Source organism: Lepidochelys kempii, chromosome 14, assembly GCF_965140265.1.
Source record: "Lepidochelys kempii isolate rLepKem1 chromosome 14, rLepKem1.hap2, whole genome shotgun sequence".
NCBI classification, from domain to species: domain Eukaryota; kingdom Metazoa; phylum Chordata; order Testudines; family Cheloniidae; genus Lepidochelys; species Lepidochelys kempii.
The window spans coordinates 12,766,229-12,871,829 of record NC_133269.1 but is presented as its reverse complement, the minus strand read 5'-3'; the positions used below and the strand labels follow the sequence as shown (position 1 = coordinate 12,871,829).

Sequence of the window (105,601 nt, the reverse complement as noted above, 5' to 3'; positions counted from 1 at the left end):
TTTATTAGCATATTTCACAAATTATTAGATGATGAAAAAAATCTCACAATCCCACTCACTGTACAGTCTCTAACTCAGAGACTTCAAGAGTTTTGACTGACGAGATCATCTGTATGTTTCTTTGTAGTATGTGCCCCACCAGCATCAGTGGTGTTAATTGTTTATACTTTGAGGGCCCTCTGCTGGCTATGCAGCAGTAGATCTTAACACTGTTTCAGTCTAAATCAGTGGTTTTCAAACTTTTGTACTGGTGACCCCTTTCACATAGTAAGCCTCTGAGTGCGACCCCCCCCCCCTTATAAATTAAAAACTCTTTTTATTATATTTAACACCATTATAAATGCTGGAGGCAAAGCGGGGTTTGGGTGGAGACTGACAGCTCGTGACCCCCCACGTAATAACCACATGATCCTCTGAGGGGTCCCGACCCCCAGTTTGAGAACCCCTGGTCTAAATCATAGAATTTTAGGATTACAAGGGACCCCAAGGGTCATCTAGTTTAGTGTTTCTCAATGATTGGTCTGTGGACTGGTGCCTCTCCATGAGATCTCCCTGATATAATTTAGGAAGGCAGCAAGCTGGTCCCTGGTATCAAAAAGGTTGAGAAACACTGATATATAGTCTAACGCCATACCATGAAAATCCTACATTAGCAGAAGCTCTTGGAATTTTGAGGATATTTTTTCCTCATTTCTTGGTGCCAACTGGTGGATTTAAAAAAAATTTAAACCTGGAATAAATGTATCTCCAGATTATAACTATTTGAAGGCAGGTCAGATTTTGGGATTAAGCAGGCTGAACAATTGCTCTTTAATTGTGATAATAATACTTTATTATAAATACATGAATGAGCGAAACCTCACAATATGCTGGAGAAGCAAGCAAACATTATTATCCACTAATTATATATGAAGAAGTTGAGGCACAAAGAGGTTAAGTGAATTGCTTAAGGTCACATTTTGAGTCAGTGACAGAGCTGGAATTAGAATTCAGTAGCTCGTGGTTCCCAGCCCAGTGCTAAGTTCAAGGACTTTGCTCATCTCTCATCATGTAGTTTTCTGAAGTATTTCAAGGAATTAATATTAGGTATACATTTCAATACTGGTAAAAACTTTTGGAAAAAAATGTACACTGGCTGATAACAAATGGTTTATAATGAAAGATCCCTAAAATACGGAATGATGAGCTCCAATCTGGATATATTATATTCATATATGAATAATATGGGCTAATTTCTATACTATTTTAACATTAGAGACCGAAAAAGAGAAACTTAGATTTGAAAAAGTGTTAGATACTCCATATTCCACAATTTTCATCAGCTATTTCAAGATTGTTTTGGAGAATACCACCATAGAAATTTTCTGTGGATTGCTATGAACTACTGGCTTTCTCTGAGTTTTAATGCTATAATGAACTGTATTGCCTGAACTAATATTACTGTTTATATTGCTAAGGTTACAAAGTCTATCAAATTAGCAAAAAATGCTATTTCAAAAAATGCAAGAGCTAATCAGGTAGTGAAGATCTAACTAATAGCTAGTCCATTAATTTCCACTGAAGAGCAAAGGAGGCTCATACTGTATTTTCATTTGGCCTGGTCCTGAACAATTACTGTACTTAAGACTTGTGTGTTGCACTGCGTATTTAGATACATCAGATCAGCGGGGTTGTATAGATGTAGGTCTAGTTATGACAAGAAGTAGATCCAAGCTACAAGGTGTGTACTCAGACTGGACCTTTCCCAATATTTAGAGTTGTACAGATGTAGGTTTTTAGCTCAGACCACTGTAAAGTAGGGGTCAGAGTCACAAACTTAGGATCCAGACCTGAATTCTCCAAAAAATTGAGGGAAGGTGTTCATTTCAAGGTCTTTGGGTCAGGCCTGTCTCATAAAATATCAGCCATTTCTAGGTGTCAGTGGTTCCCAAACTTGTTCCGCCGCTTGTGCAGGGAAAGCCCCTGGTGGGCCGGGCTGCTTTGTTTACCTGCCACGTCCGCAGGTTCGGCCGATCGCGGCTCCCAGTGACCGCGGTTCGCTGCTCCAGGCCAATGGGAGCTGCTGGAAATGGCGCGGGCCGAGGGACGTACTGGCCGCTGCTTATATTAGAGATGGTAATTTTCCCGGCATCCCCACTGCAAATAAATTGTGGAAAATCAGAGGTTGTGGGCATAAAAATACTTCACTGGACTTACATATTATGTAAAAGGAAATAAGAGAGCATATATCAGGAAACGAGATGCGGATTAAAAGGTCAGATGAAAGAAGGATCAAGGGCATCCACAGGAAAATAAAAATCCAATTAGTGGATTAAAGGTAAAAGGCCAAGGTATAAATAAAACGGTTTTAAGAAAGGATAGTGAAAGGATCAGAGCAGGACGAGGTCAGGAGCTAATACTATGTAATTGGGAAGGGAGGTTACAAAAGGAGTATATAAAAGAATGAAGTGAAATGAGAGATAAATATACAAGTGAGGAAGGCCTAAATATGAAGGGATAGAAGTGCAGAACCGTACCACTTTATTTCACCATTTCCAGAGAGTAGTTTTCAGTGGTTCACAGTCAAGCTAGAAGGGATCAATTCTGGGTCCAGTTCTGTTCAATATCTTCATTGATAATTTAGATAATGGCATAGAGTGTATACATAGTTTGCAGACAATGCCCAGATGGGAGGGAGTACAGGTGTTTTGGAGGATAGGATTAAAATTCAAAACGATCTGGACAAACTGGTGAAATGCTCTAAAATAAACAGAATGAAATTCAATAAGGACAAATGCAAAGTACTCCACTTAGGAAGGAACAATGAGTTGCACACATACAAAATTGGAAATGACTGCCTAGCAAGGAGTACAGCAGAAAGGGATCTGGGGGTAACAAGCTAAATATAGGTCACAAACTGACTATGAGTCAGCAGTGTAGCGCTGTTGCAAAAAAAAAAAAAAAAAAAAAAAAGCAAGCATCATTCCCTGATGTATTAGCAGGAGTGTTGTAAGCAACACACAAGAAGTAATTCTTCCACTCTACTCTATGCTGATTAGGCCCCAACTGGAGTACTGTGGACAAACTGGAGAAAGTCCAGAAAAGAGTAACAAAAATTATTAAAGGTCTAGGAAACATGACCTATCAGGGAAGATTTAAAAAAACTGAGTTTGTTTAGTCTGGAGAAAACTGAGGGTGGGGACATGATAACAGTTTTCAAGTACATAAAAGGTTGTAACAAGGAAGAGGGAGAAAAATTGTTACCTTTAATCTCTGAGGTTAGGACAAGAAGCAATGGGCTTAAATTGCAGCAAGGACGGTTTAGGTTCGGCATTATGAGAAACTTCCTAACTCTCAGGGTAAACACTGGAATAAATTGACTAGGGAAGTTGTGGAATCTCAGTCACTGGAGATTTTTAAGAGAAAGTTAGACAAACAGCTGTGCAGGATGGTCTAGATAATACTTAGTCCTGTCATGAATGAAGGGAACTGGATGAGATGACCTCTCGAGGTCCCTTCCAGGCCTATGATTCTATGATTATTCCAACATTGGGAGCTACTACCATGAAAATTGTTATGCTCTATATTTGTATACTTAATAGCGTGCACAGAATCACAGAAATGCTTAATGTGGCATCATTAATGGACTAAAGAAAAATGTTATGATGTGAGCTTAAAAAGAAGGGGAAGAGATATAAAGACAGGTGGGGCAACAATGAAGAAAAAGTTAATCCCTTTCATGTCAGAATCATGAAGAGGAGGCTTGGGATGGAGAAGACAGAATGGCTATGAGGTCAGGGGTGCTAGTTGCTGGAAATGCAAAGAAACTTGAAAACCTATTTTGAACTGGATTTGGAGATAGGTAGAAAGCTAAAGAATGTAATGAGGTGGGATGGTCTCCGCCTGCTTCCTAGAATGGCACAACAATGGCTTGGCCAAAGCACTGTGGACCCTTGAAGTTAAAAAATTAGGGCAGAAGACTGTGAAAAAGGGAGCGTGTATATTTAGGATTTGCTGTTCAGATTTCCTATATACTAATTCTAATTAACTGCGGGGAGCCCCCCCCCACAACCCAATTGTCACATAGGCATGTCCAGGCATGTGTTGGCAGGGCTTTGATATCTGTGTCCTACCATTTTCTCCACATTTATACATTTTATTAAAGCTAATGTTAAAAAAATTATATAATATATAGGTTAAGAAAAGAGTGTCTGTACATCTGGGTATACTACTTAGATTATCCACAACTACAAAGTTTGTTTTTAAAGTCATAAGATACATATAGTGCATAATCAGCAAGAACCCAAATTTAGGTGAATGAATTTAAGAATTCAGTTCAGATATTTAGCATCCATGCATTCAGGTACATTACTCATGAAAAAGTTATACAGCGAGTTGGTGGCAAAAAGCAAAATATATCAACGAGTGAAGATTGTCCCTCAGTAATTGAGAATTTAGGATAGGCAGGACACTTTCATTGTGGCTTTTTGCTGTTGTTTTAATGCTGCCAAAGTGACATAAAGGGAGTGGAAAGGACACCCTTGCTCTGGAGTAGGAGCGCTCACATGGGAGTGGCGGGGGGTCACTACACCAGTATTTGTGCTGGAAATGGCCCAACTTGATGATCACTTTAGATAAGCTATTACCAGCAGGACAGTGGGGTGGGAGGAGGTATTGTTTCATATTCTCTGTGTGTATATAAAGTCTGCTGCAGTTTCCACAGTATGCATCCGATGAAGTGAGCTGTAGCTCACGAAAGCTCACGCTCAAATAAATTGGTTAGTCTCTAAGGTGCCACAAGTCCTCCTTTTCTTTTTGCGAATACAGACTAACACGGCTGTTACTCTGAAACCTGTCTATAATCTGTAACACTTCCCCCTGTAGACACAAAACTGCGTGTGTATGACTGGCGGAGCACAGGGCGGTCTAGGCTGACTAGACAGGAAGTGTGAAAAATTGGGACAGGGGATGGGGAGCAACAGGCGCCTCTATAAGAAAAAGCCCCATTTGGGACTGTCCCTATAAAATCCGGACCTCTGAGATCACCCTAGGGCGGTGACCGCACCCGCTTTGCACCCACTGCGCTCGCTTACAGGGGCGAAGTCTCCTTGGAAACCGTACCCAGGGCTACACGTTTACAGCCCGACCCGTGTCTCCCGTGCTGGGAATGCCTGGGGCTGCCCTGCGGCCCCTGCCGGGAAAGCGCCCGGAGCCGCCCCTGGCCGCGCGGCGGGCAGAGCCCCCAGCCCCGCCGGCCTCCCTTCCCCGTCCCGCTCCCCCCTGCCATAGAGCTGGAGATGCGCAGCAAGAGCGCCGCCCACTTGCCGGCGCAGTTAGGACTCGATGGGCCGGGAGTCGCTCTGCTCCCTCCTTAATCTTGCGTCCCCCCGTGTCGGGCCAGAGCGTCGCCTCAGCCCCCCGCCCCCGCCCCCGATGGCGTATCCGCGCCCCGGGACAAGCGTCCCCGTGGGGGTGTGGGGAGGAACACGGGCTCCTCGCGGCTGCCAGGCCGGCTCCGGCCCGCTCGGCGCTGGGGCAGCGGGGGGCGTGTCTAGAGCTGGGTGGTCGCGAGGCTGGGGGCGGCGGCGGCGTTACGGCAGCTACCACGCGACCCGCCGCAGGGGCCGGGACTGCAGGAAGGCGGGTGAGAGGGGGCGCGCGCGCTGCGAGGGATGGTTGAAGGGGCATGGGAGAGGGGCGCGCAGAGGGGGCTGCATGGGTCCAGGGCAGCTGCGGTTATGAATGATCCAAGTGACGCAAGCAGGGTCAATAGCAGGGGACGGGAGTTGTAATTAGATGTCTGCCTGTTGGTCTGAGGGCTGCCGTCCGTCCAGGGCTACTGGCAGCGGGAGCATTATTATTAGGTGTTGAATTGCTTTTTTTTTAATTTGAAGCCCTCTTAGCTCGTTCACAACTGCTCTGGAATAACTAGCTTGTTGTTTCTCAGATGGTTCAGTCTGTGGTATACTTACAGAAAGCACCATACTTTTAATGTGTCTATTCTTAGAGATTAGTTTTTAATGTCTGAAAAATGCTTAATTTTGGTTTTTAAAATGTTGACTATTGTAAACTACAGTGACTGTGTAGCTACTGTAGAAGTCAGCTTGTGCCTCTAAAAATGACACATCGGCTATTCCAGTATGACTTTCATTCCTTCCATTCACCACGCACATTCTTAGCATACTTCATTACAACACTGACTGGCTGTAGATAACTATAGATCAAAGTGATACACCTGCTCTTAGGTTAGCCTGTTTTGTCTTAAATTGAAGGTAGCATCCTATCAGTGTGCACGTTGGAATACACCGACCTGCAATACAATCTGTATTTATCGCTTAATATAAAATCTTTTCATTCTTGGTATGGACTAATTGCTCTCCTCAATATTTATAGGGCTACTATGTTACATTTATTTTTGTAGCACTTTTTGGATATTCTTTGACTTATTAGTTCAGTGCACATAAGCACAATAAGGTTGTGGAAGATTGTGGGTACCCCTTCTAGATTTCTGTTGTGGCTGCATTTGCCTTCTGGTCCTGGAATACGGAGTCCCTTTTTCTCCTCTTGTAGGATGATGGCATCTATTTGTGAGCGCACTTTCATTGCCATCAAGCCTGATGGAGTCCAGCGGGGACTAGTGGGAGAAATCATCAAGAGATTTGAACAGAAGGGTTTCAAACTGGTGGCCATGAAATTCATGCAAGTGAGTTTCCTTCATTTCTATATTTCTCCTTTATGTTTGAAATGAGATCTTATAGCAGGCTAGTGTACTCCACTCGGTGAAAAATCTTTTGTAATTTTTTAAAATGAAATCTTAGCAGAAATATCAAATGTCAAATTTTGTGGCTGGATATTTTTGGAGACTTTCCAGCATCCAGCTGTAGCTAAATGCTTTTGACAGTTTGAGCAACCTAATTTTAGTAAACTGATGTCCTTAGTCCAAAGGGAATATTCTTATAGATGCCACTTACACTTAATAGGCATCTAGGGATTATCTACAGCAAAAAGAGGTTTCTTCTCAAAAGTAGTTAGATATTGATGAAACAATCTTGCTGAGTTAAACTGTGTACTGAAATAATTTTAAATTCATATAAACCAAGCAACACATCTAGCCAGTTGCTGTAATCACTTATTTTTAAAGAGCATGTCTGTTTAAGGATTAATAGTGCTCTGTGGTTAATCTCTTGTGATTTAAAGATACTCTTAAGTTCTTACAGTAAACTGCTCTTTTTGTGTGTGTGCAGGCCTCTGAAGACCTTCTGAAAGAACACTACATTGATCTGGAAGATCGGCCATTCTACGCTGGTTTGGTTAAATATATGCACTCTGGACCTGTTGTAGCTATGGTAAGCTTTTAAAAATAAAACCTGCTTAAGAAGAACTAAGCAGTTGATGTATCTTTTGTTCATAACTTCATTTGTGTTACATATTGAAAATGACACTAAGAACTTGAAATTAAATACTTAAAAAATTGATTAAATGTAGTTACAGGTACAACATGTTTCCCTTTAATTTGTGGTTTTACAAGTAAATCTTTCTTTTTTAAAAAAACCCTCTCTTTTCCCCTTTGCAATGTGCTGGGATGTAAACAACGGGAAACTGACTGCACAAAGTGCTGTCAAATACACAAAATAAGCAAACTGGAAAAAAGAACAGTGAAACATTTAATCTTTCAAGTAATGATATGTGTTAGATGTTGATTGTAACCTACAAGTGTGACTTTTTTTTTTTTTTTGGAAAAGAGAGTGTATACCTCTAAAGTATTTGAGATCCCTATGAAGCTTTATGTGTTTAGGAAATTCTGTAATGGATTGCTTACCTGTTTGTTACACTTAAAGCTATTCAGTACCCTCTCGCTTTGGCTAACAGTCAGTGAATGACCACAGCTTGTCGGAGACAGTTTCACTCTAATCCTTCTATGCCTTGCCCATAGATTCTTTGAAAAAGGGGACTTAGCAACTGTACCATGATGGGATCAAGTTTGGATAACATTGCCAACTCTTACTGTGTTAGTTACAGTTTGGATTCCGTAATCTTAATGGATTTTATTTTTAAGGTGTGGGAAGGTCTTAATGTGATTAAGACTGGCAGAGTAATGCTGGGGGAAACTAACCCAGCAGATTCCAAACCTGGCACCATACGTGGTGACTTCTGTGTTCAAGTTGGCAGGTATGTTCTGAAACTGTCTTATCAAAACTAAAGCAGTTTTTAATCATACGCATACTGACCTACTTAGTTAATTGATTTATGATGAAGTTTGGTAATGTGAACACTATATCCAGTTGAAACTGTTGGAAGAATTCAAGCAGCAGAATGTAAATGTTGGAATTTGATCAACCTTATAGTAAGGACATATAGACAAGGTCTGAAATACTTTCTACAGAACCTCCATTTTTTCTTGGAGGTCTCCCATTTGAGTACTGACACAATCCTACTGATTTTATGAAAACTAATAAGCTCTCTGCATGATGACTTGCCTCCTGGTCCCTTTCTATAAGACTGTCCTGGTAAACAAGAATATGCCATTTTGTAACAACATGTATTTTTTAATGTTAAATTAGAATGAATGTTAGGAAATAACAGTTGGTACCAAAAACTTGCTAACTGCTGAAAAACCTGTAAGGACATTCAGGCCCTGATTCTACAAACTGATTATACATGGAAAGACCCCCATTAACTTCATCCAGATGCAGGGGTCCACTAGACAATGTAGGACTGGAGTCAAAGGATGTAAATGGAGACGTGGCTTTCCTTCTCCTTCCCCCATGATCAAAACTGATGAGAGAAGAAGCTTCTGTTGCATATTTACGTGTACATTTTATTAATACTTGTAGTCATAGTAACCAGAGAGGTTTTTCTAAAAAGCAAATTCTTGTGCTTTTAATTCTATAATTATTAATGACCTTTCTTTATCTTCTCTTAGGAACATCATTCACGGCAGTGATTCTGCAGGAAGTGCTGAGACAGAGATCAACCTGTGGTTCACTCCTGAGGAGTTGGTTGAATACACAAGCTGTGCTCATCAGTGGATTTAAGGGCTAGTCTGCTGTGGCAGCGCTTTAATGTGGCCAGTGTAGTCGGGGCAGGGCGCTGGGAGAGAGCTCCCAGCACTCTAAAAAAAAAATACTTCCACAAGAGGCGTAGCTACCAGCTCTGGGGCAGTCTACACTGGTGCTTTACAGCACTGAAACTTGCTGCGCTCAGGGGGGTGTTTTTTCACACCCCTGAGTGAGAAAGTTGCAGTGCTGCAAAGTGCCAGTGTAGACAAGCCCTAAGAGTAAAATCTGGTCTGTGACTTTTAACATCCACTCATTCCAATGATTATGAATCCAGAAACAGTTCCTATTGCCATTATTCTTTAGTTATTTCAAGGCACTTCTGTATAAACTGGTGGAAATCTCTCTCTCTCTAATCTGTGTTGTGAATATTACATGTAACCAGTGTTAACAACTGTTGCTCTAATTAAAAAGCTATTGAATTATTAATTGGGAAGCTTTCTAACTCTCTGTGTGTAGACAAGAGAAGAGGATTACAATAGGGGAAAGGATCTTTAATTAACGACTAAACACAAAGCATAAACTTTCATGAAATGCCCTGTAACCCCCAGAGGATAACTTGGTATATAGTAACTCTGTAAATAGATCCATAATATCCTTAAAATACAGGAATTAAAGAATGATATAGAAGTAAGGTTAGCAAAAAGTAATTTAAAAAACTGTGATAAACAGCTATGGGAAAAATTCAATTTTTTTTCTCTCCAGAAAAGCAGTGCAGTTATACATAGGCAACAGCTTCACTTTGAAAATAAGGGTTTTAACTAGATTGCTACTTTAAACTCATTGTTTTCCACCTTAGGATCAGTCATTTATGTAGCATTTTAAGGCAGGATTAGCACGGCAGCTTTTTAAAATGGCCTTTTATGAGAAAAGAAGATTAATGTGCAAGGGCTGCTCAGTAAGCTTTACCTCTTGTCACTTCAGTGTAGCATTCTGTTTGACATTAGTAAGCATATCAGCATTGCATTATATCTCTGTGCAAACAACTGACGACAGCTCAGATATATTCTTTCCTTAATTGTTTGAATGGCAAAGTAAACTGTGCTTGGATAAGCTTTTTCAAAAGTGACTTTGGAACTCAGGAGCCTAAGTTTCAGTAGTAGTCAACGTGCTTTTTAAAACTTTACCCATTGTATTTAAACTTATTCATATGACAGTTTTTCTGTAATATTAAACAGGTCCCAGTAGTGCAGTTTAGTTCTAGCCACAAACCTTTCAGCGTCCTGCAGAGTTGCTATGGCTGTATTCAATGTCCAACTGTTGTATTCAGCTCAGGAGCCAGAAGTGGTATTTGGCTGAATAGTGGATACAGCAATAAATGAGTAGCATGTTTATTCAGTTGTAATAGGATGTTAGTTAAAAAGCAAAACACAACACAACAATAATTATCTGAACACCCTAACATTGCAAATCATCATTAGAAACAAAATTTCCTCTTGTGTTTTGCTACTAACTTGTTGATATCACTCATTCCTAAAACAAAACCTGCACATAAACATTTGCCTTTGATTAAGCAATAGAAATTTAGTAGAATTTCATGTCCAATACCCAAGCATGATGAAAGCATTAAACCCATTTTTTAAAATGACGCTGGCAATTTAAATCTATTCAGAAAATCAGTATTTTTAGAAAAAAAACTTAATTTTTCTTTAAAAAGTGGACCAATGTACTTCAGCACAGTCTCTGTTCAGAATGCTCCTTTGACTGTAATAGATGCTTCTACATCACGCTATTTAGATCTGCCTTTTAAAATATTTGATAGCAGTAAAGTGAGTGTTGGAAAAAACTCAGAGGAATGAGTAGTAGTCTTGCTATAGCCTTATCTCCAAAACTGTACTCTTCCAGAGTCTGTGGCTGTGGGGTGCCAGAGGGAAGGGTAGTGGGAGAGTCTGTCTCCTAGTTTTGAGGAGGAAGAGATAAATGGTTATTTTCACTGGGAGGAACCAGAAGAAAGTAGAGCCTTGCTCCAATTTGCTAGTGCATTATCATAAATGACCAATAGGAAGAAGTGGCTGAATTAAATATGCTGCACATACTGCAACGGAGAAGCAGTTCTTTGTAATTTGGCTACATCTGTATATTTGGAAAATCATTGCGAAAATCAACTGAATGTATTAATGGTGAATGTATTAGATGGACCATTTCGTGATCTGTTAGCTACATCTTTCAGTTCACATTACTGTTTCTTTCGCTCACGATAGCATGTACAATGTTAAAAAAATGTGAAAAGCATCACATCTTGTTTCTTTCCTTTGTTACCTACTAATCTCTTCATGATCATGGGCATAGTCATCTTCACTAAGCACAGTGGATATGAGACTATGTAAAAGACTCATTTTCTAAAAATGGCTTAACAAACACTTTGTCCTTTCTGTTTAAATAGATAAACTTAGGCCAGGGATTTTTACGCAATTTTTATTCAAGTATCCCAAGCCTCGCAAGTCTAAGACAGCTGACCCAAGCCAGCCATGCCGTCACTTGCTGTGGGTCTTTTATTGCTGTGTAGATGTACCCTAAGAGTACCTTCTCCCAGCCCTGAAGAAGAGCTCTGTGTGTCTCAAAAGCTTGTCTCTTTCACCAACAGAAGTTGGTCTCAATAAAAGATATTGCCACACGTACCTTACACTCTTCCTGACAGCTAACACTTCTCACCACTTTTACCTTAATACTATCTAAGTTAATATCCATTTCCAAATCTGTCTGTGACTATGGTTGAGGTTCTTTGTACCATTAATTGTGGTTCATGTTTAGAAGTAATCCAATTATGTGATCTAGAGGAAACTCATTTCAAACCCTGTTGTACGTCCACCAGATTAGGAGACAAAATCATTGTGGTAATCACTGAAGTGTATGTGAAATACTTATTAAAGAGGTAATCCTGAAGGAACTGAGTGTTGCTAGTAGTGATTAATGGCTACCTTGTCATTTACGCATCATATTAAACTGAGACTAGCTCGTGCACCTGCAAACCAATAAACTTTTTTGATGTTTCTGGTGCATTATTACACTAAAAAATTAACTAGAAACAAATAGTTAAATTGCATTTTCAGATCAAGATTTGTATTTTATCATTAGGGTGTAGGTCAAACATAATTTTGTTCAAAAAGGACAAATTCCATTCAGAAATTTCCATGGAAGATGGGAAATTCAGTGTCATATTTAACAAAATGTATAATTGTAAATAATCCATAATTTATTTACCAGGATGAGCAATATCAGAAAGACAAAGTTAAGTGGGTCTTGAACCACCTCCCTGAACCCACGATGCTCCCAAAATAATTGTTTTTTGGTAGGGGGAAGAGATCATATCCAAACTTTCAGATTAGTCCTTATCTTAATAATGAGTTAAACCAAAATCCCACATCCAAATATTTTTGAAAAGTTCAGTTCCAGGTTTGGATCCAAACTTTGCAGCTCAGGTCCATCTCTAAAACATGACATGCTCAAACAGGACCCAGTCCATTGCCTCCCCTACCCCAGTGAGAGAGTATTTCTATTAACTTGAATAGGAGTTGACTCAGGCGCATAAAGAACAGCCCCAAACACAGCACTCTGCCTGCATATCTGCTTTGCTCAAGATTTAACTCCTTGTACTCTTATATTTGATATAGTTTTTCCTTATCAACTTAAGCAGCAAGATCAACAGAAGTCTGCATGAACATTTAGTGAAATCAGAGTGGATATTTCTTTAAATTCAGCAAAGACTTTCCTATTATCTTCCTTACGGCCATAACAAGTGATTGTGTACTCAAAATAAATGTAAAAGAAAAATAGTGTTACACTGATGCCACAATGTGAATAAAAAAGGAAAATGAAGAGACAGAAAAACCAAGATAAGCCAATTTGCTATTCAAATTTGTAAAGGAGCACAACAGGGAAAACAAATCAGCAGACACTGCAAAACAAATGGGTGAATAATGAGTAATAAAATGTTTTGCACTTTGTATGCATCATATGACTTCAGAGTGCTTTACAAACAACAAATAAATAAATAATCAAACAACACTCTACTTAACAGCACTTTTCATTCAAAGATCTCAAAGCAATTTTCAAAATGTGGGAACGTATCCTTATCTCCATTTTATCAATGAGGAAAATGAGGCAGAGAGAAGTGACTTGCACAAAGTCACACAGTAAATCAGAGGCAAATGATGAAGGAAACCATGGAGTCTTGATCCTCACTAGACCACACTCCTAAACTATGTAATCTATGCCAATGTAGCTCAATGTACTATATTAAGACACAGAAATATGCATATTATAGAATACGGTAATCTCTGTGGAGGGATACAAATGCTCAGATTATACAGGTAAACTGAGACAGGAAGGGTTCCCAGAATTTAGTTGAGAATTCAAGGAGAGATCGGATACATCCAGAGAAGAGAAGGTTGTCAAAGGGTTTTGAATTGCCTTCCAGTGTCTATAGACAGAAATGAACGAGAAAGGGAGATCAGTGAAGACCAGGTTCTTCTGGAGCAATGCAATACTTGCCACATCTGAGGTGACTGAATCAGCAGTTCCAAATTCATAATCTAGTAACTGGATTAATCACATATTTAGATTAGATAGAAATCTGGATTAATCTTGAAAGCAACTAAATATAAACTGATTAAATACTGTAAGTTTATGCAGTATTACAACTGTAATTGGTTAGAGTAAATCTAGGGGTAGAAACTGTGTTTTCTATGTGTTGTAATTATTAAAAATATTTGAAATTATTAATATTAATGAGGGAAACCACAAAACACTAATTTAACTATAAATTCCTTTATTAAATGCAAAGGCCAAATTATACAATTGCTCTAAACATGCCTAAAAAGGCCTAAACAATAAGCAATTTACTACAGCCACAGAGAAACAAAACATTTATAAACATTTGATCAAGATACTTACAAACTGGCTAAACCCAGAGATGCTTAGACCTATATTGGTCAGCTCCAAAGTGGTCAGGCAGATATTAAAAATGAACTTTTAAGAATTTACCTATTTTCTTCCCACGGCCTTTCCTTCCTGTCTTCTTGCTAGTCACCAGTTTTCCCATTGCCTCTGGCTTTAACACCCAGAGTGTGGGTTGGGGAAGGGCCATGGTGGCTCAATTTAAGCAGTTACCCGCTGAATGTCAGGGGCCTTCTTTTTAGAAACTTCCGCTTCTCTCATTAGTTATTCTTTGAACCAGACATCTTCCCTACTTTATTCCTTCTAACCTTATCACTTATTTTCAAGGCTTTCCTTCTACTGGCTAGTTAGGGCCTTTCTTGACTTTACAACACATACATTGCTCCTTAACCAAACTTAACTTACTTTAATTCTTTAATTTTATACTTATTCTACACTATCTGTACAGAGCCCAGCAAGAATAACAGTAATTAATAAACTGCAACCGACTGCTAGGTCTATTGGTCTAATCACAGCTGTACGAGGTAGGACCTGCTGAGTTCTAGTTCTAGTCCTAGTTCTTATACTTTTCACTATTCTTACTTTTAAACTGCAACCACAGCTTCATTCTCCTACGTGACAACAAAAGAATCTGGACCAGTCCTACCCCTGGCCTCCGGGCACTTGACATTACCTCTTTGTGGATGATGTAATTTCGAGCACATCTTCTGGCTCTGTCAATCTGTTTCTTCACTTCAGCAGGTGGGGACTGTAGTTGTAAGAATGCTTGATAGAGATCTTGTAGGTGTTTGTCTCTGTCTGAGGGGTTGGAGCAAATGTGGTTGTATCGCAGAGCTTGGCTGTAGACAATGGATCGTGTGGCATGGTCTGGATGGAAGCTGAAGACATGTAGGTAAGCATAGCAGTCAGTAGGTTTCCAGTATAGAGTGGTATTGATGTGACCATCGCTTATTAGCACCATAGTGTCCAGGAAGTGGATCTCTTGTGTGGACTGGTCCAGGCTGAGGTTGATGGTGGGATGGAAATTGTTGAAATCATGGTAGAATTCCTCAAAGGCTTCTTTTCCATGGGTCCAGATGATGAAGATGTCATCAATGTAGTGCAAGTAGAGTAGGGGCATTAGGGGACGAGAGCTGAGGAAGCGTTGTTCTAAGTCAGCCATAAAAATGTTGGCATACTGTGGGGCCATGCGGGTACCCATAGCAGTGCTACTGATTTGAAGGTATACATTGTCCCCAAATGTGAAATAGTTATGGGTGAGGACAAAGTCACAAAGTTCAGCCACCAGGTTTGCCGTGATATTATCGGGGATATTGTTCCTGATGGCCTGTAGTCCATCTTCGTGTGGAATGTTGGTGTAGAGAGCTTCTACATCCACAGTGGCTAGGATGGCATTTTCAGGAAGATCACCAATGGACTGTAGTTTCCTCAGGAAGTCAGTAGTGTCTCAAAGATAGCTGGGAGTGCTGGTAGCGTAGGGCCTGAGGAGGGAGTCTACATAGCCAGACAATCCTGCTGTCAGGGTGCCAATGCCTGAGATGATGGGGCATCCAGGTTTACAGATCTTGGGTAGCAGACAGAATACCCCTGCTTGGAGTTCTAGGGGTGTGTCTGTGCGGATTTGTTCTTGTGCTTTTTCAGGGAGTTTCTTTTGGTAACCCTCAGTGGGATCAGAGGGTAATCGTTTGTAGAATGTGGTGTTGGAGAGCTGCCTAGCAGCCTCTTGTTCATATTCCGACCTATTCATGATTACGACAGCACCTCCTTTGTCAGCCTTTTTGATTATGATGTCAGAATTGTTTCTGAGGCTGTGGATGGCATTGTGTTCTGCACGGCTAAGGTTATGGGGCAAGTGATGCTGCTTTTCCACAACTTCAGCCCGTGCACATCGGCGGAAGCAATCTATGTAGAAGTCCAGTCTGTTTTTTTGACCTTCAGAAGGAGTCCACCCAGAATCCTTCTTTTTGTAGTGTTGGTAGGAAGATCTCTGTGGGTTAGTATGCTGTTCAGAGGTGTGTTGGAAATATTCCTTAAGTCAGAGACGTCAAAAGTAGGATTCTAGGTCACCACACAACTGTATCATATTCATGGGGGTGGTGGGGCAGAAGAACATAGAAGATAAGACAGATTCTTCTGCTGGGCTAAGAGTATAGCTGAATAGATTAACAATATTGTTGGGTGGGTTAAGGGAACCACTGTTGTGGCCCCTTGTGGCATGTAGTAGTTTAGTATCCTTTTTCTTTTGTAGAGAAGCAGTGTGTGTTGTAAATGGCTTGTCTAGTTTTTGTAAAGTCTACAATCTCTATGTCTAGAGTTTCTAGCCAGGCTTTTAGGGTAATGGGGCTATCCCATGACTGCCTTGTTTCTAGTTCCCCTTTACCCTGTTCCTAGCACCCTTTGCCCTGAGTCTGGCCTCTATCCATCACCCCCTTTGTTTGCTACTTGTCCCCTCCGGCCAAAGCCACGGCCCCACGGCCCCACACCCTTGAGCAGCTGCCAGCTCCCCCAACGCCCCTAGTTTAGCCATGGCCTTACCCCCTTCGGCTTGGGTCTCTCTCATCCCCGGTAGCCAGGCCTTTTGGGAGCAGCAGGGCTTGTGCTCCGCCGCCAGGCGGGGGGCGGCCCCCACAGCGGCTTGGGGAGGGGCGGCGAGGGGACAGGTTTCTGTGAAGCCCCAGACCAGCAGGCCTCGCTCGGCATGAGGGCGGGCTCTAAAGGCGCCATGTTCCGCAGGGAGGAAGGCCAGCCCCTCTCCGCCGAGGGGGGGTTCCGGCTCCGGCTCGCCCCTCCTCTTTCCCGGTGGCCGCTGAGGTGAAGGCGGGGGACCAGCTCAGCAGCGGCATTAGCAGCTCCAGGGAGGTGAGGCCGGCGTGGGGGCTGGGCTGGGCAGGTCTGCGGGGGAAGGAGGCTGAGCCCAGACCTGGAGGAGGGTGCGGGGGGGGGGGGGGGCGACGCCCCTTGAGCCGGGGCCTGGGCTGCCCGCCAGACCGCGGGAGCGGGGCCACCGGCCGGGCCGGGTCTCCAGAGCCGGCCGGGGGCGGCGGAGCAGGGAGCCCGGCTGGGGCCTGAGCGGCAGCCCTTGGGCCGGGTTCTGCCGGCTCGCCGGGCCCGCGATGCGGTGAAGAGGAACTGAGCGGCCGACACGTGGGAAGAAGAGCCGGGGCAGCCCAGCTGCCACGTGCCTGGGCGGGGCGGGCACGTCAATGGAGGTCTCGAGTGGAGAGAATCGGGGGGGCAGGGGGGCACTGCAGGAAGGATTAAGGGGGGCATGGGCGGGAGTGAACGGGGGCCAGGCAGAAGGGGCCAGCAGGGGCTAGGGGCGGATCCTGCACGTGTCTGGAATCGGAATCCCTGTAAGTGGCCTCCCTGGGTGGCACCCCTCGCCCCTTGAGGCCCTGCTGACCTTGAGGCCGCTCCCTGGGTGATGGAAGCCCCCTTCTCGGGCATGTCTGTTAATCGGGACAGGATAGCGGCAAAACTGGCTCTACCTGGGGTGTTGTCGCCGCCCTACTCTTACCGCTCCCCGTTTCCTTTCACAGGATAATGGCTTCTAATAGCGAACGCACTTTCATCGCCATCAAGCCTGATGGAGTCCAGAGGGGCCTGGTGGGAGAAATCATCAAACGGTTTGAACAGAAGGGTTTCCGCCTGGTGGCCATGAAATTCATGCATGTAAGTTTTCCCCCCCCCCTCCCCCTCACTTTGAGGCAGGGCTGTTGTGAGGCTTAATTAATGTTCCCACATCTCCCTGCAATTCTTTGTGCTAGAAGTCAGTTTGTTATTACGATATGTGGTGTTTTCTCTCTCATTTTTACTTGCAAATCCTAGCCATCAAGATGAACTATACAGAAGCTTCATTCTCCCGTATTGTTTTTCTCACATCAAGGAGTTGGCAAAGTGAAAACCTGTAGGCCAGACTTCACAAGAGTTGATCTGCTTATTGTAACTTTTTTTCAGATATAAATACACATACCAGGCCAAATTTTCCCACACATCCATGAACTGGATGAAGCTGCATGAATGTAACTGAACAGAACAGAAAACGTGAAAGAATTGTATTAATTTAGGAAAAAGAAAAGGAGTACTTGGGGCACCTTAGAGACTAACCAATTTATTTGAGCATAAGCTTTCATGAGCTACAGCTCACTTCATCGGATACATCAAATAAATTGGTTAGTCTCTAAGGTGCCCCAAATACTCGTTTTCTTTTTGTGAATACAGACTAACACGGCTGCTAGTCTGAAATCTATTAATTTAGGCTAAGTCTGGTGTAGCTTCCTTTCAGTTGTCTCTACTCATATCAAACCATGACTACAACCTTCTGTTTCACAAGAAATAGAAGAGACCCAGTGTAGTTGTCTTGTCATATCAAACCACAACTACACTGGGTCTCTTCTATTTCTTGTGAAACAGAAGGTTGTAGTCATGGTTTGATATGAGTAGAGACAACTGAAAGGAAGCTACACCAGACTTACTTAACATTAGGTTGTATTAATTTAGGCTAAGCAAAAGTGACCATGACTGGAAGGTTACATCAGGAAATGCAATCTTCCAGATGTCTTGTATTCATAATAATCCACAGCCATAAACTAATATAAAGAAGAAATCATAGTTTAACAAAGAGCTCATGGTATTGAACCTGCCTCAATGTAAATTCTTTGTTAAAGTTAATAAAGAAAATTGTTCTGCATGTAAAATACGGAACGAACATAATTAGCTTGCAGAAGCAAACTTCTTGCTGTTGATATTTATTTCATGATTGATATGAAGCCATCTCATCATTGATTACATTGATGTTGTAATGGGGTGCTGCTTCTTTTTAAATTTTATTTGTTTGTAAAACATTGCTCTCAAAATCTCACATTCAACTTTTCTTTAAAGGCTTCCGAAAACCTTCTAAAACAACATTACATTGACCTGAAAGATCGGCCATTCTACCCTGGTTTAGTTAAATACATGAATTCTGGACCTGTTGTGGCCATGGTGAGTAGCATTTTATTTACTTAAATATATATTGTGCAGGACATGGCTAGGTATCTTTCATCTAATTACATAAACTATTTTGTTTAATTGTTAGCATCTGTGGACACTTTATAGCTTTAAAAACAATTTTTTTTAAAAAAAAATTACTCTCCCAATATATAAAATAAAGTGGTAAAAGAAAACAAGACAATTTCCACATGATCCAGTGCTGCCCAGAGCACTTCTGAATGGCGGTCTGCGCTAGTCCTGCATTAGTAGAGCTGCACTGGAAGTGGTGCAGGAGTAAGAAATTTGAAGAAAACTGCTAGTTTATATGTCAACAATAGCTGTATAGCAGATGAAACAACTGAAGAATACCCCTGGTGGGGTTTATAAAATAGCTATGAAATAATTTTTATATAACAGTCTGTTTACAAAACTTGACTTGAAAAGCCTTCCCCACTTCCCATGAATAGAACATGATGACTTCATTAGGATTCCCTGCCATTCATAGTTGTTTCTGAATTATAGGGAAACAGGAGGGCTGTACAGAGTCCTGAAAGTTGCCTAGCAGGTGAAGTAGTAACTGGTTGAGATTTCCAAGGCAGCCCAGGGGATTTAAGCACTTCAGATAACTTTACAGTTAGACTACTATGAAAGTCTCTACCTTAATTCTTAAACAGTTATGTGAGCCAATATAATGGTGTGTGTGTTTGAGTTTTCACTGTTTTGTGCCTAATTGGCTCCATGGAGTCTGAACTATTTAAAGATGCTAATTGCAGGCCACTTCATTAGAGGTTTTCAAGTGGCATCTATGTGAGAGCCACTCAGGAGTGGCAATAAAGTACCTTCTCTCCATAAGCTTTTGTTTACTTGATTGGTGTTAACAAGAAGTGTGTCCATTGTTCTTCAGGCCAGATGTTCTTCTCTTTAAAATCTCACTTCCTTCAGATATGTTCTGGTAACCAGGAGCCATTCTGATGCTATCTACTCTCATGCCTTTTCACAGTGAAAGATAACCAGTGAAACAAATGTAATTTACAAAGAATTGTAACCATTTATTTTATAATTTTCTCTTGTTCCTAGTCTTCCTTTAGCAATTTAATTGATACAGATTCTGAAATAGATTTAGATCTTTGTGGGGAAGGCCTTTGTCTCCTTGCAAAGTGCCGAAGGTGAGTTTTCTGTGATGCCTTGAATGGATACGGAATAATGTATTTTTTTATTTTATTTTTAGGTTTGGGAAGGTCTCAATGTGGTTAAAACTGGCAGAGTTATGCTGGGAGAGACTAATCCTGCAGATTCTAAACCAGGTACAATCCGTGGTGACTTCTGCATTCAAGTGGGAAGGTTGGTGCTGAAATTATTATAAAATTAACTTTTCTAAATATTTTTCCACAGTTACAAGATAAGTATATTTACTGCTTTCATTGTAAGCATCATTTGAATAAAAAACTAAAAAACGCTTAAGAACAGAAATTGTGCAAAGTCACCAGATACCTATGTCTTTCCTTGAAAGGTATGTTCTTACCTATGCATATACATTATGTATAGAGAAAATAAGTCTGTGATACATCAAGCTATTTTAATGTGGCTGTACTGTTTCCTTTTTAGTGATCCAGTTTGGCATAGGATGAACTTTATGTTGCCTTCTGGAAAGCTTAGGTAGTTAGTCATAAGAATCCTAGTCTGAAGCTGAATTTAATTTGTAGGACACAATCCAATAAGGTTGCTTATACAAAGCATTTTGGGTTTAATTATACATCAGAACTGGATGAAAAATGATAATCATGTCATGGTGGTGCTGTTAATAGTTTGGGTTATGTTTAGAACTTTGTTAGGCCCTAGTTTTATTTGTGAAGTGTGTGTGTGTGTGTGTATTTTTAAGAGTTGTACCAAAAGCTCTAGCTTTTCAGCAGTAGATGAATCTCCAGACCTCCTGTCCATATAGACAAGTTAAGAACAGTTTCTAAAGCTACTGCCACCTTTGAAATTTTGTGGTTGGCTTTCTTCACAGGAACATCATTCATGGCAGTGACTCTGTAGAAAGTGCTCAGAAGGAGATCAAGCTATGGTTTCAGCCCACAGAGCTTGTGGATTTCAAATCTTGTGCTCATGACTGGATCTATGAGTAAAATGAAATCTCTCTAATGAAGTGTGCCTTCTGAACACAGCATCTCATTCCAGCAGCTATTGACCGGGGAGCAACCATTATGATTACCTTTACATAGTGCTGCAAAGTTGAATAAATAGATCATGGAAACTATTTCTGTGTAGTCTGTATTCACTGGAAAAACATACTTAAGTTTGCATGGAGTAGAACTGGTCATTTGTACAGATGTATACAACTTTGCTTGTGGGGACAAAATGAAATCCACATTCAGGAAACTTCTCTGAAAACATGATCAAAACGAAACCAACTAACTGTTACTGTACATCTGTTAGGTGCTGAAAACAGGTATGTGTTAGCTACCCACATAAATTTGTTTTCTCATCACAACCTGAGATGATTCTTTGAGTCTTTCTTCAGCCTGCCCCTTTGCTCTACAGCTTTTGCAGTTTGTTGGCTACAGTGAAAGCAGAGGAAGCACATTAAGTATCAGTAGATACCATGAGAGAGAACTAAAGAAAAGCACATCTCCTTGCTTATTAATTTTACACAAGTTGACTCACCCGTCAGAAAAATCATTACACTTCTGCCCTGTTTGTCAGTCTCTGTGTAAACAGTAGTAGTATTATGGTCTGTACTCCACATTATAGGACTACCACTTCATGAGTTCTTTACAACTATTTTAAATGAGACCTCCGAAGACTAACAAATAATTCAGTTCACAAACTGATGCTCTACTAAACAGGACGTAAAGTGAAAATGTAGCATGTGGTAACCAGATTCAGAGCTGTCTGAAAGATCTTAATGAATAGTACTAGCAGACAGGATCAGATACCCTTATCAGAATGGCTAAGACATGAAACCCCTGCAGTGAGAAGCTGAACCATTACACCACTATGCTGGCAAAATTACATGTAAGATACTGATTTGAAAAGCTCCCAAACTCAAGTATAGAGTGGGTGATAGAAAATTTGCTTGGAGTATCTCCTATGGATTGAATAGTTTCTACAGTGGTGATAATACTTACGAGAAAATGTTGAAAGGAACAGGTCCATCCACTATACTATGAAGCTGTAGATGTCACAGCACATTGAGTGAAATAAGAATTTCCATTTTATGAGGCACAGGGATAACTGACCTCTAAAGTGACAGCATATGACCCAAGTCTCTTGACTGCCATTTCAGTGCTCCTGTTCATAGGACCAAACTGTCTCCTGTAGGCTATAGTTATAGCAGAATAGTATGAAATTTGATAAACTTGCTCTGTTCTTATGCTATGATAAAGCCTTATGGCACCCTTAGTAATGAAGGTCAACAGGGAACATAGTGTACTAGCCAACTACCCTACATCACTTAAACCATACAGTTAAGGCACTTGGTGATTTAGCTCTAATGGATTTTAGAGATATATGTAAACTGAACTGGGCTCAAACAATATTACACATAATTTGATGTGACAGCCAATGTCCCATGTATTCTGCAACTATATACTTACATTTAGTGGTACTCCAGCAGAAATTCTTAATTTTCTAGCACTTTCTAATAAGTGAGGTCTGATGGACTTTAATATTTATAATCCAGTCAGTATAGTAACTTGTTTACTTTTATAGTGAATTCAGTTTTTTAGATTGTCCCCATATTTTCAGTTTCATGGACTGGTGGACTACCAGGTGTAGCTTTTAAAGGAAATAGCTCTCTAGCTGCATAGGGCAGGTTACATTGCCCAGTTGTTTCAGGGTGCCTGCCTAGCTCAGAAGACAATGGTGCACTAAGTTTGTGCTCCCTTCTCCTTTATCTGTTTATCTTCACAACTGAGGATACAAACAGCTTTTTTCCTCCAGCGAAAGCTGGAATTTTTTTTGAAAACAGTTCTGTAGAAACAAGTAAATTCCACTGATTTGCACTTAAGCCATTACTCACCGTCTACACTGCTATTTGTTCCTGTGCTAGTTGTTGGTGCAGTGTCTCTATTCTACATCCACCGCAAATGCAGATGTACCCTACTACATCATGATTAGCACCAGCACAGTCTTACTGCTCCAATGAGCCCCACTAGGCTAAGCAGCACTGAGTGCAAATCACACTGCACTAATGTCAGTTGTGCTGGCAGGGGTGCAGCTACACTGGTGGCTAAATCACAGTTTAGACAAAACTGGCAAGGACTGCTTAATAGTGTAGAGTTGTGAAAGGTCTGGGATATGACTTGTGGCAGCTTTCAAAAGCTTCCCTCTCAAAGATAAAATTCCCCCCTCCCCCACAAGTTCCAGCAATGAAACCTGCACTGTGTATATGGTATCTTAAAGGAAAAGTGATAAGTTTTCATTTCCATTGAAAAGCAAAGTTTTCAAAAATAACTGAGGTGTAACGTAAAAATTAAAGCATTTCCCATAAGTATATTTAAAAATAGATTTGATTAACTGATTTCTATACTTCAGTTCTGTTATTTGTTATTTGGCCAAATGAAGACACCACAATGTATCTGAATATATCTCAATTAAAAAATACAAAGAAATTACCATCCACGTGGTCTTATTTTAACATTTTTATTTTGTGTAAAAAAGGCAAATTTAGTGAATTATTTTCATCTTGTACACAAAGTTATAATTTTAATGCTTTTCACATCCATGCTGAAAATCTGCAGTCTGGTAAAAATGAAAGTAACATTAATTTCTCCAAAAGCATTTTTCACTTATATACATTTCATGAGAAAGTTTTAAAAACTCTCTCTCATTGACCACACAAATTACCAAGAAAATAAAAGATTAAATTTGTACAGATATTGATCTATATATCAAATACATACAGAAATGATGTAAAAACCCTATTCATTTCATCTTGATTCCCACCCCAATATATTTTCCCAAGGGCAAAAGCTGATGCTTTTTGTTGTATAAATGGCTGTGACTGTTTTTTTTAAATATGAAAATTAAAAGGAAGAAAAATTCAGCTTAATCACAGTTTTTTAATCCCTTCCCAATAAAGGATTGTTACCAAATATATATTAGCACCATAGTACAAATATTGGTGGGAGAGGGTATTCACATCACATAAAAACAATAATAATAAAAACAAACAAACACTGAAACCCGTGTTAGTATCCGTAAAACAAGAAATTGATAAATGCTTTAGCTTTCCTTATACATAGCAAGGAAAAGGTTAAGAAGTTGCATTTAAAACAACAAAATCAAGGTCAGCAGTAAAATTCTGAGCCATAAAGGAAGGGGGGCAGTTACAAGGTAAATTTAGTTATTTGCACTACCCCTTGGTTATAAAAACTTGCTATGCCAAATATTGAAATGACTGTTTGATCCCCAACTTAGACATCAATAGAGATTTAAGACCTCTAACACCTCACCTTTCTTTTAGCCGAGTAACATGGTTCACAGGAGAACGAAGGAAGAAAATTCTTTGAACCATGTTATTAATTAATACTAGTACATATACAGTGAAGCCTGTACTAAAAAGACACCACTGCCAACAGGAAACCCCACTGTTTTAAGAGACCACTTTAAAGACCACTGCAAGTATGAATCTGGTACGATTTAGCTCAACTTTTACGTAAACAGACCTCTCCCAAGCATGTGATTTTAGGTGATTCCTTATATGCTTTGCTTAGGACAGGTTTCATTGTACTTGACAGGTAGGTGAAGGATTTAAGTATTCTTTGGATTCAGAAACCAGACTGAAATTCCATCCTCAAATACACATGAAATTCCCACCAAAGTCAGCATGTGTATCTGAGGGTGGAATTTGGCTTGCAGATAGCCATGTTTAGTTTTTAAATAACCATTTTCAAGGAATATTATAAAGGTTGACAGACCCCCCAAATTCTCCACCCCTCCCCCTACAAGGGCATTTTACTATAAAAAAAATCCAAAGATTCCCCTTAAAATCTAGCCCAAATCAGGGTTATAATAGTCTGGATAATCCAAGCTCTGAAGATGGGCAACAAACACGAGCCCAGGAATCTGGATATTTTGCCCTCATGATTTGACTTGCTAACTATGGGCCCAATTCCACAACTCCTTTTCACATTAACCCATATTCAAACAACAGTGGTTCTCCTGAAGTCAACTGGGCTACTTGTGTCACTAGGACTAGTCTACACTAACGCTGTAAATCGATCTAAGTTACGCTACTTCAGTTGTAAGTCAGGTCAACTTAGAGTGGTGTCTACACTGCGCTACGTCAATGGGAGATGCTCTCCCACCGACTTAACTTCTGCCTCTCGGGGAGGTGGCATACAGACGTCTGATGGGAGAGCACTTTGCCATCGACGTAGCTTGTCCTCACCAGACCGGCTAAATTGACACTGCTGCATCGATCGCAGCAGTGCCAACTTAGCCAGAAGTATAGACATGGCTTAAATGTTATTCTATGGAAGTAGAGGCTTTATGAAAGCAGATGCATCTCATGCATCCCTTGTGCTCTGTGGGCCTAATTCTGCCAGCCTTGCTCACATTGAGTAGTTCTTTATATGACATGCGACTAGTCCCAGTGAAATCAATGCATTCAAGTACTAACCAACCTGAGGAAGTACCAGCAGAATCTGACTTTTTGATAGGTGACAGATACCGTACTTGGTGTGACCGAGGCTCACCAAAATGCCTTTGTTTCAAGCTTATGTAATCCAAAATCCTGGACTTGCCTTTACATCTCTCTGACCAAGAGCTGGGATTGTAAAACTACACTGCAGCCCTTGTTTTGGAAGGCTCTGATTTTTTTTTTTTTTTTGCGTTTTAAATAAATTAAATGAATCAAAGGGCCTGGGAACTGAAGAGAGTAAATTTGAAGCTGGTCAACCTTGACAGAGTCCTTTTAATATGGATACTTTAAAGCTAAAATAGCTTTTCCACCTGAACTCACTGATATTTCACACCTGATAACCAGCTTTTGCTGATATGAGAAAACAGTTGTCAAAAAGGGATCAATATTACAAAAAATTGACTGGGGGAGAGGAGAAAAGGTTTCCATACATTCCTACACTATACAGGACAAGTTTTACTTTCAGTAGTAACTACAAAACTTTACATCATCCCCTCTTGCATAGAATGAGGTAAACCTGTGCATATTAACAATGCTTCTACCCAAAGTTAGAGCAATATTTTAGAAAATAATCAAATTGCTGGTTTTCAACTTTCTATGCATTTTTTTTTTTTTTAAGTTCAAACAATACCAAAAAATGGTCTCCTGGGGCTCTGTGGGCAGATATTGTTAAAGCATTTCTTCGGCTGAAGGACCATAGAAGTTAATAATTTTGATTAATTTCTTCTAAGCCCTACTGTATGGGTCAAGAGTCAGACGATCATTGTACTGCTCTGAAGGGGACCTCCAAAAACCCAGAAGCACTTATAGAACATATTCAGTTTATTCCTGAGAGTTTAGTGAATGAACCTTACTGGTAAAAGCTAAAGCTCTTGATGCCCATTCTTCCCATCACAACTCTGCAGGGTGGGGGGAAAAAGATAAATAAATCAGGCTGCTAATCAACTCCAAGAATTAGGCCACCTGCCAAAATCCACACAGATGTAAAAATGGGAAGGGGGATTAAATTATTCAGCACTTATTAAAAATCCTCATATTTTGATGTTAGTCACTATAATCTTCTGCGAATATGTCTAAAGAGATCTGTTCAGCTAAAGAGTCAAAAATAATGGGATGATTAAAGTGAGACTGGCGTCTAGAACTAAATGAGTCCAATTTGCCAAGAAGCAAAATATTTTTTTTTAGATCCCAATTCCATTGTTATATTCTTGGACAGCAGAATATTAAAACCTCTGCAGAACTGAGAGTAGATTTTTTTTGCCTTCATAGTAAGTATTTTTCTAGTTCATCTGGTACATCTCTTGAGGATGCCAACATACCCAGGTATTTGAAGATATGGAAAGCAGGAGTCTAGATTTTTCTGGGGAATAAAAACCAGAGAAAAGGCCCTCAGATTCCTTCCTCCCTCAAATATGTTTTCCATCCAAACATAAAAAACAGGAAAAGGTCCTGAATTTCTAGTTTAAACACTTAGTTTCATGTAATTTTCCACGAGAGAATCTGCTGAAGTTCCAGTTTAACATGGGGCTCAGTAAACATTTACTTGAGCATCCCAAGATTAAGCGCCCAATCCAAAACCTACTGAAGTCAATGGGTGTTGAATCAGGCCCTAAATGAGTAACCATCTTGAAAAGTTAATACCACACCTCATGAAAGCACCCCCATTGAAATTGGGCTACTCACACAAGTAAGGCTTGGCAGGGCTGGTCCCCTTAAATCATGTATATGTTTTTATGCCCCAAAGTCAGGACTTCAGTTCAGTATTTTCACAATGAAAAACCAGAGGTGTGACTCATACAGCTCACAAAAGTCCCAAATCTCCCAACTTGTACCAACAAGGTTCATTTGTAATGACAGTTCATTTGTATTTGCAACAATATCCTCCTCAAACAGTTTTCTGCAATCCTGCTAATTAAACTTTAATTTTACCAAAAAATTAGAATTTCAGTTTAAGAATGCACAATAAATCTGAATTTGAAAATATTACAAAATTCTTTCAAAAGCTTCAAATACAACACAAAAATGTCATTTTTTGTTTAATAAATTGTAAAAATTTTTCACTAAAATAGTTTCCCTGCCCCTCCAAAAATTTTTCAACAGAAGTTTCATCTACAGTTAGCAAAGTGCCCCAAGTACAGCTCTGCAACTGTACTATTGAAATGGGAACAAAATCAGTCAGTCAGTCTTGGAGAAAGGCTCTTTTCTCTATCACCACCACCCTGCCCCTCACATTTCTGAGCTGCCTTATGGTTCTTGTTTGATGTAGTAGCTGGCAGACCCATTGCTTTCCTGATCAGATGCTCCTTGAAGAAAGTTATACTCCTCTCCATCTAGCAACTCCTCCTTCAGCTGCAGTGAAGTCACTAAAAATAAAAGATAAAGACCCATAAAGAATTAAAAATAATTAAGATTTCCCTTCAGTTTAACTAAAACCTAACATTTTTCTTCCCATTAATAATTTTAAACTGAGCATTAAAAAGGCTAAAGTTTAGATAAATTATTTTTAAGAAACAATATATATAGTAAATAAAATAGCTTCAGACTTGCAGATTTAAAGTGCAGTTATAATCAGAAAAAGGACTGTAAAATGTATAAATTAGGAGGGGAAGAGGGAGGAAAGGGGTGTTCCACAGTAACTGCTTCTCAGTAAGTTTAAATTCAGCTTGTATCTAAATATGATTTTCATTTACTCCCAGGCCTACAAATTTAACTTGGGATCACGGCCAGGGGAAAAGAACCACCAACCTAACCCAAGATGTACCTTTTACATTATCTCCAGGCTGCATAGTCAGAACTTAGCTGACAAGCTACATGAGGCAAAATAAATTCTGTTCACACCTCTACAGCTGGGTTGTCTCCACAGTTCTAATAGTGAAGTGGGCAGATATATTAATCACTAATACACATTACATTACTATAGCACCTTCCAGTCAAAACCCTAAAGGCACCTTTCTCATCAATGAATCATGAGCTCCCTGGTGAGGCAGGCAGATATTAAACCCATTTCACAGATGGGAAGACTGAGGCAGAGAAAGAGATTAAGAGGTCAAGTATGCCCAAGATCCCATTGGAAGCATGTGGTAGAGCTACAGTAGAACCCAGATCTCATGTCTAGTTCTTTGACCAGCCTTCTTCTCTTGGGACTCAGATACCTCACAGGAAGCAGATGCTTTGACTTTTCTGACAATAACTGCACTTTAAGTTACACCCTTAACATCACTTCAAATGATAGAATAACTTTGCTTTAACAAATGCCCCTGAGGTTTAATTTTAGCCTCAGTGACCCCATATTAATGCCTCTGGTTAAGCTAGTGACAAACTGAAAACCGATTACCCACTGTTTAGAAGAACAAATACTGGACAGTGATGGAAAACATAGTAAATCCATCTATGTATAGGGCTACACTGCAAAAAAAACACCAAAAAAACCCAAAATAGAATTGTAGCAAGTCTCAGAGCCTGGGTTGACAGACTCAGGCTTGTGCTACAGCACTAAAAATAGCAGTGTAGATTTTCCCCACTCCGGCTCCGACACCTGGTGAAGGGGATGAGTTTTAGAGTCCGAGCAGGAACTTCTACACTATTATTTTTAATGTCATAGTGCAAACCCCATGATTCTGAGTCTCTAGATCCGGGCTCTGAGACTTGATGCTGTGGGTGTTTTTCTTTTTTGCAGTGTAGACATACCCTCAAAGGGTCAACCAGTAAGATGTGCAAAAGTGATTTCTTAAAACACAAATATCCATGTTGCATAGCAAAATAATCTAAGTTCAAAGAGGATTTTTTTTTCTTCTTTACAAAGTCTGCCCTTCTGAGCCATCTGCCTACAGCAACCATCTTAGCATAAAAGGTCATTTTAAGAAATGGTAAATTAAGCTTCATCTTGTTGCAATGCTGCTTCCACATAGAAGACTAGTAACTGAATTAAGCAGCTCATGTCACTGGAATTCCACATTGTATTCTGATGAGTAAGTGGCAAGTTTTGTCCAACCAAGAAAAACAGATGTTATTTCAAGCGTGTCACTACTGTGATTATTTCTGACAAAGTGACAGATTGAAATCTGTATGCAATGTTGGTGTAGCTGTGTCAGTCCCAGGATATCAGAGACATAAGGAGGGTGATGTGATATTTTTTATTGGACCAACTTATGCTGATGAGAGGGACAAGTTTTCACAGAGCTCTTCTTCAGATTGAAATATAACAATTTTCTCAGGTGGGTGCTGGGCTTCAAGAGTGAGAGTGGCCTGCTGTACCTTTAGAACTGGTGCACTTTGACTAGATTAGAGAATAGACTGTATCAGCCAGTTATACACCGACTGCTTATCTGGGACAGTAATTCAGCTTAACTGGGAAAAGTGTAGATAAGCAAGTAATACTTACATAGGGCTGTCTGGGTTTTTGATGCTCTCAGGCTGACGTGCTTTATCTCCCCCTATAAGTCTTCTGCTTATAAAAGAGAGCTGTTTTTAAACATCACTCAAAGCTAAAATCTCTTCTAGCTAGCAGTATATTACAAGTTTCTCAGAAACTTGGTGGCTATGGATTTAGAATAATAGAATATCAGGGCTGGAAGGGACCTCAGGAGGTCATCTAGTCCAACCCCCTGCTCAAAGCAGAGTCAATCCCCAACTAAATCATCCCAGACAGGGCTTTGTCAAGCCTGACCTTAAAAACCTCAAAAGGAAGGAGATTCCACCACCTCCCTAGGTAACGCATTCCAGTGTTTCACCACCCTCCTAGTGAAAAAGTTTTTCCTAATATCCAACCTAAACCTCCCCCACTGCAACTTGAGACCATTACTCCTTGTTCTGTCATCTGCCACCACTGAGAACAGTCTAGAACCATCCTCTTTGGAACCCCCTTTCAGGTGGTTGAAAGCAGCTATCAAATCCCCCCTCATTCTTCTCTTCCGCAGACTAAATAATCCCAGTTCCCTCAGCCTCTCCTCATAAATCATGCGTTCCAGACCCCTAATCATTTTTGTTGCCCTCTGCTGGACACTTTCCAATTTTTCCACATCCTTCTTGTAGTGTGGGGCCCAAAACTGGACACAGTACTCCAGATGAGGCCTCGCCAATATCGAATAGAGGGGAACGATCATGTCCCTCGATCTGCTGGCAATGCCCCTACTTATACAGCCCAAAATGCCATTAGCCTTCTTGGCAACAAGGGCACAATGTTGATTCATATCCAGCTTCTTGTCCACTGTAACCCCTAGGTCCTTTTCTGCAGAACCGCTGCCTAGCCATTCAGTCCCTAGTCTGTAGCGGTGCATGGGATTCTTCCATCCTAAGTGCAGGACTCTGCACTTGTCCTTGTTGAACCTCATCAGATTTCTTTTGGCCCAATCCTCCAATTTGTCTAGGTCCCTCTGTATCCTATCCCTGCCCTCCAGCGTATCTACCTCTCCTCCCAGTTTAGTGTCATCTGCAGACTTGCTGAGGGTGCAGTCCACGCCATCCTCCAGATCATTAATGAAGATATTGAACAAATCCGGCCCCAGGACCGACCCTTGGGGCACTCTGCTTGATGCCAGCTGCCAACTAGACATGGAGCCATTCATCACTACCTGTTGAGCCCGACGATCTACCCAGCTTTCTATCCACCTTATAGTCCATTCATCCTGCCCATACTTCTTTAACTTGCTGGCAAGAATATTGTGGGAGACCGTATCAAAAGCTTTGCTAAAGTCAAGGAACAACATGTCCACTGCTTTCCCCTCATCCACAGAACCAGTTATCTCATCATAGAAGGCAATTAGATTATTCAGGCATGACATGCCCTTGGTGAATCCATGCTGACCGTTCCTGATCACTTTCCTCTCCTCTAAGTGCTTCAGAATTGATTCCTTGAGGACCTGCTCCATGATTTTTCCAGGGACTGAGGTGAGGCTGATTGGCCTGTAGTTCCCAGGATCCTCCTTCTTCCCTTTTTTAAAGACGGACACTACATTAGCCTTTTTCCAGTCGTCTGGGACCTTCCCCGATCGCCATGAGTTTTCAAAGATAATGGCCAATGGCTCTGCAATCACATCCGCCAACTCCTTTAGCACTCTCGGATGCAGCGCATCCGGCCCCATGGACTTGTGCTCGTCCACCTTTTCTAAATAGTCCCGAACCACTTCTTTCTCCACAGAGGGCTGATCACCTCTTCCCCATGCTGTGCTGCCCAGTGCAGCAGTCTGCGAGCTGACCTTGTTCGTGACGACAGAGGCAAAAAAAAGCATTGAGTACATTAGCTTTTTCCACATCCTCAGTGACTAGGTTGCCTCCCTCATTCAGTAAGGGGCCCGTACTTTCCTTGACTTTCTTCTTGTTGCTAACATACCTGAAGAAACCCTTCTTGTTACTCTTAACATCTCTTGCTAGCTGCAACTCCAGGTGTGATTTGGCCTTCCTGATTTCACTCCTGATTTCTCTAGTTCAATTTCATTTCAGCTCATTTTAGAAGGGGTGAAATGTCACTGAGCATTTTTCCTTTAACTTTTCAGTGGACCAGCACATTTCGTAGCAATCTGAAGGACAATTACAGGTACAAAAAGTGAATATTTGTGTTTATTACTCTTATTTAATATCTACTACTGTAGTAGCTATCAGAAGCCAACCAGATTGGAGCCCATCATCCTAGGTGCTATACAAATATATAGTAAGTGACAGACCCTATCCCAAAGAGCTTGCAGTCTGGAAAATTCTGTTTACTCAGGATGAAAGGCTGATAAGGCATCCTACACAAACAGGTTGTATAACATTAAGGCTTTGGTCCTACAATTAGATCCACTAGCACAGCCCCTTGGACATTAGTGGGTCTGATCGCAGGATTGGGGGGGTCTTAATTTTTAAATAAAATCTGAAGAGTCAAATTCTGCCCTGGGATACACGCATAAGTCTCCAATGGACTATAATGGAACGAACAGCTCCAGAAACAGAATTTGTTCCTTAATGTATATATAGCAAGGGAGTTTTGGCTGTTAAACCAGTTTAAAAGGAGAACAGTAATCCACTTTCTCTCATATGCTCAGCTCCTATGATATTGGCATAATCAATTCTGTCACTCTTCAGTAAGATGGTTGCCATCAGGAACAGGCTGAGAAATGCAGACTTCAATTAAAACCAGCATTTTAAGTTATCATTCACAGTTCGCATTGAAGGAGAACAGCTTATCTTGTGAACATTAAGATGGATATTGTTTCTCCTTCATCTTCCGAAACAGATGGCTGAATTTAAAAACTTCCTTTACTACAGATGTGTATGTACAGCATTCAGAACCAAGTTACATTATTTTCGTTACTAACTGAAACACTCAAACCCATAATTTCACTGTTTAATTTCATGCTTTAATTTTTGCTAAGGAGAATTAAGCATGATTAAAAAACATGTACTATCTTCAGATCACAGATGCCTCATAATTCATTTTCTTTCATGGTCATTTTTGTAAGTGACAGGCAGGAAAAACTGTTTATAATAGAGGGTTTGCAGCATATTTGCAATTAATTTTTAAGACCCAGGATATGTTTTTAAATCTTCTATCTTCCTATTTTAAAAAAAAAATCTGAAACACAAAGAAGAATGATATTATGGATAGCAGTAGCAAATAGGTTGTAATTAACCCCGCAATCTGATTGAGTAAGAAAAGTGATACTTATCAATATATGAGCATATATGAAAAGCAGGAACACTGAAAAGAAAATATGGCAAAGTTTTCATTAAAGGTGCAGTACCCACATTAAAAGGTTGATTAATATACAAAAACTGATGGCTATCTGATGACCAAATGAATGAGAGAAGCATTAAAGAGTTTCAGTTACTGAATACCAAGTTAACACCACCAATGTCTTTTCAAATGCAAAAATTTGATGTAGTGAAATCTGAAAATAAATCCCAAAACCTGTTGCTATTTGTAATCCTGCTACAATTTTACAAGCCATTTAATTATTCTTTTATTATGGTCCTATATCTTCCATGGTGATACACACTCCTGTGCTAAATAAAAATAAAATTTAAAAACATTAAAATATTTTAAAAATCGCTAAGAAAGCGGCAGAGGACGATGTAAAACCTATAAAAAAATCAAGCAACCTCACTACCTTGCGTCATGAAAACCTCTTCCCTCCCTACCCTGCCCCAAAAACCTTGGTTATTTTTGCCTGTCCCTATGTCACATCTAATGTACAGCAGGGACCTTTTCTTTTATTAGTCTGTGGAGGACCACACACACCTAAGGCATGGTATCTTTACATAATAAGCAACAACAATCATTAATAGAGAGATTACTCTAGGAAAACGCTAATACACAGAGGTATAAACTGCTTTCCTACAACTTGAAATGCTTTGGTCAAGTTCCCATCCTCCCCAGTATTTAAATAATGCTTGTGGGTTTGCCCAATATTTCAAGTACACCTGGTGAGTTAGTAGGCTTCACATTTTGTCCTAGATCTGTTCAATTAGCATGAAGATCCTGACAGTTACATATTTAAACAACACTATTTTTCCCCGCTAACAAATCTCCTGAAGAAAAGTTTATCAACACCATGGGTTCAAGCTACACCTATATAATACACCACTTGAATGATAAGCAAAGAGATAATTATTTAGCTATAGTGCCTTAAATCATGAAGCCACTTGGTTGAACATCCAGCTGATGAAAGGTTCTGAGTAGAAGGAAAGACACACAAGGTGCTCCCTCATGAGCTATCTGCAGAGTGCTCTCAGTACCTTGCTACCCAAGGAAGCCACATACTGATCTCCCTTGTACCAGTGTGATGAGATGTCACTAACCTGCCCCACCAGGAAACATCAGACCCTGACTTTAGGGGATAACACACGTCAAGAAAGTGGGACTGGTTTTGGAAAGCAACTTCTTTCCTTGACAGCCCAGAGATCATGTCTTTCTCAACAGAGAGCTGTCTGAAGGCTACATTTCAATGCTGAGAAGTTATTTCACATACAACTCTTAAAGGTTCAAAATACAGATGAAAATAAAAGAAAAGCAGCATGACTGTGCCAGAGAACAAAAGCAATTCTTAAAGAAGCAAGATGAAGTATTATTGAATTCTATAGCCATACAGATGTTGGGATGAGAGGGCAATGGGATTTTTTAAATGACCCTGATGTAGCTTTTCTGATAGAATATGAACATTCAGAGCAGACTGGATATCAGTCAGCAATACACTGTTTGGAAAACGAGGGCCTAATCTTGAGAGTGGCTGAGCACTTCTATGGGGTACTGAGTGCCTTCAGTTCCTTGTATGATCAAACCCCGAACATAGCAATGGCCACAACAACCCAGGGAGAGAACTGCCAGTCAGAACATGATCTTAGCTCAGCATCCAAAGCCACATTATGGTGTTCACAGCATCTCATCTAAGGTGCTTAAAGAACATTACCACTAACTGGTGATAGATAGCATAACTACACCCTAACAGGTGTCAAGGATATTTTGAGTATCTGATACATCTGATTATCTTATGTTTGAAGGGAGACAGTCATGAGGATCTCAGAGCTTTTTTCATCTCTAACTTCTACAGTCCAGGATTACCTTATACAAACCACAAGACTTGCATAAGACTCAGATGTTTTAATCTGCCAGACCAATATTATTAATAAATGAATTCTTAAAGGGTTTTCCCTATTCACTGATTAAGATGGATAAAACTTCATTTTGTCAATGTTCAAATAAAACCAGTCTTTGGTTTTGGAGCAAGCATGGGGGGGAAAACAAACAAACAAACCAGGTTTGTTTTAAAAGGGTAAATCTTTCAAATTTATTTCTTATCATACCCAACCATCGTCTGTAGAACACTGAATATAAGAGACTCAATTATGCTTAAATTCAAAAGACCTCTTTTTCCAAACAGCTGTTCTCTTATGCACGGGCTGTATGCAAACACAAATTTCTCTCCAGTTACACAGGGTGTCCAAGCCTTTAAGGAATAATGTGCAGTGTTCTAACAATGATGTTGTGTTGCATATTACAATTCAGTAAGTTAAATTAAAGTATCTGCACACGTAAAAAAAAAATCTGCTGAAGTGCAGTATGGTAGTTAAATCACAGTGTCCATAAGCCTCAGTGACCTAGAATCCTTATATTTGCCCTGGGAACCATTGCTCCCTTATGATGAATTCAGTGAAGTGGACTGATATGGACCAGTGGAAGTGACTATTCCTCCTACTTTACAGACAGAAACAAGTAAACAAGGCAGCATATTTCATGCCAGACCATGCTTTGTTCCCCACCCTGTTCAGCATTTCCCTCTGCAGTAACCAAGAGACTTTGATGGTGCTCATTACCTGTTTTGAGGCTGGGACTGAACTCTTGGCTAGTCCTGGGAGGCTGGAAGGCCTCCGGGGCTGTCTGTGCTGGAAGGGTTCGATATGGAGGAGGAGTCAACTCTTCATCACCAGAGAAGCTCCTCCGCACCCCACCTGCCATGGGTAGGCTCGACAAACTGACAGGCTTCTTCACAACTGGTATCTTCCTCTCTAAACATCAAGTCAAACTAAAGTAAACGCTTGGGTCAAAGTGAATTAGGTAACTCAGACTGGTCACTGAGAAATGTCTGCCTCATTCTGCTTTGGAGTCTGGAAAATAAGGGTCTTGATGTGAAATGGCAAAGTTAATTCATTTCGGGGATGTTAAAAATCCCAACTCTCAACAACTCCACCCACCCCTTTTATTCTCTGAATTCTAGTGATTACTTGGACAGGCTATGAAGCAATCATTAAAGAAAAAAAGTGTCCCAACCCTAATCCCTTTTACCAATAAAATAGGAGCACTTCAAAGCGTTACTGCAGCAGCTGCATTTCACAGCCAACACCTGATCTCCTGACCACATACTGAAACAACTTTTGTCTCTAGATCAGAAGTGCAGTTATTAGATTTACACAGTGTGACAGGAATTTTTTTTGTTTGTGAACCAATCCCACTTAAAAAGGAGGAGTTGGGTTTTTTTTTTGCTAGTTCACTACATATATCTTAAATATATATACCACCATCACTTACTAAGCACTTCTATAGTGCCTTACAAATGTTTATTAGTATTCTAATTTGGAAAAACAAACAAACCTGTTTTTTCTAAAAAAAATCTTCAAGTTACCGGATACCACATCTTCATTCCAGAAGTTGATTTTCCCTCCAAACACTCAATTTATTCCTGCCTCATCATATAAGAAAACCCTACTTTGTTTTCACTTCCAAACAGAGGCCCTGGTCCTGAAATTAACTCTTGGGGGCAAGCCCCTGTGCCTAGGGGAACCTCACTGCAGAATCAGGGCCTTAAACACTATGACAGCATTTCAGCATCACCATTGCTTACACTTGTTCTCAAAGCTACGCTGATGAATGCTAAGAGATTGCCAGTCTAATCAAGTAAATGTACTTTGGGCTAACACAAGAGAACAGCCCTCAAGAAAGCTTTGAAGTCAATGGGACTATTCGTGGTAAGAGTTACACATATGATTAAGTTTCTTGTCTAATCAGGGCATAGGCGACTAAGGGTTGGCAGGTCTGGGGCCTCAGTTTGTTCTTCTAGGAAGGAAGTGACACAATCAAGCAGCAAGTTGTCTGTATAACCAGAGCTTTAAAAAACAGATAGGTCACATCATCTATTAAGTAGCCTTAGAACAAAACCGATTACTAGGAAGCAGTCAGTCCTGGTGGATACTGTAAGCTACCATACTATTCATTATCTGTCAAAGCAAATTGATAACTTGTCATCACTGCGGTCTTTAGCAGCACAATATTTGGTCACAAGAAACCAGTACGATATTCCATCCATTTCAAGTTGACACTGAAATCAGAATGGTCTCCAAAACATTACAGGAGCATGCATAAAGTTTTAAAGATGGCAGCATTTTCCTTATTTGGGAATTATTGCAACCTACATCAAAACACACTGGCAAGACCAGAGACAATTAGGAGAAATCCACTGTCTCATAATTACAGGGTCCTGTCCCTTCAAAAATCCTGAGAAATTCTGATGTGCTATAGTTCCATTTTAGAACAGAATAACCATCTACCCAAGGTATGTGCACAACAAATCCAACCTGATCTTTCCTACTGTGAATAAAAAGCAAGTATCAGTGATGGCTATATTGATAGATGAGAATCTAGTGACTGACCTGAAGATGCCAAACACAATGTAACTGTCACACGTTATTCCACATGCACACAATTACACATAAAACACATTGGATGTTATCACCGTAAAGTGGTGTCACCACAAAATATGAATGCTGGATGTTAGCCTACAGTAGCAGCAGAAAGTTCTGAGGAGTTAGAACTATATGACCTGATAAATGGATCTTGCAATGAGCTATACCAATCCTAGAAAGAATAAGAGTCATTTCTTTGCAATCCAGATGTTAGTGAAAGAGCCACTGTTCTCCATTGTACGCGGTTTGCATAGCAACATACAATTACCTGTAGGATTATTGAAGGTAAGGCCAAGCAGGATGCTGGCTGATTTCTGTTCCCCTTTCGATTATCTCCTTTTTCGGATATATTTTTAAAGCCACTTACAGGACTAACTCAGGCTGTATTAATTTACACATCAGTTAAAAAACCCTATAAAAAGCTTAGATTACAACAACTGAAGTCAAACAGACTCTGAAATCCAGTGTCAATGTAGATGTTAAATAATAAATATTAGAAGTTACCATTTTTCCTATGTGCTTCCTTTATATGAAATGGGCAACAAACATAATAAAAATATAAAAATTTATTGCTACTAAATTTGTGCTTATTAACTCCTTGTAAGTCACATTAAAAAAAAACTACAAGAAGCATTTGAGCATTTATTTTCCCCAACCTAACATTTAAATGTTTTGGAATAAAAGCAAGATTAATCTCAGCACCAATGTACTTGCTTTTAGAAGCTTAAAACAAATATCAGACTTTATGTAATATTCTTCTGGGGAGTGGAAGGGGAGAAGTATTACACTGTGGGACCCATTTCCAGTTAAACTGCTCCCACCGTTCAACACTAAATCAGGGATTCACTAGTACATGTACTACTCTTTGCATTATTAAGGTACTTCGGAACAATTTGGGACTTTTACTATTAACAGAGCTTCATTATCTCAGGAGTTCATTATATGCATGTTCAATGGAACCAATACATTCGCGTACTCCTTCCAACCGCATGGACCCATTAAGAATTTGAAATATTGCATCAGAAATGTTTCCAATACACATTCAAAACATTCCGCAGAATGACTCAAGCCATTCTGGAGTGCAACATGAGTAAGTGCGAGTACCATGCATGTAAATAACAACTCATTGTAGTAAAAAAGTTACTCAGGATGTGTGGTAGTTTCTTGTTAAACCCCAGTATCTTGGCTGTTTTTGCACAGTGTGGGGAAAAACACACTAATATCACATAGATTTGTATGCTTCAAAAATGTTCTTTCCAAAACAAAATCCACCCCTTTCCCCAAAAAATTACAACCAAAAACTATGGAAAGAACAGTTTCTCCTTACCATTGATTATTATTTGCTGAGATGCAGCACTTGTGCCACTGTAACTTATCTGGCACAAACAAAAAACAGGAGGCAGCCAATAACAAGAAGATTTTTTCATGCCCTTGTCCTCTCCTCCCCTTTTGGCCTATTAAATAGGTTTCTTAGCTAAACAGCCCATCAGACTCTTCTCCCCACTCCACATCACAAATCCACTTCAGGTTAGTAAGAACAGAAGAATCTCAAACCCCATAGCGCAAGAATCTGCCCTGGTGGCCTTAGGTGAAGGAAGTTTCCTTTTCTGCGACTCAGTCTATCATCAGTGTTGTGTGAAGTAATGGTTTCCAAATAGCTTTAGGGAGACTTATGGTGGAGAGAGGGACAAAGCAAAAAGGAGAAAGACTGAGCAAACTCTGCCTACCAAGCTCCCTTCAGCCAGTTCTGGAGTTCTCCAAACAGAAGTACATCAAAATGCAGCACAGAACTTTTAGTGCACAGTAGCCAGGGTCCACACAGCCATTTAGGGCACGGTAAGCTAGCGCGCTGTAGATACACATGCTGCCATGCTGTGCACTAAGTCTCCACATTGACCACCACCTAGAGCTTTTTCCAGACAATAGGAGTCTTTGAAAGCTCCTTGGAGTGTACTGCATCCTCCTGTTCCCAGGCTGGACATTTAAAACAAGGCTATGCAAAGATCTTATGGTTGAAGTACGATTTATAAACTAAGTTAATCTAAAAAAACCAAAAACAACCCACCATACTGAAGCAGATCTTCAGAACAGTTATGTCACCATGTAACACAAAATATGGGGGGACAGAAGTAATAATCACCACCAAGACTACTTGAGAGTAGCAAGTTTTAGCAAGTGGATAGAGGAAGATGACGACAAAATAGCATTGGGGAGTGGGGCTGTACCAGTTGTTTGCTATTCCTATTGCTGCCTTGCTGCACTCTGTCCTTTTGGAAGACAAGAGCAGTGAGCTCAGACCTTTAGGGGTTGCCTAGAGAGACCTGCCAGCATCAGCTGCGGATAGAAACCAACAAGACTTGGTCCTCCATTAGAAGGGCCAGGAGCAAGCAGAGGTCAATCAGGGCCCAGCAGCCCAGATAAAGAGGGCTGGCTACCTCTTTCAAAGGCCAGTTCTGGATGAGGCTGTGACAAGAAAGGAAGGCTTCTCTGTCTTGACCAGGCCCAGGTTTCTTGGGTTAAGGACCTAACTGACAGTATTTTGGTGGATCAGTGAAGGACTATTGTCTTATGTTATGAACTTCAACGCTGACATGAACTTTTAGCATTGTCAATTTATTTTCTGTAAAATTAAAATGAGTCCTCTCTGTGGGACATTCAGCTCAGGCGAGCCAATGATAATTGGTACCAACAATGAGATGTCCAAATCCCCTTTCATCACAAAGACTTACAACAACAGCAGGTCCAGACTGAACAAGAAGCTCAGTGGACTGCCAGCAGCTAATCCTGGGAAACTTCTCTAGTGAGAAGTCAAGGTCTGAACTTGTTGCTCTGCCCTTCCAAAAAGGGCAGGGTGCACCAAAGCAGCAGGGCCTCCAGTAAGGAGTGACCAAGTTTTGTGCACCCTGTCACAGGTATCAGCACCACCAGGTTAAGGTCTCAGGGAGAAAAACAATGCAGATTTATGAAACATGCACGTGATGTTAAGGAGGTTATGAAATCTTTTAAGAACTTTCCTCTCTGGCTAAGTACACACAATGGGGAAACTGGAAGTCGGATCACTCTTCTGTTCATCCCAGGAATGAGGAGACAGTGGATTGTAATGATGCAGGTTTCCTATGAAGAACTTGTTTGTTCTTGCACTAATTGTACAAGATCATCCAGGTCTTTTAGAAGGCTTTGCATGTCCTAAATGGTAAAGAAATTTGGCCAAAACTTCCTGCAATCTCAGCACCTGTCTGTCACAAGCCAGGCCGTGCACTTGAGAAAATTCTTGGCATCAGAGACTCAGATATTGTTTCAAGAGATCTGGCACTGATGGGAAATGTAACTGATCTTTGAGCACCAAATACTATGAGTTCAGCAGGCCTTATTGGGTGAGAAGATGAATACTCCTCTATTTAGTGCCTTTGTATACATGGTGATTTATATGTGTACATAAATTCCTGTTGGCAGGCAACTTAAGAGGCATTAATATGAATAAAAAGATCATTGTTATGTCTTCGGCTGCCACCTTCAAGGCCTTGAAAACTTGTTTAGATTCTTCAGAGAGACACTTGATCTGACAATTCCATAGGAAGGTAACTGAAGGAAGAATATATGTAGAGGATCATTCCACCTGATGTAAAAGGCATTTGGTTGTTATATCCCCGTTCACATATCTGATGCAAAAACCACTGTACTTCCAAGGCAGGCAAAGACACCTACCTGTAAAATAACCTTAACAACTTAAACAGAGACCAAAGAGATAGCCTCTTTAGGATCCTCTTGTACCAAATGTGTGGATTTCTTAGAGTGAACCAAACTGCACTATTATTGAGCTAGACAAACACATGCAAGGCTCTAATATAGTCAATGAATTCCTGTGCTCAGTTAGAAAAGCAAACCTTCTTTCAGAAACATCCTGGATCTTAGGCTGTTAATTTCAAAAATGCTCCCCCTCTCATGCAGACTCATATTTGGGGTACAGATTTTTTCTTTTGTTTCCTGGTGTGTTAGGAAGGAGAAACTATAAAAGACTTGAGTCACTTATCAAAGGATAGGGGTACATCCTGCACGTATGCTCTAGTCAGGTTAATTCTGTGTCCGTGATAAGACCAAGTTCGCAAGGGTTGCCGTCTCCATTCATTGGTAGAGAGGATCTGTTATGTCTTCCTAATAATGCCTCTGCTATTGGCAAAGCTCAGAAAAGCTAATAGACCCAGTAGGCCCAGCCAAATATGGTTGTCAATCCTGCTGCAGAAGACTAAACCAGTACCACTAATTTGAGAGCCAAGTCTCAGATTATCACTCGGAATCAGGCTATCTTGCCCTATCTACACCTATGAGTCCTAACAGTTTAGTTTGTGACAGCATAGTAATCAGCAAGCTTGATGTCTATGAGCAGAACGAGATACAGTTCAAAGCTGAAGAGGTCTGTGGTGAGATGTAGTTATGCCGATGTGATCTCTTGCTTGACAACCTTCTTTGTATGATAGTCAAGTTGGGCCATTTCCAGCACAAATCCAGGTTCTCTCACACACACACACCCCAACACACACAGAAGGAGAGTGGGTTTGTGTGTGTGGGGGTGGGGTGGGGTGAGAAAACCTGGATTTGTGCTGGAAATGGCCCAACTTGACTATCATACACATTGTAAGGAGAGTGATCACTTTAGATAAGCTATTACCAGCAGGAGAGTGGGGTGGGAGGAGGTATTTTTTCATGCTTTGTGTGTATATAAAAAGATCTTCTACACTTTCCACAGTATGCATCCGATGAAGTGAGCTGTAGCTCACGAAAGCTTATGCTCAAATAAATTGGTTAGTCTCTAAGTTGCCACAAGTACTCCTTTAATCCAAGATAGACTGGTGTCTCTCTATAGACCCTTATTGTCCATTTTGAGTGAAGACGTTCTTGGCGGCAGTGACTTCAGCTTGTACAGCAAGTTAAGTCCTGGTCCTAGCAACTGAAGTACCTTACATCAGATTTCACAAGGTACAAGATTCCTCGCCACAATGGTGCCAAAGCTTGCTAACATTCTTCCCATACCATTTTCAAGGCAGCATTCTTCTCCATATGCTCAATGGCAGAGTCCTTTGGGTTCTACCTAGCCCTTAGAAAGCCCACCTACTTTTTGTTTTTAACACTCTTACACGATGACTGGCCCTTTAAAGGGAGATGGATTCAGCCGCACCTGTGACTTACTCAGCTCATCTCTCCAGGTGCAGAAAAGGAACAATGTCACATGACATAGATCACATGTGGCAAAACGAGGTCTTTGGGGTGGAAATAAAACAGAAGCCTGTGGAGAGAAGGAAAGAATCCAGATAGGAAGTCCTGGGAGTTGCTGCTTGATAGAGAGCAAGGAGAGACTCAAAACAGGCAAGAGAGCTGCATGAGCTCTCTTCACAGAGACTCTCCTTAGCTCCCGGGCACAGGGCCTCAGGAGCACAGAGAACAGGTACCAGCTGGGAAAGGTGGAGTATGGACAGCAAGTCTCCTAGAGGAAATCCTCAGCTCGAACAGGACTATGAACCCTGCACTAAGGTTGTGAGCCTGCTAGGAAGGCTGGATGGGAGTTCTTGTGAACTTAGTTAATAAACCCAGACACCAAGAAGGGGTGTTACTTGACACATGGAAGCTTACGCTGAAGTTACTGGGGAGCCCAAGAGGGGGAAACTGTGGCAGTGGCTAGTCTGAAGATAGGTGAAGTAGGCAACATTGCTACAGACTCCAAATAATTGAGCAGAGCTGATGCCAAGAGAACTACATCTAAATGGATGTCTGATTGTATTTCACACTGTTGTAATATGGCTGGCGTGAAACTAGGGAGGCCATGACAAGGCTCACTTGTTCTGAAGTGCATTTCCACTGCAGATACCTACAATGCAGCTGGATGGCCTTCTCACCACACATTTACAAAACAGTATTGCTTTCATTTGAGAACTCTCCATGCTACAAAGCTTGTTTTCAAGATAGATAAGAGAATTTGGCTTCCCCCTTCAAAAGACGTTTATTTCAGGGTGCTCCTCATTTTAAGTTAATTAATCACTGCATGAAGCGTTGGTTATTCATCACCTTGTGCATACTTGAACTTTGTTGTCCACTTGAATATTTAAAGAGATATCTTAGTCCTCTTTATAGATTAAAAGATCCTTGGCATTGACCTTGTTATAGTTGCCTATTGCGGCCTCACCAACTTTTTCTTTTGGGAGATTCCTCTTCCATGACTCAAGTATTTTTGATACCAAGAATCTACAATAGTGAAATACAAGGTTTGGTGTTTAACTGAGATAAACAGGGATTGAAAATCATCTAATTTGTAAACAAGTACAGTCAAAACATTGTTTTCTAGTTATTTATTGAAGAGAATTTCTGATAAACTCAAAAGCTGCTCTGCAAATGCAAGCTATGTAAAGGGTCAAATTCAGTAGGTAGGTCTTCTTAACACTGTCCCTTCTCCCATCCCCGCAGACTTGATTTTTCTGCTGAATGAATTTTAAAGGAATATCAGAGCCTCAAGGAGGCTAGAAAAGTTTAAAGTAGGAGGTTACAATCCTCGTTAGGAAGCGTTCAGTAAAGTTTTCAAAAAACTTTCTTTGTGGAGCTAGCAGATCATGCCTACCTCACAAAAGGTATGAGGATTAATGTTTGTAAAATTTGCTACAGATGGCACACCCTATCAGCAAGAAATTAATTGTTGTATATGCTCTTATGTAGAAATATTTTGAAATCCAGGTTTTTCCCAGTAAAATCCTAACAATTTCACTTCAGAGTGAAAATGTAGAACCCGACAACCTAAATGGATTGAACTGTAAATTAGAAATGTCTTGTGTCTTTAAGCTACACGTTGTGGCTGCAATAACAGCAGTTAATTTGATTAATGCAAAGAAAAAATGTTCAAGCTTATTAGGAACTTGCAAGTAGTAATAAGGGCCTTTAAAGCATATTTAAAAAAAAAAAAAAGTAAAAAACCCAAACACTTCCTTTTCCTCCAAAATGGAGGTGCCAAAGGCTAGAGAGCTTTCTTAACTCTAGAAGTATTCAATGCTTCACACTTGAACGAACTCAAGATTACAAAACAATGAACTGGTAACTCCGCAGGAAGACATTTGAATAGACCAGAGTCAGAGAAGACAGAGCTTAATGGTAGTAAAGGTGTGATGATCAAACTTGGAATTTAAGCCCGGTGATAAACCCTAGAATCAGGGCTCTACACCCTGGATCTCTTCCAGCACTATGTTAAGGACCGTCATGCAGCTCTTAACCACCTAGGTCTGCCAACTTGTGGGCAAGTCATGTCCTGTGTCAGCAGAATTGCCCACTTCCTAATACAAGGGCCTCGCTGGCAGCCAACACGAAGGCAACTGGACTGCAAAAGAGATGGTTTGCAATCCACAAGGATTAAAAATTGATAGGTTTGCATTCTGCCTATTCTTGCAGTTAATTTTGTCCACTATATCTTCAGCACAAAGTATCAGCTGCTATTACAAAACACGTTTCTCCTACACCAAGGAAATACCACCTCTTGCCAAGGAAATATCAAGAATGTGAATAGTAGCAATGGCTTAGTGCTCCAGGAATAAGTAGGCTGTCTTCTAACTAGCGTCTCTTATTATGACACTATAGAATTGGCTCTTCATTCTTATTAGGCAGATAAATGAACTCCTCTCACTGTACGTGGGTTCTTCTCAAATGTTTTAAAAATTAAGTGTCAGCTCTGCTTAGATATTCAAGATGTTGTGGCACTTATTTATTTTTTTAAATAAGGAGCTTGCCCTGAGTTCTTGTATAAAATTTACCATCTTGCATAAAAATTTGCCATGCACCATGGGTTGGTGCTATCCTCCACTGCTCTCTTTCAGAAGCATCCAATCTTTTGAAAAATGCCTTGGCATCCTTTGGAATAAAAGGGGCAATGTGAATTTAAGATAAATATAGATGGATCTGATCTCCAACAAGAAAGGGTAGAAGAAAGCACAAAGTGCTCTTGTGATTGGCTGTCTCTACTCCCTTTGTTAGGGACAGAAAATAGCTTTGGTTTGAAATAGAGTCACAGAAATAGGAATAGAGGGGGAAGGGAAAGTGCATTATTGGAACTTAAAAATTAAACAGATTTGTTTGAATTTTTGAAGAAAACAAACAATTTGCTCCCAGGGAGACACTACAAATGTGGAAAGGATTTGGACAGTTGTTAAATCCCTAGTATTTTGAAAAAAAATGCAATACTATATACTCATTGACAAGAGTAGTCAACTATAGCAATATTACTAAGTACCTTTGTAAGTAACATTATTACTAAGAGCTTTCTACTGTTGCCCCACATCCTAAAAATTGATAAACTTGTCAATTTAAAAATTAGTATTGTTTTGCAAGAGGAGACAAATTTTAGTTTTATGAAGTAACTGAGGACGATAGATTGCCCTCGGTTTTCTACATCTCATTTACCATCTGGTTCAAAACAACCTTGATCTTATTTCTACAGCTTTGCTACAAAAAAAGAGTTAAAAAGCGAACAGCCATACATATATGAGCAGTTTGCTCAAGACTGCTTTACTATATCTTCATGCTTATACAGAATTCCTTACCTAAAACTGGTTTTAGGAGTATCAAAAATAATTTAACTTATTTGTCCATGAACAATATACACAGAAGTTATGAACAATATCAATCCTCTCAAAACCACTTACTTTCCATTTGATTATTTTGCTGCAAGTTATAAAAAATAATGTTCCTCAATTAATAAAAGGCCTCTTTTTATGGCATACTGCACCTTTAAGCATAACACTTATTCACACACAAGCAACGTTTCCAACCAGAATAGTTTGAGACAAATTGCACAACTTTGTAACAGCTGCGAAAGGGCATATAAGCACCACTTTGTCACCCACTTTTCTTGTGTCCTTTGTACTGTTGTGACTTAGCCTTTTTCTTTTGCTTTGATGAACTTGACTGGCTATCTCTTGATGCTGAAAAACATTAAGAATTAAAATTCTGAATTAATGCTTTGGGAAAATACTGCACAGTCTTTCATGCTAAGGAAAATTCACAAAAAAATGTTTTCCTCAATGAATGAATGAACGAACGAAGACAGAGCCTCTGTTAAACAGAACACATTCACAGAAGAAAAATCCTCTACTTGAACAGCACCCATTCCAGTAGCCCCTGGAACACAATTACCCATATCACGTTTCCTGACCTAACAGGCTACAAATAGTCATCTCATCCGTCATTATGGGACAACACACACTTGCTGCAAGAGCCATAGCTCTGCTCCTTTGAGCAATTAGTTATTCATAGCAATCATTTTCCTGACTAGAGAAGTACAGCTGATAAATCATAAAACCGAGTCTTGCTGCCACTCTGATTTCACATAAGACAAGAAGAAAGTTGGGAGGAAGGGGAGAAAAAAAAAAGATGGAAACAGAAAAAGATTAGAAAACCAGACACACAAAGAAGATTTACATATGAAAAATGGACACAAACACACAAATTAAGTCAGAAATAAATAGAGAGAGAGAGAGAGAGATCAAAAAATTCAGACTACAAAGAGAGAAATTATTAAAAGAATGGGAAAAGGCAAGATCAAAGAATGAAATAAAAGAAATGGAGCAAAAATAAGCAATGGTAAGGCAGACTAATAGGAAAAACACTTAAAGAATAAACTAAAGTAAAACATTCCAAATCAGCCATAACCTGTAATATGTATTTTTATATTACAGTTAGTTTATACTCCTCCAGTATGTTTGTCTAAACAAAGAAGAAGAAAAAAAACCAAACCTGTCAGTTGACAGAACTGATTTCATGTATTCCTGAAAGCCTGCCAACATTTAAAGTATTCAAATCATAAGCTGCCAGCTACACTAAGACAGCATCTGGTGTTTACATATTCACTCTCCAGGCTCTGGACAGGTTTATGGGACTGAAAAGCCAGGTATAGACACACAAGCAGGCTGTCTGGGTTCTTTAAATTCAATCAGTGCATACTACAAGATCCCATATTGCAAACACTTGTGCATGTGAACAACTTTATGCATATGCACAGTACCACTGATTTCAATGCATGAAGTTACTAACACATGTTTGCAAAATCAGGGCCTCTTAATGTAAAGTGCCATGCAAACTGATTGTGCTATAAATGATGAATAATGTTGTTATCTAGGCCTGATGCTTAAGCAGTCTGCTTCTTCTCTGGCCCAAACAAACATCTGTTAGCCCCAGGATTTAAAATAAACAGAGCACAGCCATGCAAATGCTCTGAAGTGCTTTATTCGTTATACAGTGAAACAGATTAGAATGGTGTGCCTCTGAGAATTAGCAAGGGTCTAGTCCATTTTTTGTTGCAGCTGGCTACCCAACCCAAAAGGGTAAAGTTACGAGAATGACCACACATGTATAAACACTGGAAGGCAACTGGTAAATTTTAGGATTTAAAAAGATGCAAGAGGAATCATTTACAAATGCATAGCAACTTACTTTGTGGTGCTGGAGGCTGTAGTTGATATCCAGTTAATTGGCACCACCCTACAGGATAGAGGTCAGGGGACTCACAATCCACCCACTGATCATATTCTTCTTCCCAGCCATCAAAATGTATCCTCAGTAGACGATGGATGATGCGGGTTACTGTGGCCACACATACAAGGCGTGGTTCCATAAGATCTACAGCCTCCAGTTTCATTCGAATGTGAAACCCATGGTTTGGAACTTCCTGAAAAGGAGAATGAAGCAAGACAGCCAAATATCAGGAAACCAAGTCTAACATCTTACTCTACATGAAGTTTAAATACTTCATGGGGGCTGCTGTTTCAGTCAAGTTTAATTTCAAATGGCATTATTCGGATGGTGAAAGCGAACATGGTGAAATACCAAGGTATCATCTATATAATTTAATGTGCTCCTATTTTTTCCATAGTAAGATTTTTTTCAGAGTCTGAAATATACAAGCTGAATGCACACAAATTCTAAGAAACAATTTCCCTCCTCTTCTACTAGACATTTTTCAAAGCATACTCACATGGACTTTGAAAATCACTGTCTTTGGTTTCACGAACAATTAGCACGTAAGTGAAGAAACATATTTAAGACAGTTGAGGAGACTGATTAACCTTATGGGACCAAGCAGGCAGGAATTTACAGCACAAAATCCACTGTAAATAGCACACATGCCGTACAGTTGGCTTTACCAATGATTTATCTTACCTTATTGAAGAGTTTTACAGGTGCTGCTATAGAGTCAGTTTCCCTGAGGTAGTCAAACCATTTGAAAGGGAGTTTTGCATAACCTGTGAATTTTAAATAGTACCTTCGTACATCAACTGCAAACTTTGTTCATTTAAAAACAACACTGACAGGCTACATGGTCACTAAAAACACAAAGAAGCTAGACACGAATATCAAAATATTTTTCTCAATTTGAGTTTTTGCTCCATATTGGGTTCCACACAAATCAAACGAGAAGAAAACCTCTTTAAATGCTATAACAGCCTTTTTATAATGATATGAGTGACTAAAGACAAATCTGCAAAATCATCTACTCTTTTCTGAGGGAGAAAAATAATTTTATCCTTGAAAAGTTGGATTTGTTTGGAGAAGACTGGCCAAAACACAATCAATGAAATAATGTTTTTAAAACATAGATCATAGGGTTAAAAAACGTAGCAGCAGAGGTAATGAAGGGCTTCTCTCCACCTTGTAAACTACAGGAGAGAACTGTTTCTCAATAATGTATTTAACGTTTGTTTAGTCTATTGAACTTTCACGGGATAGAGGACTGTTTTGGGGCAACTTTTCCCTTCCGACAGCTTCTTAGACCAGAAAGTCTCAACTTTTGTCCTGTGGACCAACAATAGTTTGCAGATTTCTTTGTGGTGGTCTGTGGAATTAAACATTCTGAACACAAAGAGGTGATGGGGGCTTGGAGTGATGGGATGGAAGATAGTCCCCATAAGACTTCACTTAAAAAGTGGTGTGCAGAATAACAATAATAATAACTAAAAAAAAAAAAAAAGAGAGAGAGAGAGAGAAAGCCACTGTTTTAGTCCAAGCTGCCACTTTGGGTCACAGCTCAATATTACAGGGCTACATTCCTCAGACATATAATTAAACTTCAACACCAAACTCCAGTCCCAATCCTGAGAGGTTCCAAGTGTCCTCGACTTCCACTGACTTCACTGGGAGCCAAGAGTGCTCTTCGCCTTACAGGATTGAATCCTATGTTTTAAGGCCCCTTTTCTCATACTGTAAAATTTCAAGCTAACAAGATGAATACGGAAAGGGTGGCAGCAAACCAAGTTCACACCACCCTCATAAACAGACGTGTCTGACTGGCTGCAGATTCAAGAAAACAAGGCAAGAGGTGCACATAAGAATTATTTTTTTTTGTTAACATACAGAGATCTTCAAACACAAGTTCAATTTTTTTTTTTATTTTAAACAAACGTTATCTAATTAATCCTCACAACAAGCCTATGGGAAAGATGGGAGCAAAGGAAGTCCATCCCAGAGCTAAGATTAGAACTCAGGACTTCCAATTCCCAGCTCCATAATTTAGCCACTAGAACACACCTCTCACAGGTATTAAAGGGGCTCTGATCATTATAATAATGCACTGGCTTCAGAAATAATGTAACCTACTAAGAAGGTTAAAGTTCTATAACATTCTTACTGCTGTTTGTTAGTCATACACAAAACGAAATTTTACAAAACTGAATATGATTTATAATAATAACAATCCTGTATCATCCATTGATAGACTATCAAGAATTCTAAAGAGAGAAAGTGAAGAAATGCAGACAAAAGCAGAAAAGGAGGAGAGCTGCCACGATATAAGAAACAAGGCAGTATATTAAATGATAACAGAAGTTCACCTTCTCTTGTAGGTTCAGTGACCAAAGAACAACATTTACTCACGATTCTTCAAAGACAGGCATCTATCATTTATAGTGTATTGTCCATTTAAAAGTCTGGTTTTACCAGAGTGTGTGCAGACATACATTTTGTCATTATTAAATTTTCATTCTGTAAATGACTCCGAAATCTCTTATTTTTTGGAGGGGATAGAAAGCTTTTTTTTTTTTTTTTTTTTTTAAAAAAAAGCACAGGATGGACTATGTTTTTGGCAGGTCAGATTATCCCCAGGATTTTCTCTGCAGTAATTCCACTGAATGTTACAGCTCCAGTAAGCAAGGGTAAATCTGCTCAGCTACTGATTCGCCAAATGCTAAAAGCCAATAGATTCTTGTCAGCTAATGGGAACGCTATGAAATGTTTTTCATTTTGTTGCAGGTACAACTGTCAGTACACTCAATATTCAGAAAATCTCTGCACTCAGTGCAATAGAAACTTGCACTTACCAGTAATATAGGCTCTTCCCCCCCCTTCTCCTTCCAATAATTTAGAGATTTTGAATGAATAGGGACAGACACAAAATTCTTACAAAAAAATAAACAAACAATGAGCACTTATCATCTACTATGATGCAATTACCGATGCCGCCCTTTATATGTTGCTAAAGCAACATCATAAAGTTTAGAGATGAAGCCAACAGAAAACCATCTGCAGACATGTATGATGGTGTTCAGGCAGTTTTGCTCACAAAAATCATTCCTTAGGCCTTGTTCAAAAAATGAACCCCTCCCACTCTGATGGATACTGGTATGAAGGATAAATTTATGTGCATTTTAACAAGAGAGAGAATAATTCATCATGCCCAATGAATAATCCTGCAACACTTCGCAAAGCTTTTAATATGGACAATTGCTCTGTCACAATTCCAGTCCTCTGCTGGCCCAAGACTTCCTAGCATTGATATTCTTGACATAGCTCTAGAAGTGCTCTGCATATCTCTCCCCCCAACCCCCACATTGATTGATGCTGAATATAACTAATTTTACTCAATAAAAGTTTAGTTACATAATGGCCATATTATACCTTTAATGTTTTTGTAGTCAAAACAAACCTCATTTTATTTGCCCATGAATTAAAGAAACATTCAATTTGGGCTCTTCTATACATTGAGTTTGACACCCCTGTTTCAGACCATTTTAAAGTAGTGCTGAAGTTTGTTTCTGAAAATCAAGATGGTTCTGAATATGAAATGAATGCTTCAAAATGATTGAAGAAACAAAGAATCTGATTATATACAATACCACTGAAAAATTATCAAAATAGAAGTTGGTCGGAATAGTGTAAGTACCTCTGGGTGGAGTTAGCTCAATCGCATTAATTTCACAGAAACCAACAGGAAAAATAGAAGGGGAGGTGGCATGGTAACAAAACCAGTCAGATCCGTCTGCTGCTTCTGAGCCATCAATACCGATCATTAGATAGCCATCTGCTAACACCTTTGTAAATAAAAACAATATTGTATATTAAGCACCTTTATACTCTGTGAAGGCCAGGCTAAAAATTAAGTAGGTCATGTTTCAAAGCAGAGTAAGAAATGAAACAAATGATACACAAATATGTATAAGGAACACTGTCAACTTAAGAAAAAAGTCACTTCTCTCCAACATTTTTTGTTGTATATGCTATTGTGATCATCAACTGGCAACATTAATAGAAGAGCGAGATTAGAGACTATTTTAGTTTTCAGATTTTTTCCTTTGTGTATTTGACAGTGCTTTGTGTAGTATCTTTGTAAAGTTTGTTTCCTTTCTAGCTTGTGAGGATCTTCCACACAGCAAAAAATAAATAAATAAATAAATCAAAAACAAAAACTATAAAACCAAAAACACTGGAAAAAATATTTTGGGGCAGATGTATTATCCAAATCTTTTGTGAGGGATTAGATTGTCTGCAAAATAGCCAGATGAGAATTAACAAGAGGTTCCACTGCACATTAACTTTCACAGGCATACTGTTTGTCAATCAAAGATCAGGCTGGAATTTTGAATGTTCATGAATGCCACATACAGGTACTTTTCATCTGCCACTATATCAATCATTCATTCTTAATACCCCAGTAACAGGAAAGTAGCTAATTAATGGAAGCCACTGGTAAGCATTCACAAATTGCACACATTATCCTTTTATTGAAAGAGGTGGATGTGGAAGAAGCAGACAGGAGTACATGCTGATGACCAACACATTGGTTGCTTTTTTAAAATCTTGTTTTAAATAAAATATCAGCCTTTATTAAAAAACATTTTTAGCAGCAGTATTGAATACAGAAGACTGGAAATCGGATTAACAGGCTTCATGTCCCGATCTCCCACAAAAATATAAATTAATTCTCTTACCTTCCTAATGGTTGCAACACATATTGCAGACAGGTTTAAGGGATCGATAGCCTCCAATTTCATTCCCTCCTTGAACCATTCTCCACTTGGATCTACTTCTTTTACCTAAAGATTCATACAACAGCATTACACAGCTAGCTGAGGTGACAAGAATAACTGATGTGTAAAACAACATAACCACACCCATGAAACAAAGTTTGCAGCAAAAAGACCAAAATACGTCTCAAACTCAGTCAGTTTTACTTACATCAAAATAAAATTAAAAAAAAAAAAGTAATTTCCAATAGCGACAGACCTTTGTACGGTAATTTGGTATAATTTCTAATTTATGCTTTGCCTTCAAATGATGAAAAATTCCTCTTCCAACTCTGAGTAAATGTAAATGATCTTAGAGTTCTCGTTGGCAAGCTTACCTTTGCAAATAAATGTGGGGGTGCATCATAATGTCCATCCTGTTTCTTTGTAATATCTAAAAGGGACAGTTACATTATTAATCAGTAAATATTTACGAAGAGACTAAGAATGCCCCAAAAAACAAACACTTTTTCCTGACACTGTACCATTTAAGGTAGTCAGAACTTTACAAACATGTGGGCCCGAAGTGTATAAGCAGGCCTTCACAGTATGCCAGCTAGACAATTTGGGAATGGAGCTCAAATCGTGCAATTTATGGATTTTGAGGACACTGGTGGACAAGAGATATGACTGCATTCAGAGAACACTAATACCCAGAAGGCTTGACTATAGCACAAAAGTGTCAGTGAAATATATAAGCTTTTGCAGAAGTTTGACAAGTCAAACTGGTTTGCATTCACAGTAGAGTTAAAGCAGAGAACTGACAAATTGAGGACTTATACACATATGTGACTTCAAGGCTTAATGTAATTAAACTTTGATTTAAAACATCTTGGTATTCTAGTCATGCTGTTTGTTACCTCATTTGTGTACTAGAAATTCTTATTTTTGAGATACATTTTTCTAGTGTGGTGGGATCCATAGCTCTGATAGGATCCTATAGCAGAGGAGCTGCCTGATCTTTGCAGCAGTTTGCAGCTACTGGTTGGATCCTCTTCTCGGAAATAAATTCCAGCAGCTTTGTGAAAAGCTCTTTTCAGGAAGCAGTCGTGAGTATGATTTCTTTTAACTGCTTCCCTTTTATTTTTAATATTGATTTCAATGAAGGTTTCCAACCATAAAAAATACTGATATTTTAGTGTCCCAAGCTGATGCAACATGGAGCTTTTTTATTCCTTTTCTATGTTACAGATGAGTGGCTTATGTGCAAAAGATCAAAAAGATTCTTAGCAACAGACAATGTTCATTTATCATTAAGAAAATCACAAAATATTTAAAAAATAGAAATGTTTTGATTTTAGGTGATGAAAACTCCACTACACATCTGTCAGCCTCTACTTTTCTGTCCCTCTTCTGACAGCCTCTACAATTCAGTTACATGTTGCCATACAAAAATATGAAGCACACCCAAAGGATGACGTCACAGCAAAATAAACTGAATTACATCAACACCACAAGTGATACTTGTGCTGACTTTACTGTACCATGTAGGTGGTGGCAGCTGGTGAGGCAGTGCTGTGTAATTCCAGGGTGCCAGCAGCAAGACATACTAAATACATAGAACATTGGGCTTTGTGCACAGAAGCCATTGTTTACTCTAGCCTATATTGTGAACATTCCTCGATACGGTCTCATGGATGGTGCCTCATTAAAGTTTACTTGAGCTCTTCCAAACCCTGAAGGAAACACTGATGATAGTTCTTAACTAAACCATATGGAATGGAGACCTAGTGGCTGAAAAGTCTTGATTAGCATCAATGCATACGTTTTTGAAGATATAATTACTCGAATTAAAAGCTTTTTCAGCAGATTACTCCTTTTACCCAAATCATTGCATGAAGTATCTTTCAAGTAAGCCTCTACCCAGCCACTAAGGTGTCTTTGCAACACAACTTGCTTACCAGATCTTTTGAAGCGATGTCCTATACTTCGGGACCAACCAATGTGATGAATGAGTGGGCTGTACATATGGCACCAGAAATCATCATTTTTGTCTTCACTTTCTTCATATACCAATCTTAGTCGTCCTCCAATTACACTGTCTACAACTGCTACCCGTGTTCGACAGAGATGCGTTTTGTCAACAACTTCTACTCTCATGGAAGGTTTGAAAGGATACTGCATACCTTCTGACACCTTAAAATAATAGGGAAAATGTTTAGTCCCTGTCATCTGCTATTAAAGAATCTTCCACTAAATTCAGTCTCCAGTTTCTTGGCTGCAAAAACCACCATGAAAATTTTCTCCTGTCTATATCAGGATGATGTAATAATGGTAAAATCCATAAAGTGAACTTCTCACAAAAAATATCCTGGAATGGTACAGCTATATTATGTAAGGAAGCCCCTTATCCAACTCCCACTGAAGTTAATGGAGTGTTTCCATTGACTTTACGGGGAATTGGCTAGGTCATCAGTGATTGATAACAGTACCTTGCAGAGCAACAGTTAATTTGTAATGTGAGATGAAGATAAACCAGTTTTTGTTTATTTTTCCTATATACACAAAGTGCAAGATTTTTTAAAAATTATGAGGAGTCTGGTGACACCTTAAAGACTAAACAGATTTATTTGGGCATAAGCTTTCGTGGGTAAAAAACCCACTTCTTCAGATGCATGGAGTGAAAATTACAGACGCAGGCATAAATATATTGGCACGTAAGGTAACTCCTTTCTCTTCACGTGCCAGTATATTTATGCCTACATCTGCAAATTTTCACTCCATGCATCTAAAGAAGTGGTTTTTTTACCCATGAAAGCTTATGCCCAATAGATCTGTGAGATTTTACGGTGCCATCAGACTCCTTGTTGCCTTTGTGGACACAGACTAACATGGCTATCCCTCTGATTATTAAAAATTATACATCACAAGCTTGGACACAGATGTTCTAGCCCAGTGGTTCTTAACCTATTTATCATTGTGGGCTGAATATGTGGCCCACAAAGGGTTACCTGGGTCACAGGTTGAGAAGCACAGTGACCCCCACCTCACCCCCTCCCACAAACCCCTATGCTCATCGCCCTCTGCCCAGAGACCTCCCCACAGAGTGGGACCAGGAGTGGAGAGCAGGGCATGGGGCAAGGACCCCAACCCAGGACCCTGCTGCACGGGGACCCTGACTCCCACCATGCAGGCTTGGGGGGCAGCCAGGACCTGAACCCCACCGGGCGGGGCCGGATGGCTGGGAGCCCGGAGCCCCACTGGGCGGCAGGGAGCCCGCAGCCTTTAGCGCAAAGCTAAGCAGGGCCACAGCTGTGTGCTGATTGGGCTGCACCGCTGACCTAGCCACTGAAGAGGTAAGGCAAAGGGAGTAGCTGCAGTTCTATCTTCCTCCACAAGAGGGGCAAAGTGCCATTGCAAAACAGTTCAATTCCCCACACAGTAATGAGGCTGTGTTTATATTACATCATTAAAATCACATTACCTTACCTTCTGAGAAAAGTCAGGAGGAAGAGTTTTGGCACCAGTAAGTCGCTTCACTAGAAAAGCTTTCCAGTTTGTGTATTTGTGTTGGATTGCTGTTGCAAATGAAGGGGGGGAAAAAGTCAATGATTACTAATTAAGTTAATCTATTAGTGATACAAAGTTAAAGTCAGTATTTAACAATATACGATTGTTAATATACTGAATGAAAATATCAGAATAATTAAAACGTATCAAAACCTTAAAGGCTGAATTCTGCTCCAGTTTCACAACTGTATGTGTGTATATCTTGGGGCAGAAGTCGACCTCAGATTTTAATAAAGAATAGATTAAATAAAATAGAGTATGCTTTAGCAACTGATTAATTTAATTACTTAAGATCTGATCTTAATCACCCTTATTCACACGAGTAAGGGGTATTTCCTGAGAAGGTTGGCAGGATCAGGTCCTCGTTGACCCATAGGCAACAAGTTTTATTCACAACTTTAGACATGATTCATAAATGAGAACCAGATCAATTTGATATCTGAATCACTATTAAGTCAGTTAAATACAAAGTGTAGAAGATTACAATCTCTACTACTGAATCAAGAGTGCTAATATTTACATACTTCTAGGTGGGACTAGAGGCTTCCCACTAGTTGCACACCAACCAACTGGATGGATGTCAGACCCACACACGTTGCACCAGAAGTCAATGCTTGAATCGTTTTCAAACCCTTCATATCTCAGCAAAGCATTGTAGCCTGAAAGAGAGCAATCCCATGTTTAAAAGCTATAGCTGAGTGAAGTTATAAAAGATTAGACTTACATTATGCTGGGTGGAATACTATTAAAAAATTCAGTGGACCACATGATTCAGAAGCTGTCTTGCTTGACTTTAAGGTAATTTAGTATCAATGCAAAAGAATAAAAACATTATGAGGCACTATACATGTGTATCTGATATGGTAGGAAAATCTGTATATCACATTTGAGATATAATATATGACCTTATAATTGAAGACTGTTGCATTGCAAAAGTAGTTCAATCATAATTTTCGCAGTCCTTGACTTTTGAGTGTTTAGCTATGTAACTTTTAACTTTGTATTAACCTGTCTTTTTACTAAGAAAGAAGATCAGTAATGGAGTTTATGAGTTCACTGATCTGGAGCTATTTGATTTCATATTTCCTGATCCTGAATCATCCATGATATGCGGAAGCTGTTCCCTCAAAACTGGGCCAACGCAAAAAAGGCCCAACCAGCAGAGTTTAACACTTGAACAAGAGAAAAACTGAAGAGTTTGGAAGCTCGTCAGGTGGGATTTTCTCTCCCTTATTACCTCTGCAAGGATAAAGATTCATACATAATCTGTATGTGGTGAAAAGCATCTTCAAAGAAAACTGTTGATACTAGAAGCTTTTATATAGACATTTGCTAAATGATTAGTTTAGGATCCAGTGCAGTGAAGTAATAAGCACCTTCAATTCCCACTGAAGCCAACTGGAGTTGAAGGCCCACAGCACATCAAAGGAGACAGTTGCAACATCTTACAACATTTATCTTAGTGTTATAGCTCTGAGGGGCAGCCCACTATTGCTCTCAAAGACAACAACAAAGTTCTCACTGACTTCAACTGGAGGAGTAGCAGGCTTTGGGTTAGTTATTACTTCATATGCATGGCTAAACTTTCAGCTAAATCTGTTTCTCTTTTAAAACAACCCTTCCCTCCCAAACACAAGTAGATTATAGTACTCACAGAGAACACTGAATTACTTTCCAGATACTACTATGATAGCTTCTTAAAGCCCATATTTATCTCTACACATCCTATTTTCTTTTAAAAGAAATTGCTCAGTTCCCTGAATTGTGAATTCTCCAATACAATTATAATTGCAATCATTTTGATACAAATGATCTGAAAAAAAAAAAAAAAAAAAAGGTTAACCTGCTAATTTCACAATTCCAGCTATCCAGAAGACTTTGGTAGGTAGGCTGCAGTCTGTGTTCGGAACTTCCACTCGCACTCCTTCTGAGATATCACCCCAGCACGTCCCCATGGGTGCCTGTCATTTAAGTTGGTTGGGGGGGGGGGGGGGGAAGAAATCACATCTCTTTATTCCATTTGAAAGTGAAATATTCATTTTTGTTTTATTAAATCTTTATCAATGACCTTCAAAAACTCAATACAAATGATACACACAAACACATATTTAGAGAATTAGAAGTCTCTCTGAAAAATCAAGTTTGGTTTTCTTCTCACAATTTATAAGGAATTTTGTTATATAATTACTACTGCTAGAATAATTCAGCAGTTCTGTGACTCTCAATTTAATAGTTGCAAAACACAAGCACTAGTAAGTTATACATACTTTCAACCCAGCATCATTCCACAACATGTTTCAATCCAAAGCTAGGATCTGATCTCAGGGACACTGTTGTAAATCTTTGGATTTATACATGTGCCACAGATAACACAATCTGGCCAATAGTCTCTACAGCAGTAATTTCTTTTCAGAACATTCCTTGAATCTTTTCTGCAGATTTAACAGGATGGGTATTATCTCTCACTGCTTAATGCAGTTCACATGCCTTTCTAGGAATGGGCTTTCACATGGCCTTCAAGTGATCGTCTCATCAGTTAACAACGAGAGATGCAGTCTAATTCATGTGAGTCGTGCAGCTGACTATCCATAGGAACTGCACAGCTGGATTCCTCACTGCTTTGAAAGTTTAGACTGACGTATTAGCAACAACAACAACGAAAGTCTGAATGGACTTTAAGGGTTTTTGGAAAATTGTAGATAGAAGCCAAATGTCCTTTTACATTCAGTTCATGAAGGAAAGTTTTATTAGGTTGGACATGAGGAAAAGATACTTGATCGATAATGGACTAGTCAAAGGAGGTGTTGTGGGAACAGTGAAAGTGTGTGATGCTGAACAGTCACTAGAACTTATAGTTCACTAAGCCAAGGGTTATTAGCAGCAGAATCAGAATCTTCCATGTAAAAAGTTACAGCTTGCAACTATCACATAATGCAACTAGTAGCTATGTAGTTATTGAGAATAGTGTTATCACATCACATGAAAATAGAATTGTCTTAAGTTTCTTCTTTAAAGGACAGCGAGTCCATGTTAAACTAGAGACTACCCAGAAACAGGTATTCAGATTTTTGAAAATTCAGAATAGTGGCCAAATCCACACCAAAAGATGTACTGAGAAGAACAGACCCTGATCAGTGCAGACAGTATCTAAGCAGATTTTGTGTGGGCAAATGACGGAATTTACTTGTTTTGTATCACATCAGGCAGCAAACATCTTTCATTTAAGGCTCTATGCCTTTTTACTAGTCTCCTTGCAAACACAAAGGACTTGAACACAATTCACTGGAAAGACCACAGTATTCAGTCCCCAGCCTCTCAGAAGCCAAGCTGTGAAGGAGAGGGGAAGAAGAGTTGCCCTAGTTCTGAACACTTAGAATGTGCAAGTCTGGAAGACTGCTAGAGATCAGCAATGGCCACGTATTAGCAGTGAACATCACATTTTTCACTATGGAGAACACAGGATACCCTTACTACTCAGAATATTGGAGGACAGACATGCATGACCTGTTTTCCCCAGTAAGGGAAGACATGTCCATTACAAATATGACAAATTTATTTTTCTTGAAGCCTGATCTGTATGTTCTACTCTATCTCCTACACCATTCTAGACTGTAGGGCTCTCCCTTTGGCCATTTGACACAGAGAAATAACTTGAAGGAAGACAGTTTATTATTTATGTATAAACAAAGCAATTTTCTACAGTTAGATTTCTCCATCTAGGAGAATAACCCAATCCAGCTACTGTTTAGTCAGCTCTGAGATATTGTTCTTTCACTTGGACTTTTTAGAGAGCTCTTCTTCTATTTAGCTTTCAATGTGGTCCTACTACATATCCTCAAATTAGATCTAAATTTACACCTGTGGCTTTTTAGAAAAGGAAGGGAAAAAATAAGCTTTTTAAAACTTACATTTATGGATAGCTTGTATACAAGCCTTGTATACAAGGCTACAGAAGGGTCCAAACAGCTGAGAGTGTTAATACCTAAAATGATCTGACATGGTGCACAGCCTTTTGTTTAAAAATAAGTTATATTTTTTAGTTGATCCAGAGAACCCAACTACTGAAACTGTCAGGGCTCTTTCTCCTCTCTGCAGGTCAACCGATATCTGAGTTGGCACAAAGATTTTATATTTCTAGATTGAGGATTGGTATAGGGGTAAATAGCAGAAAGTTAAATTTGTCCTTGTCTGTGAAAACAGTGGTTCTGCTAGTTTCTCCTACACCAATCCATATGGCTCACCCTTTAGAAGAGAGCCATCCTGGGTAATGATCACTTTATAAGAGCTAGGTATTATTGTATTTAATGATGGCATACAATATATCTAATATACTGTATATCTTTTTTTTCTCTCTCACCGAATGAATGTTCTTAATGGAGGAAGATTAGGTAATGCAGGGCTATGATAGCCATCTTCCTTCATGTCTTCTCTCTCCATCTGACTAATCAATGTTTGTACAGTGCTTTGAAAAGAAACTTAAAGCACTATGTAAGTTCTAAATCTTATTCATCTGCTTACTGGAAGGGGGGTAACTCTGAAGTCTGGATTGGCATAGTATGAACTAGCAGAACCATAAATTTACAGCTAAGAACAAATTTACCTTTCAGACTCATGACGAATAAATCCACCTCAGGTTCCTTCCCAATCAAGGAAGATCTGGTTCACAACTTCCTGATCCAGGGACCACTCGTGAAGGTTTATCTGTGAGTGACAGTCGCCTTCCCTGTAAGGTAAGTTGCAATCAGGAAGGTCCTGTTGGACACCATCCAAATTCACACCTCCAGGGCTTCCTAAGACAAAAAGGCTGACCTTGTGACTCCCTACATGATAAGCATCTCAGATTGGCTATGTAACTGTACAGAAACCTTTTGGGGAACACCTGATTTCTCCAGGCCCAGAATGCCTTCAGGATTGCCCTGCTTCTAATGTGAAACTTGAACTCAGAAGGTTAAATGCAAAGAAATGCTGCTGATTCCTGAAATATGTGAGGACAGTATTCTGATACCTTCTGTGTAGATACGAAGAGGAAGGATGGGAAAGGAAGATTAGAAGTACAGCAGTGCCACCTAGTGTAAAAACTGAGAATGCCCCTTTTTAAATCAGAGAACTAACAATTGGACTTCTTTTTAATAGGAAAATGAAAATATTGCATTCTAAAAGAATATTCATCTGAAAGAGGTTTTGAAACATATACCACCAGATAAACTTGTGAGCTTTATACTGGGAACAGGGTGGAAAAAATATGAATATTGATCCTGTTCATTAAGTTGCCTAATAGCAAGTATTGATTAGAGACTCAGTTATCCTTGCTCAGCTCACTAGGAACACTGAGGTACATTCTCCCTATCTTTTAAGGCTACTGGAGAAAAGTAAGCTTTTTTCAGAAATCAAGGAAAATAAAACAAGAATTTAGGTTAGTTACAAAAAATCAAAAATGGGAAAAAAAACAAAACAAAAAAACCAAGCCTATCTAGTGATGATGGACTACACTAAATTACTATTGCTGTAGAGGTCCAATGGATTTAAATATCGGACTGGATTTTGCACACTATCACACACAAAACAGGTATGTGAGAGATTGTGATTCAGTGACTATAGGAAAGAGTCCAGATGCACAAATTCTATTCATGGCTCTGCCAACAACTCACTGTATCACATTAAATACATTTCTTTACATCTAAGTTTAGCCACCTGTAAAATGGGCATAATACAACGTGTCTGTGAGGCAGATAAGTGAAACATGGAAAAGCTTGGCTATAAAGCAATACAGAAATGCACAGCAGTATTATGAGCATCATCAAAATACACTAAAGATTACAGTTTCCTCTCAATGTGTAGGTAGAGCTTCCATTAAAGCAAACAGCATTAAATATTGAGCACTGAGAAAGGCAAGTTCACACTTGAACTGCTGAAAACTACTGAATCATTAGACAAAAGCACTTCCATACAAAATCATCAACAAGACAAAATGGGATCTAATAACTGATTATCTGTTGTTTAACCCTGCCCCACCCAACCGGCTAGAGCCCGTGTAGCCAGATATTTTCACCTAATAGCAACTTTAAGGACAGATACAGCAAAAACTTACTCTACTGAGTACTCTTCACTCATGTGGTTAGACCTATTGACCTTAACTGGATCGGGATTAGGCCCTAGATGTATTTAGTTTGGTTTTGTGGATGTGGAATGTGCATTCAAATCCATAACACATAAGTGCTAAGTAAACACCAGCAGATTAGGGTTATGGAGCTGTGTTAATGTACTTTAGGCATAGGAGCTACAAGAACCTAAAGGTCAAAATGTTCAAACTTGATTGCCTAAAGTCAGTCACCTAAATAAAAGAGGCCTGATTTTCAGATTTCAACTCACATTAAGGAGAGCAGCAGGTGTTTCAAAACCTCTAAGAATCAGGCCTCTTATGTCTTGGGCAACACTAAGCACTTGTTAGAGCTTACATTTGCTTTTACAATTTAGTTTTTGGGTTAACAAACCTAGTCAAGTATTAAGATACATACTTATACAGAAGCCCTACTAAAAAAGATGAAATACAAAGAAAAAACAGTGCTCTATAACTATTCAGATAAACAAAAACAAAAAAGTTTTATGTTTTTTGTTACAAATTCTTATTACTGATTAAAAGACTTCCTGATATCAGGGAGTATATATTAGACTTGGTAAAAATAACTGCAGCAGCGTTGATCTCCTCATACTGAAGACTAGCCCTATGAAAGACACATGATTATTTTGTTTCTGTGTTTATGGAAAGAAAAATAATTTTAAAGACCAAACAAAAACAAAAACCAAGCAAACAAAAAACCCCCACAAATCATAAAAGGACAATACTCCAAAAAGGGAAGAGGACCGATATGCCTACAGATTCTTTGATGAATAGTTTATACTATGTTCTTTGAAGAACGGTGTAGAGCAAAACTGAATACCAAATCAGACTTATAGTATGCTGAACAATGCCCAAGAACTCCACTGAGGAAGTGAGAACCTACAAGAGACCTTTCTAGAATGCTGTTAGACTTAAGGAGCAGTGTACAAAAAACACTACAGGGCAGGAAGAAGAAATAGGTTTCAGGTACACGTACATATGTAGTAGTATGCTGATTGTTTTTCAGCACTGCCACCACACTACATATTGTAAATGTGTAAAATTCAGCACAAAGTAGAAGTATGAATATAGTATGTATTTTAAGTTACTGATGTACTATTCTGATTCATCGATGCAGCAGTATGATACCAATTTTTAAAGATTTAATTACATTTTAAGTAGCATAATACTGTGAACAGACCAGGCAATTATTTCAGATTTTTCCTAAATGTTACATTATCCCTGAGCTGTTCCAGAGTATGGAATGAAGCAGTCAACAACAACAACAACAGTGCACAGCTTACACCGTTTTACTTACACACACACACACGAGATTTTTCCAATGGAAATGTTCTTCAGTTATATTTGAAAGCACAATTAGATTGCTGTTAAAACAGCACAGTCTCGTCTTAAAACTACCTTTCACTATGCACTAACTAAATTACTTTTTATAGCACATACAGTATTGTGATACCAGAATGAAGAAATGCTTGTTCAAGCATGTGAATTTTGGCACTCAATCAATCACAAAGCTACACTACTCCAGGGCTTTGTTCTGTGCAACAATAAGGCCCTTACACGTGAAGGGATCAGTTCAGCAAGGTGTGAGTGCCCTCAGCTCCCACTGACTTAAGAGCTGCACCTTGCAACTTCCAGCATGAATTTTAGATGTGGGTGGAAAAATGTTTAGTTGAAATTTTCCACAGGAGAAAACTAACAATAACCTCGCCTTTTCTACCCTTAGCCCAGAGCCCACCAAAATAAAGCCATTTTCATTGAAAATTTTGACAGAAAATTTTGACTTTTCATGAAAGAAATTAAAAAAGTTTTAGCTTTCAGCTAAAATGTTTCAGTTTTCCAATATACAAGTAAAATAAACCAGAAACTATCTGGGAAAGCGGATGCTTTCCGTGAAAATTTTCACTCTCTCAAAAACCCAATTTCCATTAAAAACCTCATTTTGACTGAAAATTTGTGACCAGTCCTAATGAATTTATTTTGCAGATATGAAGCAACAAAGAATTTTTAAAAATATGGATTTAACTTGCACATAGAGCTCTTAAAGAATATCTTCTAAAATGTTTCTGAAACATACAGATGTGCTATCTAAAATATGAATTGAATATTGTCTGTTATAGCCAAAAAACCCACATACTGCTGACAGAAGCTTATATCCAAGTTGTTTAATGCATAATTAAGCAATTTTTGTACTTCCATAATGCTACGTACAAAGAAAAAGGAAGTGAAGAATAGCTTTATCTTCATAACTACGAAAATTATCTCTCCCCCCCCCCCCCCCCCAAGTAACACAGCTAACAAGTAAGAATCCGATTAAGAGAAAAACTAACCTAGAGCCGAAAGACCAATTTTATACATGCTGCAAGAGGCATGACTTGGTCTAATAGGTAGTTTCCATTTTTATCTATTACTGTGTCTCCAACTGGTTTGGTTTAAATTCTATAAATTTTGACCAATCTGTGATTGTGCTTTGAATGTGGGATAAATAAGGTCCCAAGGGCTTAAGATACCAGCCTTCTATTTTGTAACTTTGAAACTGATTCATATATATAACAGGAGTGGCTGATGATAGTCAGAATAGTTTCAAGTAGAAGAAGGCGGCATGCATATTTCCTTCTATAATTTTTATGTAAAAAAAGTGTTTAAATATTAATGTAGTGCTAAATTAATTACATGATAAAATACTAAGTAACTGATTTGGTTGCTCTTTCTTGATTAAAATAAATTTAAAATGTCTCAGAGAAAAAATAATAGTGGAGGATACTTACATGTTTAAAACAGGTAACAGGAGCTGCTGTTAAATTATTGCTAGTAATGTAGTTACCCCAACTGAAACCTTCCACAGGGATAGCTGCTAAAAGAAAGTTATTTTGTTTAGGAAGCTGTACAAGGGGTGAATGGCATATCTTACATTTCCAAGAATTAGTTTCATTTCTATTATACACAGTTACCTGTTTTAGTCTTCACTTGGTTCTGCAATGTAGCCTGGTACTGAGCATATGCTGCTAGTTTAGCCACTAAAGGTTGTTTCTGGAGAACTTTAGCCTTTTTAGTTGGAGGTTTACCCTAGGACAATAAGAGTTAAGTAAATAAAGCCTTTCAAAACTCTCAACTGGACATTTTCAAAAATGTTCCTCTCACACTACTACACAAAATCACTTTTAAAAGGTTCAAGAACATTACACAATTAATTTTGTAAACAAAATGCATCTCTCATGAGGCTATCCTGGTAGGCAAAAATTTTAACAAATAAAACAGAATATGGAAGTTGTCCATTCAAGTACCACATGAGCTACACTTAGCATTAATATAGTTTCAACCCATAAAAGCAGACTCGAGGTAATGTCAGAAACATTATTTTTGCCTAGGTATGGAAACCTGCACAGAACACAGCATCAGCTGCTGTTCTATGGATAATGGGCAAAGGGCCTAGACATCTGTAACTATCAAAAAGATGACAAAGGCAGAATCTTAAATGTAATTCTGAGGGCCAGTCATTAGGCAATATTCCCACAGATGCTGGGGTTCCATGTGAGAGACAATGGTAGAACATAAAGTTGATCTCCTGCCAGCTGAGGTTGCAGTCTCTATTAGTGTTATTTTTATAACACATCTACGCTAACTAACCTTTTAAATAAACTAATTTAACAAAGGGGAAAAAAGAATGAGAATTAAAACAGTTTACAACATGCCAAAATTAATACAGCTCAATATGTCAATCTCTATATAGGGTCTTTTAAAAACTCTTATTTGTGAATGAAGTGACAGCAATGGTTTAGCCACTATGATCTGTGAAGCCAACAAGTACTTTGAGGCTAAATCTATGGATTATTCAGATGCCACACACTTACATTTAAAGAATTATCCAGCTCTTTCTACCGCAAGTGCAGTAGGCCCATGGCAGCAGAGTTTATTTAATTCCTCTGCACAAGAAAACTAAATACCCACAGGAAGTGCACCATAAGAGTTCCTTCAACAGCACCAGGTAAGGCAAAAGTGGACCAGAGCATCAGCCTCTGCACAAATCTTCCCTTTGTCTACCTGCCCTTGCCTATGGGCCACAGAAACTATTTTGGCTACTTAGTTGGTGGAGGGGCAGAAACTCGTTTTCCACAATCCCATTCAACATATCTGCACAACCCACTCAGGTTAGGTGTTGAGCACAAGATTTGCTCCTTGATCCTTACAGAAGTGTTGATCTCTATTTTTGTTAGGTGAACACATTTCTGAAATCAGCTCTGAGCATTTAAGATACCTAGCTTAGTTTAACTTTAGTCATGTTGCTAACATAACTTTTTAAACTTATTTTCCTGTAAGGGCTAAAAAGACCAGGTTTTAGGTTTAGAATTTACTCAACAGGAAATTTGCACTCAACAGCAGGTGAATAATCTGATAAATTTTGACTCACAAACACAGCTACGTTACTATGAGTTTACTAAAAAACAACCTAATTTAAAAAATAAAACAAAAACATGCATGAGCTCAGATAAACCAGACCAGACAGATAAATGCTTATTTGTAAAACATGCAAGGATAAATATGTAAACAAGATGGTTTCTGTACCGTTACCTGAAGTCTGGCCAGAATGCTGGCCTTCTTGGAGTTTGACGAGTAACTTCTGGAGCATGAAACACTACAGAAACGCTTTGTCTTAGAGTAAAAAGCATCTCGGACACCGACCATCCCACACATCTCACAGGTGGCTAATCAGAGAAGAGAAAAGGTTCAACTGTAAAGCGTGATAAAAATTTCAGATTAAAAGAGAAGTAAAACCCAAACATAAGGATTCCACCATGAAGGTCTTATTGGCTGCAGCCCCGCTTAGCTTCATTTTGACTGTTTAGACACCAAGCCATTTCTTAGTCCTTGATCTTACAAAGACTTACAGGTGCTTAACTTCACAAAATGACAAGTCCCACTGACTTCAGTGGAACTACTCAAATGCCAAGGTCTTTGTTGAGTGGAGGCTGAAATGGTTCCCCCCCCAGGTTTCACTAACAGAAATTAATGACTCATCCAAAGCTGATCTTCACTCTGCATGCTACCCAGTTCTAGAGTTAAAAGAGACTTCAGGTGTACATCTGTGAATGCAGACTTCATCTGATGTTTACTACTCCCAACCCAAAAATAAGACTCGTGTCTCTATTTTCCTTTGAATTACACATAAGCCTCTCTCACATATCGTGGCCAGTCAACACCTGCATCCTGCTGGTATTACACACTTTATGTGTTGCACTACCCAGTCAGCTCTAAGACACCCAGAGAAACAGAGGTTGCAGGTGACTAGTGCCACTGTGATGCCCCAAGTGGGTTTTACCACAAAATAATTCCACTGCTGAGCAGTATATCTGTCCTATTGTTTTTCTGTGATGATGAAAGCAATGTTCCCTCTTTCTCACAATAATGTGATTCCAAACATGTGGGGGTTGAACACCGTATGCTGAAAGAGTGGACTTAATAGGAGTAAAGATTTTTTACAAGCACATAAAGAAAACCAATATAATAAAAGCATTAATGAATGCCCTACAAAGTTATACAGTATAACGCAACTCTGGATTCACCTCCTAAAAATGTTGATGTTAAAAAAGGGTTAACCCAAACTTTTGAGAGGGAAGACTGTCTTAGCACTTTAACAGAAGCCTAAGAACTAAAACGTATTTGAATACAAATTTACTTGATGTAAAAATAAAACTATATACATCACAAAATATTTGCATAGTGTCTTTCTTGATAGGCAAACAGAAATTATTGCTTGTTTCTGGTTGTTAGGAGTAAAAGTCTTCAACTGAACTGCTTTGTTCTCAGAAAGAAAGAGTCAACACGTATTCTCAGACCCACACAAATGACACCTCAGCTTGAAATAAAACACAGAATATGTTATATGAGAGCAATGGGATCCAGCTGAAAACCCACAAACTCAATTCCAGAAAATCTTTGTACTCACCCATGCCAGATTTACCATCTGGATAAGTATAGACCTGTCCATTATTCTTGATAATGGGGAGACTGGATGGTAAGGGAGCAACTTCTTCTTCACTCTCATCAGAGCTTGAGCTGCTACTAGTGTCCTCACTACAACTATCATAACCGTCAAACATCCCGAATGAGTCACGTCTCTTCCTTTCTGACCGTGAAGAATGCTCAGTCTAAAAAGCAAAACACAAAAACACAAGAAAAATTAGAATACTCTTAATGTAAAGATTTTGGAGATGCAGTAAATTGCAGGGTGAATTAAAGTATCTTCTCTTTATACAAAGAGATATCAGCCATGTACCTGCTAATAAAATTGTTCAGGATTGAGAACTTTAGAGGCAGAATTAGCCAGTATTTGATAGTTATATACAAGAAAAAAAAATCCTGTCTCATAACAGGCTGAAGAGTAATGTGACAAGTCAAATCTCTTCTTTTGCTGACATCTCTTCAGAGTTCAGTAATCCTGGTATCTAGAGTATTGATAGTCAGTCAGACCACATAAGCAAATGCGTGCATCCTAAATGGCTGCAGCCAAGTTCACTAAAAACTTTAATATGCTTGCGTTGAGCTAGTCATAGACCTTAGAAAGGTTTGTTTGATCAAAGAGAAAGGATAGTCTATTGGGTAGGGCACTAGTCTAGGATTTGAGAAACCTGTGTCCAAATCCCAGCTCCACCGTAGACTTTTTGTGTCACCTTCGACAAATCACTTTGCCGCTCTGTGGCTCAGTTCCTTCTGTGTAAAATGTGGTACTTAAGATTGTAACATGCTCAGATACTATGGTAATGGGGTCCATATAAATAGCTTCAATAGAAAGGTGGCTAATTTGTTACTGTTACATACAAGAAGAAAATCCTGGCTAATGGTAGCTCTTTCCTTTAACCATGTTATGAGGAAACATACACAAGTGAAGTTCACTGCTAGAATGGAAGAGGTTTCACAAATTTGCAATGAAGACATTCGAAATGTATAAAACAATGAACGTATTGATGTCCTATTTTGCGGAGCATCTCGAACATGTATTTTACATGCCATCTTTCACCGCAAAGGATCCCCAAATGCTTCACAGAGAACCACTGAAATGTAACCACTGCCAGAATGGAGAGCAAGAAATTACTGGTTCGGCACAGTGCACAATAATTCAAACATGGAATTTTGGCCAAAGACACCAAGGCCCTATTCATAACCATTCCCCTTAAAGTTCACACAACAGAAGACAGTGGCCCTCATTCTCCTCTCAATTACCACCATTTTTAAATTGACGCAACTCCAACGAGCTGCATTTGTCTCAGTCTACGATGGTGAGAGAAGATTCAGGCCCAGTGTCTGTTTAGTTATTGTTCTGTACTGCTTTCCCTTTCTCTTTGTGTTAACTGCTGAGCGTGATCAGATACTTCTGTGCATCCACTACTCTGCCTGCATTTCCCTCCTACATACTTGCAATCAATCACCAAAGTGGGAGAATCCCAAAGACTAACCATTTGTCTTGTGATCCTTCCCTTGCACCTGCCAGAGACAGAATCACATTCACAGAAATCACGGACATCTGTGATTCCATGCATGAAGACAATATTTTATGGTAAATATGCATGTTAAAAATGTCATAACAAGAGGACATCCCTTGCAGACCACAAAACTGACATGTTACACAAAATAGGTAGAAATACGATGTAGGATTCACATAAGCTATTTCACTAAATGATCTCAAAGCATTTACAAACATTAATTATGTTTAACACCACCCAGGGAGGTAGATATCTGCATTTTATAAAGGGGAAATTGAAGCACAAGGAGATTACTCCAGTTGTCTAAAGTTGGACTGGAAGTATGTGGCCAAACCAGGAACAGAATCTAGTCCTCACCAAATTAACTGCTCTCCACCCACTGGATAGAAATTAATAGGAAGTGGTAAGGAGACAGATCAACAAAATAGGGTAAAGAAAGAAATTCAATTATTTAAGTGTGGGTGGGGGAAGGGAGTGTTGCAAGATAGCTGAAAAACTCAAAGCTAGGTTTTTGTCCCTGATATTTTTGATAAGCCAACCCTGCCTGAAAGTTAGCATATACACTAAGAGACTGGAAGTGATATTAAAAGACTGGATTTCACTTTCCTTTTTTACACTGGACCTGCTCCCTGTACTGCTAGTTTTAAGACTTCTCCAAAATAATCCTCCAAATCTTTTTTCCTGATCAGCATGCTAGGTGACTGTTCCATTGAGAACATACTTATTTTACATTTGCCACCTGCTGGTCCAATCATCTAATCTGGTTGGATCGTCCCTACTCTGCGTGTTTTAGGACATTTGTTTTCAATCTTTCCACTCTCTCGCTTTGTTTTTTTAAATGAAGATCCTCCACTCTTGCCTGGCAATATGCCTAAATCCTGGTATGGAGAGAACTTTTCTAATATTCAGAGAGGAATATAGTTTCCACACCCACCCAGTCCTAGCCTCCCCACCCCCTTACAACAAACCCACCAATACGTAATGGGGTGAATACACATTTACCTCACTAACCGCTCTCAAACATCAAAAATGTCAATGCACTGTAAACTACACAGAGATTCCTCAGCTAGTAATTCAAAATTATATTTTAAAAAATGACAACCAGGTGAACCAAGGGAATTTCCCTCCAGTCAGCAACTGGCTGAGGAGTGGAGCGTTCTTGAACTAGACCCCAATTTGACCCAAACTGAAATCAATGGAAAAACTTGCATTGACTTCAAAAGACCAAGACCAGACCAGGTCCTCACTGTTAGGAAAAGCCTCACCTGCAGGCCATTATTTATTACGATTATAAGCCTAAGAGATGCAAGCTCAGTTATTACCTCCTGTGTGTTAAAATTAAGTTAGCAATTGAACAACAGGTTGCCATGGATACAGTGTTCTAGTAACAATTCTGGTCAGTTACAGATCAGCACACTAACCAAGAGGAAAGCAAGTCTTCATCCTCAACATTTCATTAGATTTGTAACTTCTTACAGTTGATGTTTAACACTGTATTGACCATGGCATTCAGTCTAGGCCAACCCCTCTTTGTCAAATCATTCACAGATGAAAGAAAACACACTTAGCAAAAATGTTTTAAATTAATACGTTTCAAGAACACATGGAGTTATCAATCTAGCCATCTTCAAAATAACCATACACATCAAATGTGCCTACCAATACATACCTGCTCAAGGTGGCATAACATTCCTCCTCCATAAATCTTGTGCTTGGTCAAGCTGTTCCATTATCTTAACCCATTGGAATGTGGAAGTTTTGGTTTGGAGGGGAAGGGGCTGTCTGTGTAAGTTTAAAAAGAAGACTGTGGCTTCTATAAAGTATTTTTATTCAGACTTTTGCCAGAAGGTGAATGGCATCTGTGTTTAGGGGAGAATTTGCGTCTAACACTCTTGTAGTTGATTAATATTTGCATTGTATGTGTATGCTCAGGGATTTAGATCAAGTCTCAGGAAAAACTTCCTAACTGTAAGAACAGAAGGCCAATGGCACTGACTGCCTCGGGAGGTTGTGGAAGCTTCTTCACTGGAGGTTTTCAAATGGAGGCTGGATAGCCATCTGTCTTGGATGACACAACAAATCCTGCATCTGGGCAGGGGGTTAGACTGCTAGATGACCCTTACAGTCCTTCTAACCCTATGATTCTAGGATTTGTGCAGCGCACAGTTTATAAACTGACAAAACTACAGTTTTTCCAAAAGGAAAAATATATACACTTTCAAAATAGCAAATCTAATGAAGAGTCTTATAGACAAAAATATTTATGTCATGCATAGCCCCATAATATTTCATAAGCCCATTCTCACTTGGCCAAATAACTGCAATACATCAATGTAGTTACCATGCAGCAAGACCCAGATTTTCAGGGAAACATTTTCAGGATACCATCAGAGTGGGGAGGTGCATTTTAAAAGTATACCATGGACAGATATGTATAATGAAAAACAAACATCTGATCTATGCAGAGCTGCTGAACTACATAACAGATGCAGCCTATAAATAATGAGAAATGTGGCAACAAAGGAGTTAAGTCATGCCAGGGGAAACTATAACTTACTCCTGCTGTACAGGCAGGGCGATATTTCTGGACTATGTGGTCTGAAATCTGAAGACACGAAAGGCTATAGATAATAAAAACAATAATATCCCTATTTCAGTGATTCAAACAAGAGAGATTATTTAATTAATCTTATTCCAGGCCAAATTTAAAGGTTTGTTCATGTTGGCATCATATTTATTTTTTGTTAGAAGGAACTTACCCACATCTTTCTGTTGGGGGAGAAGAAACCAGACCCAGGATGAAGTGTGGCACCCTTCTCTTTCCTAATCTCTCCCTTTCTTTTTAGGTTTTGATCCTTTTACTTGAACCACTCCAAGATGCCTGCAGCTAAATAAGGAAGTGAACTTGCATCATGATTCCACTTCTGTGACTTTGATTCCCTCATGGCATTCATGATGACCGCTAGTCTATTTCATGCTGTCTGGGGGGAACCTGCTAAAATGCAGGAGCATAATCCTAATCAAGTCTATTGTTTTTTCCCATTCTATGAACTAGCACAAGTATATTTCTTCTGTTGCGTCTTCAAGCCAGTTACCACTACTAACAGTAAATTTGAATGGATACAGCCTTGGGGATTCCTTCCCAAACCTACAAGGTGTCTTAGTGTCCAAGAATATTTTCCTTTGCTTAAATTGTCATTTTGTATGCTGACTCCCAGCAATCTCAAAAGCTCTCAGAATTTGCAGGCTTTTGAAGAGCTATATACAACAGACATTTAATGCTGTATAGCCTTAATATTTAGTTATTGATCCTTAGATCACACTCTAGTAAGTACAGAAATAGGGGACAGCATATATATTCAGGAGAAATTTAGGGAGACAGTATGCAATTTACTGAAACTGGAATTTTGCCAGATCATGTCTAGCACCTCTACTTTTGCAGTGTGCGCCACAGAAGCCTCCTTTTAATACCTTGTTGAAAGCCAGAATCTGCTGCAGCATGAGAGAAGAGTACTAGTTCTAGAACCACTGATATTGCTTCCCACAGGACTTGGGTTTGCTTAGATTACAAGACCTGACATCACAAGCCTAGGTGGAATAACTATAAGCAGAATGGGACCAAGTATAATGTTCAGATTTGCAATCAAGTACCTTAGTAATAATCAATAAGTGGAAAGGACAGGTTGAAAGCACTGATGTTTGGATAACTACTCTTTTTAAAAGTCTGCCTGAAACTAACAGCAGTTTTAATTTTCTCAAATAGAATTGTATCATATTAAGTAATTGACCATTAGTATATAGATATACATGGTGTGAACTACACATACAAAAAGGAAGGAAAAACCCAAGCACTTTTTGATGTGGGATTTTACAGGAAGCAGGCTGTAGAAAGTTTGCATCAATGTCAAAATTAGGATAGGATAAAGGCCAGCTAGCTTCACCTACTGATAGCTTAATGGAGGGGAGCCCTGCCTATTGGTATCCTTTTGCAAAGCATGCTGGGAGTGGGAAGAATCTGGGACCGTAGTGAGTTTTTTTTAACTTCAGTCATTGGGAAGAGTGGTAGCACTGCAGAAAGGCATCTTACTAAAGTAGTGTTGGGGGAAACAGCACCAGAGACGGGTATGCTAGCATGGGGAAGTCACAGCTGCTAGAAAGAAGGTACCGGACCTGGAACTTTGGGCACATAGGCTGTGGCTTGCTTCCTTAAAGGGATTATGGACTCCTCAGCAGGAAAAAAGGCTTTTGGCATACTTGGGACATACAGAGCACTTCAAATTTATGTGGAAATAGGACTGAATGCAGCTGCTGGTGAAATAAATAAATACTTATGTGGCTTTTTAAAGAACAGTTTAATCTGTGCCTTCTACGACACAACCCTCCGACGAGTGAATGCCTAGTGACATACAGCCTATCTGTATCAAATATCTGAAAACATGTAACCATTCTAATCATTGAGAGCTCTCACACAAAAAGTTAACACCTTTTCCCCTCCCTAAAGCTGAGCACGCAAATGTGTCTAAATTGGTATGTGCCAATCAGATAAATGGAAATTATAGTCCCTACAATACGCAATTATCTGATCTGCATAATATTAATAACTGCATGTAGAAACTAAGCATATGACTGCATGTCTTCTCTGTACACAGTAATGTGCCTTTTTTTTTTTTTTTTAAACTGGGACGATCTACAATGCTATTGATGAAGGTACCTTATACAAGCCAGAACTAAGCAAAATAAACAAATTACCACACCCAATACTTCATAAAAATACTTCCTAAATTGTGTCATTTTGGAGATTGAACACAAGCAGTGGCAGGCCATCATGGGCAGCAAATTCCAAAAGCTCGAAGTCTTCAATTGAGAATGTCCTACTACTGAGACTGCGTAGCTTCACAGCGAGAACATCGTGGCCGCACTTAACTGCCATGACAAGACAAGCTGCAAGTGGAGGTGTGGGGGAAGGTCTAGAGAATCCAGGTTCAAGACCATCCAGACTGTTCAAGAACTACTTACAGAAGAAAACAAGGAACCTGCGCAGAACTTTGAATACAGTTTATGAGCTAACAAAGGCCTATCCAACACAGAGGTTGGCAGCTGCATCCTACTTCAGGTTCAGTCTGCACGCGATGTTCAAACCTAACCCAAAGTACATTGCATATAGAGGAGGTGAATGTGGCATGGATCAACACTCTTGCATTAAAGGATCAGCATAACCTCTAGGTCTGAGGCACATAAGGTCATCACTGCTACCCAGTATCCGGGAGCAGTGACTATTTAAGCAAATATTCTCAACTATCAGACATTATCACTACGCAACATTTCTCTTCATGTTAGAAGAATACTGCAATGTACCCATTCCTTCTAATCAAGACACCGTTGACATTATATGCAGTTATCCCAGTCCTAGCTCTGAGCTTGATCAAACTCTAAACCAGTGGTTCTCAACCAGGGGTACGGTACAGGGGGCATGTCAACTCATCTCAACAGTTTCCCAGTTTTACAACAGATTACATAAAAAGCATTAGCGAAGTCAGCATAAACTCAAATTTCATACAGACAAGGACTTGTTTATACTGCTCTATACATTGAAATAGTAAGTACAATATTTATATTCCAACTGATTTATTTTATAATTATATGGTAAAAATGAGAAAATAAGCCATTTTTCAGTAAGGTGCGATGTCATTTTTGTATTTTTATGTTTGATTTTGTAAGCAAGTAGTTTTTAACTGAAATGAAATTTGAGGGTACACAAGACAAATCAGACTCCTGAAATGGGTACAGTTCTCTGGAAAGGTTGAGAGCCACTGCTCTAAACCACAAAAAAATTAAATTAGTTATATTACAACAGTTTTAAAATCAAATCTTGTCAAAACAATTTTCCCTACAGCAACTTATTAAAAATGTAAAGCTTTAGCATAATTGTATCCCCCGTTGCACTGTGAATTTAATACCTTCTCATAACATTACAACAGTAGGAAAAACAAACAATTAAGCAGCAATCTAAAGGTAATGTGACCAGCTTTTAAAAAAGATAAAATAAAAATCTTTATTTCTGATTCCCTGGAATCCTATAACTTACCTACAAGTTTTGGACAGCGGGTTTTGAGACATTTACAAATATAAATTCTATCTGAATGTTTTACAAAAGTAACATGTAGAATGACTCGCTGAACAGCTGTAGAAATGCACTTCTGTCTTCAGTGTGTCTATTTGACATCATTCTTTATCGTCTGTTTCCCATGTCCGTTTGGCTTGCTGTTTGCAGCCTCCATTTTATGGGCCTTTTGCACAGCAACAAGGAGAGAAATTGACTTAGCTGCCAGCTGACAGTGCTTAGCACCTTGCAAAATCAGGCCGAATTTTACGGATTAAGAGAAAAAAAATGAAAGACCAGGAGCACGAACCCTTAAACACTTTAACCTATGTTCCCCCATCCAGCCATTAATTTTTATAAAGCAGAAACTAAGGAAATCTTGCCTCCATGCCCCAATCCTGTCCGACTGTGTAAAGTTATTCACATACTTAAGTGTTTTCAGGACCAAAGCCTAAATTATTTGTTCCTTTGTATGTTAAATAACTCCCCAGCTAGGAAACTTATCCTTCCTATGTTTTCCAGTAGTCTGTGTTATAACTTGCTCAAAAAAGCTAGTTAAAATAGACTATATACCACTGAATTACAAAGCTGCTATTTTATAGACTAAGTGACCCCCCCTCCCCCATTTGTAAGGCAAGTTTAGCATACAGATTTAATTTTCTTCTAGATTGGTTACTTAATACAATAAAAAAAAATCTAAAATATAATTGTTATTTACCTCATTTTGAAGCTTTGAGACCCGTGTGTGACTCCCTGACACTAAAAACATCAAATCACTAGGCTGCCTCTCAAGCTTTAAATGACAACTTCCCTATAAAAAGAATAGAAACTTTTAAAGGGACACTACCAATTTAAATATGGCCCAACATGTACATTTTGTAAGAATAAGGTTTTATAAAAGATGACAAACAGAACTGGTTTGTCAATTTTTTAAAAAAAGTCTACTATAACCAGTAGCTCTTTAAAACCAAGAATTTTCATGCAATACCTGGAAATCCAACTACTACAAATCTGAAAGTGAAACTAGCTTCATAGTCATATTGCTCAAAGGGAGAAAAATGCCAAAAGTAAACCAAACCATAAACCAGGGGTAGGCAACCTATGGTAAGCGTGCCAAAGGCAGCACGTGAGCGGATTTTTAGTGGCACTCACACTGCCCGAGTCCTGGCCACTACTCCGGGGGGCTCTGCATTTTAATTTAATTTTAAATGAAGCTTCTTAAACATCTTTAAAACCTTATACAACTAAGCTATTGTTGTATGTAAAGTAAATATTATAGACTTAGAAAGAGACCTTCTAAAAACGCTAAAATGTATTACTGGCACGCGAAACCTTAAATTAGAGAGTGAATAAATGAAGACTTGGCACACCACTTCTGAAAAGTTGCCGACCCGTGCAAACTATCACACTGGATTTTTTAAAAGTAAAAGCATTTTAAAAATCCCAAATTGTCATTAATAACATAGGTAAAGTGACTGCAACATTTGAAAAAAATCTAGTGTCTCATTAAACCCTCATTGCAAAAGCTTTAATTGTGAAAGGGATAATACTATAATAAAAAAGTATTATCCCCAACCCAGCTCCCCCATCAGTGAATGACAATCAGGGCAGGCCTGAATTGTCCAGGTAAAAACAAAAACAACCCATTGCTATTGTTTCTGGTTGTCAGGAGATCCTGCAGAGACAGTAAGGCTGCCTGCAGAGATCTGAAACCTACTACAACCTTCTGAAGGAAGAAGGGATCACAACAAAAGGTAACCTGTCTGAGCAGGGTTGTGCTGTCCTCCCGCACATTACCAGTTTCTCTCCTGGTGATGACAGATATTGCCATGTATTTCAGCGAGGTATTAGAGGCTCTCTCATAACACTGCGGAACACTATGCTCATTCACTGTCCCAGCATGAGTACCTTCTGGTAATTATATATCAACTATATGCAACCTTTACTCCGCATTTGCTGCAACCTACTCTGGTTGCACAGTCCGTTCCAGAGCTGCCATGCAGATTAAAGTTGCACGAATAAAACTCCTAGCGCGAGCTCTCACAGGAACTAAGGGAAGCCTGAAAATTACCGCAGGAGGAATCGCAACAAAAGAAAGCAGCGGAGCAGCCCCGGGATCGGAGCTGCAGCCCTCCCTCCCCGCAGGCACACACACGAGGGGGCCGGGAGGGGCGGAGAATCCAGAAAAGAGGAGAGCAAAGTAGCCTAAAGCACCAGGGCTTGTGACTGCTGCTGCTGTTTTCTTTCCTTCCCGCACAAAGCCCCGGTGCTGTCTCCGGGCTCCTTCCCCACGTACCCGCGTGCGGCGGCGGCTCCTTCCCCTCCCACACGCACCCGGGGGAACCTAGGAAAGGCTGCAGCCGCGGGTCCCCGCCAGTTTGCCCCCTGCAAATACATACAAGCGAAACAACAACAGAAGCCCGAGGGTGCTCCTGGCTGCTCCCCTCCCACACAAGTGCTGCGGCCAGCACAGCTGCTCTGCTCCCGCCCCCAGCCACAAGGAAAGCTCCGTCTCCCCCCGCCCCCTCCCACACTGTTCCCACGCCTGCTGGCTGCCCGCCCCCCCGAGCAAGCTCCCAACCGCCCCCCCCCCCGCACTGCCCCTGCACCGCCTCCCCGCAGCCCCAGGGCTGCTCCCCACAACCACTGCAGCCCCCCTCCACCTCCCGCCCGCGCTCAGCCCCCCCCCCGCAGCAAGCCAGGCGAGCCCACCGCAGCGGCGGCTGCCCTGCCTCCCCCGGGGTTGTGCTACTCACCAGGTCCTTTGTGTTTTCCATCAGGCCCTCATGGGCAGGGGATGCCTGCTGCTCTTCCCCCCTCCCCTCCGCCCCCTCCCTCTCTCCCCCCTCCCCTCCGAGGGGCAGGGCCCGGCTGGGACAGGAGGTGGCCTGGAAAGTTCAGCCTCTCACTTAGGCAGAGAAAGAAATTCAACTCCCTGCCCAGAATATCAACAACATTAGCATAACGGCAGCGCGCACGCGCAACGCCCAGCCCGCCGCGCGCTCTCATTGGGTCCCCGAGTCTTCGGAACCTCCTCGCTCGCCGTATCCCTCTGGACGAAACCATTTTGTGGAGAGGGGGTGCGAAGCGGCGTGCTAAAAACAGCCTGGCAATGGACCGGTTCACCTGATTCGCTGCTTCTGAGCCCCGTATTACCGTCCAGAAGGTTAGTCGTTATAAGTGGTCTCGTCTGTAGGGGCAATAGAATAGTCCGGCCTGGGAGCCTATCACGTGGAAGAGAAGGATGGGTCATGTGAGAATGTCTTGAGTGAAGGGAACCGGAGTGAATCACGTGAAAGAGGCGGGGGGCTGGTGAGGTAAGTACTTGGTCACGTGGGAGACAGACCTTTCTGTTTCCGCTTCCGGTTAGCGAGCGACGCCGCCTGCTTCAGCGCTCGGTCCGGTCGGCATGGAGCGGGAGCCGGCGGGCGCTGCGGCGGCTAGTCGGAGCCCCGCGCGGAAGCGTGGCTGGGTCCGGGCGGCGAAGAAGCGGCGGCGGCCGTTGCCGCGGACGGGAGACGCCGGCGATGGGGGCGAGGAGGCCCGGCGCGCCCGGCACCTGGGGGTGCTGGCCGGGAGGCCGGCGGTGGAGCGGTGCCTGGAGGAGCTGGTGTTCGGCGACAGCCAGGGCGCCGAGGAGGAGGAGCTGCTGCAGCGGTTGCGGGGCCCGGGCAAGCAGGTGAGGCGGCGAGGGGGAGGGGAGGTAGGTGCCCGTCGGGGAGGGCGCTTGAGAGAGGAGGCGGCGATGATGGAAAAGGGGGGGGGCTGGTTTGCGGCGGAGGGAGGAGCTACGCTCCCTGTATCCCCCTTGCCTGCCCTCCCAGACCTGGGGCCCGAACAGTGATTTCCCTCCCCCGCCCCTGAATTTTCCCCAGCACCTCCCCCCCCCCAAGTTTTTGTGAACTAGTTACATGACAATTGAGTGACTGTTTTGGAAATTTGAATTGAAATTGAAACCTTAATACACATTTTAAAAGCACGTACAGTATATGATAAAATGTGTACCTTAAAAAGTATAATAGATTTGAAAAGTATGAACATAGACTAGCTTCCTTATACAGCTGTTATTTTTTTATGATAAGGTCAGTCCATTCATTTCGGTGATGTTGGCCAACCTAATAATTTCAAATTATGGTTTGTAAGCAAAGTCTAAATGAGCTCTCTCTGACAGCTAGTGATGAGCTGGGGGTGAAAGGCTTCAGGACCAGATTGTATTTACATTCACACCTAATATCTAACTAGGTATCCAGCAAACAGAGCTGTGTTGCCCAAGTGATAGATTTTGGCTGGGGTTAGGTTACGAATCACTTGAATGGCGGGGGTTGGGGGGATGAAATGTTGTTGTTGTTTATGTATGAGTAAAGGGAAGTAGAACTGTACTTAGCCTGTGCTGATTGAGGGCATCAAGGGAGAGGGTGGGGACAGGTGTTTCGCTTGATGGTCTGCCTGAGTCACAAGTACAATTTGACCTGCTCCTCTCCACTGTTTAAAGACAAAGCTCCATAGATAGTCTTTTGTTTTGTTAAGCAACCACTACAGCTGAAATCACTGATAATCAGGTCTAAGTGTTTAGACCTGCTGTGGGACAGTATTTCTGTGGAAGACATAGCCCAGTCTGCACTAGCAGTGAGGTTCCTCCACTGAGAGCTCAGCTGAAATCACCCAGAGCTGGGTGGATCCTCAAGAGACCAACTTGGAGAGGTTGCAGTGGCAAGTGGCCACAGAAGGTGATGGCGCAGGGCCATTGGCAACAGAGTGATGGAGTGAACAGTGGCACAATGAACAACAGTGGCCAGAGCGAACAGTGAGCAGCTGGAGGAACGAGCAAGGTGCCTTCTTGCCCCCCACCTTGGAGGTGAACTCACGTGAAAGCACCTCTGAACTCTGAGTCTCCACTGACCAAGGACAACAGTGGTGAGTGGGGTGCAGTGGAGGGAAAAGTGAGGGGCATGTTAAATAAACGTTTGTTAGACTATATTTTAGTGCCTTTGCTCCAGAATGTTAGATTTGTGACTGGGAATGGAAACTTTTATACATATGTTTCCTAGTAGGCCAAGACTTTTAAAATGCATTATTTGCCAAGGTTGTTATCTCACATCATTGCTATAGTGGTCATTATGTTGGGGAGTTTCTGTACTAAACTTTTATTATTATTATTATAATTAATTTTTACATAAGAGTGGCCAGACTGGGTCAGACTAATGGTCCATATAGTCCAGTATCCTGTCTTCCAACAGTGGTTAAGGCCAGGTGCTTCAGAGGGAATGAGCAGAACAGGTAATCATCAAGTGATCCATCCCCTGTTGCCCATTCCCAGCTTCTGGCAAACAGGCTAGGGACACTCCAAACATGGTGTTGCATCCCTACCCATCTTGGCTAATAGCCACTGATGGACCTATTCTCCAGGAATTTATCTAGTTCTTTTTTTAATCCTGTTATAGTTTCGGTCTTCACAGCATTCCCTGGCAAAGAGTTCCACGGGTTGACTTTGTTGTGTGAAGAAGTACTTCTTTTTGTTTTTTAAAAACCTGCTGCCTATTAATTTTATTGGGTGACTGCTAGTTCTTGTGTTATGTGAAGGATTAAATAGCATTTCCTTATTCACTTTCTTCACACAAGTCAAGATTTAAAAGACCTTTATCATATCCCCCCTTTGTCTCTTTTCTAAACTGAAAATTCCCAGTCATTTTAATCTCCTCCTGTTTCATACCTCTAATCATTTTAGTTGCCCATCTCTGTACCTTTTCTAGTTCCAATATACCTTTTTTGGGATGGGGTGACCAGATCTACACACAGTATTCAAGGTGTGCATGTACCATGGATTTATATAGAGGCAATATTATATTTTCTGTCTTATCTATCCCTTTCTTAACGATTCCCAACATTCTGTTTGCTTTGTTGACTGCCACTGCACATTGAGTGGATATTTTTAGAGAACCATCCACAATGACTCCGAGATCTTTCTTGAGTGTTAACAGCTAATTTAGACCCCATCATTTTGTATGTATAGTTGAGATTGTTTTCCAATGTGCATTACTTTTCATTATATCAACATTGAATTTCATCTGCCATTTTGTTTCCCAGTCATCCAGTTTTGTGAGATCCCTTTGTAACTCTTAGCAGTTTGCTTTGGACTTAATGATCTTGAATAGTTTTGTATCATCTGCAAATTTTGCCATCTCACCGTTTACCCATTTTTCCAGATCATTTATGAATATGTTGAACAGTAATGGTCCCAATACTGACCCTTCAGGGATACCACTATTTATCTCTCTCCATTCTGAAAACTGATAATTTATTCCTACCCTTTGTTTCCCATCTTTTTAACCAGTTACTGATCCATGAGAGGACTTCCCTCTTATCCCATGATGGCTTACTTTTGAAAAGTCAATTTTAAATTAAATACATTTTTTTTAAGAAATTATATTTTTAAAGAAATCTAGACCTGTTGTGTTTTGGTGTATTTTGCATTATCCTCATGTTAAATTTGCATTATCCTAACAAAACATTTATTTTATTCATATCTTTTATATGTTGCAGGTCAAAGTAAAAATGAATAGATAAAAAACAATACAACAATTTTTCCACTCAAAGGCCTCAAACTAACCAAGCTGAAGAACACATCAAGAATATATTAACATGTCATCTGAAGGTTCAAGTGGTGTATTTACATCCAACCAGCCCAAAGCACAAGTACAACTACCTACTGAAAAAAACAGTGTCTCCAAAACCTAAAGGCAGTTCCCGATGTTTGTCGGTCAAAGTGTTCCCATTTGTTGAAGTTACAAAAGATGGCTACTGGTGCACCTCTTGCAAAAAAGCTTACAAAGAAGGAAAGCTTTCCAATGCTATAATTGGTAAAAGTGGAGGAGCTTGGTTTGTCAGACCAATCAGCAAAGCCAATGCTGACAAACTACGTGAAAAGGCAGCAGAACACCAGGCCTCTGGACTGCATCAACATGCAGAAAGCCTTATAAGCCTACTTTGAAAGCCAATTTTAGAAGTACTTAATGAGGCTGTTAAGAATGCTGGAGACACAACATAGTTCATGCAAACAAACATGGCCGTGGCATCATACTTTCTATTTAAGCAAGAGATACCACACACTACAAACTGGAGGCCAGTGTTAAGTGCACTGTCACTTGTTCATCTTGAAGCTGAACGCTTGTTCTGAACAAGACCAGCAAATGCTCTATCTTTCTGCAAGAAACTCAACTGCCTGGCTAGATGCATATTGTGCAACAGTGAAAGACTCAACAGTTGAAAAAGTAAAGAACTCTCTCACCACATTCCAAAAATTTGCATACATGGCTGATGAATGCACCGATGCAAATGGGCATCAAGTATTAAGTCACTGTGTACGTTAACTTCATGTCAGTGGTAGGCCGTAGATGCATTTCTAGAAGTTACAGAAGACACATTGACTGCAGCTGTGACAACCCACATCTTAGAGTTAAATGCTTGTCAATTGGACCCCAAACAGATGGCTGATTGTGCATTTGATGGAGCCGCGAACTTCTCTGGAAGACATGGTGGAGCACAAGCTTTGCTCAGAGAAAAGTGTAACCCTAATCTCTCCTATACACACTGCAGAGGCCATCTACTCCAACTAGCACTAGTATGAGCTGCAGGATCTTCAAAAGACATTAAAAAGGCTATAAATGTAGTGTCTTCATTATATTCTTTTTTCAGCAAAAGTCCAAAAAGACTAAATATCTTGGAAAATATAGAAGATGCACTGGGACTGACGTTTAAATTAGCCCAATCTGGGAAAACCCGCTGGCTTTCTCATGAGCGATCCTTGGCTGTTGTCTTAATTACTCCAGCCATTATCACTGGCTTTGGAAAGCATCTACGAAGATGAGATGGATCTAAGTAGTGAGACTGATGAATTACTTTTGCTACTACGTTCAGAGAAGACTTTTGCCATTCTTTCTCTTGTAAGTCTACTGTTGAAACCACTTGGGTCATTAAACAATGCCATCCAGGCATCTGCTACAACAGTAGTAGATCCTTGTCTAGCAATAGAAGCTACATTTGGATCAATCAGAAAGCTGTCCATTGAAAAAGTACTGGAAGAAGCAAAGACTTCAGTCCAGAAGTTGACTAATGAAGGCATTTATATCGAATCCTTAAGTGAAGAGGACAAGAAGTTTAAGACAACTGAAAAAGTACACAGACTTGATTCTTAAACTACAGCAGCGACTTCTAGATTCTACTCAACCTCTACGTAGCTTTTACAGATGCCTGTCGTATAAAACACTGACAGTTGAGTGGAGTGAGGCACTACCAGCAATGAGGCTGCCTTGTGATCAGGACAGAATAGAGAATTTGAACACAGGATGGAATACCATGCAATGAATGAATGAAGATTTGACTTTGACTTTTTTTTATCATCACTAGTGGCTCGACCCAATCTTTGAGCTATGTTTCCTGGGCTGAAAGAAGTAGGAATTCATCTCTTGCTACTCCCAGTCACAACAGCTACAGCTGAGTGTTCTTTTTCATCATTGAATAGAATTTTGTGTTCTGAAAGAAGTCGCCTTCTGCCTGATCATGTGAATGAACTAATGAGCATTCCAACTGAAGGAATGGAAGTACCGGACACATGAGAAGCCACCAAAGATGAACGCATTGCATTCAAGAAGCTCATTAACAGAGTTGTGCAAAATTATAACGAAACCAAGAAGGATGTAGATGTAGTGCTTCATAGAAGGCTTTTGTAGCCAACTTCAATTTGTGTGATAGATTTAACTCATGTTTTAAAATCAATAAAATGGTCATGCAGGCTCTGGCAGGGCATCTCTGTTCCCAAGGCTGGCTACGTTTTCCGCATGCATGGAGTAAGTGCGTTGCAGTCCCTGTCCCCAGCACGGGCACAAATAGCAATGTGTATGGCGAGGCACTGCTTAGGAGAGCAAAGACACAGCAGAACCCTGTGAGCATGCACCCTAGGTGCCCACTCAGCAACCCCCTCCACTACACTGCTATTGGTAGTGGTGTAGTGTCCTGCTGCCTCCCCCTGCTAGAACCTTTCACTGCCATGCTACACACTGCACTGTGGACACAGCCAACTTTTCACTGCAATGCATATCCATATGTGCTGCTGTCAACCTAGACCAGGCGTGAGCTTTCAACTGAAGTATGGAGGGGAGGGGACAGGGGAGCCCTTACTAGAATGGCATAGGGAACTGTCTAAATCTCTCTAAATTTATATGATTTATTTTCCTGATCAGTTTTAAATATAGCGTAAAACTGCTTCAGGTTGTAGTGGCTATTGCTGCAGGCATTTGGATGTAGTGAACATGTGTTTAGAGGCAGAAACAGTTCCCAGATCTAGTGGGGAGTTGCCCTTTATTCCCATGGTGCACAGGGCATTAAGAGTAAAAGAATATAGGAATAGCTTGTTTAAAGGTGCATCTTATTACATTTCTGGAACCTGTTGATTTAGGCCAGTGGTTCTTAACCTGGGGTGCACGTAGCCCCTGTGGGTGCGAGATACTTTCTGGGCATGCGAGACATGCCAGATTTTTTAGAAGGTAAATAATTGAAAACACAAATTAAGCACAGGCACCTAAGTACGACTTTGTTTCATTGAACCTATGTATTAACATTATACATTTTTTAATGATTACTGTAATATACAAACAAAAAATATATCTAGGTTTAAAGAACTGATCTACTTCCACAATTTTTGATAAGGGGTCCAAGAACATATTTTGAGAACCAAAGGGGGTGCAGGCTGCAGTAAAGGTTAAGAACCCCTGGTTTAGGCTAATCTATCAATAGCAAAAGGCAGGTGGCTTTTATTTTATTATGTATTTTCTAGTATAAATAAACTGTTTTCTAAACTTTCACCTTTAATGAGAAATAGTGGGGAATGGACTGTGGGAGGGGTGGTAGGTGCCCGTCCCGTTCCCATCAGGGAGGGCACTTGTGGGAGGTGATAGATAAATATCAGGGAGAGGGGGCTAGTTTGCTGTGGAGGAAGGAACTATGCTCTCCATATCCACCTTGGCTACCCACACAGCCTTCCAACACTGGAAGAGTGGTGGTTTTACTGTTCTTGATTTTTCTCCCCATGTGGAGAACTGTATTAAAACTTCTACTGTTTAAAGTTGTTATATTTGACCAATGTTTTTGACCAAATGATATTGTTTTTTTTAAGCTTGATGTAGTCACGGGAAATCTTCTAAGAGAGGACTCCAGTGACTCAGAAGTGGAGAATGAAGCAAAAGATAATTTTCCTCCATCTAAAAAACCAGCATGGGTGGATGATGAAGATGAAGCCGAGGAAATGTGAGTTAAGCTCCTAAGGTTGTAATCCTAGAAACGGGGAAATAGAGGTATTGACTTTAAGACTTGGTAGAAATACAGAGTTTGCTATTTTAAATGACTGCTTCTTGAAGATTTAAAGAAAATAAGGACTGTTAATACACTTTCTTCAAAGCTTTAACATATAGAATATGTCTGTTTCCTAGAGTTGACATGACCCATCGTTATCGGAAAGACATGATGAAAAGTGATGCAGAGAAGAAGCTTACCAAAAAAAATCTTCAAAAGAGACTTCAAGAACAGTACGAATTGTTAATTGTTAACATAATTTTGCTGCTAATTTTAGTAACATGAGATGAGATGTGTTGTGGTCAAGTCAGTTTCCCCCTATTACGAGCAATTAAGATGCCCTTTTCTCCTTTTGACCAAGGAATTCAGGCAAATAACTTCAATTCATTAAAGCTAGGGTGCCCAACAGCATCAACCATGTTGTTTGGACTTAACAAATAACCAGTAAAATGAAAAAAACTACGTTCTTAGCTTGTAATTGTGTTGTTTGTGTCCTTGGAGCAGACAGTCTCGTTTCTGTTTCCTTACAATTATTTAACATGGTAGAGCAGATAATATACAAATTTAGGCTTCGTAAAATCTGTCATATGTAAGTAGATATGTTGCTTCATCAATCCAATGCATCCAGTCCTACAGGGGGAACGTTAGCTGTCTTTGTGTGCAACAGAGCAATTAGGAATAAGAAAGAGAGACTAATAAATCAATTCAGATTGCAATTTAGGCAGGAAAAAGTGCATTGTTTAATAAAGACTTGAATTGTGAACCAAACAGAGGTATTATGCAAATAGCATAATATTTATGTGCCTTTATTATTGCACATTTGTGTATATTACCTTACATTTAAGGACCCTTTTTGTACACATGTGAACTTAGCTATATAGGCAAGTCTTTGTATAAATTGAATTTTACATAAATGGCTAAGTATTTTGCTCAGATTGAAAATCATCACTGCCCTACTCAAGCATTAGAAAACCTTATTAAGAAAACTAGATTTCCCTCATTTTTTTTGAGGGAGAGAACATTTTATATATGTATGTCATATGGTTTAGGTTGTTCACAGATTTTTATGTAGTGAATTCAGTTAACGGAAGCTGGAGTAGAAAAGATCTGTTAAAAACAGCAAAGGAAGATTGTGGCTGCTGTATCTAAGTGAGGTGATGAGATTGTTGGGAGGGTGTTTTAATGTCTCCCTATTACTGTGTTAAAAATTGCTGAAAATTTTTGGCAGCATGATATACAGGTTATTAAGAAAGAATGGGCATATGAAAGTTCTCTTTTTCTTTTAGATTTCAGCGAACTATGGGAGGAGTGCCTTTCTGGGCCCAGAAAGACAAGAAGAAAGCCAGAAAAAGTGAAAATGATGGTAAATTTATTTAAATACATTAGGAAAGTGTTCAGTTCTTTCAACATGTTCCTTTATTTTGTGTGACCTCTTAGAGATTCATTCATTGCCTGGCATTTTTCCTGTTCTAATTGTATACTGGATACCTGCTGCTTTGTGCTCTCTCTGTGCTTTTGCTTATGCAGAGAACACACAAGATAATTTTAAAGAACATCTATGTGGGGATTCAGGAACAAATTGTACATTCAATAAGCCGTTTTAAATCTGTTTTAATTAGAGGACAGTGACGAAGATGATGAGCTGCTCTGCAAGACGGGCAATTTTGTGTCTGCATCAGAGACTTTACCGAGAGGCATTTTACAGGTAAAACTACCCTCTCATTTCCTTCAAAGTTTTTCAATATAGTTACTGTTGATATATGTGTACATAGTTTATAACACAAGAAGTGCTATTCTGCTGCTTGGGCAGCAGTGTTTGCCAGTGGTTCTGTGGATGGCTTACTGCAGGGTTTCTCAAACTCTTGAAAGCTGAAATCCTCCCACTCCCTCTCCAAGAAATATGAAGCCAGTTAGTCAGGGTTGCAAGTCTGTCATGTGGTGTTAAAGACCTACTTATCTCAATTATTACATCTATACCCCCTGGCTCATCCTCAGTAGTCTTCTCTTCCCTCCCACTACCTTGGGAGACACTGGTATAGGTCTTCATAATATTTCTCCTCCTTTCTTACATGCTTTGAGCAGTGGAGTACCCTAAAGTCAACATTAATTATTATTGGCGTCTTATTTTTTTACACATTGAAATAAATGAGGCATTCCACCCCTCAGAGGTGTTTCAGAGTCTCTGCAAGCTCTTCAGTCAGTACTCTTGTTTCACACTTTGAATGTTTTCTTTGTAATTATAATAGCTAGAAACTTATTTTTTTAATTGAAATTGAGCCTCTGCAGAAAAATTCAGATTTCTATACCCCCAGTCCTCTGAGGCCCCCTGTGTGATCCACTCCATGTTGGGAAACACCCTCTTACTGAAACAAGTAGTCTGCTTCAGATTATTATATTATTCCAGATTAGCAGACTGCCAATTTTTAAATCGTAGTAAACTGGGTAAACTATTTTCTGATTATTTTTTTTTTAAAAAAGTGTGATGCATTTTGCTATTGTATTAATAGAAGAACTTATCTCTACCACTGGGGCTATTGTTCACTGTTGTGCTATGTTTAAGTTTGACATTCCTTTGTGGCTTTCAAAAGTTGAGGTGGAGGAAAAGCAAAATTAGACTTAAAATGGAAGGTCAGTTGAAACCTTATTTACAGCTACTCCATAGTGTGCTATGGATGACACTCTTTAATGCACAAAAATATGAAAAGTAACTTCAGAATACCTTTTACTCTAATGTCTGAAGTAGGTGATATTCTAAAGTTTATGCAGAATGTTTACAAGGTTAACCCAAGGTCCCTCCTGCACGTCTGTACTCTACAAGATCAGTGAAGCTGAAATCCCTTTAAGCCCTGTTTCCATGAGTGGAGTGGAGGAGGGACATGCAGTTGGATAGGGAACTAATGACTGCATTTAAATCACATTGGTCTGGTCTTTTTCTAGATGAAAAATTGCTTGGACGCTAATAATGAACGTCCTTCTGATGCTAAACTGAGAACTGTGCAGTTCCATCCTTCTGCACAAGTAGTTATGACTGCTGGACTAGATCGGTCTATATCACTGTTTCAGGTGAGCAGCTTGTGTTGAATTTGTAAAATGAACAATGAGGTTGTGGATCACTTTTTTCATGTGCTTCTAAAGTGTTGGCTATATTAAATATAAAAAGTTTTATTATGCCAAAAATAGCTTTAGATAGGATTGTTGCTGGGATCACCTCTCCATGTGTCGCCATAGGAATTATGGTTGCCTGAGTTGTTTGGCTGGAGTTGGGGTGGGATATTCTTAATTGAGGGCCTCTATCTGTAAACTGTTCTCACCTGTGATCTGTTGTACTTTGGCCACATCCGAAATATGTGAAATTTGTTTTCATCAGGCTGCATAATTTGAAGGTTTCTTTTGGATTGAATGGAGTGATCTGTGTTTTTTTTTTTTTCAGCTGGTATTGACTACACATTCTTGATTCTTGTACTTGCCTACAGAAATATATCTGAAAGGCACATTACAAATGAATGTATGAAGAGCAAAAACAACTTTTTTTTCTGTCTTCTTGAAGGTGGATGGTAAAACTAATCCAAAGATACAGAGCATACATCTGGAAAGCTTTCCAGTCTATAAGGCTCATTTCAGTGCTGATGGAGAACAAGTTATAGCTACTGGTACACACAGTAAACTGTTCTATGTGTATGACATGATGAGTGGAAATATTATTCCTGTTCAACAAATAAGAGGTGAGGTTTTATTGCGATGTTCAATGCTTTTTAAGGTCTACAATTACAAACCTTTTGAAAGAAAAAGTAAAATGCTTAATGGTACCAGTCCAGATTTACTATAGATCTCAGTCACTTCTGAATGTAGTAAGTATATACACATGTTGCAATACTTGAAAAAAATCTCATTGACTCTCTGATATGTCAATATTCTAAGGAGGCTCTCTGCCAAAATCTTATTTTTAAGCCTGAACTCTTTTAGAGAATATTCTGTTAAAATAAAACTTGAACACAAATCTCTCTAGAATCTGAACTCTTAAAAGGTTGGCTATCAGTTGTGTTATGCTTAGGCCAGATAGAATATGAAACTTGACAAAATATTTAAAGCTTATCAGCCAGCCCGATCTTGTTAATTGAAGAGACAGCTCATCCATATAAGAGAAGAGTGTTAAACAGGTGCCTTTATGAGATACACACTTTTCACAGTGAAGCTGTACGATACACAAAGTGATAAACTCATTGGTGTAAATTAAAATTCTGAAAGTTTTACTTTTTTTCTTCAAGGAATGCAAGAGAAATTTATCAGAAGGTTTGAAGTATCTCCAGATGGATCGTTCCTGCTGCTTACTGGGACCTCAGGTTATCTTCATTTGTTGGCAATGAAGGTAGCTGTTTTGTTTGTCATTAACTGGGGCTCTCAACCCCTGGGGTATGTTGTCATGGAATGAAGGAGTTGTGATTATCCAGTTCATATTGCTAAGTGGGTATGCTAGGGGGAGCAAGGGGTTGTCCACCACAGAAAAGGCTAAGAACAGCTAATCTAAAATATCTGTAGCTCTTTGGAAGCCGTTAACTCTTGCATCTGCTTAATTTTGAAAATACTTCTGTACTTTAAATGAAGGGGCTTTACCACACTAAATAAGGTGCACCATTTTTATGATGATATAACTGTTGCTTTAAAAAAAGGGTTGTATGTGGCAGAGTTTTTTCTTAAAACAGTTTTGTTAATGGTTAGTAGTGGAACTGGATAACTCATGACACTGGTGATGGATATGAAATTTTTCAACTCTGTTTGAAGTCCCATCCATCTGGTAGTGATAGACTGATTTGCAATTTCTTAGTGGGAAAACAGTATTCATGCCAAAAATCACTACCTCAATGGCCCTAATTTTGGCAGAGGTACCGAAAAGTGAGCAGGTAATGAAGACTGAACTATACTGTCCATTGCAGTAACCTGTACTATATGAGGCACATTAGTGGGGCTATGGATAAATTTACACTGCTGTTTTGCTCTGAAGATTTCTAGACATTTTCATTCACATTCACGTTTCATCCAGCTCTTGTATTCACATTAAAACACCAATGCACTTTTTTGAGGAGAAGCACAAAAAATACCCACGTAAAACATTGTAAATAACAATGTTTGTGTCAGAAAAATGGGAGTATCGAGCTATTTCAGGTGTTCATGGATTTTAATGTCTTCCTGTTGTGTTCATAATTGTCCTGACACATTTTCACTTCACTTGAATCTTGCATAGAATACTATATGTTAAACAACAAACTTCAAGAGAAAACCTGGATTTGTGCTGGAAATAGCCCAACTTGATTATCATACACATTGTAAGGAGAGTGATCACTTTAGATAAGCTATTACCAGCAGGAGAGTGGGGTGGGGGGAGGTATTTTTTCATGCTTTGTGTGTATAAAAAGACCTTTTACACTTTCCACAGTATGTATCCAATGAAGTGAGCTGTAGCTCACGAAAGCTTATGCTCAAATTGGTTAGTCTCTAAGGTGCCACAAGTACTCGTTTTCTTTTTGCGAATACAGACTAACACGGCTGTTACTCTGAAACTTCATATTGTATTTGGAGCAAGCTAAAAACACACAAAGGAGATGAAATAGCCTGTCAAAAATGAGTAGGCTGTGCATAGGTTTAAATACTTAATATAAGTTAATGTGTTCATGTTTTAAGCAATATTAACACTTTTTTATGGTATCACAAAACAGAAGAAAAGAGATTGTCCTTTTCCTCTTTATAGGTGTCCTCCCTGCCCTTGAATACCTGACAGTCAAGAGTGATTACTTTGCCCTTTTGTAGGAGCAAGTTTTGGGAGAGACAGCAGCAGAGAACAATAGTCTTGAACTTATCTGAAAGCATTTAAAGTTACCTGTTTCAGGAGGGAATGTTTTCTAATGGATTTGGAAGCTACCTTTTTAAAATCAGCTTACTTTTAATTCACAAAATGCAGTAGACCCAGTTGTATTCTCCAGTTGAATACTTACAAACAGTTCTGTTGTATTCTTGTATAATTGTGTGTAGTGCATTATGATGGGAATCAGAAAAGGTCCTCAATATCATTCATATATTGCCTGTGAGGAAAATATTTATGGAGAGAAATTTGCCTCAAATTAAATCTGGAATCATTGGTTAGATGCAATTGCACAAAATAAACTACTTTTATTAATGTTCCCTGTGGCCCTGATCTGCAACTGTTTCTATGCAGAGGGACCCATGTTCCTGTGAAGAGCAAGAGCAGGATTGGAGCCTGAGTTTGTAAAACCCAAGTCCTGCTAGATGCAGCAGGAATCAGATATTCTTTGATATACTTATTCTGATAATTAAATACTAGGGTTGGTGGGTGGGAATTCAGGCAATATTTGACTTCCACAAGTGACAAAGATCTGATTTCTCTTGGTCTTCTGAATAATTGTTACTCTTTGTTCTCCTAGACAAAGGAGCTGATTGGCAGTATGAAAATAAATGGAAAGGCTGTTGCGTCAGCATTCTCTCCAGATAGCAGCAAAATTTACACAAATTCTAGTAAGTCATTTGTGTTTTCTTAACATTAATTTCAGATTCAATCACTTTGAAAACTAAAGTTTATGGATTTTATTTGTAGTTGATTAGGCTCTTAAAGTAGCATTTGGAAATGATACCCTTAAGCTTCAGACTCCATGTACCTCTCTAAATATGTATATAAACTCTAATTTACTTTTGGGCATATACTGTCATCCGTCACTGACGTCCAAAAAAGATTAAGGGATTGTTGAATACAGGGTAAAATAGCAAGAAGGCAAATGAAAGGAAATTAGTTTGATGGTGAGCAGAATAGAAGGATGAACAAGGATTATGTCCAAAATGCTTGACAGTCATTACTACTTATAGTTTAGCAAAACTAGGTTTTTCGTATCCTGTTGAAGTTGCTTTTAAAGAAAAATCATTATAGGTGAATGCTTGCATTATACTCTGTAATATTTAATGGGAATACTTTACTGGCCTGAATTGACACACTTGCTAATACAAATTTGACCACCATGAAAATTCTTTACTATTCCTACTTTGGAAGTTATGGCACTTAAGAGGGAAAGAGAGATACTAGTGAAATTTACAATATTCAGCAGTGTTTACCCTTTTTGAAACCCTCTAACAAGAAGTTGGTATATTCAGCTTTCTCCTCTCCTGCTTTGAATCAAAAAGCTGCTCATTATTTCTGGTTGAGGATTTTATATCTTCCCTCTTTACTTATCTGCTGTCTGATGTTATGTTGCTGTTGGCTGTGTCGATTAGAACACAAAACCAAGTGCACTGTACACTACATATCGAAGACTGAATTCTGGTCAAAACGCTGACATTCCTCAATTGTGGACAAACTGAGAAGCTGAAAGCAAGGTGACACACATAGGAAAAAAAATTAGCAACAATTTAGAAGAAAACCATGCATGTTAACTTATACATCCTAGCTGTACCAACAGCCTTTCTGTACTGGTATGGCATGTTGAAGCATCTGACTATCCTTGCTTTTTGTACTCTTATCCCTTCAAGGTGATCTTGCCTTTCCCTCAGAAGGAGGATTTCTGTTAGTTTAATTTAAAAGCTTATTCAGGCCCCTGAAGTTGCCCTGTGGCAGGGTCTTTTGCTGTGTTTTGACTGTTACGTAACACTTGGGTGGAGAATACAGACTCACATGGCTTAATGTTGTGGGGACTTGCATTTAAAACAATACTTTAATATTAGGTAAATCTAGTACATACCAAATGGGAATGACAGTGGCCTGTAATTCTGACTAGATATGTTTTTACTGGTATCTATGTAGACGCATGCCTTTTTTTGTACCAAAAATAGCATAAATAGAAGTGAATTGCCATATTAGGCTAAGTTAGTTTCACATGTTAACTCCTTTATCTTTATTCAAGAATGTACAAACAATTGATTTGCAAGTATGAAATTTGAAAGTCAGCCTGTCTGTTAGTTTGTTTCCCAAGTGTGGGGGCACCCCTCCCCCTTGGCTTTTCCTACTATTCTGACGAACTTGGAGACCATAGATATTTCTAGACATGCATGGTTCAGATTTCTCTAAAGTAGATCTTAAAAGTAAATTTTGATCGTGCCCAATTTTTTCATGGTTATGTAATTGCTACTAGGTTTTATACAGTAGAATTCATTAACAGTTACTTTTCCTTTGCTCATAATTAGACGAGGGTGAAGTTTTCATTTGGGATGTGAAAAGTAGGCGCTGTCTAAACAGGTTCACTGATGAAGGCTGCTTGCATGGAACATGTCTTGCTGTATCAAAAAATGGCCAGTACGTGGCATGTGGGTAAGTGATGATAAACCAAGGATTTTAAAGTTTTTCAATGTCCTGTTTTTTCCTCAGTCATTTTGGTGCTCTTGGATAAACTGTTCACAATGTGGTAAGTAAAGGAACAGGAGGTGAGACTAGATTTAGACTGTCTACACTGCAGACGCTGCTGTAAGGTCTCCCATGTAGCCACTCTATGCTGGCGGGAGAAAGCTCTTCCGCTGGCATAATTAAACCACCCTTAACAAGCGGTGGTAACTATCTTGGGGGGAAGAGCATCTCTCACTGACCAAGCACTGTCTATATTGGTGCTTTTTTCTGTGAAACTTTTGTCAGTCAGAGGTGTGTTTTTTGTTTTTTTTTTTTCCATACCCATGACTGACGAAAGGGCCAGGGTAGACATAGCCTGAGTTTTAGGTGGGGAGCTGCATGGACTTAGTTCTTTCTCATGAACACCTAACAATTGTGTTCCATAGGTGTCCATAGTACTGTAATATTACCAAATCTCTCCATTTTCCTTCCATTCAAGTCATGTAGCTGTAGGTGAATTGTGATCTGTTAACAAAGATTCTAGTATAGGGATTTTTTCTAAATGCCAGTAACGTTTCACTCTTTCCTGCATATTTTTACTAGTGCAGCCACTGTTAACGTGGTCCAACTACAGAGCTGTTAAAATGCAAACTGGATTCCTGTGACCACTTCATGTTGATAAATGTCAGCTCAAGGTTTTTTCCTCCTCAATCTCGTCCCAATTCTCTCCTTTCTCTAACAGTTAACTCCTTGTTTGGACTTCTTTTTTTTTTTTAAATATAGCACGGATTTGTAAGGAGGCACATCGATTTGAAAACTGCACTAATAAAAATTGAGTATTTGCTAAGATGTTTTGAAAAACAAGATGGGGAAAAATGTTTGCTGGTACTTCTTGTGTGGTCAGGTTCACTGCTTCCATAATCAGTCTACCCTTGCTTTAAAAAGATCCTTAGGTAAAATTTTAACAGGGGAGCAGAAAAAACATTATAAAATATTTTTAAAGGAATTTGAAAAAGACATACTATTTAAAGCCTGGTACATCAAACTGGAATCTGATTGAAATAATGATTTCAGAGTTTAAAATTTTTTTTTTTAAATACAGACTTTCCTGTAGTCTCTTAATTCCCCAGTCCAGCAACTGGGGTCGGTCTTTGTTGCTGAGAACCTACTTTTCGTTGGTTTTTAAAGAAGTTGAAAGATTCTAGATCCCTATACTTAGTAAGGTGAAAATATTCTGTATCTTGTCTGCATAAATTTCTAAAACTGCAGATTATTCAGTTTGTCTCCTTTTTGTATACTATTTGAAATACTGAGTTTTTTAATAGACGTAATTTGGGTTTTAATCATTGTTCCTTACTATATCCATTTTAGTGGAGTGCACTCTTCAGCACAGAACTTCTGAGTTTTTCTTGCATCTTTTTATAACTGTTCAGAGGGCTTAATTCTAAGACCATACCGAATACAAAAATGGAATTCATTCTGTCTTTTTAATTGATGTAACCTTCAGACTGTTTGCGGCTTTGTTACATACAGCTGCAGTGTTAAAGACTCAGGATTAGAACTGCATTTGTTTAACTTGAACAAACATAATATGTGACACTTACCAAAGCATCTGGAGTAGGATATGATTCTTTGCCGAAAACCCTTTTTTTAAACTAGATTATACGTAGAGGTAATGACCAGTTGATATTATTTGACCATGGTTTGATTCATCTTGAAGAGAATCACTGGCTTGGTGATAAGATTATTTCAATAAATGTAGGTTGAACAAGGTGACTTTCCATGAGGAGGAAATCAATGGGTTTCAGTACCTAGAATACTAGTAACAGTTTTGTATTCTGTATGGAACTGTTGTGGGTCAGACCTGAATACTGTAGTCACAGAAAGGGACCATTAGAATTGCAAGATTCAAAAAAGAACTAGATAAGTTCATGGAGGATAGGTCCATCAATGGTTATTAGCCAGGATGGGCATGGATGGTGTCCCTAGCCTTTGTTTGCCACAAGCTGGGAATGAGCAACGGGATCAATCACTTGATGATTACCTGTTCTCTTCACTCTCTCTGGGGTACCTGGCATTGGCCACTTTCAGAAAACAGGATACTGAGCTAGATGGACCTTTGGTCTGACCCCGTATGGACATTCTTAATTCTCCAGATGTGATCTAAACCTGAACACACACCCTTTAAATCAGTAACTAGAAAATAATTTATAATATTTGTCAGTTGTATGTGTGACAGGTTGGGTCACAGAGACCCCCTTAAGACTGCCACCTGATGTGCTGAGACTACCTCTGAACCCGTTTTCCCTGGCAGCTTGGGACTTCAGTACCCTGTCTTGTTGAACCAGACATGCTAGCCTGCTGCGAACACAGACCCAGGTCTGAAGCAGATCCCCCAAAAGCAGCAGACTTAACTGAAAACAGCTAGAGAAGTGCTCCTGTTTCCAGCACCCAGATACCCAGTTCCTAATGGGGTCTAAACCCAAATAAATTGTTTTTACTCTGTATAAAGCTTATGCAGGGTAAACTCATATATTGTTCACCCTCTGTAACACTAATAGAGAGAAGTATAGCTGTTTGGTCCCCCAGGTATTAATTACTTGCTCTGGGTTAATTAATAAGTAAAAAGTGATTTTTATTAAATATAAAAAGTAGGATTTATGTGGTTCCAAGCAATAACAGACAGAATACAGTAAATTGCCAAGTAAAATAAAACAAACACGTAAGTGTAAGCTTAATACAGTAGGAAACTAAATGCAGGTAAATTTCACCCTCAGAGATGTTCCAATAAGCTTCTTTCACAGGCTAGACTCCTTCCTAGTCTGGGTCCAGCAATCACTCAACCCCCATAGTTACTGTCCTTTGTTCCAGTTTCTTTTGGGCATCTCTTTGGGGTGGAGAGGTTATCTTTTGAGCCAGCTGAAGACAAAACGGAGGGGTTTCCAGGGCCTTTTATATTCTCTCACTTGTGGGCAGAAACTCCTTTGTTCTTCTGTGAGCAAAATCACAGCAACAAGATGGAGTCCGTAGCCACCTGGTCAAGTCACATGTCTATGGATGATTGAGCTTTTTGCAGACCAATGCCCTTGTTTACATTTTTGTTTGAAAGTTCCCAGGAAAGCTCAGATGTGGATTGGCATCTCCCAAAATCCATTGTCAGTTAAGTGTTTCTTGATGGGGCACTTACTGAGAATAGTCCTTTCTCAAGAAGCTGACCAAATGCTTCACTAAGGATACTTAGAATCAAACAAGAACATTGCCAATATTCATAACTTCAAATACAAAAATGATACATACAGACAGCATAATCATAACCAGCAAACTACAACCTTTCCATAGACACCCCACTTGGCCGCCTCTGTACAACACCTGGTGCAACCATAGGACCCTGGTTGAAACAATGATCTGTATGGTCACAATTCCTGTCAATAACATCACACCCTCCTCCTGAGCTTAGTGTCAGAGACATGAACACTGTCCATGGCGGAGGCAGTACATGTAAAATCACTGTTTGTCTCCGGTCACACACCTTCTTCCCAGTTCCTGTCGATGTCACAGTATGACACATCTTTGTTAGCCTGCTCCAGATGAGACTTTCTAAACAGAATAAGTGTCTAGAATTGTGACATGTAAAGTGAGTAACCATTTCGAAACTAGTAGTTCAGAATGTTCATTCTTCATTCTGTAGTCTGACCTCAGAACTTAGAATTGAACTAGGGACCTCCACAGCTTGAACTAAGGACCCAGGCTCACATTTGAGAGTTAATGCTTTGTTTAGCTATTACTGTGGATATTAGTAAATATTCAGTTGGGGCGGGGGGAAAGGTTTAGGTTTACTTGAATGGTATATGTAGATATGAAACTGCTTCTGATATAATCTAAAATTTAATGTCACAAACTGAGAAAATGTTTCTTTTCCACCTGGTCTTTTTGAGTAGACTATCAGTTATTTTCCCCCCCTCTCTCTTTCTTTCTCCAGCTCCTGTTCAGGAGTTGTGAATGTGTATACCCATGATGTTTGCCTCAGAGAAACCAATCCTAAACCAGTTAAAGCCATAATGAACTTGGTTACAGCTGCTACGTCTCTGACCTTCAATCCCACCACAGAAATTTTGGCAGTGGCCTCCAGTGCAGCGGATGATGCAGTCAAGCTGGTAAGTCAAGCCTTTGTTCTTTTCAGTGAAGGTTTGCTGTGATGCAAATACCCAAATTGAACAGGATAATGGCACAGGGAAGTGCTTTTATTAACAGTGGTATACCCCTGTGCCAGCCTCCTTCTGCTATCTGATACTAGGTCTATGGAACAAACACCCTAAACTTTTCATTTTTCTTTGTACAGTTGTTGTGCCATGGGGCCTTACTCCCAGTTTCCTTTGCACTGTGCAAATACATAACTTAAAGATGGTCTCTTCCTTGAAGAGCCTAACCTAACCTTGATATCTGGTTCACTCCAGTGCCTTCAGGAAACTTTCTTTCCTTTTTGATCAGCTGTACTTGGTTGACAATCTGAACACCAAGGGTAACCGTCTGCTAAGTACATTATAGTTATTCAGACTTCTTTACTGGCATTTCAATGCAGCCTTTAGTTGTAGCAGTCTCTTCATTATGGATTTTCTTCTCTAGCTCTTTGAGGTTTTTGGTTCTTCCTTTGTCCTTTTTCTCTGTAGCCAGTGATAGAGCTGTCCGTTGATTAAAAATTGCTTTTTAAAATAGGATTTACCACACTTAGAAAAAATAAAATGGAATTGAATTAAGCAGTATCCAATGATTAATTGGAAGATACAATAACACACCCCTACATACAGTCCTCATGTTCTCGTAATTCCTCAGCAGCTGGGAGGGTTGAACTGAATTCTTGAGAACTTAGTGCAGCTTCTGACTGGCATGAAGATAAGGCTGGTAAAGTAAAGCTCAGCTACCTTCCTTTCTCCATGCTGCTATTATCTGTTTTAGGCAAATAGGGTGGTACTAATGTACATGTTCTTAACTGTAGTAGTTTGAGATGCTACTGAAATCAGCATAAATTCAAATTGAAAGATGTAGTTTGGTCTGTTGGTTTTGGTTCTGCATATCAGAGATCCTCCATAGTAAATCTGAGGCAAGACTACATGATTTGTATTCATTAGACTAGTACTGTGGTAGCAGTCAAATCACATTAATGCTTAATGGAGCTAAACCTGTTATTTCTAATGAAAAGAAACCAGACATAGTGTCATTAAAATGCTTGACTGGAAGAAAATTAGAGGTTAGCTGACTGGTCTCAGTGTATAAAATGACTTAAAACTGTTCTATTATCACATAACAAAGCTATGAAAGATAATCCCAAGATAATGACATGCACTACACTGATGAGAGAAGAATCAGTATAATTTAAATGCATGTATCTAGTGATGTTGAGGTGAAAATACTGTAGAAGTATTGGCCCATTAAATCTATGAAGAAGTGTATTAGGGATAAGTGAGCACCCAAAATACCTTTTTTAATCTATTTCAAATACAGAAAACGTTTGCTGTTGTGACAAGATGATACCTTGAATTAGTACCTGAGCTGTCAGGGCCTGTTTAGGATTAGTTCTAGACTAGATATATGTTAATCCTCAAAACAAGGAGAAGCTTCTGAAGTCAAGACAAATTGAAAACGATTCTATCAATTAAAAAATATGAACTCAGATTGGGTGGGGTAAAAAGTGGGAGAAGATCTTCAGAAATAGATGCTAATGCTTTATTAACCAGGCTTTCTGTTTGGTACAATAGGCCTTAAAGATGGAAAGAAAGAGGAAATAATATATTGTCTCATTTTCTGTCCAGTTTATAAAGACTTCAGCTGAGGTAAATTTTTGAGGCATTTCTGAGGCATGCCTGTCCTTATTTTGGTACCAGACCACCTTGCCACAGACTACATCCACAGAAAGGGCTATTTTTCTATGGTTATGCAAATGCTGGTGGATCACCAGGGATGCTTCACTGATGTGTTGAGTAGTCAGGAAGGGTGCATGATACTCACTTCTTTAAGAACACAGGACTATTCAGAAAGGTACAAGCAGGGGCTTCCTTTCCCGACTAGCTGATTCAAGGGTGCTGGAACAATTTGTACAGTGGGAGGTACTGAGAGCCATTGAACCAAACTGTAAACCCTGTACATTGTAGAAACCTCTTTAAGCCAGGGAGAACCAATACCCCTAGTTCCAGCACCTGTGAGCAGATTACCTTTGGCAATGTTGAAATGCCAGTAGGGGTTCTCGGGGTATTGTCTACCCCTTACACTCCAGGCTCATTAAGCCGTACGCTGGCCACAACAGCCCAGAGGAAAGATTTAACTTCCAGCTCAGCAGGTGCACAATGATGATTGAATGTGCTTTCGGTAGATTGAAGAGGCACTGGCATTTGTTCACTCACAAGATTGAATCTCTGAGAAAATATCCCAATTTTTATAACTGCTTGATGTGTCCTTTGTGATACCTGTGAAGCAGAGGGGTAGTGTGAGAGGGGAAATGGCTGCTGGTAGCCTCCAGGTTGAGTAACCATCCTATGTAGTCCTAAGACATCTGATTGATTAAATTTGAAGCCTTTCATTCAGTTACTGGAAGGCAGGCAGAAGGATCACTTTTTTTTTTTTTCATCTTCCTAATCCACAGCCTTGGAGTTGATGTTGGATCCTTGTTAATCTAACTTTTCCCAAGCCTCTTACAATACAGGCAGTCATTTGAGGATTTATCTCCTCAATTTCCCAAGCTACAGCAGAATGAAATTGAGCTAATTTCTTGTTTGTTTTACTGCTGCCTCCTTGTTCCCATCAGCCGGCAGACTTGGGAGGACAATAGCATAGAATATCACTTAACCTTCAACATGTGATTCTCTTTCTCTTCCTGAGCATACAAGCTAGAATAATATTGTAACTTCAATAATAAAAGCTTAGGTTCTGTACAGGCTGATGGCACTTGCTAAGTAATACTTCTTGTCTACCACATGGAAATGGATTTTTCCCAGCCCTATTGTGTACTTTTTAGTATTTAGCGTTACGGAACAGTAACAATTATTTGGCTTTCATTTCAACAGTGCTAAGGTTTCAACATTTTAGTGAATCAGCTTTTAGCAAAGAAATACCTCTATATGAAACTCTTTTTTAAAGGGCTACTTTCTTAAGGTTGAGTCAACTGAATATTGATGCTTTATTATGGGCTTTAAATGTACCTTAAGTGTTAAATCATTTGAGTTGCTGAATAATGTTAAATTAGTTAATAGTAACAAACTCTACAGTCATCTCCAAAATATTAGTCCTTTGTCCTGGTGCTAGGAATCATTTTGAAGTAAGCATTATTCATTTTTTCTCAAAATAAACTCAATGTGCAAAAAAGGATGCCCTGGAAATGTAATGCTGGTATTAAAATGAAATATACCCCTCTGAAAATAGTTGTTTAAAGTGGATACATTGAGGTATCCTGTTCACTTCTTAAACTTTTATAATTTTTTTTTTTACTGCATGGCTTCTGGAAACTTACAATCATTTTTCAGAGTAGTAGCCGTGTTAGTCTGTATTCGCAAAAAGAAAAGGAGTACTAGTGGCACCTTAGAGACTAACCAATTTCATGAAGTTGATAGATTTCCACTCCATACGGCTAAATGCAGTGACTTGCATAATGACAGGTTAGTCTCTAAGGTGCCACTCATACTCCTTTTTAGTCATTTTTGGTTTTGTTTTTTACCCAGTTATAATTGATAACTATATCTTTCTCTTAATAGGTACACATTCCTTCACTTACTGTATTCTCAAACTTCCCAGTGTTCAGAAGAAAGCTCATTTATCTTGCTCAGTCGATGGACTTCTCTCCCAGAAGTGGGTTTTTTTCCATAGGAAACAACAAAGGCAAAGCTTTGTTGTATAGGTGTGTATTAAATCAATTTTTTTGTTTTAAGGACACTTTACTGTATTTAAGGAGGGGAATAGATGGCTACGGAGACTGGTATGGTAAGGATAGTCTTTGATCTCTAGGGCACTACCTCAAATTGGAGACTCAAGTTAATTAGCTTTTATGCAATGTATGAAGTATATACTGTGCTTGACAAAACATAAGACACATTGCAAGTTCTAAAGAGCAAATCTTGTCACTTCAATTGACGATGAAATGGGGTTTAGTCCACATATTAGTCAAATGTCCATACCAAAAATAGTCCTAGTTGTTTCAGCAGAGGCCAAGGATTGAACAAGGCATAGATTGAATTGTTCTAACCTTTATTTGAGATACAAGTTTAAAAACCCCTGTCTATTTAAAGCTTACTAACTAGAGATTAAAAATCTCACAATATAAATTAGCCTTGATGCAGGTTGACAAGTGTTGTGTTGGGGGCGGTTATGAGGATAAGGCTTACAACAGTAAGACTGCAAAAAAAGATAGTTAATGTGTGCATCTTGTCACTTCCTCCTTTAATATGAATTTGGGAACAGCATATCTGTATTGATTCTTCATGTGCATATCTTCCCTGAGCTGTTAACATTTGAAGAATATACTTTGTACAGTCCCACAAACTAGCCTGATATATGATCTTGTAACAAGGCTCTCTGTAGTAAAATATACTCTAGGGGAAATGTTTGGGATTATACATGAGAATACCGAGTGTTTCCAGACACCGTAATAATGAAAGTTGTCTGTCTCCTACAATGAGGAGGAGACAGACAGCTTGTAAGGTGGTTTAGTTTAAGTGCTTAACTTTTTGTTTCAGGTTGAAACATTATTCGGATTTCTAAGAAGAGAGACGGTATGAGGCAAGTTTCTTTGAATCACAAAAATGTAAGTCATTTTGTGTCAGCTATTAATAGCATAATTCTGGGGAAACATAAGTTTTGATCTTGCTCCTCTTCCCTTGATTAAAACTTCACTTTGGTGTGTTTGGGGGGAAAATTTGGGAGGCATTTCATATTTCTTACCTTTTTTAAAAAAAAAAAAAAATCTTCAGGTTGTGTGTAGTACAAGTTAGCATGATTTGCATGTACTTGAGGCAGAATTTAATGACTGTTCAAGGAACAAACTGTTGCCAAGCAGGCTCCAATCTCTGCTGCTCTGCTAATGAATCTCTCTAGTCAACATACTACCCCTTCAGTCATTAATTTTTTGTCACCTTTCTTACAAATAAGACCCTGCTCTATATACTGTAAATACACCTCTACCTCGATATAACGCAGTCCTCGAGAGACACAAAAAATCTCACCGCGTTATAGGTGAGGCTGCGTTATATCAAACTTGTTTTGGCCCCCCTCCAGTTGTTCCCTGACTGCCCCCTCTAGGGACTCCAGCCCCCTGACAGGCACTCACCGGCAGTGGCAGAAAGCAGAGCAAGGTGGCCCCAGCCCGCTCCGCTCTGCAATCTCACAGTCGCGGCGCTCTGCTTCCCGCTGCTGCTGGTGAGTGCAGAGTGGTTGGGGAAAGGACACTCTCTGCACTAACCAGCAGCAGGAAGTGGAGCGATGCAGCCCCAGCCTGCTCTGCTTTCCTTGCCCCAGCCCCAGTTGTGTCGCTGGGTGCGGCGGGTTGGGGAAAGGTCCCACACTCACCTGTTGCGGGAAGTGGAGCGCCACAGCTGGAAGCGGGCTGGGGCCAGGCTGCTCCGCTTCAGCTGCTGCCAGTGAGTGTGGGGAGATCCTTCCTCCAAGCCCCCTCTCCCAAGCGACACGGCAGGGGCCAGGGCGAGGGAAGCGGAGAGGGCTGCTCCCGGCCCCCCGCTAATCCCTCGGGCCACTCTGGGACTGCGAGGCCCCCAAAAGTGCCCCCCCACAGCTCCTGCCTCCCAGACCCTCTGGGGGGGGAGCCCCTGACTGCCCCCAAGACTCTCTGCCCCTTATCCAACCCCCCAGCCCGGCACCCTTAACATGTTGCTCAGAGCAGGGTATCGGAGCTTTACCGTGTTGTATGCAAACCCGTGTTATATCGGGTCGCGTTCTGTCTGGGTAGAGGTGTATTGTAAATATTCTGGCCTCAATATTATCAAACAATAGAATAGTTACACTGCAGGCTTCAGTGTGGAGATGCATAAATCGGTTTACAGTTGCCATATATTGATTTAGCATGATTTGATAACTGACTGATTTAGGTGTCCAAAAAAAGGTTTAATTTAGACAGTGTCTGTGTGGTATTTATGCCATTTAACCTGTGTATCTAAAAGAGGTACAATACAATCTCATCACATTTCGTTACACGTCGGCTGGGTGGCTTCCACCAGTAACCCAGTACTGTAGATCACTTAACCCAAATGCCTGGAACAGTGCAAACTGGGAACAATGGCACTGACTTTATATGTAAACGTCAAACAAATATTCACTTTCTCTGGTGTCTAACGTTTTCCAGATACTAATGTATTCCTCTGTACTGTTTTCTCCCCAGATGCTGTAATCTTCAGTTACAAGTATACGGATTTCAAAAAACAGCACAAACTGCTGATCTTTAAAATACTTTTGTATTTTTTATGAAAGTGCCAATGTTGTGCTTGTTTGGTGGCTTTTGTGAGTATTGTGTTGCTTAATAAAAGCACCTGATAACATGTTTCCGGACAAGTCTTTCGACCTCTAATTTACGCCAAAAAAAGAAAAGTGTTCTTGGAAGCAAGTAGGATTTGAATGGCTGGTGTGCTAATCCCACTCTGTGATCTATCCCTCTTCAGCAAACTCTTGAATTCTTTTTTAGTTATTCTAGGAGTATCAAGTATTGCAGTGCCAGAGATGAGCTAAACACGTTGAATTTTAACCAGCTTAATATAT

General features: G+C 39.7%; 5 protein-coding genes across 17 annotated transcripts; 3 read left to right on the top strand and 2 right to left on the bottom strand.

The window, feature by feature from the left end:
- Nucleotides 1-834: 834 nt before the first annotated feature.
- Nucleotides 835-15,365, bottom strand: LOC140897557 (uncharacterized). The gene is made up of 4 exons (XM_073310311.1): nt 14,605-15,365; nt 10,248-13,455; nt 2,517-2,739; nt 835-2,136 (listed from the first exon to the last, which is right to left on the bottom strand). Exons 1-2 carry the CDS (start codon nt 15,130-15,132, stop codon nt 13,333-13,335), a joined length of 651 nt encoding a protein of 216 aa, XP_073166412.1. The 5' UTR covers nt 15,133-15,365; the 3' UTR covers nt 835-2,136; nt 2,517-2,739; nt 10,248-13,332.
- LOC140897558 (nucleoside diphosphate kinase A-like) lies at nt 5,413-11,922 on the top strand. Its single transcript, XM_073310312.1, is given in 7 exon segments — nt 5,413-5,460; nt 5,462-5,635; nt 5,638-5,663; nt 6,550-6,682; nt 7,224-7,325; nt 8,036-8,148; nt 8,903-11,922. Coding segments are annotated over 7 exon segments (708 nt in total). The 3' UTR covers nt 9,015-11,922.
- Nucleotides 15,366-16,684: 1,319 nt separating the features above from the next.
- On the top strand, nt 16,685-21,159 carry LOC140897556 (nucleoside diphosphate kinase). Of its 2 annotated transcripts, none has more exons than XM_073310308.1 (5): nt 16,685-16,790; nt 17,471-17,603; nt 18,813-18,914; nt 20,131-20,243; nt 20,911-21,159. In XM_073310308.1, the coding sequence occupies exons 2-5, from the start codon at nt 17,475-17,477 to the stop codon at nt 21,026-21,028; spliced, it is 462 nt and encodes a 153-aa protein (XP_073166409.1). In that variant the 5' UTR covers nt 16,685-16,790; nt 17,471-17,474; the 3' UTR covers nt 21,029-21,159. The 2 variants fall into 2 exon arrangements, with proteins under 2 accessions (XP_073166409.1, XP_073166410.1); XM_073310309.1 differs by lacking the exon at nt 16,685-16,790 and adding an exon at nt 16,947-17,140.
- A 2,373-nt stretch (nt 21,160-23,532) lies between these two features.
- On the bottom strand, nt 23,533-79,467 carry MBTD1 (mbt domain containing 1). Of its 11 annotated transcripts, XM_073310301.1 has the most exons (17): nt 76,916-78,468; nt 76,183-76,384; nt 68,564-68,765; nt 67,183-67,322; nt 65,571-65,685; nt 65,388-65,473; nt 58,348-58,465; nt 57,029-57,163; nt 56,424-56,512; nt 54,896-55,130; nt 53,333-53,388; nt 52,920-53,024; nt 51,875-52,022; nt 48,880-48,962; nt 48,154-48,388; nt 46,569-46,646; nt 23,533-27,911 (listed from the first exon to the last, which is right to left on the bottom strand). In XM_073310301.1, exons 3-17 carry the CDS (start codon nt 68,715-68,717, stop codon nt 27,793-27,795), a joined length of 1,896 nt encoding a protein of 631 aa, XP_073166402.1. In that variant the 5' UTR covers nt 68,718-68,765; nt 76,183-76,384; nt 76,916-78,468; the 3' UTR covers nt 23,533-27,792. The 11 variants fall into 11 exon arrangements, with proteins under 11 accessions (XP_073166402.1, XP_073166403.1, XP_073166399.1 ...); XM_073310302.1 differs by lacking the exons at nt 76,183-76,384; nt 76,916-78,468 and adding an exon at nt 79,324-79,467; XM_073310298.1 differs by lacking the exons at nt 76,183-76,384; nt 76,916-78,468 and adding an exon at nt 78,954-79,029.
- Nucleotides 79,232-105,397, top strand: UTP18 (UTP18 small subunit processome component). Of its 2 annotated transcripts, none has more exons than XM_073310306.1 (15): nt 79,232-79,363; nt 79,568-79,876; nt 86,366-86,496; nt 86,679-86,774; nt 87,828-87,904; nt 88,161-88,246; nt 89,479-89,604; nt 90,089-90,263; nt 90,807-90,907; nt 92,976-93,066; nt 94,720-94,843; nt 98,835-99,009; nt 102,595-102,737; nt 103,573-103,640; nt 105,228-105,397. In XM_073310306.1, the coding sequence occupies exons 2-14, from the start codon at nt 79,607-79,609 to the stop codon at nt 103,595-103,597; spliced, it is 1,620 nt and encodes a 539-aa protein (XP_073166407.1). In that variant the 5' UTR covers nt 79,232-79,363; nt 79,568-79,606; the 3' UTR covers nt 103,598-103,640; nt 105,228-105,397. The 2 variants fall into 2 exon arrangements, with proteins under 2 accessions (XP_073166407.1, XP_073166408.1); XM_073310307.1 differs by lacking the exons at nt 79,232-79,363; nt 79,568-79,876 and adding exons at nt 80,775-81,111; nt 82,738-85,040.
- The last annotated feature ends 204 nt before the right edge of the window (nt 105,398-105,601 follow it).

Bases quoted from the DNA above. Each gene is read 5' to 3' on its own strand.
- LOC140897557 (XM_073310311.1), bottom strand. From the start codon at position 15,132: ATGGGTACCCGCATGGCCCCACAGTATGCCAACATTTTTATGGCTGAC. The intron at 13,456-14,604 runs GTAATGTCAAGT...TTCTGTCTATAG, and splicing joins ATTACATCATCCACAAAGAG to ACACTGGAAGGCAATTCAAA.
- LOC140897556 (XM_073310308.1), top strand. From the start codon at position 17,475: ATGGCTTCTAATAGCGAACGCACTTTCATCGCCATCAAGCCTGATGGA. The intron at 17,604-18,812 runs GTAAGTTTTCCC...TTTTCTTTAAAG, and splicing joins TGGCCATGAAATTCATGCAT to GCTTCCGAAAACCTTCTAAA. The intron at 18,915-20,130 runs GTGAGTAGCATT...TTTTATTTTTAG, and splicing joins CTGGACCTGTTGTGGCCATG to GTTTGGGAAGGTCTCAATGT.
- MBTD1 (XM_073310294.1), bottom strand. From the start codon at position 76,966: ATGTTTTTAGTGTCAGGGAGTCACACACGGGTCTCAAAGCTTCAAAAT. The intron at 53,389-54,895 runs GTAAGCAAGTTG...TGTCCCTTTTAG, and splicing joins ACATCGCTTCAAAAGATCTG to ATATTACAAAGAAACAGGAT. The intron at 52,023-52,919 runs GTAAGAGAATTA...TTATTTACAAAG, and splicing joins GTGTTGCAACCATTAGGAAG to GTGTTAGCAGATGGCTATCT.
- UTP18 (XM_073310306.1), top strand. From the start codon at position 79,607: ATGGAGCGGGAGCCGGCGGGCGCTGCGGCGGCTAGTCGGAGCCCCGCG. The intron at 79,877-86,365 runs GTGAGGCGGCGA...GTTTTTTTTAAG, and splicing joins TGCGGGGCCCGGGCAAGCAG to CTTGATGTAGTCACGGGAAA. The intron at 86,775-87,827 runs GTACGAATTGTT...TTTTTCTTTTAG, and splicing joins CAAAAGAGACTTCAAGAACA to ATTTCAGCGAACTATGGGAG.